Genomic DNA, 101,415 nt, shown 5'->3' on the forward strand with positions numbered 1-101,415 from the left:
AGAGCTATTTGTACTGTTCTACGTGCTGCCAATTGTACAGTATTGGCTGTTATTTATGGACATTAAACCTTTACGTTATTTTGGAGCCCTGACTTGTCAAGTTCTTTAAGTTGGTGGTGTATGGTGCAGTTTGCAGAGAGCCTGGATAGTGAGATTCGTAACAACTGGTGTCAGAAGTGGGATCGGATCGGAATCGGATTGGATCGGATCTACTATGGCTCGTCTGAAACTGCTGTACGAACTTGAATTTAGAGAACTGAAAGAAGAACTCCGTGGACGAAGGCTGAAGACATATGGAAACAAGGAAACTTTACAAGCACGCCTCCGAGAAGACATGTTGGAAGAAAAAGAAGATCCGGACACATATCTTTTTGAAGTCGAACCTAACTTGCTGGAACAGCTCACCTGTAGTATGCAGCAACTGATCACCAGTATCATGCAGGAACAGATGGCAGCTATGCAAGAAGAGATCACCCGTAGCAAGCAAGAGCAGATGAGCGCCGTAAGAGAAGAGGTTCTTGCCACGAGTACAATGCGGAACATGTTGAATGAACAGACCTGTTCCGGGCTCGAACAGATGTATACTTCGATGAAGGAAGTGACGAGACCCATGCTGAGGAATTCGGAAGACGTGGTAGAAACCCCATGCTGCCAGAGTGATTTGAAAGATGGAGGAGCCGCACCATCATTCAACGTCGAACTACTACCCATCCAAAGTTTTGAAGAAACAGGCAGAAACCAGTGTAGTGCTGATGAAGATTGTGCTCTCAACGAGAAGCAGAAGGAGACTGATGAAGAAACGAGAAAAGAGACCAATAGTTTTATCAAAGGTCGTGATGCAGCTGTACCTGATATGAGCACCTTAAACAGCAAGACAGATCAAGAGAACGCTGAGTTTGCCTACAAGCCTTTTGCTGAGGGACGTTTACATGATGAAAGCTACCGGCGAGGCTTGGACCCTACAGACGTTCGTCCAGATGCGAAGATTAGCGAGAGAAGCCCTGATGGTGGTCAAGAGAATCCAAGGAAGCCTGACGTTGAAGATGATGGACATTTGCACGATGAAAGTCATCGACAAGGTCTGAAACCAACAGGCTATTGGCCCAATACTGAGACGAGAGAGAGAGGTCCTGATGGTGGTGAAGAAAGCCAAATGGAGCCTGAAGCCGAAGATGAGGGACCTTTGCACGAGGAGTGTTACCAACCTGCCCCACAAGCATGCCCTCCAGACAAGGCTGAAGATGATGACCTGTCCCACAATTCCCTGTCCTGTGGATTTGAAGCCCATCCCAGTCCTTCTTCGCAAAGCCCTATGAAGCCACCTCTTTGGTCAACCATCTTGGTAATCCCTGCCCTTACATCCTATACCTCTCCATGTGTCAAGTGGCTGTCCTCAGTACCGACCGACAAGAGAGCAATGCAACCACAACGTCACTGCAACAAGAGGACGATCAACTGGTGGAAAAGAAGAAGGCGGCGTTTGCGTAGTCCAACGTGCATGGTGATTCTACCAAGAAATAACTGCAGCCACATGAAGACCAACTGGCGGAGAAGAAGAAGAAGGCGACTCTCCCTGAGTGCAACATGGATGACGATGCGCTCACGACATCAATGCAACCAGATGAAGGCTAACTGGAGGAAAAGAAGAAAACGTTTACTAAATTTAACGTGGGTGGCGATGAAAGCACGACGTCGAGGCAAACAGGTGAAGGCCAACTGGAGGAGAAGAAGGAAGCTGACTGCAACATGGATGGCTCCATCAAGCTCAAGAGGCAAGCCAACTGCCACCGATCGACCCCCACCTACAGCGATAAAACTTCACAGCCAATGCCATGATGTTGATTCTGTCCGGGACGGACAGATCTAAGGAGGGGGCAGTGTTATAAACTTGGTGGTGGCACAAACGGGGGTAGTGGTGTGTGTGTAGTCAGCCGACGCAAATCGCCCCAGGCCAGCGCTAGACGAGCGGTCAACCGTGACGAGCTACGTCGGTCAGCCGAAACGAATATCAACAGGACGGTTCGGGAAGGATCGCCGGCGTGAACAGAGTTCAGGAGCGTCACGAGAGTTGTAGTCATCTGACCACCTAGAAACGTCGAGCGGCGTTCTGTCCAGTTCGAGAAGGCCAGTAGGGACCCTATATAAGAGAGGAGGTGTCGCAGTCAAGACGGTCGAGAAAAGGGGCTCAATACAGCAAGGTTCAGAGAGCGGGTTCACGACAGGAGTTCAGAACACGGTCGACTACAGCACAGTTCAACGGTGTGGTTCTGTACGGAGCATTACGACGGTTCAGTGCGGAGTACTGTCAAGTACAGTTGAGACGAACGGCGTCTTGATCTTGGTCTGTGATCGAGTCCGACACAACGAGCCCAAGTGTGTGAAGTCAGTCCTGAACTGTTGAACCCAGTGCAAGCCCGGAACGAGACGGAGAGGCCAGTGCAAGACTTGATACGGCGGAACGGTGTTATCGGAGAGATATTTGTTATCGCAGAGCTATTTGTACTGTTCTACGTGCTGCCAATTGTACAGTATTGGCTGTTATTAATGGACATTAAACCTTTACGTTATTTTGGAGCCCTGACTTGTCAAGTTCTTTAAGTTGGTGGTGTATGGTGCAGTTTGCAGAGAGCCTGGATAGTGAGATTCGTAACAATATGGTATCAAGAATATAAAGTAACATTTTTAATGAGTAAAAACATTAAAACCATAATTATGAATCTTACTTTAATTTCAGCAGTTTCAGTAATGCCTTATTTCAACAACAAAACATACCGGTATGTACTGTAAGAGTCTGCTGTATCAGAATGTTACAAATATTTTCAACCAATATGTTTGTCACGGGATAGAAGTTTATCTCTATTTTGTTCTTAGTTACATGGCACACCACACATAAAATATATATTAGGAAGCATATACATTTCTTAAAAGAAATAATAAAGCAATTACTAAATTCAAATTGCTGCTTTCATGTTGTTGTTTTTTTAATGTCAAATGTATTTCTTTTGGTGGAGGGAAAATTTCATGCGTACTTAGGCCAAGCTACATTAAGTCTTAACTTAAGTCATAATCAGACTACAAAGGGAAAAAAATGTGAAAACTCATTGCCACTTTCACACTAACGTAATCAATATGTACAATAGACCAATTAGATTTACTGATATTTCACATATGGTACTTAAAATCTAATGGTACCTACTGTGAAATTTTGGCATTTAAATCTTTTTTTGTGAATCTTGGCATAAGCTTAGTGAGTTTATTAGGAACATTGTGTAGATATCATGTCTTTCAAAATAAAGGCTATGAGCTTTAAACATTCTGGAATTCATTCAATCTGATTCAGGTATAAAAAAATATTTTTATCTTACTCTCTGAGACTAAAAACCAATGTTTAAATGAAACCAAGAAATAAAATGAGGCTTACCTCTAAATTTTAGGCCATTGGTCTAGATTAAAAGGACATTAATATAAAAAAGAATTTATTGACTTTAGTGTGTATATTAATTTGTTTTTAATGGTACAAGAAAATTAAAAAAAAATACTTTAAAAAAAATTCCTTCTTTATACAGCTCTAATGAATGTTAGATGTTTAAAAAAATGGAGCATCCTTTACGCTGTCCATCTCCCCTTGAACATTTATTTATTTAACCCTTTATGGAAATACATGTGGAAATACCTGAAGATGTTGTCTCTTCATGATAAATATTTTCTAGTTCTCTATAGACAAAATTAAATTCTTTTTTTTTTTTAAACTTGGAAAAATTATAGTGGTCAAACTAGAGTTTTCCCAGTGTTTCCAAATAACTAGTAATTCTTTTCCCAAAGATATACATTAACTGTCAAATTTCTAGAAAAATAGAGCTGTTTTTAAGAAAAAATGTGCCCCCAAGTATTTGCAAGTTGAATAGAGGAATTTTAAAAAGAGAAAATTCTTGGTATAAATCTTTGTTTTTCTTTTTTCTTTCCAGAATTTTAAAAAATATAATATTATTTCTATAAATCCTGGAATATAACAAATGTGTAACAGCAGTTTATAGACTTGGTGTTTCTAGTTTAGTGTTTCAAGTGTATGCATACAAATAGTAGGGAAATGTAGAGAGAAAAAGGGGAGGGAAAGAAAATATAAAACATTTGTTTTGATTTACAATCCAAAAATATTTATAATATAATATCACTTTAAATTTAAAAAAATATACATAATGACTTCAACCATATTTCAAACAAATAAATATTAAAAAACTGCATTAAGTAAATTAACAAGTTTGCATAAATAGAAAATATTTCACTCTGTTGTCTTATGGTATAGCATGTTTAAACATCATCTGGAAGAGTAAAATTGTCTAAAGGTTTACCAGCTAATTTTCGAACTTCCAGTACAGTCCCTTGTTGTCCTTTCTCTTGGAAAACAAATGGAAACACTTCATGTAACTGTTGACACTTCAAATCTATTGTACTTGATGCAGAGTAAGCAACATTGGTTTTATGAACATAATTGGCTGTTTTACAAGCTGAGCTGAACTCTCCAAATTCAGCTTCTGCTAAAGATTTTGATGCTTTTGGCACAGGCAAATAAAACATCTCAAATTTTCTTCTTCGCAATGGGAAGATGTCCGATTTTTTGCTACAGAGTGAACTTTTGGCACCCCACGTTTGTGCCCATATATGACTTTCGTCTTCATTAAAGAAAAAAAGATCTATATTAGGCCATTTAAATGGCCTATTGCCCGGTGGCAACGAACTCATAAAAAATTTCCACTGGACTCGACTAGGGGCAAAAAGCTCAAAACCTTCTATATTTCCTAAAACATTTCTTATTTTGTGCCAGTCTGAAGAATTCATAATAATGTCTATATCATCATCCCAGGGAATTATGCCATGATGACGAACAGCACCCAGCACAGAACCTGAGATTAAAAAATAAGTCAGATTTGCAGCTTCACATGCCTTGACAAAAGTATCCACTGTGAACAAGGCAACAGCTCTATCATATTCAGACATCAATGGTTTAAAGTTTATTAATTCTGCTAACCTAGTTTGTGCATAAGGATCAGTTTTGGAGACTTCTTGTAGTGACAACAAGCGTTCATAAAACGCAGCATAAGTCTTGTACTGTGGCGTGAACTTAGTTTTAATATCATCAAAGTTAACCTGAAGCTTGATTGGACTTTGGCCAAGTGGAGTGTCAGCTACTGGAAATTGTTGATTGTCTAGAACGACCTGTAGAAATAATATTTGCATTTATATTTAGAAATATTAATCAATTGAAATGACATTTATATGCATTGATGCTTCAACTAAAGGTTACAGTGCTTATTTTGCATATATATAGAGGTGTATCCTAATTGCAATATTTTGTTAACACTGCAATATACAAAATATTGCAGAATAATAAATATGCTTTTTACTAGACTTAAACAGATGTCACATTTTTACTTATATCTAGAGAAACTTTTAGTAAACCATTGCAATGTAAAGATTATTAAGTCATCTGGATTAAGACTTAACTAATTTAAAACTATAAAACATGATACTAAAAGCATACATAACATAACAATGGGTACCTCTGTTTTCATAAAGAAAAGATTGTTGATGTTTCATGACAGCCGTTAAGGACTTATTTTTTCAGGGCACAATCTTTTCAACATTTCATCTCCCATCATAAAAAAAAACATCTATATTTTACATCTATATTTTACGGTGTGTGGGATATTGAATAATATTTAACAAAAACAAGCCAACATTTTTTTACTGTTACTTTAAGTAGAATATTCGTTTCAATTACATTTTAAATCTGAATGTCTTTCAAACTCTTGCTTTTTCTAATTTCATAAACTGTAACATCAATGGCTCCTTAGAGAGCATCATTCTTAAGTAGGTTCATTTGTTTCGGGAAGAAAAAAAAAAAAGCATCATCATGGCAACAGTTTTATTAAATGTTTGTCTTAAGGGCTTTTTCATGGTACAAGATACTATTATAATATTGTATTCATATCAAGGAGGCACTGTGGCTGACCGGTAAAGCTTGGCTTCCGAACTGGTTAAAATCCCGGTGAAGACTGGGATTTTTAATTTAGGGATCTTTGGGTGCATCGAGTCAATCCTCTTCTAATGGGTACCTGACATTAGTTGGGGAAAAATAAAGGCGGTTGGTCGTTGTGCTGGCCACATGACACACTCGTTAACTGTGGGCCACAGAAACAGATGACCTTTACATCATCTGCCCTATAGACCACAAGGTCTGAAAGGGGAACTCTACTTTTTTTTTTTATACATAACAATGTGATATTAAAGTAGTTTGCAAGCTAAAGACAAAATGAATTTTTAATTATGATTGATTAGTGATTGTAAATATGGATTACCTTAATAATAAACAAAGTACTGTGCTCCAGCCACATGCCAGGCAAGACAAATTGAAAGATGACATTTCGAATGGGAACAAATATGAGGACAAGTATGACAAAAAGCACAAATATTTTCATCAATTTCATCAAGCATTCTTTAAACTTAGGATGTCTCCAACAAAATCTTCTTCCCATCATATTAGCTACAGAAGTAAACATTTTAATGAAGAATATTTTAAAATGAAACCATGACACTAAATGTATAAAATTGTCTAACATCATTCAGTAAGTGTAATACTAGCAATTAATGTGTCAGCAACAATTCAATATATTTAATATTTAACTTGATATTTGGTCCACATCTATTGAGAATGATTTATTTTATCATATTAGTGATTTCATTTCCTTTTTTTCTTTAATCACATTTAAATCTCGGTAATTTAAAAAAAAAAAGAAAACTTATACATTTAAGATAATACTAGATTAGTAGATCTATAAATAGGCTTTCTCATTCAATTCTAACGTTTCTACATGAAAAATATTCATTGAAAAAAATTGGGTGAATTTGAATCTATAATTTGTATATCTTTAAGACTGTATTTTATCTGTTAGACCAATATCGCCAATAAGGTCATCATGACCACTGTTATGAACCCATTAAACAAAAGAAGAATGAGGATATTTTGAAAATAGAACATTGAATATCAGTCCAGAGTAAATATTTAAACAATATCTGTTAATTAAGGACATAATAAAACAAGAAAAACATAAAAAATACTTTAAAAAGGGTAACTGTATCAATTAGTTTGGATCGGTCATGTTATTAAATTTGTAAAATTGTAATAGATCTAGATCAGTGGTTCCTAAACTTTTTTGTCTTGTAGACCCCTTGCCATGTTTTCTGGTTTTTGGTAGACCTCCTGCTTAACTTATATATTGCATTTTTGCACATTCATAAACGAATTTTTAAAACAAATTTCTAACTGCAGTGAGTCGAAGAGTGAAAAGTAAGAGATCTATCTTTTTTTACACATAAAATTCAAAATCACCATACACATTTAAAATGTTTTTTTGTTGTTGTTTTTTGCATGTTTATCATCCGTTTCTACGGATATTGCTTCATATAAGAATTTGTTGTTCTATGAAGTAGTCCTTCAAACATTAACTATTAATTATTTAACTTGCATTTGTATTGTAAAAGTTTTCGCAAAGTTTCTCGTGTATTTCTTGATCTTTCATGTTTGGCTCAAATATTGGGCCTTCCGAACTGTTTTCACTAACAGGAGAAGGGGCAAAGGTGAATTACTGGCGACTAAACCATGGTAAGCTTCGGGCAGGAGGGACTCGTTAGCCTTGGCTTTAAAGTCATGACTTGCTTAAATGAAATCCACTATCGTAGACCCCCATGGACATCTCATAGACCCCCATTTACTTTTTCACTTTCGTAGACCCCTTGGAAGTCTTCGTAGACCACTTTGGGAACCACTGATCTAGATCAACAAAGATAAATCTGTGCAATTAGAAATATTTTACCAATTATTTTTGTTAAACGCTATTTCATGCTTTCTCAATATATATGCTATATGATCCTATCACTTATCTGAACCTGTTGGGAAAATTGAAGGGGGGATGGGGTGGGTAGAAAGAAAAGAATACCTAGGTAATCACTTTTTACAAATTGAAATATTTATAAAAAAAAATAATTATATAATAATATTAATTATAATTTATAGATCTGACACTTTACATTATAAATATAATATAGATATAATATTAAATACATTATTTATTACATTTTTTTATTTTCCTGCTTTTTCCACATCTAGATCTATTGTAGACGTAGATCTACTATCTAGGCCTAGCCCATCTAGCCTAGTCACTAATCTAGGGATGATTTCCTTTTAATAAATTATAACCTCCAGAATCATACTAATCATAACTCATAGTCATTCACTAGATTTAACTAGATTATCTACTTAGATTCTAGACTAGATCTATTTTTATTTATTCATAGCAGATCAGATGTAAAATTAGTTACACTTTACAGAATAACACTAGTCCTAGTGTCTAGGTAGATCTATTGACAGTATTGATAATCAATAGTATAGCAGTATAGCCACTATTACTATTTAATTTTATTATTTAGTCAACTCATAAAGTATTAGTAATTAGTTATTACTATTAGGCATACATAGCCGATAGCTATACATAGACAACTATTACTAAGACATAGATAGTAGGCCGTCGATGTGCAATACCAATGCTCAATAGTTCTATTGACTATTCTAATTCTATTTTCAATAATTTTCTAGAATCTAGATCTAGATCTATAATCTATATAATAATTCTATACTTATTATTACTTATACTACTAACTACTGTACTATACGCTTATAATTATTTAAAAATATAATTATAGCTACATCTAGAGTCTATAATTTAGATCTTTCGACTTAGACTAAAAAGCTGTCCTAAATCATAATCATAGGTTATAGACTCTAATTTAGTCTAAATCCAGTCAATCTAAATCTAGACTCTGGGTTCTAGATCTAGTTTAGTAGATTCTTATACTTATAAAAAAAAATACTGATTACAATTTGCCAAATTGTAATTCTCAAAAAACGCAAAAGTGACTTCAAGGATATAGATCTAGTCAATCTATTACTTGTTTTTGCTAGATCTAGATTTTGATTCTCAAACATTTAGTCTCCTTAGAGTATTTACATTTATCTAGATGTAGATCTAGAGTCTAGAACTTATATCTAGTAGTAGTAGCAAATATTTAGATCTAGATCCAGAGATGTTAGATTTAGTCAGATTAACGTTTCAAATATCTGGTACTTCCGGTAATGGCGGTACCCAAAATATTTCAAAATAATAACTTGAAAACAAAACACTAACATTTAGATATCTAGATCTAGATCTAGATCATAAATCTATCGGTATACCAATCGATCTAGATTGGACTAGATCTATTATCGTAAGTGCTTTTTTATCAAATTAAAACTCTACTTTAGAGGGATCTAGATTAGAGTATCGGTAATTTCCGCTTTTAGCTGGCGTATTTACGTCTCTAGGCAGCGCCTGGCAACCACTTGCCAGATTTTTGCGATGTCCCAGCGTTGAATCGATGCTAAAAAAATTATTTTCAGGGGGAGATAACCTAGTTGATTTGTAATATCGCCAGCTGAAACCATACTCGAAGAGAGAGGAAATAAAAACATATAGAAATAATAGAATTAATAGCGCTGTAGAGCCGACTCACAGACCTATATAAATATCGCCAGCTTATAGCGGATTGCAAGAGAGAGAAAATAAAACAAATATGTTTATGTCTAGTGTTGGTCCTGCATTTAGATGTGGTGGATTTCGTGGTTTAGGTCTATTGAGCACTTTTTGAAAATATTCTTTCCATCTTTCAAGTTGTTCATTTATTGAAGAAAGTAGTTTTCCGTATTTGTCTCGGACTGGAACATTGCAATTAGCCTTTTTGGTACTGAGAAGTTTGGTGATTTTGTATAGTTGGAGATATAAAACAACTATCAGTGCTTGCTTACAGGGAACTTCTACTGTCAAAAACAGTCTTTAGATCTCTATCGGCATTTTCTCTTGTGACCAATCCATCTCAACTTCCTCTCTAAGATCTACACCTCTATATTTTTCTGCCCACTCATCTCCCACAGTTTAGTGTTTTCTACTTTTTCGTACCAATGTATTTTTAGGATATTTCTCAGGCATCTGTTGATGAAGGTCTGTACTATTTTTGTTGTCACTTCAGTTGTTCTCCATGTTTCCGAATCATTCAATAGGACAGCCTTGACAATAGAGTTAAAGATTCTTAGTTTAGTCTTGTTTGAGATGTGAGGAGATTTACAGTCAGGTTGGTTTTAGCTGTGTAAATCAGTAAATGTCTGACGCGCTAGATTTATACGACGTTTAATGTCTTCAGGGTTAGGGTTAGGGTTAGTAATTTTTTTGTTAGATTTATCTGAATTTGACAAATTTATCATTCTGTTCTGCCTTCCCTTCCACAAGCACATCTTAAAGGTTAAGGTAGTTGGGGATAAGGCGATTATATTTATCGTCATCACACCCGATCCGACTCTGTATCTATCATCGGAATCTTTTGCTTTATCGTTTAAAAAGGGGGGGGGGGCTGAAATGGTAAAATTCAATACTCCACCCTCAAACTTGACTTTGCATTTACTACTGACTTATGAGTGGCTTAATTTTACATTAGAGAGAGGTAGCGACATAATATATATTTAAAAAAAAAATAATATGAACAATTAATCTAAAGGGTTGGTGGTGGATGTGAAGCATTAAGCGGGGAATCATCTCTACCTCCCCTCCACAGAATCCTTTGATGTGCAGGCCTAAATTATATAATGTGATTTCACCCCCCGCATTCTTGTGATTGTACTTTTTTTCCGTTTGTCAGCTTTTCTTTTGATTAATGAACATTCTGTTGAAAATTAGTTATTGTTGGTATTTTCGGAATAAAACATGTGCTAAAAAATCAATTATCTTCTAAATTAAGTCTCTATTGAAGAGTGCCTAATTTTCTGCCTTGTCAAAAAAGTGCCCGATTTCCCGGTCCCGGGTGCTTAAATTACTGGGAGCTTAAATATTTCCAGACACCAGTCGATTGTGAGTCAGAAAGAATAAAATCATATGTTAATAGCAGAGCTGAGTTTGTCACCCAGTCCATCTACTGTACATACACACACACCGTTTTCCATTCATTGGACCAAGGCAGACTCAGCTTCGGGTCACAGAGGTCGTTTAGCTTCCCTCACCTTATCACTGTTAAAGCAAAGAGGGACACCCATGAGCCACTAGCCGAAAACGCCATCGTCTGGATGTTACGTCATCCTGGATGTCTTGCTAACTTGTTTCCCCCCCCCCCCCCCCCCCCCCCCCCCGTAAGACTTAGTTTTCTTTCGCCACTTTCTCTTCCCTCCCCTCTTCTTGACATTCTTTCATTTTCCATATATGACTCCCCTCCCCTCGTGTGAATGGTAATTGGTGTGCGTGTGAAGCGTATTGTATGAGTGTGACTTATATAACGCACCTGTGGTGTATTGCTCCAGTGGTCAAATATGGGACGTCTAGTAAGTGAGATATGTCTTTGATGGTTGTGAGATATGAACAATATAGGTATTTGGCGCAGTGAAAGTGGGCGCTGTTTTCTTTTGAACTTCCAGACCGCCGAGCAGCAACTTTAGAACAGAATTAGAATACGACTAATTTCGTATTTATCACCAACTACCAGGATCCACTTGTCAAGGTATTACGTTATGTTGTAATTATCTTTGACTCAACTCTTTTGACACACAAAATAATCAGCTCTGCAAAAGGTTTATAGTGCTTTGTTAACAGCGCTTAATAAATTAAATTATTATTTTGTAGTTATTTGCAGGAGCTTGCATACCTAACTCTATCCTAACCCTAACATTAACGGTACCTAAACAGTAAGCCTATATCTAGAGGAAAAATGTCGATTTTTGCACATTAACGTAACCTGTAGCTAATCAATTAATGAGCAGATTAGCTAGCTTAAATATATGGCTCCTCCTTCGTAGCTGAAGATGAGATTATTTCCCATTTTCTATGAATTTGAAGATGGCTTTGGAGTCCATTTTTTCTTTTAAAAAGCCGAACACATAGATGGCATGGGTTGCTGCAGATATGCCTGCTTCATTTCTCACCTTCCTTTTTTTTTTTTAATCTTAGATCTACGTTCTTTGTTGATTACCAAGCTCCTTGCGTTATATCATGAAACACGACACTCACGGCCGCAGTCAATAAGAAAGGACCCAGAGCTATAGCGTTTCCCTCACACTCCTTGAGAGAACTCTTAAGGGTGTCTTTGTAACGTTTGTGTTGACCTTCCTACGCAATTGTTGCTGTGGCATGGATACTGTTTATCCGTAACAACGTCTGTTATGTGGTCAAGCCAATAAACCAAATGGATTATTTTCTTTAATGCAACTCTAATGTCCAACTCAAACCAAAGACTAGCTAAGTAATGTGCACATTGACGGATTTTAAGCTTTAGCGGTACTGTGTCAGCGTGCACTTGTCTCCTCTACCGCCTTAAAATCGTTCTATAAACTAAAATGTACTAAAATGATGGTACTGATAAATCTACCTTAGTCTAGTCCCCTGCCTAGAATGAGAAAGGAGGGGATGGTGGAATTATTATGTCTCATTAATTGTTTTACCATTAATAAGATACTTGATAAGCTAAGTATTTTTTAACTCTCAATAATTTCATACACACGCGCAAGTACGTACGCACACACATACACATATATACACACATATGTACATACACACACATAATGAAATAAAGCATCATCAAATTAAAAAAAAAAAAAGAACATCTATGTGAAAAACAAAAAAAAAATACCGATTTTTTATATTTTATTTATTTTTTTTTTTCAGATTCAATAGAACACAAAAACATGTATCCTTAACAAACTCAATCTACACCAACACATACAAAGTAAAATATTGAGAAATAATATAGATTCACACTAGTAAAATGTACATCTATTTCCTGTTTAAATAAATAGGTCTACATTCCCTCTTATCTAAATGTATTCAGATTTTACTTATGTAATAGTTGGCAGCACACTGTAACTCATTCTATTTATTTTAACCAACAAAATCCATCTGGCAACAATTGGTTGCCTGGGAGCTGTTGCTATCATCATTTTAATATGGCGGCCGCCAGCTAAAACATGATCATACCAGAGTATCCAGTTAGTCCAGTATCATAATCATTAGTCTAATTTACTGAGTGTGATTAGTCATCATCATGATCATGATTAGATAAGTCATCATTATGATCATAAGATGATAAGTCATCATAAGTTTAAAGTTAATAAGTTATAAATCTAAAGTAAAGTCACTAAAGTAGTATTAGATTTAGATTATAATTATATAATAGACTATAGATAGTTATAATAGTATATCTAAGATTAGATAAGTCGTCTAATTAACTTAGCTTAGTATTAAATAAGAGTTAAGTTAATAAGACTTTTTTACTTTTACTCAATTTACTGTTTTTAGTTTTACAGTTTTAAAGTTTTACTAAATTACTTGTATTTTTATTATTTTAGTTAGTATTTAGATTAGATTCTAGACACTAGACAAGTCTCTAAACTAGAATCTGGATGAGTAGAGCTAGATTTCTAGATAAAGATAGTAAGCAGGGTTCGTACGCGGTCTGGAAAAAGTCTGGAGTTTCAAAATTCAGACTTTGAGACTTGAAAATGTGTGGAAAATTGCTACTTTTCGAGGCAATTTGAAAAATGTCTGGAAAAAGTCTGGAATTTGAAAAATAATAATTTTTAATCTGATGTCATTTGTCATTCAGGCGCCATAACTCCATAACAGGTAAAACGCTAGGCGGCTAGATCTAGTTTGGCATAGAGGCTTCCATTAGGCCTACTAGAATTTACTAGTGTGTGGACTTAAATCAAATTTAGTAATAGATCTAGCCATTCTAGGCCTAGACTGCCCTAGACTAGTTTATTATGACTGATGTTAGTCTATATTATCTAGATGGTCGACCAAATTTCAGTTAGGCTACCAAAGGTCGGGAAGTTTGTTTTTGGCCTAGATTTATTTCTTGAGTCTAAACTTAAAGGGAAACTCCGATAGTTTTTCAAATTTTAGTTTTTATTGACATATTTAAATTCTGAGTAAAAAGTTGTAATAGTAAACATTATATCATTTTTTATTTAAATGCTCGGAAAATTTTATATTTAATAAATTAGACAGAAAATTCTCCACGCCCCAAAAAAAACGGGGTTCTGCGAGATGTTTTTAGTTTTTAAAAATGTGACGTCACAAGGGTGCTGGCTAAATTTAGATCTAGACCTATATAACCGATAAACTCTCTAGTCTAGATCTAGACCTATCGGATCGCATTTATTGTTACGCTTCACAGCTAGATCTAGTCTCCATGTTGATTTATAATCGGTCATTGTTTATAAATAATATCCTAGATCTAAACCTCTATTTCTACTTGAAGAAAATTAAATATTGTTTTTCAGCTTGTTGCAGTAGTTCCAATCACAAAGATAAAATCAGCAAGTATGCTGATACAGAAATTAGTGTCTCTTTTCATTTGTTTCCAAGAGATGAACTTGAATGAAGTTTTAAAGGGAAAATGGGAAAAATTTATTCACCTGAAGAGCAAATATTTTACAAAGGCATTAGCCAATTCCTGTTTATGCTCAAACCATTTTGAGAGAAGCTGTTTCAGCAACTTCATTTTCATTGCTGTGGAAATGGGATTTGAAAATAATTGAAGTTAATACCAGGTGCAGTACCAACAATACATTGGATTTCCAGGCCAAAGAATTCAATTAATGATACTACTGAGACATTTAAAAAAAACTGAAGTTCATAAATATAAATGAATCAGATTTGTGAGCTAGAAATTTACTACGAATACTAGATCTACTATTAAATTTCTTATTTAATAATTAGATCTATCGTCTACGAAACTCAATTCCAACTTTTTAACTTTTGACCTTGGGGGTGTGTCTCGCCGGCTGAGCCAGCGTCAAGCTCTCATCACTTTTTCCATGTCAACCAATGTTAGGTCAAAACGGCACAAAAAAATCATAACTTTCTTACTGTCAAACATACAGTCATAATTTATACACCATTAGAAATTTCTTTTAAAGTATTTTAATGATGTACAAACGAAATTTTTTTTTATCAAAGTGTTTATATTTGTCACCACAAATTTTTTTTTTTTTTTTCATTGAAGCTTGACGATCGTTTCATAATTTGCTTGGTAATAATTATATAATGTACACATAATTTGAGTAATTTAAATCTATATCCACTATGGTACAAATATGCTTGTTACAACACATTATAAACAAAAAGAAAAAAAAAATTCCGTTAAAAAAATTAAATAAATAAATGTGAGATTGCGTTTTTGACTTTTTTTTTACATAGGTTGCACTTGGAAATTTATTACACTTTTGAATGAAATGCGAGAAGTTTTAAAATTGTGTTATCGATTACTTTAGACAATGGCCTAATTAATGCTTAATTTCCATACCTAATGACACTATTCACAGGAGATAAGTTGACAAGTCTTCTGATGTTTAGGAAATGATGTCTGCTTCTTTTACAATATTTAGCATCCAGCTTGATGAACCCACAAGCGTTGTAGATTTTAGATTGATTACTATTTGTGTTATACTTATGATGTATACATAATGGCGAGTTTTGTGGTGTCTGCACAGATGGTGTTCTAAGTATTCTTTGATGTAGGTCTGGGTGTCAATGTTTGGTACAGAATGAATAACCATAAGAATACATTGTAACTCATTGTATGATTCATCGACATATATTAGCAACGTCAATAGCAATACATCTAAATATTACTCTTCAATGTTAGTTACACAATTTCGGATCAATTGTTCAGTAATTCTGTTCTAGATGAGATTTTTTCTAGACTTCCTCCTTCATTTCCAACACTGTATCTTTGTGAAACAAAGTTTTTTATTCTGCCTGTTGGTTATCAAGCCTATATACAGAAATTAACTTGAATTGAATAAAAGTTTAATTACGTGAAATAAAAACAAGCTCAACTTTCGCACTAACTTTGGCGTGTTTGAAAATACTGTCTCAACGTTTTTTATGATTAGTAATACTTTTTAAATTGTAAAATGTGTCAATATTATAAACATGCAATGAAAAGAAGATAAATAAAAATCATAAAATCTGCTTTTTAAAACATTAAAGCACAAATTTATTTTACACTAAATAAATAGGATACCTTTGTAACAATTCAATTAACATCATATTAGTTATATACAGTTTGATAACCATATCATTAGCTAAATCACATTTACCTGGAGACCTATGACAAAAAAAAAAATTACGGTTGGGGGTCGCCTCCTAGTAAAAAATTGTATTAGTGGTCGCGATCTAAAAAGGTTGAGAACTGCTGATCTAGACTCTACTGTCTAGACTCTAGAGTCACTCTAGGCTCATCTGAGTCATCTATTACTATATTATATAGTCTAGATCATGGGTTGGCAACCTTTAGAGTCAGAAGAGTCAAAAGTTACAATTTACAAAATTTCAACTTTTCTAAAGAGCCACAAGATTTTTTTCTTCCGAACATTTCTTTTGAATTCTTTAAACTGACGATGGTAGAGTGCTTTTAACAAGATGCTATTAACAAATCCATGACCTTAACTATTCCGTCCGGAAATGTTTGGACACAAAGCACTTCTTGGTATATTATGCAGTGAAAATTTCATGGTTTAATTTTGCGCCAAAGAATCGTAATTGCCCCTGTCATACTTCTGGGTCCATCAGTTGCTATTGAAAGAATTTATTTATATCAATTTTATTGTCTTCAATGTATTTTCACACAACATTAGCTTTATCTTTTCCTCTGGTTTGTCACGAGAGCGGACCTAGCAATCCTAAAAGTTCTTTTGGAACTTGGGAAGACATATACCTGACAAAAAGGCCAACTTGTGCTGTCTTTTATATGTCGTAAGACTCATCTATATCAAGTGATAAGGTCCGCATGTGGCTCGCGAGCCACAGGTTGCCGGCCCCATAAAAATTCATTGACTACGACACTACACAGATCTAGTGATGACGTAATCCCCTTTCTGCTAGCCAGCAGTCCTGAGTGGAGTCTACTGTCTACAAGTAGGGCCTGCCTTGTAACGTAATTGGAGGTAAAACAAATAGGGAGCCCAGATGCTTAAAATACAAAAGCAAAAAAATCAAGACCTAAAATATGCAGTGAATTATAAACTGTCCTGTATCACCTGTAAGACTAAGACTGCTTTATTGATCCTTACGGAAATTTGTTGTGATTACAAGGACTCTTTTCTCATATAAAGACAATACAACAGAAAAATAAACATAAATACAACAGACACAACATAAAGAGTTCATTCAGCGACTACACACAGGTATCTTGGTGCATTTCATGTTCCCTGATCAATGAGTGGCGGTGATAGAGTCTGACCGAGTGAGGTACGAACGAGTTTTTGTACCGCTCCATTCTTGTTTTGATTGATAGATTGACGCCCACTTCGCGACGGCCTGACGTAGTTCTGATGGAGCGGGTGGCCGTTGCCTTCCAAGATTTTTTCGATTTTTCTTAGGCACTTTTTAAAGTTCCTTTAAATGTGGTAATGTTGTGAGTGTAATTTTTATGCTTTTTTTATGATGTTTTCTAGACGTCGCAACAGTTTATATGAGGCGTTGCCTTGCCAACAAGTTATTCCGTATGTTAGCAGATTTTGTATGGTTGTGCCGTAAAAAGTCTCAAGGATCTTCTTGTTTAGTTTAAAGCTATTGAGTTTGTATAGAAAAAAAGAGTCGCTGGGCTGTTTTCTTTGTCAGAGTTCCAAGGTGGTCTTCCCATGAAAGCTTGTTGTTGATGATAACACCTAGATATTTATATGCATTTACTTGTTCTATAGATGTAGTGTTTATTTGCAGTTCACGTATAGTTTGTTTTTTCTTTCTAAAATCTATTATAAGTTCTTTAGTTTTTGTGACTAGAAAGTTGTTATTGCACCAGTTTGTAAACTCTTCTATCGAGCTTCGATACTGAGTTTCGTCTCCTGAAATAAGACCGACTATGGCAGTATCATCAGCGAATTTAATGAGTTTAACTGAGTCATAGATGCCTCTTATGTCATTAGTGTAAAGAGTGTACAGTACATGAAAAAGTGCACAACTTTGTGGAGCACCCGTACATAGTACTCGAGTTGACGATTTGGTGTTGTTGACTTTAACATACTGGGGGCGTTGGTTTAAAAAGTTTAGAACCCATGCTTGTAAGTAAGGGCTTACATTTAAGTTACTCAGTTTGTTTATCATTAGATGTGGCTGTATGGTATTGAAAGCCGAGGAGAAATCTACGAAGAGGACTCGTGCATATATATAACAGAGAAATTAAATGAGCTGAATCTAAAACTGCAAGGAAAGGGAAACCCAGCAATTGTTTTGGTAGAAGAATTGGTTTGTTTTGAAGAAAAATTAATTCTGTTTGTAGAAGATATAAGAGCTGTAAGTTACTTAATTTTGAATGTCTAAAGCAGTATCGCGATAAAATCAGTGCAACTTCTGACACGAATTACTTCAGCACAGTTAGAAACAAAAATCAAAGATTAATTTTTTGACAGATTTGAGCAGTTTACAACCAACAAAACTATTCAAGCATTAAAGTTCCCCCTTCAGACCTTGTGGTTGTGTTCTATAGGGCAGATGACAAGTCATCTGTTTCTGTGACCTACGATTAATGAGGGTGTCATGTGGCCAGCACAACGACCAACCGCCTTTACTTTTCCCCAAATAATGTCAGCTACCCATTAGAGATGGATTGACTCAGAGGCGCCCAAAGTTGAAAATCCCTTTTCCAATGTCAATTTGTTAGTTGTCTTTGGAGTTCAGTTCTTTAAGTTTCTCCCACAAGTCTGTCTTTTGTAAATTTTTGACAATCATATTTTTGTGTTCTTTTTCTTTGGTGATTGTATTTACTTAACTACTGCAATTAAAAAAAAATCACAAGCTTTCTATTAAATTTTTGTCTTTTATTTTCTGTATTTCCCAAAAAGGCCACAGTCTATATGATAAAGTATAAATAGAAAAAAAAACTATAAAAAAATGACTTCATTTATTGTTAAAGCATATTTTCTTTCTTTTTTCTTAAGTCGACTTATTCTAATTTCTCTTTAAATGTCTTTTTCCCTTTTTTTTTTAGACAAGGGTCTAAATAAAAAATCGAAACTTTGCATAATAGTATCAAAAAGATAGATTTTTTTTTTTTTTTTTTTTTTTGAGAGAGACTGCAAGGAATGATGCTGTACACTGTCGTTTCTCTACTTTCAAAAGGGGTCAATCAAGCGAATAAAAATTTTTATAAGACAAAATGATATTTCATTTTGTTTGTAAAAATGTTTGTAAAACATTTTACATGTTACGGATGCTTCTTCAGAGTTGAAGATAATTTACTTCCTAGTCCAAACCTTGTGCAGGACAGCAGGGGATGGCAGTGGGCAGGGTATGAACTATGGATAAAGACAACTGAACAACTGTTCAGTGCACATACCGCACCACCAGATAACCATCCTATTTAGAGGGCACAATGCCAAAATAAATGAAGTGGGGCATTCCATTGGGGCCTTCAGAAAGTGCATTTTTCCCCTCTATGTCTGTGAATGATGGCTTATAAAGTGCTTTGCTTGTCTTATTATTACAGGATGCAAAAAGAAAAGAAAAAGGTAAAACCTGGCAAAAGTGCCAGATCTAGATCTAGAAAAGTGTAATGAGGGGTCAATCATTTGGAGGAACTAGGAGCTGTCATTGTAATAAAAAAAGGGCAGAAAAGTGGAAAGCGTTTGGGAGGGCAGTCGAAAAGCAACATAGGCTTTATTAAATATTGAATTGAGAAGCTGAAGAAGATTGTTATGTAGGACAAACTTTTTTGTTGGATGGAGGGGGGGGGGGAGCGTAAAGTGATATTAGAATTCTTGAGCCAAAAGCATGTGTGTTTCAAGGGGTGGGGGTGGTATAAAGTGGGTCATTCCAAATGAAACGTCTTTGGTAGAAAAATTAACGGTATGCAGGGTGTTAAAATATAACAAAATAGGGTTCCAGAGAAAGAAGGAGAGACAGAAAGAAAGAGGATGAGAGCAGGAAGTTTCATTTCATTGTAACTGATACAATAATTCACTGGCTAAAAATTATGTTAGGGGATTGTTAAAATATGGTCTTATTATTGGAGGCTCAAAAATAAAAAGAGAGGATGCCATAATAAACAACATCAAGCCTAAGAACGCATCAACAGGCATAGTTGGTTAGTAATGCTATTTCTGCATATATTCAAGAATCAGTTTGGTTGAATGTGGTTTCACTTTTATTTATATATCGATTTTATTTACAGACTTGGATAAAATGGAAATCACTACAATGAACAGTCTTTTTTTTACTAATTTACATTTACTTGGATTAGACATTATTGATATGGAAGCTAAATACAAGATTCCATTCAAAGAGTAAGTATTTTTTTTTACATGGTTTTTAACTTCAGGAATGATTAAACTCTATGTGAATCTGGATGGCAGATTTACATTAATTATTTCTTTTAAAAAGAAAAAGAGAGAAATTTCTTATTTAATTATCTTCAATAATACTGTTTCTTTGGTTAATGAGCAGGGTGTCATGTGACCAACCATCTTTACACTCCCCAACTAAAGTCAGGTAGCCATTAGAGTTGGGTGGACTTAGGGCGTCCCTAAAAATCCCAAAATTCAAAATCCCACCATGTCCCCTTCAATATTACATAATTCATTATTTCAGAAAATTTTGCTTTCCTTTAAGATAATTTAATTTGAAAAAGAAAACACAGTTTGATGATTGAAGCATATAATTATCTCTTATTCTTAAATATTTTTTTTTATTTAAAAAGCTATCCACTTAAAACAAAGTAATGTTTATAAATGTAATATTTTTAATATCTAAATGAATACATTGTATTTCTTTCACTTTTTTAAAATGCCTAGATTCTTTTAAGGATTTTTAAAATAATACACTATTGAGAGTGGCAGACTGGGAAACAGTAATAAAATGTAATTAATTCCACCAAAAATAAATCTAACATAAGCCATACATCAAATGTCAGATTTTTTCTTGAACAGATTTATAATGATAAGGCTATTGTTTGGGCCTGACAGCATACAGAAGCAAAAGAATTCAAATGACAAATATAAAAAAGATGTTTTGAGCACAAAGTCATGACATAACACATCAACAAGGTATCAACAATTTCACTACAAGCAGACATCAGTGCCATTGGTACATTATTTACATGGATCTCAATACAAGATTCTACTGTAAATACAGTAGTTTTCAAAATAATTAGTCACACCTCATCTGTATATATAATTCTCTACAACCATGCGGGACACAAAGCACACACGCCGACTCTCTGTGTAACACACTGAATGTGTAATGCTGTGGAGTGCTGGGTTTGTGCGTCCTGGGGTTATACTTAACACTTAACAAACATGAATAGTACAAATTGATTTGAATCCAACTTTAGCAGACAAATATGAAGTTTGTTATATATACTGCACCCTCATAGTACTTACATAACAATAATCCAATTTATTGAAATATATTTACATCCCCATCCCAGCGGGCACAAAATATCATAAGTCCTCTAGAATACAATTTCACTACTTAATTACGTCCAATCACAGCGGGTAACAATAAACTTCAATAATATGTATCCAGCTCTAAGTACAGAAAGCAACTACTAAAAAAATGTGTACTGTCTCCAATCCCATAAATGACTGCTACCGACCAAAAGTGAATTTAGTCATTCTTATTCCTCTTCCTATGTCAGGGGTTTCTCGTGCTTTTCACCTTCTTGACCCAAGGGGAACGAATAACAATTAATGTCAAGCGAGACTGTGACACTAACCCTTGATGAAATAGACATGCAAAGATAACTCTTTTATTTCTGCCAGTCAGACTAAAGTTACCCCACGTAACTTTCGCGGCGACAGAGAGTGCAGCTCAGAAAAAAATATCTACGTTGCCCAACCATGCCGGACAACACGCATGCACGCGCTGACTCTAACTTCTTCCCGCCCAGGTCAGCTAGTAAGGATTATTCATGAAGTCTCAGCCAACATGGGCGCCTCACATTTACTCACACCTGATCTAAACCTAAAACTAGCTCACTGAAGATGCACAAGGGACAATATTTTTGCACATGCTTCTCTCTAACAAGATATAAGTAGCAGTGAAACAAAAAGAGCAACTAAATGAAGCCTAAGCAGCCTAAATGAGGGAAATGGAAACTGATCTGCTTAAGAATGCAGATATCTGAAACTCATTTTAGAGACACCTTCCCAAACAGACATAAGATTGAAAATGTACACAATATATATCGCATCCCAAAAGTCATTCTCTACAGACAACTCGCAACTGGCTCAAGAGAAACTGGTCACCCCCTCCTCTGTTACATGGATGTAATAAAAACGGGACCTCAAATCAGTGAACATTGATACTGACCATAGCTCTAGACCGCTCTAGGTGGAGAGAGACAGTGACCAAGAAAACTATGGACAGCGAAAAAACAAGGGCCTCAGCTCTGAAAGAAAAGCGTACCATGCGAAAAAAGAACAGCTCCTCTACCACCAAAGTGAAAGCCACCTTAACCTGTGATATTTGTGGACAGGAGTGTCTCTCCAAAATAGGGCTCCACAGCCACATGAAAAAGTGTACGAGATGAGCCATAGTTGCTCTATGAATGAAGGAGGTCAACCAATATCAGCTGAAGAACACCTGGGGATCTAGGGAAATAAGCACCACACCAAGATCAAGCTCTTTCACACCATTGTTAAGCCAATACTACTTTATGGAGCAGAGACCTGGAGAACCAAAATCACCACCGTGGAAAAAATACCTGCCTGAGGATCCGCTGGCCAGATAAGATCTTAAATGAGGAACTGTGGCAAAGAACAAAGCAGCAGCCCATTGAAGTAGATATCCTTCAGAGACGTTAGAGATGGATAGGTCACACCCTTCGCAAGCCTGCATCAACATAACAAGGCAAGCCCTAACCTGGAACCCCCCATGGAAAGAGGAAGAGGGGATGGTCAGGAATACATGGCACCGCGATTTGGAAGCAGATGGGCAAGACAGGACAGTTGGAGAGACTCTCCCAGAACCGAGTTGCCTGGAGGAAGCTGGTTGGTGGCCTATGCCCCAAAAAGGACCACAGGTAGAGATGATGATATATATCATATATATATATATATATATATATATATATATATATATATATATATATATATATATATATATACAGGGTTGGTGGAGGGAAGGTATTTCCCCTGGATCCGTCAGTATGTGGAAGGAGATGTACTTCTGAAATGTGTCATCATCTACTGTTAGGATTTTAAGGATATTAGAAAACACATTAATATTTCAAGGCTCTGTCTACTAGCTGTAGTAATCTAATGAAATGCAACTAGAAGACATGTCTTGATCCTAGGCTTTATTGAACAAGAATGACAAAACAGTTCACGATAACACAGTACACACACACACAAGCTGACCTGGACACCAAGACAATTTGACACACAAGAACAGATCAGTTCACAACACACAACAATAGCATAACTACACAACACTAGCCTAAACTAGTGTAACTTCTGAAAAGATAGATCTCTATAGTTTTGTGCAGGAAAGTTTTCATTATCATTTTTTTTAAATTACATTTTATAGAGAGTACTATGGCCTAATCTCATTTGTGGACCAGTTTGAAGGGAGGGGGGAATCTGGGAGGTTTTCAGTGCTGACTTTAGGCATTCAGCAAACACAATTCTGCACCCTTTAGAGGTAGCCTTTTGGCTACATATTCCACAATATTTAAATATAAAAGATGTAGCTCCATATTTAAAAAAAAAAAGAATATATATATATATATATATATTGTAATGTACTAGTTTAGAGAGTAGGTTAGTTTTGTTAGATAAATATATTGTGTATAGTTTTAGGGTAAAAGTAATGAGTAGTAAGACAGACTAATGACGTAGTAGAAGAAGAAGACCAACATGGCGTTATGTTAGAAGTAGGTTGTGTTTTGAATAGCAGTTGAATAGTAATTAGATATAGCGACATTTTAGGAAGACTGTACGGATTTCCCAGTGGTTAATAAAGTATCATTTTATAGAACTAAATGTTGTTATCAACTATATTCAACTTGTAATGTTCTGTGGCTAATGTTAAGTAATAATTGATACATAGTCGAAGTCAGATTAGATTAGCCCACAACAATATATATATATTGTTACGAATCTCACTATCCAGGCTCTCTGCAATCTGCACCTTACACCACCAATTTATAGAACTTAACAACTCAGGGCTCCAAAGTAACGTAACAGTTTAATGTCCAATAAATTACAGCCAATACTGAACAATTGGCAACACGTAACACAGGCTGTACAAATATCTCTCCGTATCAACCGTACCACCGTATCAACTTTTGCACTGACCTCTCCGTCTTGTTATGGGGTTGCACTGGGTTCAACAGTTCAGGACTGACTTCACACACAGGGCTCGTTGTGTCGGATTTGATCACATACCAAGATCAAGACGCTGTTCGTCTCAACTGTACTCCGCACTGATCCGTCGTAATGCTATGTACAGAACCACACTGCTGAACAACACTGAACTGTGCTGTAGTCGACGGGACTGTAGTGAACCAGGCTCTGAACCATCTTGACTGCGACACCTCCGCTCTTTATATAGGGTCCCTGCTGGCCTTCTTGAACTGGACGGAACATTGCTCGACGTTTCTAGTTTCGTCACATGACTACATCCCTTGTGACACTCATGAGCTCTGTTCGCGATGACGATCCTTCCCAAATCGTCATGTTGACACTCGTCTCTTGTGACCATCGTAACTCGTCATGGTTGACCGCTTGTCTAGCATTGGCCTGGGGCGATTTTCATCGGCTGACTACACTCACACCACTACCCCCATTTGTGCCACCACCAGGTTTATAACAATATATATGCTTTTTTTGTGACGGTATGCACCGGTATCTGCACCTTTATCAAAGTGGGGAAAAAATTATTACTTTTCTTGTATTTTAACCTTTATTATTAATTTATTGGTAGTTAAAAGTTAGGCAATCCATCACTGGTTCCTATATTTAAAAACAACAACTGTACATGTATGTATGTGTATATATATAATAAAATATATCTGTCTTTTATTTCTTTAGAGATATGTTCACACTACCAAACAAAGCAGGTTCTGAAGCTATCCTCCATTTCCTTTTTCATAGACTTAATCCATCATTAGCCAAGGAACAATTCAGGTTGGTTTATTCATTTATTTATGCTTAAAATTGGGAAGATGATTGAAGTGTAGCTGTGAGTCATGAATGATTTAACATGACTTTAACACTAGCTTTTATTTCATTGAATACAGTGGGCAGCATAGTTTGAATGTTTATGGTTCCAATGCTTGATGAAAGAGGAACAAAGTTTGGACAGAAAAGATGGAGTACTGTTCTTATTCTTCTTCTTCTTGAAACTGTCAGGTAGAGTTGAGCCTTTGGCTCTTGGAACTCTAGGCCAGCAAAAGTGAACAAGAGCTCCCTCTCACCGGCCTGAATGAGAACAGTATACACTGTTCTGTCTGGCAGGTGGGTCAGACTCACGGCAAAAGGCAGCTTACACTAAGACCCCCCATTTTCCTTTTCTATACCAGGCTAACTGTGCGGGACACGCCATTTATGTAACGGCCCCTTGAGGAATTTTGATTTTGACAAGGTTGTGGGAGCTTTTTTACAACTCCGCGCAGTGCACCCCCTTAGGCACCCCCACGGGAGTCTTTTATATTATTGCCATATTACTTGTTAAACAGGATTAAATTTAAAATGTTTACCTCAAACATGATCTTGAATTTACACATTCCATGTGAAAACATGATTATATGGCTGTAAAAATGATTCTTTCATTAGCTAACTTTAAGTAATGATCTAATTATTTGAACAGAGATTGTTGGCCTTTAGTAGACAAAAACTCAGAACATCAGTTTAGAAAAGTTTGCAACAATTGGCTTACACAGATTCAGGTTGGCTTTTTGTTGTTTTTTAACTACATTTTAATAAATTAAAAAACTTTTAATACTCTGCTAAATAAATTTCAAATCAAAACTTTAAAAAAAAAATTACAGCTTTTACTGTGTGATATCTCTGTAATTTGCTACTTAATTTTCTTGCAGGTTTGGAATGTTAGTTGTTACTTTAAATCAGACTTTCTTAGCAACAATTATGTGTTTTGGACACATTTTTAAATGGCATTTAGCAAAGAAATCTCTTTTCTTTTGAACATTAAATTCTATTATCTTTTTACAAAGCTTATATCAACTCACTCTGTCTGTCTGGTAAAAAGTTTGTTATTTCTCCCACACCCAAACTCGGATCAAGCTGAAATTTTGAACAATTTTTTTTTTTTACCTGACAACACAAGAATCAATAAAAAAAAATATAAACAAATAGTTAATTAACTATTAGTAATTATTTATTTTGTTTAGTATCTCGAACAAGGGAAAGATGTTGTACTTGACTGAAGTGGTGGTATAAGCTAAATTAGTTCCCATTATAGGTTGTTGTCTGATTCTTAGTGAACACAAGCATGAAAAATAGAAACAATAGATAACTATACAATCTTCCATGTTCATGCGCTCTTCGTTAGCAGAGTGGTTACAATGATGGCTTGAGAAGCCTGTGAAGGCTTTAGTGCATGAGTTCGAAATCAGGTTGTTCACTTTTTTTTTATAAATACATTTAAAAACGATCACCCAGAAACCCTGTTCCTTCTCCCCCACCCCTTTTCAACTGGCCCAGACAAGTGATAGGATCATAGCGTATTGAGAAAGTTAAAAGCAAGAAATTGCGCTAAACAAAAACAATAGGTAAAAATATTTCTAATCGCTCTGATTTATTATTGTTAGTCTAGATCTATTACACATTTAATTACATGACTGATTCAAACTGATTGATACACATAAAATAAGCTTTGTTTTTTTTTTTAAATAATTAATTTGCTTTTTTTTTTTTTTTTTAGGAAGAATCTGTTGCAAATTTACCAAGGATAAATACTTCACTCTTTTTAACTCCTGGAGGTCGCAAATTTATTCAATTTGTTTACAGTTTTTCTACTTATGTATTAATGCAGGTTATGAAAACTGAACAAGGTAAAACTATTAAAATGTACAACAATTTGTAGCATAAAATATAGTGAAACCATGGTACTATCACAATCTGAACTGTTGATCATTATATTCAGCTATTGCCCCTGGATCCATCAGTATGTGAAAGGAGTAGTACTTCTGAAGCATGTCATCATCTACTGTCGTGATTTTAAGGATATTAGAAAACACATTAAAGGCTCAGTCTACTAGTCTGAAGACAGTTTTATAGCGTAACTTCTGAAAAGATAGATCTCTAGAGTTTTGTACAGTTTATGGGAAAGTTTTCATTATAGTTTGGGATTATATGTTCTTTTATATAAGTTAGTTTGTTGACTAATGTATGTGCAAGTTGCTGTCTTTTCAATTTTAACAACTTTTGTTTATACTGAGGCCTCAGTTTGTGCTTCATCTGGGGATTGTTTGTTGATGAACATTACATATTTTTCATTAGTATAAGTGATATAAATGATGTCTTTGTATTTTACTTTGGTAAAACTAACTATACATTGTGAAATGGTTGAGACATCAAGGAATGGTACCTTATGAAATGATTTGTTTTTTTTGTTTTTTTTTGAAAAAGAAAAATAATTTAAGCATTAAAATCGTCTTTGAAATTGTATTGTGTATTTCATTTATTTGATTAGTTTTTATGTTATATTAATACATTTATAATGAGAGAATTTTTGTTATCCTGCCACTCTAGTTGTACAGCTGAATCCTAGGGTTGATCCACACACACACAAAACACTAGAAATTAATTTTCATTTGTAATATTTATTCAGAATCATCTTTTCATGTTGCAGGCTGGGTGAATCAAGTTGTTTATCCTAGTACTAATTCTTTTGTGCTAACTAAACTATCCATGACTGCCCTAAATGATTATAGTTCTATGGAATGTGAAGAATTCTTTGATCAAGTACATTTATTAATAGCAGCTATTAGGCATTGGAAACATTATGTCAGGTATTTCCTTGCTCTTTTAATTATACCATGAACCAGTTAAAATTCTTTTTTTTCCTGTCTAGAATTAAGTAAGCTATTTTAAAAACAACTTATATTGCAGAATATATGATAAATAATAAATAGTGTTTATTGCTCAGTATTTTTGCGAAGCAGGACGTTTTGGCGCCGCCGTTTTGGCCCCGCCGTTTTGGCGCGAAGGTCGTTTTGGCGCGAGATACATTATGTACGTTTATTGTATTATTTCTTTTAAAAGAATTATTCATATCTATGTTTTGCATGAGTGTTTGTGTTAAGACAGATTTTTCACGTACTATTAAATGTGTGTTTGTTTTTCACATCATCTTCTTTAATAAACATTTTGGCTTGTGTATGTGTGTTTATTAATAGGCACACTTTTATTTTCAAAAAAGTTTTTTAAGATATTACTTTAAAATAAAAAACAAAATGAAACGATGATAGACTAAAAATTGATAAAAAATTTTGTTTACATTAACATTGGTTTATTTAATGACTGTATGGTGTCTCCAGCTATACATACCAAACACTTGCTAATATAAGTAAAAATATAATACATGTACCATGTTTCTCAAAAGACTTTAAGTTATGTATACATAGACACCATGTTTATTTGCCTAAGTCGCTGGAATTCAAGGGTTCATTAAAAAAAAGCTACGCGCTTATTAAATTATCATCAAATGATATCTCGCGCCAAAACGTCCCGTCGCCAAAACGGCGGCGCCAAAACGTCACATACCGGTATTTTTGTTATCACTGAACAGTACCTGTAATAATTTTGTTTAAATCAAGTTTTTTTTCCCCCAACTAGAATGTGTTTAATAATTTATTTTTTTTTTATCTTTATAGAAAGAAAGTTTCAGGAGCTGCCATTTTGGTTTCCTGTATACATAAAAATAATGAATTTCTGTTAGATGAGAATGAATTATTATATTCAGGCAACCAGGCATACACATTGAAAAGTAGATGTTCAAAAAATATTACTGAAACAAAAATAAAATTGTTAAATATGCTACTTAAACTTTGACCCTTAAAAAAAACACAAACCCACTGAATACCTGTGTGAGAAAGTTCTCCAGAAAAAAAAAAGTATATAAAACTATATACCTATATAAGCTGAAAATGAATTTACAATAGGAATCAACTAAATATTTTGGAAGTAAATTTAAACCTTCCAAAAATGTAAAACTTTGTTAGTTCACACTTGGAAGACAAAAATACCACAGATTATTTGGCTACAAATAGGTAATGGGCTATTTGGCCACTAAAATGCAGGACTTTGTTAAATGTTTTGTTATTTTGTAAAGATGTAATTACAATTCTCATTCTAATTACATATACATCATGAATAGCATAAGCATTCCCTTTTCATATTTTATTTTTTTCTTTGAATGTAACCTGAAGAAATCTCCAATGAGAGAAGTATCTTTAATATGTATGAAATTACTTCTTTGTACACACACATGTAGTCACACACACACATTTATCTATACTATAAAGTAGAAAGTAAGGCGTATGTATGTATGTATGTTATGAATAGAAATCAAAACCGTTTGACCAATCTTGATAAAATTTGGCATAAATGTTCCTTGGGTACTAACTGGAACCGTGACATATGTATAATAGCCCTAAAACAAACTTAGGAACCCTCAAAAAAAAAAGGTGCCATCTCTATGAAAGTATTATAATTTCATTGATCTAGGCCATGTTTACCATGTATAAATCAAAAGGATCTAGATCTAATTGTTAAAACTACACTTTGCACAGATAGTTTTTTACTTTGACACATGAAAATACAAAATATAGTCTTGATTTAATTCTTTAATAAAATTAACCTTCAAATTTGTGTTTCAAATGCATTTTTACATAAATTCGTTCCTTATATCTGCGAATTTAGAATTCCTGACGTACATTTTTTCATTAGACAATACCCGAAATGTTACACATCTCTCTATTCCTAGGTCTAAAACTCTAATTCAACTCTAAGATGATAGAACTTCTCTTTGCAAAGATAGTTTTACACTTAAACACATGAACATACTATTTATAGTCCATTCATTTCATATTTTAATCAAATTAACATTCAAATTTGATTTTCTAAAGCATTTTTCATACATTTATTCGCTATAGCTGCGAAGCCGTGTTGACAATCATTTTAATAGTTCCATTCATGAGTCGCGTAAATCTAATAAAAAAGGTCACGCATGTGCAGAGCAAAGCCTTCTAGTACGCGCAGAGACGAACTCTATCCAAACCCATAATAAGTCTAGATCTAGATCTAATTCAAAGATGATAGATCTACTTTATACTTCAACACATGAACATACAAAATTAAGTCTATTCATTTCAAATTTTAATCAAATATATGTAGGCCTACAAGCAAATGTTTTTATTTGAAAAAATGGATTTAAGCTCCATTCATACTATATTTACATTCACGCATTTCGCATTCGCTTTACTTATAAAATTATTATTTCGTTTAATTGTTTACAAAGCACTCTCAGTGACTATATGGAAAGTGATATGCAAATTAAGACCTGCGGGTAACATATGGCTAGTACACATATAAATTAGGTTTGATTATAGACTTATTAACAAGAAAAAGTAAATAAGAATGATTAATATTTATATTCCATTACTACATTACTTTGACTTTTTCCCAAGCAAATTATGTTTAAAATAAAATATTTTGTTAAAATCCAAATGAGTTTATAAATGTACTTCTTATAAATATTTTTTTCTTTTTCTTCTCTAGTGATTTAATTCAAGAATCTAGAAAAGTAAAAAAACTTCTGAGAGAAAGTGAATCTGAGAAAAAAAATCTGGAAAAACAATTACAAGAAATTGAGCAGAAACATTATGGGTAAAAAAAATGTCTAAACTAATTGAGTTTAAGTTTAAGCAAAAAAATTAATCAACTATGCTCTTTGACATTTGTAAATATAGCATCACAATTTTCTCTTCATTATGTGAACTAAAATATATTTCAATGTTTACGTATTAGTTCTGTTTATGGGTTTGTTGTCTGTTCACAGTGAATCACCAACAAAGAAAATTGTTGACAAGACATTTTATGATACTAGCACTTACAAAGAGAAAAGAATGCAGCGAATGACTGAGGTAAGGTGGTCTTAAAATGTACATTTAAAAAATATTTTGACTTGAATTGTTACTTTTATTTTCATTTTATATTCTGGCTATGGAAAGTATTTTAAAGTATGAAAACATGATCACGTTTTTTTTTTTCAAGAAGTTTCAATTTTATATAAAATATCAACACTTGTAAAACTAAACAATTTGGTAAACAAAAAGTATCTAATTTCACATTCTATCTGGACAGTAGTATCTGATCAAATTTGGAAACAATAAAGATAGAGCTGTGATGCATAAAATATATTTAAGATTTTCATAGAAATAGAAATTATAGCAGATGTTTTAAAATTGTATTTTCCTATCTAGAAAATGGATTGTGTAGCGCTCTTGTTGAATGTATGTAGGTTTTCATAAATAAAATTTAAAAAAAAAAAGCTTATAGCACATTAAACCCAAGATGTGAGAAGAGACCTGATTTTGCAACTGCAATGTTTGCATAGTGATTATCTAGTACAGTATTTCTTGAAATAAAATATTTTATTTTCAATTTATTTGAAATTTGAACAATTTAAAATGTGTCCTGAAAATGTATCTTTTAAAAACTTGTAAAATAATCAAATACTCTAAATGCTCAAATTTTTTAATGTTTTTCTTTCTCTATAAAACATTGATTGCAAAAAGTAGTCAAAAATATTTTGTTTTTTGTTATTCTTTTGTTACAAATATTTGTATCTCCAGTGACCAAATTAGCTTTATGATGTCATATTGACATGAAAACATTTATTTTGACATCATTAAAACCTGCTTTGTTTGTATGCTTGTTTCTCTTATTTATTGGGCTTATTCCAATGCTCAGTCAGTATATCTGTCTATATATTCTTTGTTGTCAGGTTACAAATAATTGGAAGCAAATATCTTTCTTTAATGACAATTTGAAAGATAAAAGAGGCATTATTCAATCTATTGTTGAGAATAGTTTTTCAAAGTACAGTTTAGATGCTACAGCTCTGGGAATCAGAGTCCCAAACATCTTGCTCAGAGAATCGAGTGCAATGTTTGCTCAAGTAAGTGCCTTGTATTCTACTTGTTAGGCTTGGCGCTATTCATTCATAATTGATTTGTCTCTTTGTTGCTGCTGTTTTAAATGTCTTATTATTTTGTTTACAATTTCGAAAAATCATTTATAATGAAATAATTTACTGAAACTTGAAGCTACTTTAGTATCTGTGATTAGTTTGACTTATTGGTAGCTATTAGTGTAATGATACTTTCAACTATATAGATAATTTTTTACTTCCTTTTTGTTTCAGCTAGAAGTTGACAATATTTACAAAGAAGGATGTTTAAACTTAGTTTCTACACTGCACCTTTGGAATGTAGCTTTGAATTGCTTTAAAGAGCACTTACAGAAAGGTATGGTTAGAGGACCAATACACAATTTTCTATTTCTTTATATATTTAAATGTAAAATCTTTTCTGGTTTTTACTTAATTTTCATACAGATAAATAAACTTGAATTTAGACAGCACTTATGTATTAAATTTCAAAGATTAATTTATGTTTCTTTCATTCACTAATATCTAATTTTAATATTAAACCTTTTTTTTTTCTGATCAGAAAAGCTACCAGATTTTTCTAATATTTTGCCTCTGTTAACAACCCAAAAGCAAAAACATCTTTTTCATTTGAAAGCTGCTAAAGAATTAAGGTATGTTAAAGAAAAAAAGAATGCTTGATTGCTGACAACTAATTTTCATTCATCTAACATCCAAGTTGACTAACATTCTCATTTTGCTTTGGTCTTTGCTTTCTACTCCAAATACAATCCTAAGAATTTTTAGTCGTCAGTATGACATTTTCTTCATATCAATTTATAACATTTTTTCATATGCTTCCATCCCATTTGTTTGGCTGTTTTTCTTTTTTCCTTAACTGTATTTTCCATTGTTAAACGACCAGATTTTTTTTCTTTCAACGTTTTTACCAAGGAATAGTTTAAAGTTATTGCTTTAATTTTGAATAAAAAATTATATCCAATTTAGATCATAAAATATTTCCAAAATCTAATCTAGATTAAGATATGAAACTTATTTTGTTCTTTAAACATGAATTTGTATTATATAGAAAGATATTTTTTTCCTTTAATTTTTAAATTTTCTGATAAAAAAAACTAAAAGTTATTCAACTTGAATTAAAATATGCTAGTACTCTACAAAGTCTAAGGAAAATAATTCTGTCACAACATAGACAATAATTTTGGAGAGGAATAGTGAAGAAATGTTTTGGTGGAGAAAGTGAAAGAGTCACAGCTTCATTCACTTAGAAACATTTTTTGAGTTAACAAAACCTAGACTTTTTATTAAATATCATTGGGTATCTAAATAATAAAAATAAATTATAATCAACCCTTACCAATATTTACTTACTTATTCCTGTGAACACCCAGGAAAGCATAGGGCTGCAACCACACTCTGTTCTAATTAGCTTTCTTTATCTCTGCTCCCACGTCATTCCAGTATCCTCAGCTTTGCTGATGACCTACTTTTTCCAGGTTTGATTCGGCCTGCCCACTTTCCTCCTTCCTTGTGGATTCCAATCAAGTACCTGCCTTGCAACATTGATACATGGTTTTCATAAGGTGTGTTCTATCCAGCTCCACTTTGTCTTTTTAATATCCTGGGCAATGGGTTTTTGCTTAGTTCTTTCCTACAAGTTGACAGTAGATATCTTTTCAGCCCACCTAACCCTAACCCTTACCGATACATATATATATATTTATTTATGTATTTAATAAATGTTCTTATTTCTACTTGAGATGATCCCCTTCACATATCTCTTAGTCTGTTGGCACCACACAAGATCTGTCAATCATCTTTCTCCATTCCTCTCTGTTATTTGCCTTGGATATTCTTTGGTGTTTCTTCCCATTACTTTCTCTATCTTCCTTTTCTTCTTCTTCATGGTACTGTTTCCTAAAAGAAGGTCTTTGTGAGCCCTTCAGTAATATATATATATAACTGATATATATTTTTTTTACATGTCCTTTTTTTAGCGTCCCCCGAAAAGGGAAAAGATGCTATTAGTTTTGTGTGGCCTGTCTGTCCGTCCGTCCTGTTTAGATCTCAGAAACTAGAAGATAAAATGAAAATCGGAGATTAAGATATTTTAGATCATTCAAATTTCTGATGCAACGGCTACTTTTTTCTTTTCCGAAAGTGAACCATCTAATTTAAAAAATTATCTATGCAAGCAGATTTTTCAAAACAATACACCACTTTTCAATGAAAAACTTCAGGGGAGGTAAGTCATTTAAAAAGGTCACAGACTTCTTCATTAATAAATCAAGCTTCATTCATAGATTTGTGCATTGGTCCAAAAAAATGCATCTGAGGTCACAATGGTAAAAGTGTCAATGGATCATTATAAAATATATTTTCCATTTATTAACCCATTAGCTCCTTCTGCAGTTGGAAACGTTTTCCAGTTTTTGTCCTAAACCGTTGTAGAACGTTTCTAAAACCCCCTATTCAATATACTTGATTTAAACTTTGTAAAAATAATATTTCTTCTAGTCTCGTTGCAAGCGTGATAACAAATAATTTAGGAGATTATCGATTCTATTTTTAATAAAATCAGAAAGGTTTTTATTTTTTAAATAATTTTTCAAACGAACAGGCCCATAGCCCCAGTGTATAAATGACTGGGAAATGACTATTTTTGAAGTTTTTTATATTCTAGTGGTATTAAACGTATATATTTTTTAAAACTAGACATATAGTTCTATTTTTTAAAGTTATTTGTTTATTTATTTGTATTAGATCTTCAATTTGATTATTTTTTGCAAAATACATATTTTTTAGGATTTTTTAAATACAGAGTTATCCCTCCTTGCTTAGGACTTTGAAGGGGTTTTTTGAAATGGAAATAGGAGCTATTGGGTTAACTAACTCATTGAATAGAATACTGATTCAAATGTTGTTTTTAAAAAAGTATTTTGATACGAACTTCGTTTTAGTTATAAGTTTAAAAAATAACGTACTACTTTTATAGCACGCAGTTTTGACATATCCTCATTATAGGGGCCTACACTTGACAGTCTAAATAAAACTAAATAGAGCCCAGATCTAGATAATAATATAATTTATAATATATTTATGATATATATATTATTTAAGTTATAAATGTTGGCCCCTATTGATAATTTGAACACAATTTCAATTATTAAGCCAATAACTTATCTTCTGACGGCTTAGGGTTGCAGATTTATTTATTATGTAAACAATAAGAAATGAATCGGATACGAACAGCATAGTACACCATTAGTAATGGCATTACCCAGTAAAAATAGTCCTACTATTCATGATCATATCATTGGTCTAGGTCTAGTAATTTTAAGATTAAACGTGTAAATTCATATGAGTTCTAGTCTAGATGTAGTAGATTCTGTATCAAGATTCTATATCTAGTTCTAAATCAAGATGTAGACTTAGATCTACACTTAGATCTAGATGTAGACTTAGATCTAACTCTAGTTCTAGACTTGGATCTATTTCTAGATCTAGAATCTAGACTTAGATCTTGAATCTAGATTTAGATCTAAAACTAGGTCTAGATCTATGTCTATTTTGTATGACAAATGACAATGGAGATATTAATTTTTTATTTGTGATGGGAAAGTCTTGTTGTAGTTTAAAGTAGGTCATGAATTTTTTTTTTCGTGTTGCCAATTTATCTAATTTTGTTAGAAGAATAAATCTTTTTTATTTTCTCTTTATTACATGTAACATGTTATTAATTTTGAATGTAATCAATGTATAGAGAAGGTTAATAATTATTATTTTAAAAAATATAAGTATATGCTAAATAAATATATGGATATGCTGTGGCTGAGGGGTAAAGCACTTGGAACTGGAAGTCCTGTGTTCGAATTCTAGTGAAGACTCTAGGTGGACCACTTTGGGGGGCCGATTTTGAGTTAGTGTTTCCACACAAACTGTCCTTGTAACCTTGTTTTCCTTCGGAAATGCTACTACCATTATATATAATTTATGAAAATTGTATGTGCATACTTTTTTTATCCACTAGAGATGAAGTGACCAAGAAAGCATTACCTCGACTCACATACTCTACAGATGTTTTAAAGAAAGCCACTTGTTTAAAAATCGCTTGTAAAAGTAAAAACACTCTAGTAAGTTTATGCATCTAGTTATTTGAAACACAGTTTTTGATATTTGCACTCTAAAATACTCACAGCTTTTATGACAAGACTCCCTTCCTGTCATACATTTATTGGGAAACAAAACAAAAAAGACAAAAATGAATGTTCAATTAAACCATCCTATGAAACCACATTTTGTTTGTACTGCACTTTGTTATAAATACTTGACTTTGATTTGTTTATTGTATTTGATGTTTTTGTATATTTGAACATTTTTTTCCCTTGAATATTTTGCTGAGAAATCGTAAACTAAATGTCATTTTTGCAGGTAATGCTTTTTATATTATTAAATGTTTTCGTACATTATTATATAAAATTAACTTATGTTCAAATTAAAAAAAATATATATTTTCAGAATTTGGGTCTCACTACGCCTAGCACTAAGTTAAAAAGATTAAGTCATTCCTCAGTAGTAACTCTTTCACAAAGTCCCATTGCTGTTTTTTTACAAGACTCTATAGCTGTTACTCATAAAAAAGGTAACAAAAAAATCATTTTGTCTTATTAGGATGTTGGTCTACAGGAATCCAGTATTACAACTCATAGTATTGAACTCATTCTTCTTTTTATTCTAGACAATGGGCTTTGTTGCTGAACATAAAAATTAAATATGTGTCAGATGCGAATAGCCCAATTTTTCAGTAAAAGAAATTACAAAAGTCATTTCTCTATAAAAGAAGTTATGAAGGCTATATAATATTCAACCACAGACCTATTTGTACTACAATAAATATAGGTTTTTGATTTCTAGTTACGATTTATTTAGGTAGGTGCTGTTTTACTATTACATACCAAGTATTAGAGTTTAGAAAAACCCAGGTTCGTTTCTTGTGCAACACTATTAGCTAATATCATCTCTCCATTAGTATATTTAGATCTATACTCTAATTCTAGTCTAGATCTATATATAAAAATCGAATAGGCCTAGATCTAATAATAGTATAGATTCTATCTTGAGACTAGATTGCGGAGTCTAGCCTATGATTTGCCTATAGTCAGTTTTTATTAGAATAAAGTCTAGATATTACGAAAGACTTAAGTTTATTAATTATTAGATATATGATATAGACATAGGACATAGATCTAATAATACTGTAATACATTTACCATACTCTCTATACTTAATCTACTATACTATAGATGTATCTATTATCTAGTCAATCTAGATATCTATACAATATTCATTATAATACATCTACTTATAATGACTTATTTAATAAGTTAGTACTTGGACTTAGATCTATTATAGTTTATTAATAGATTTACATTTCAATGCCTAGACATAATAATAAAATTGCTAATGATGTCTAACTCATTAGCTACTAATGCGCCCTTCCCCGCTCAGTACTAATGCGCCCAAATGCGCCCGCCACAGCACACATACAGCGTGACTTGCGTAGGTCTCGTTTTCCTGCGCGACGCGTGGTGTGATTTTGAGCTGGCTGGGTTTTTTAAAAAGTAGAAATATAGATCGTTTCGTTAAAAAAAACCGGATGTTTTTACGTCTTTCGCTTCAGTTTCTATGGGCCTTCGAAGTTTGTTGATTTTTTTTTTCGATTTTTCTTAGCTGCACAGGCCATTTTCTCAATGACCTTTCAATTTTTAGACCCGTTATCGCAAATAATACACTAAATACAGCTAATAATGAACTTGATATTGATCAAGACATTGATCATTAGAATTTAGCGCTACATTTAGACTTAGATCTAGTCCGATTCAGAGAGAGAGTGAAGGAAACATTAGATCGATCATCTAGCCTAGATCTAGACTATTCTGGATCTAGCGTCAATGAATCTTCAACTTCTTTGACTGATATTTTGAACAGTTTTTATTTACCACATGAAAACTTTAGATGAAATAGATCTAGTTGGGGGTGTTCACAACGTTGGTTTGGACAATGGTTTGATTACTTTTGCTTTGTTATGCTAGAAGTCATGAAATCTGAGACACATGCAGAACCACATCAGGATGATGCCGTGTTCAGGCAACTAAGGGCCTCACGCTTACCCAGTGAAAGTCAGTAAATACTCAAGACATATACAGATTTTATATATAAGCATAATGTTTATTGTATAGGCCTACTAAATTCCTACTTAAAAACATTACTGGTCTTTGGGTAAAATTTAAATATTACCAAAAATTACAGATCTGATTGGGGGGGGGGGGGGTCCACCAGTCTTCAAAAAATCAGGCACTCGAACAAATTTTCGTCTTTGCCTGTTGTTTTTATTGTTTTAATCTTGTAAAACCTATTCAAGTTATACATCATTTTAAAGGTCATCCATTTCTCTTTTTTTAGAAGCTTTTTTTGTTATTGATAGATGTTGTTTTATGTTATTTAAAATATATTTTGTAAAGTCAGTCCACCGAGAATCACTATGGAAAATAGTTAGAGAATACGGTATACCAGAAAAATTCGTCCAGATCCTACGACACCTTTACAGTCAGTCTAGTTGCTGCATTAAAACAGAAGAGGGAACAACAGAGTTTTTTACAATCGAGACAGGTGTGAGACAGGGGTGCATCTTATCTCCCTTCCTTTTCCTCCTAGCCATCGACTACATAATGAGGAGAGCAATGAACCAGACTGCCTTTGGTATTCCATGGCATGAACAACTCCGATTGACGGACTTGGACTTTGCTGATGATGTTGCACTACTCGGGGCTACAAATAAATGCATTCAAGAAATGACGGAGAGCCTAGACAGAGAGGCACCCAAAATTGGCCTCCGCATAAACTTGGATAAGACTAAAATTATGCGAGTGGGATATAAGGCAAAGGGTGTCCCCGTCAGACTTGGCGAGTCAAAGCTTGAAGAGCTGGACAAGTTCACGTACCTTGGCAGCATCATAACAAATGATGGAGATGCTTACCATGATGTAGCGTGCCGAATAGGAAAGGCAGGGAGCATTTTCCAAAGGCTGCAGCCTATTTGGACTAGCCAAGCCATTGGACTCGAGACAAAAATACACCTTCTCAACACAATCATCATTCCAACTGCTACATATGCATGTGAGACGTGGAAGTCATCTGTCAAAATTGAGAAAAGACTAAATGTGGCTCAACAGAGATGGCTGAGACGGATTTTGGGAGTCAGTTACACAGACCGGATCTCAAACAAGGAAATCCTTTGCCGAACTGGGAGTCGAACACTTAGTGAGGTTGTGACTGAGCGTCGCATGAGGTTTGCGGGACATGTTCTACGTCAAAATGAATTACGCACACCAAGAGTTGCGATAACATGGAAGCCAAAACGAGGAAAGCGCAAACAGGGACGTCCTCGTATTACCTGGCGACACACCTTCATGGAGGACCTCAGAACAGTGGACACCAGATGGGAAGAGGCTTCAGACATTGCCAGTGACAGATCATTATGGAGACAGCTTGCCGCCCAATGCGCCGAACGGCGCGGGAGGACCTAAGTCTAAGTAAAGTCAGTCTATTGATGTTTTGGAGTTACCTCCCTTTGCTTAGTATTTAGAGAGATGCTGCTTAGGTATGGGCTTAGTAGCTAATGAGCTAATGACTGATTTTTTATTTTTTTTTATAGTATAGGCCTACTAGATCTAGGTCTAGACTCTACTTAAATCTAGTCTAAAATAATGACTGTCTGAGACTCTAGATGATTGAGACTTTCACATATACGTGTTGTTAATAATACGGCATGTCGGCTGAAAGTAAGCTGTATACAAAGTGCTTTTTTTAAAAAAAAAATAATAATAATAAGTGCCGGTATTCAGTGATAGATTGCCTAACTTTCAACTAATAATAAATTAACAATTAACGTTGAAATATAAGAAAAGTAATAATTTTTCCCAACATTGAAAAAAGGTGCCGGTACCCCGTACCGGTGCGTACCGTCACAAAAATATATGTATATCTCAATCTTCTTTCATTTTATTTTTTTTGCGGGGTTATTGCTTCTTAATTCATTGATACCAGATCGATTCATATAGAGCCTAAGTATACAAGCAGGATCTCGAGCATTGGATATATTTATTTTTTGAATACAATGTTTTATGGAAGAGGCAATATATTAGTTGTTTGAAGTTTGTAACTTCTTAAATTCAAGCTAAAAATATCAAAGCCTACATTTTTACACTTATTTCTAAACAATTAGAAGAGATGGACTGACACAGTGTACCTTGTGTACATTTGCAAAAACACAAACTCTCTTTGTAATCTTATCAGTTAGACTTTCAAAACTATTTAAAAAAAACAACTTAGTGATTATTTTTACTGTAGACCTATAATTCTATTTATTATTCCTTTTTGCCATATGACTTTGTCTAACAGAAAAAAAATGAAACTTACGTCCATTTATACAGTTATAAAGTACTGTAAATGTGTAGTTTCACGCGCTAGTTTCAGGTCTTTTCTTTTTATAGCCTCTATCGGGTTTGATCCCAACTACTCGTATTTTTGTGCAGAATTGTTTTCTCTATCAGGCATACTTACAATTATAGCATAATAATGTCAGTTTAATTTAAAAAGAGAACTTAAAAATGAAAAAATTATATAAGGAAAAAAGCCACTTCCGGCCCAATTTGTGATTCTACTTTTTAATCAAAGAAACGAAACCGACTAGTTCAACATTGCCCATTTAAAAAAAAGGAAAAAAATATTGTCTTAAGTATTGTAAGTTTTTAAAAAATATATCTACTGGTGCACTATTTGGATATTTATTCATTAATGCCTTTTGAATAGCATGTATAAAATATAGATGATGTAGCAAGACTTATAGGGCACAAATAATTTATAGAATCTTATTCTTTTACTAAAAAAGCAAATATTGTTTACCAAAGATCATGTTTTCAAATGTATGTCTGTTGCTTTAATGGGACTGAAAAATGGATTTGAATGTTTCAGACTCTGCAATATCTGCAAATGAACATCTCCAACCATTGCAGTTTCTCAATCTGCCTACAGTTTGTGTGAAAAGGTTAGTCTAAGTGAATCCATAGAGAAGTTTAATTCTATATTTTAGTAGAACATACTTTGTATAGTACTTATAATTTTTTGATTTAGCTCTAACAAGGGATCAAAAGTACCAATCAATGAAAGCTTGCAAAAAGTCAACAAAAAAATATCAATGCCCTTGACGCTGTCCAAACATGAGAAGACCATACCAATGATAACTGACCACACAAAGGTGAACAAATAGTGAACTTTTTATATTTAATAATAAGTATTACAAAGTGCAATTTCAATTAGAACCTATAAATATACAGAAAAAAATGTAAGGGATTTATTTTTTTCTTTATGAAATAATACTAATCATTTTCTTTACTTTGGTTTTACAGCACTCCTATAGTGAAGAAATCCTTTCAAATTGTAATTTTGTTATTCTCTTTTCGATAGAGAAGGAATGGACTCTTTGTATGTGTTATTTATTGGGTCATTAGTTGAGTAGTTTCATTTCAATTCATATTTCTAGATTGACTACAAAAAGACCCTCCCTGTTAAGAAAACGCTTGATGTTTCAAAACATGCCATTGATGATTCTCATATTGATGAGGTAAGAAAGTTCTTGAACTGCAGTCATTTTAGTTATTTGTGTAATAAAAGTTTTGAAAAATCCACAGTTCTGAGCTTATAAACCAAGGCCTAATTAAACCTTAACCTATGATATTAAAGACTGATTTTTCTTATACGATTTCATTGGGTAACTATGAAATGCAAAATATTGGAGAGCCTTGGCCAGGAGATGTTAATTTTTTTATGGTAGTGCATTAGGTCTTTCTTCATCTGTACATAACTTGAAGCTATGGACTTCATACTTACACTTAAATGATGAACTTTTTTTATCTTAGCTAAGAAAAATACATTAGACGAATTTACATTTCATGTAATGCAAATGCATTGCTGAGATATATAAGCCTCAAAAAATAATAGCTGTAGTAAAGCTTGTACATATCTGTATGAGAGATGTCCCAAAAGTATAAACAGAACAGTATGCATTTAAAGACATTCAGAAATTGTATAGGACACAAATAAAATACAGTGAAAAAATGAAGAATTTTAGAAACAAAATTTCTTGCAAATAAAAAATAGGTCAAGGTCTAGAGTTGCAGCAGTGGAAAATGTATCTTCTGGCTTTGCAAATGAAAGATCAGGCATGCAAACTAACCAAGAAACAGTTGCAATTTAGTGCTCAACCTATTCTTGTCCTGATAAAATCAGCTAATCTAAGTATAGATTGAATTCCATTGTCATCTTTTTGTAGGAAAAAATGAGCTCTCAACTTTATCTTGGAAGGGGGAGCATCAGAAATACATTCAGATTTTAGTTTGATAGTTTTGCTTTGCCACTTTTAGTATTACAGTTTAGGATGTCAATTGATTTTGTTTTGTTTGATTGATGCCAAGAGATAGTAAAGTTTTGTTTCATCTTGTCAGGTTGTTCAGTCAGTTCTAAATACTACAACTAGTTCAGTGGACAGTTTGGGTTTTGCTTCAGAAATAGGTAATGATTGTTTCTTATCAATTTTTAAAATGTTTCTGATGCTTCTGTATTTACCTGTATCTTATTAAAGGACAATTTGTATGATTTTATCATATAGATTATTTTAACTAGATTTTTTTGTACATTCCACAACATTTTTTTTCAGGGAATTTTTCACCTTTCAGTCTAGTTCCCTTGGATGTTCTTGATAGCCAAAGTTCAAGTTTGACACTAGCTTGCCAAACTATTCTGAATGCAGCAGGAAATCATGAAGAAGATTTATATTTGACTAGACAGTTCTCAGGCTTACCTCCTAATCATGTCCAAGATGTGAGTCATGAAAGACTTGAAGGGGAGGTGACTCATTCACCGGAAAGTCAGGATATTAACAACTTATCATTACAAAGATTTCAGAATGATTTAGAATCACAAACCAAAATAAATTTTCATCAAACTTTTTTAGAGTCTTCCCTTGCATCAACATTAGCTAGAGACGAAGAAAGATCAGAACATTCCTCACTAATAAACCACAGTAGATTAGAGCAATCAAATCTTCAGACAAGTGCTAATGAATCTTTGTCATTGCTTCATTTCTCTGACCATCATGGGAACTCAGATTTTCATGGTGACATTCATTTAGACAAATCCTATAATAGCTTCTTAGATGCTATTCCTCAAGACTTTTCTGATGACTTAGTGTCACCTGGTAGATTTCAAGAGTCTGACCACTTGTTGCTGTCACCTACTTTTGAGGAGAAAAAAATACTCAGTGAAACAGAGGAGCATGTGATAAGTGGCCCAGAAAGATCTACTGCTGTACAAACTATTCAAGACAAATTATCAGCATTAAGACAGAAAGCCTCAGACATTCTTGATATATCGCTAGATAGTTCTGATGATGACTTATGATGATCCTCGCACTGTAGGGCTATTAAATGAAATGTAAAGCTAAAAAAAAAATACAGATCACCTAGGTGTTTGATTTTATTTACTCTGTACTTTGTAATTTTTTTTTCTTTTCTGTAAGAAAATAATTAATCTGAACATATATTTTGTATTATATATTGAAATATATATTTTGTATTTGTAAAAAAAAAAAAAAGTTCATGTTTAGTGGCTCAAAGCAAGATTACAATTTGTAAAAAAAAAATAGGTTTGTATTATATAACACTGTATTTTTAGTTTTAAAGACCACCTGAGAGGTTTTTTTCGAAATTGAGATAGCAATTGATTTAGATAGTAGATAGCATCAAAGTTAGTTCCTAAAATTTTGAGATTTTAGAAAAGCGTATTTATATTAGAAAAAGTAATTTGAAAGGGTAAAAAATAACGAGATTTGAAAATCAGCTTTAATGGCCGAAAGCGGAAGTGACGTCTTGTAATGGACTGAGAAAATGTAAATAAAAATAGATATGGCTGGATACGTTATTGATAGCGATTCAGATGATATACTTATCTAAATCTAGCTGTCAAACAATTTTAAATGATACTTATCATGGGATGCACCAAAATGCCCTGAAGATAACTCTTCTACTTTTTCAAAATATATTATAGAGCAGACTATTTAACCCCTTCGTACACGGTGTGTACATATGTACACATGACGTTAAAACGATTTTTTTTCACATGAAAAGTTGTGGACAAGTTTTTTAAACACCGGAAATAAATTTATCGACCTCTTCTTTGTTTATTATACACCGTATTTTACACAGAAAGGAAGCGAATATTTTTTTATTTCAACTTGAATCCAGTTGGTCAAATAGCCCGATTTGGTAAGTAAATTCCTAGGGTAATAGTTCAGATACGCAGATACCTTTGCCGACCACCATGTTGTTTGTTAAGCATATTTATCTCCCTTACCTATATTGAACTTTCTATAACTTTTTTTAAAGAGAGTTTTTGTTCTTATGCTGTCAACTTATGATTTTTTAAGTGTATTTACTGAAATGAAGGTCTAAATAAAATGTTATTAATAAATTGATGAACTTGTTGTTTCTTCTTTTTTTCTACTTATGAAATTATTAATTAAAAAATATATGTTAACAATTAGATCTATAATTAATATAAAACAAATATGCATGAATTAAATGAAATGAAACACGCATCTAGATATACATGTTATGTATAATCTGCATTTTTTTCTGCATATTCTGAAAATATAACAGAAACCTGATTTAGCGTTTCTAGTGTCGTATACTAATACCAGATTTAGATCTCATTTCATTTTCTTGTATGTTTCTGTTTAGTTTTTCAAAGTATTTGTTTTAGATTAGAATTTAGATTTAAAGACTAGATCTAAAATCAACTAGATTTAATTAATGTATAATTTAATAAGCTAACAAAAGGTTAAGTCTAAAAGTAGTCTCTAGACTTAAAATTAAATTTCTTTGCGTGTCCATTGCAACGTTGACGTTGAGAGAATATATATTTGATCAATTATGTAGGCCCTAAATGATCATTTATACACATAATTTAAAAAGTAAGATTATTAAATATAAATTATAAGTTTTATATATTACATCTGTTCATTTTTGTTTTATTGTTTTTATTTCAGAAAACACCGTATTAGATCTTTCTGTTGAGGATGTGTTACAACAGAACACTGCCTAACTCACTGCCTGGTTGTATGATGATCATCTGTTCGAAACCTGTCCGGTTCCATCCCTGCTGTCCTTCAAGAGATTTAGGCTAGGACGAAATATTACTACTTAATAATCTTCATGACCACACACAGTGACATCTAACTGTGAGATCTTTATTACAACAGATCGCTGCCTCGTCATTTGGTTTCGAAATGCCATCATGATGGTCATTTTTTTTAATCCTGCACAATTCCATCGCCCTGCTGTGTCCTGCAGGGTTTTGTACTAAGATGTAATATTACTACTTAGAATACCATGTCTCCCCCCAGAGGCAATCTACTCTTGAGGACTTACATTACAACGGATCACTGCCTTCGTTCTGTATGGGCTTCGAAGTGTCGTCTTAAATGTCACCTGTTCAAACCCTGCCAATGACTGTCCCCTGCTGGCCTGCAGGAGGTTTGTGCCAGGATGTATTAATATTTAATTATGTCTTCACCCAGAAGCATTCTACTGTTGAAGACTTGTTCAACGAATCACTGCCTAATCGTTTGGTTTGGGTTTCGGACTGTCGTCTTAGAGGATTAAAGGTCACCCATTCAAACCTTGCCTACTTCCGTCCCCTGCATATCCTGAATGAGGTTTGTGCTAGGATATAATTATCATGTCTACACCCAAAGACATTTTACTGTTGAGGACTTATTGCAACGAGTCACTTCATGGTCATTTGGTATGAGCTTCGGACTGTCTTCATGGTGGTCATTTGTTTGAACCCTGCACTTTTCCATGCCCTGGTCACTGAAACCTCAAACTTCATTGAAGCTTATTATAAATATTAACAATTCTTAAGCTATCTAGATTATATACAATGTGAGAATATATTTATGTACTGTTGTGCTGTTAGAAAGAGAGATCCTATTCAAACATGGTCTTTTTCTTATTTCGCAGCCTCAGATACCACAAACAAGTGTTTGTCAACCCTGATATAACTGTTTTTGAAAACGTGTGTGTGAATGTGGGCTTGCTTTAGGCTTCTTTTGAAGCATGTATCTGAAAAGTTGTTGCAGAATTAATTAAGTCAAAGGTGTACAAATGGTAGGATGGGATACAATGGGCGAAGCTGAATACTCAAAATGCTATTTTTATGTAGTACTAGTAAGAAAAAAGTGATTTTTAGAATGCCATTTGCTTAATAAAATAAATAGATTTGATAAAAGTAAATAAATAATTTGATTTATATATTTGATTTATATTGGTTGTTTAATTATTTTTGTTAAAATTTTTCTCTATATAGCTATGTTAAATTATGTCCCCTTTTACTGCATTGATACACGGTGTGTACAAACGTACACATGATGTAATTCGCTTAATTGTTGACCGATGGACAAAATTTTTGCTTCACTTACTCCTGAGGTCCATTGGATCATAACCCACCCACAAAATAATTTTTTGGAACAAAATTGTGACTTTGTGTACGAAGGGGTTAATTAATATAATTATAGATAGATTAATTTTAGATAGGACTACTAGTCTAGGACTAGTCACTTAGACTTGTCACTAGAGTAGAGACGGAGAGAGTATACTTAGTATATAATAATAATAATAATCTTTATTATCCGTAAGGAAATTTGTCTTACAATTTGTGCATTACACCAAACAAAAAACATTATAATTATAAGAAACCAAAATGTACAATCACACCAGACTCACTCATAATTTACATGTGACAAAGTTTATACCAGATTGTTCTTATTTAATGATTTGATTGCCAGGGGAACAAAAGAGTGTTTGTGTCTGTTTGTCTTTGCTATCGGTGTCTTGTATCTCTTTTGTGATGGTAAAATCACAAAATCCTGACACAAAGGGTGATTCTTTATTTCGAGGATCTTGTTAGCTTTTTTATAGATGTTTGTCTCAAACAACTGCCCAAATGGGGTTTGTTTTTTGCCAATGATTTTACCAGCAGCATTTAGGATTCTATAAAGTTTATTTTTATTTTTAATGCTCAGATTGCCACACCAGGCAGTGATATTGAAACTTAAAATATAGTAGAGTCACTATTGCGGAGCAGGCATGTTTGGGGAACAGCTCGTCGAAATTAGTTAAAATCTACTTTATTTTGAAATTTTCTGCTAAACTACTGTAATGGTACTGCGAATGGTCCATTTCTCTACATTTCCAATATAAGGATTTTCCTTTCACTTTCACAGCAGAAAATTAATTTTGACTCCAAATTAAAGTTGACAGGTGTGGAATCGTCCATTATTTTTCACGTACCAGGAGAACCGCATAGGTCAGGGCTTAAAGACCAACTGAAGAGGTTTTGGGGTCAGACGCGGAAACCGGTGTTATACTTTTTTTTAGATTCATAATGCTTAAAAAAACATACATACGAAATTTTAGACATATATTCTTTGTAATTATTTAGATATAAGCAATTTAATGTGAGTTTTAGGGACTATTAAATTTCACAATCTCGAAGCCATTCGAGATCAGTATTTCCCAGACAACCAAGGTCGATGACGTAGTTTAAGGGAAATTAGGTCAAATTTTTCAGTTTATGGCTTAGCGTATTTCCCTATTCCTTTTTACAGGAATGCTAGTTTCTAAAAACAAAGGCGACTAAAACACGCCAATTTATAAAAAGTGGATGTTAGAGTTGGGGAAATTAGGTCAAATCACGCAATTTATGGCTTTGCATGTTAGATCTACTGTTTGTCGGCTTATTCTTGATCTAGTCAAGCGAACAGCGTTTCAGCCCACGCAGTACCGCGAGCCTCAGTTCACATGTTTCGTTTTAGTCAAGTTACGCAATTTATGGCTTATGTTACTGCTTCAGGCTTATTTAAGTTCTAGATCTACTGCTTTTGATCAAGAGCAGAGTTCTTTTCTCAGATCATTAATGATGTACGAAGTAGACCTAAATTTAGATCTAAATCCAATTAGATGAAGTCTAGATCTAGTAATAGTAGTATTGGATATTTAGAGATAAGACCTATCTATTTAGACTGATCCGATCGAGGTGCTGGGCCTAGACCTAGAAAAACAAAGTTTAAAATTATATACTCTATCTATACACTTAATAGTGATTATTAACCTATAGTCGTCCCTAAATAGGCCCAATATGGGAAAAAAACAATTATTACAATGTGAATGTTGAGCTCATTCAATGTAGTTATTGTAGTATACGATTATATTTAGTTTGAATCTAGAGTCACAACCCCGTACAACACTAGGCAAATAGCTTTAACTTAAACCATAACTTAGACTTAAAAGTAGTCTGATTTAGATCTACAAGTAAAAAAAGTACTAGATCTAAATTTCTAAAAACTAATCTATAAGGCAAAAATTAGACCTAGATCTACCAATTCTATAATATTATTAATATACGAAATATGGATTTTATTACACTCTTATTTAAATATATCCGTACCGTATATTCGGGCCTATATACTTACATAGTTCTATAAATATATATCTAAAAATTAAAGAGTTTTTATTTATCTCACGCTTGACTCATTTGTTGATTGGAATAGAATCATTAGATTATTAGATAGTTAAGTTAGCAAGTTAATCTGTAACTGTAGGTAACAAAGTTTTAAATTGTGTTTAGACTATAAATGAAAGAGATTATCCTACTTGAGAAGGAGTTGTCGTTTTTTTCTTTTCTCTGGGAAGTCAGGGAAGTGGAAAATAAATTATAGTATCAATATAATGTTAAGTAATGCATATAGGCTACTGTTGATGTAATTATGCAACTCATTTTATTATATTTTAGTAACCCAATTATTGCCAGTTAATCACTGAATATATATTTTTTTTTAATTGTTATTAAAAATGCAGAGCTATTCATAATTTAAAGTGTTTAATAAATAAGGCTGGCAGTCAAGTTGAAAGATTTATGAGAAATGCAGTATTTTCCATGGCTACATAGCCCCAGCTGCAAACTAGATATTTTGCCGCGTCCAGCGAAGACATAACCATATTCAGCTGGTGGTCAATTTAAATGTTCTTTACGATGTCTACGTCTTCCCTCATCAGTGGATTTTCTTTTGGCCTCTAATATGTATTCCACGTTGCAATTTCTAATAAATAGCATCATTCGAAGAATGAGATCCAACTTATTTTTTAAAAATGTAACCCCTTTACAGATCAAGTCATCATTGCAATGGACATTCAGATCTGCATTAACATAAAAATGATCTAAATTTGAATAGGTTTTGAAACGCAGAAAGTTGTGTGGTTTGCATTCTGAACTGTCTTCTCTGTGGTCTCAGGTTCAAACATTGACCACTGCCATTAACTAACATTCTGCTGGAGTTTTGGGCTATGACATAATAATATTAAATCCTGATTCGAAACTTTGTCTAAACCTAGCAAGTGAAAAGGAACATACTAAAATAATGTTGTGTGTATAATGAAGAACTCTATTAAAATGTGATTTTGTATTTACATTTATTGGTATTTATTATATAAAATAAAATTGTAGAATGTTTCTGTGATTTGTTTCACAGGGAATATTGTATTTCCAAAATGATGAAAGATCCATCTAGTAAACTTGTCTGTATGCCACATGTCATATATGTTTTCTGTAAAATAGATTTTAAAAAATTTATTTATTAACATTTATACTTAATTATGTATACATATATAGAACTAGTGGTTATATATATATATATATATATATATATATATATATATATATATATATATACCGTATATATATATATATATACCGTATATATATATATATATATTATATATGTTATACTGATTATCTGATCTAACATCAACATCTAACTCTTATATTGTTCTTAATAATAATAAATTACTCTACTCTAGGTCTAGGCAATCTAATATATATATAAGACCAGGGCCGGTCTTAAGCCATATATATAATATGCCATAGGTTGCAAAGTTGGTAAAGTAAAGTTAATTTGATCGTAATCTTGTACTTAGTAAAGATTTAATAAAATTCAAAGTCAAATTTTTTTTAAATACGAAATCTTAATTTTCACTTATTATCCTTATTCCCACCCAGACTAGGCCCCACGCAATCAGTTTCACATAGGGCCCCGCAATCGTTAGGACTGGCTCTGTTTAAGTTTAAGACCTAAAGAAATGTCACATGTGTTTAGTAAAAATCTGTATTTTATAATACCAATATAAATGATGACTTATTATTTTTTTAGATCTAAAGTTTAGCCTTATTAATAAGTATAGTAAGGGCTAGTAAAGAGTATAAATATATTCTATATACTACTATTTACTATATAGTCAATATAGATTTAGCTTAGGCTTTAGGTTTAGTCCTTGACTATTATAATATTATATTTATATCTATGAATAATCTTTATCTAGGACACTACTCACTAGGTCTTACTATTACAGAACAGAGATATACAAATTCAAGCATTAAAAAATGTTGGCGACTGGGCTTAGACTAACTTAGACTTAACATAGAGGCTAGTCTAGATTACTCTAGATCTACTTAAATTAGTTAAATCTATAAACTATTACTAGTACTACTAGTAGTATTACTACAATTAGTACAATAATACAAGTCAAGTATTTATAAACTAGATCTAGATTTAGTGAGTGACTAGTAAAAGTGTTAGAAGGCCTAGCTAGAATTAGAGATATAGATAGAAAATAATATAGATAGATCTAACCATTTAGTTTTGTTATAATAACAATTATAATGGACTAATAGTATACTATTAGTATACTAGTACTATTAGACTTAGTCTAAGTATAGTATACCTAGACCTAGTCCTAGATGATCTACTACTACTACTAGTACTTGATGATACTAGAGAGTAGAGTAGACTAGATCTAGTCTAGATAGATCTAAACTAGTGACTAGTCCTATTATAATCTATCTATAATTATATTAATTCAATAGTCTGCTCTAGAATATATTTTGAAAAAGTAGAAGAGTTCTCTTCAGGGCATTTTGGTGCATCCCATGATAAGTATCATTTAAAATTGTTGGACAGCTAGATTTAGATAAGTTTATCATCTGAATCGCTATCAATAACGTATCCAGCCATGTCTATTTTTATTTATATTTTCTCAGTCCATTACAATACGTCACTTCCGGTTTCGGCCATTGAAGCTGATTTTCAAATCTCGTTATTTTTTACACTTTCAAATTACATTTTCGAATATAAATACGCTTTTCTAAAATCTCAAATTTTTAGGAACTAACTTTGATGCTATCTACTATCTCAATCAATCGCTATCTCAATTTCGAAAAAAACCTCTTCAGTTGGTCTTTAAGACTTTTTAAAAATGATAATGACACATCACCTGCACAATACACCTATTTTTCGGTTTATAAATGGATGTGGAAAAACTTCATTTCATAGCCATCTACCAGTAATTTAATTTAAAAAAAATCGGGAGGTGTTTACCCAGTTTTAACCTTTTTAAGATAGTCACAATTGTGGAACACTATAGATGTCATTTATTTGACTTGCGCATTTAGCTTAATATTTACATAGTGATTTAGATTATCGGAATTTAAATATGAGTTTGTATTTGTATACATAATTTTAAAACATTTAGATAATAAAATGACATATAATATATAATTTATGATTACCAGACGTCCAGCAAAAAGAGGACAAATCATAATATCAAATAATAGGCCTATCGATGATATAGGCCTAATATTAATATAACATGGAAAATAAAATCTTGAAAGGAAAATCAGGGTAGTGTGACGTCAATTAAATTAAAGAGGTAAAAGATCAAAAAGTGACAATGTGTTGTCTTAAGCTTTAATAAAATAAAATTAATGTAAAGGATAAGGAGTTCAAGTATTAATAAGACTAATAAATATATGCTTTATATAGGCGTTGTTCCGGCATTTTTACCGTGTTCCGCAAATTGTGACTTCTTAAAAAATCCTGTTCCGTAATTGTAACTGACCATATCTCAGTCGATTTGAATGTAAAATTTAAATATCTGTTGAAAAACTAAACAATGCGTCTATTTTTAACGGAAAATGGATGTACAATGCCTAGATACATTTAGTCTTTCCATAGGTCTAACCATTACGGAGCAAAAAATTGAAAACTGTTCCGCAATAGTGACTCTACCGTACTATAGATAGAGTAGCTCAGTAGAGTAGACTGACAGTCACTAGATCTAGGACTACCGGTATATAAAATACAACCACAGACCTATGTATATATACTACAATAAATATAGGTTTTTGATTGCTAGTTACGATTTATTGAGGTAGGTGCTGTTTTACTATTACATACCAAGTATTAGAGTTTAGAAAAACCCAGGTTTGTTTCTTGAGCAACGCTATTAGCTAACACCGCATATCATCTCTCCATTAGTATATTTAGATCTATACTCCTAGATCTATATATAAAAATCGAATAGATCTAGATAGTATGAGTATAGATTGCCGAGTCTAGCCTATGTTATGCCTATAGTCAGTTTTTATTAGAAAAAAGTCTAGATATTGATAAAGACTAAAGTTTTTTAATTATTAGATATAGATATAAGACATACTCTATACTTAATCTACTAAACTAGAGATCTATCTATAGATCTATACAATATTCATTATAATAATACTTCTACTTATAATGACTTATTTAATAAGTTAGTACTTAGACTTAGATCTATCATAGTTTATTAATAGATTTACTTTTCAATGCCTAGACCTAATAATAAAATTGCGAATGATGTCTATAATGACTGATTATTAATTTATTTTTTATAATAATAGGCCTACTAAATCTAGGTCTAGACATGACTCTACTTAGATCTAGTCTAAAATAATGACTGTCTAAGACTCTAGATGATTGAGAAGTTCATATAAAGGTGTTTTTAATAATAGGCCTACGGCATGTCGGCTGAAATTATAGATTGCCTAACTTTCAACTAATAATAAATTAACGTTGAATTACAAGAAAAGTAATCATTTTTCCCGACATAAAAAATATATGTATATCTCAATCTTCTTTCATTTAATTTTTATTTGCGGAGTTATTGCTACTTAATACATTGATACCGGATCGATTTAAATAGGGCCTAAGTTTACAATCAGGATTTCGAGCATTGGATAAATTTATTTTTTAAGTACCGGTACAAAGTTTTATGGAAGAGGCAATATATTAGTTGTTTGTAGTTTGTAACTTCTTAAATTCAGGCTAAAAATATCGAAGCCTACATTTTTACACTAATTTCTAAACAATTAGAAGAGATGGACTGACTCATAGTGTAGCTTGTGTACATTTGCAAAAACACAAATTCTCTTTGTAATCTAATCAGTTAGACTTTCAAAACTATTAAAAGAAAAACTGTGATTATTTTTACTGTATAATTCTATTATTATTCCTTTTTAGAATTAGGATATAAACAAAAATTTGCCATATGACTTTATCTAACAGAAAAAAAACAACAACTTACGTCTATTTATGCGGTTATTTATAGTTACCTAGTAATATAAAATATATTGAACTAACACGTACATTCATCATAATGCAGCCATGCGATTTTTCGTTTATAAACATAGCATTATTTAGGACCAATATTTTACAAAGGCTGCTTGGAGAAAAACAACCCCTTTACTCAAGAAAAATTTAAGAAACTAGAACAGACACATTATATATAGGCCTATAGTTCGTCCATCGTGGTTCGATGATGACCACTTTGTCATCCAGGGGGCTGAGGGCTTTGCACTGGGGTTTTATGCCTCCTCATGTGGCTGGTGAGACCTATGTGAGCCCGGAATGTTCGGCCGCACACTGGGCAGGTTATTCCAGCCGGAGCTAGTGTCGTTTGTCTTGCTTTTCTTTTCTGGTGTTTTTCTTCTGCCAGCGTTGTTCTTTTTTCCTCAGCAACCTGTGCGCCAGTTTTCACAGCGCGACGCCATGATGCTCTGTCATGTGCCTCTGTCTCCCAGGTGCCTGGGTCTATGCTGAACGCCTTCAGAGAAGCTTTGAGGGTGTCCTTGAAGTGCTTTCTTTGACCACCTTGCGAGCGCTTTCCTTCGCTTAGTTGGCCATACAAGAGTCGTTTAGGGATGCGGTGGTCTTCCATTCTGTAGACGTGACCTGCCCATCGCAGCTGTACATTCATAACAAAATAATATTCAAAATTAATTAGAGTAACACCTTTTTAAGTAATCATTTAAAGTTTAAAATCACTACAATTTTTTTTCAACAATTATTTTGTGTATGAAATTGTGTATCGGAAAATGCCGGGTACATGAAATAAGCTAGTCATAAAAAAAACAACATAGATCTTGAGTAAAATACTCATCAAATAAAGTACTGTAAATGTGTAGTTTCATGCGCTAGTTTCAGGTCTTTTCTTTTTATAGCCTCTATGGGGTTATATCCCAACTACCAGTATTTTTGTGCCGAATTTTTTTCTCTATCAGGTACACTTAAAATTATATCATAATAATGTCAGTTTAATTTAAAAAGAGAACTGAAAAATACAAAGATATAGATATAGGGAAAAAAAGCGACTTCCGGCCCAATACTTTTTAATCAAAGAAACGAAACCGACTAGTCCAACAAACCCTATTGAATTTAGATCTAAATTTAGGTCTACTTCATACATCATTAATGATCTGAGAAAAGAAGATCTAGCTCTTGATCAAAAGCAGTAGATGTAGAACTAGAATAAGCCTGAAGCAGTAACATAAGCCATAAATTGCGTAACTTGACTAAAACGAAACATGTGAACTGAGGCACGCGGTACTGCGTGGGCTGAAACGCTGTTCGCTTGACTAGATCAAGAATAAGCCGACAAACATTAGATCTAACACGCAAAGCCAAAAGTGCGTCATTTGACCTAATTTCCCCAACTCTAACATCCACTTTTTATAAATTGGTGTGTTTTAGTCGCCTTTGTTTTCAGAAACTGGCATTCCTGTAAAAAGGAATAGGGAAATACGCTAAGCCATATACTGAAAAATTTGACATAATTTCCCCTAAACTACGTCATCGACCTTGGTTGTCTGTCAAATACTGATCTCGAATGGCTTCGAGATTGTGAAATTTAATAGTCCCTAAAAGGCACGTTAAATTGCTTATATCTAAATAACTACAAAGAATATATGTCTAATATTTCGTATGTATGTTTTTTTAAACATTATGAAACTTAAAAAAGTATTACACCGATTTCCGCGTCTGACCCCAAAACCTCTTCAGTTGGTCTTTAATTCTTGGCTCAATAAATGTAAATTAATTTGAGAATGAAATGTTTCTTTGTCATTGCAGTTTATGTAAGGATGAATGAAAATGAGAAATCTGGTTCAGATGTTTTATATTTAAAATATTTGAGCAGATCTAATTAATTCTTTCTATCAGTGCTGCCCTATCTACTAAGCATGGGGCATATATGGCACATGATGCAGTGCTATCCTGGCAATTGAAAACTTTTGACTACAGATGTTTTTGTTGTGCTCTGTCACATATGTGTATATGGCTCAACAAGGTTATATAGGCGCTACTGATATATATATATATATATATATATATATATATATTTATATTTATATATATATATATAGTGTACATAGAATTATTACAACAAAAGTATAGAATACCAGTATACAATTTATCATTCAGGTTACATAAGGTTTTGAGAGTTACTAAGTGATCGACATGGATTTTAGTTGATTAGAGAATCCACCAAGCTCTCAATAGAAAGTGTCCAAATCACTGACAGTCTTTAAAAAATAATCAGATCAACTCGGGTGCCATTTTTTCCTCACTGGCTTAGAGGCAGACAACCTATGAAAAAAGCTCTTGTGGCACTAACACTTAAGACCCACTAAAAAGACAGCTGGTGAAGACAGGTGCAGAGAACACAAATCCGAGGCTGACATGTAGGTCCTAACTTGGTTTGTATGGCATGGTCACATGAAAAGCTGCACTCATTCTTCATCTTCGGAATTGAAACAATGCCTTCTAAGTTTGGGGTATTCCTCTATTTTGTAAGTGGACAAAAAATCTTAAGACAGTTTAATTTGAAGATAGCCTAAAACTGGACAGTATAATTAGGGTTACTCCTCTAACGTGCTAATAAGAAAACCCTAACCCTTTTACCTTGTAGCTGCTATGAAGGTAAGTGTACTTTTAAGCTCAGGTAGATGAAGACTTCTTTGGCATTTTCTCTCCTGATAGAATTTCTATGCTTCATTGCTTCACAGACATAAAGGAGACCGAGAATTGTCCATGCATCAAAGTGTCTTGTGCATTTCTTTGCCAAATCACAGCAAATTTCTGAGAAAGACAATCTGTCCATCTTTTTTTTTTTTTGTCGACCTTTATTTATTTATTTTTTTATTGTTCTATCTGACTCTATGCCAAGTAAGTTTATTTTTTTCAAAACCATTTACTCTCATAATTTAAGCTTTTCAACAATATATTGTTTTGACACTACAACAGATTATAAATTTTCTGATTGGAATTAAACATTATAATAATAAAGAGAACAATAAGAAAAAAATTATTTTAAACAAGCAAATAGAACAACTAAAATAGCAAAATAATTCAATAACAACAAATATTTACTATAAAAAAAAACAACTTAGAAATTGTACTTTCCCCTCCACTTCAGGCTTGAGGTTCCTGAGAAACTAGTCTACTTCTTTTTTTTTTCTACTTTACTTTTTTTTTTTTTTTTGGGGCACATACAAGATTCATCAACCGTCCACTCCTCCCTGTTTCTTGCCTTACTACTAATTACACTCAGACAGACAGATGGAGTGAGTTAATATGACACTGACACTATCCCTTAGTCTGTTGGACCGTTGCAGCACCATGCAAGATTTGTCAACCGTCCTTCTCCATTCCTCTCTGTCTTTTGCTTTAGATAGAACCTCTTTCAAAGGCAGGCCCGTTCATTCTTTTATGTTGTCTTCCCATAGATTTCTCTGCCTGCTTCTTTTTCCTAGTACTGTTCCCTGAAGGAAAGTCTTTGTGAGCCCCGAAGACCTTGTAATATGGCCAGATTTTTAGCTAGCGTTTTATTACGATAGTTAGCAGGTTATCGTGGGGTCCAATCACTGTTGTAACCCTGTCTCTACTCTCTTCGCTTGTAATGCCTAGGATCTTTCTGTAGCATATTAACAAGAGAGGCTGGCTACATACCTAGCAGGGAAAAGGTCTGAATCCAAACCTCTGACACCTTGAGGCTATACCCAAACATTGGAGCCATTGACACTTAGCTTTCAGCACACAGTGCTACACCCTAGCAGAACCAGATCACAAACTGTATTGGATCCTGCTGGACATATCAACTGAGTGGAGAGGGGGGAATGGCTGTGTGGACAACATTGTTCCAATTAGAGCTAGTGTCTTTATGAGATGATCCATTTACTTGAAGGAGGCCATAATAATGAACAGCTGGCCAAGCAATACAATAAGGTCTGCAACATATTGCCACTGCACATGTTTTGTATTGGGAAGAGGCTGTTCATAGTTTATACATGCTAAAAATATTAAAACCTGTATTTTTTACCTGCACTGCTTACATACAGCTACCCACAGTTGGACTGGGGGAGGAAGGAGCACATCTGAGCTTGTGAAGTTAGTCAAAAGTTTGTAATGAATATGGCAGTGTAGAAGGAATGGTTGATATACAAAAGGATGACATTTCAAACTTCGTTGATAACAACAAAACACTAATAAACAAACAAACAATAACATAGTCTTCATTTATTAATATTACAAATGTACAATACATAGTCAAAATATATTTAAGAAAAAAACATGATAAAATAAAGGAAGATCCTGAAATTACCAACAAATCTGATATTAATAAATGATTACCAGAATACTCCTATTTACATCTTGTAAATGCCTTTCAAAAAAAGAAAACAAAAAAAAAAACAAAACAACTTAAAACCCTGAAATGTTGAAAAACAACAATTTAATAATGAAAAGAATTATTTTTTGAACCATGATAAATTTAAAGATTATGAATTATTTTACTTAAAACTTGAAAGGAAATTGATGACTAAAGAAAAATAATGTTGCTAAATTAAGAACTACTTGTGTCAAGTAGTTATGTTTTAGCATTGTATGCTAGCAATCTTTGATTTAAAGGATTCTCTGGCGCTTTCATCCATTCTTTTTTTATCATTTGCTTAAGTTGTGATAAGCGTAAATTTGGATTTTCTTGTTTCAAAATTTGAAGGCGTGATTCTTCATATTCATTGTAAGCTGCTCTCATTCGTTTCTCAGGATGTCGATCAATTTGTTCTTCAGAGACACTGAAAAGAAACATTCAATATATTGATGTTAAATGTAGTTGAGAATTTCAGGTCACATCATGAATTGGTTTTCAAATGATGGAAACCTGTGCAAATGGGCAAAGTATTAATCAGACAGAAGAACTGGGTTCAGCATCTTTCATCTGTCCCTTGACTTTCGGTGTAGGGGTGCAGTGAAAATTTGCATAACCAAATCCCTCCTTATAAAAAAGAGGCTGCTCCTTTCTTTTACATCGTCCATCCAGCATTTCTTTATACAACCCTGTCTTTGTGCTCCCTCCACTGTACCTGGAAGGATGACTTTTGATAGTGAGTCATGTCTTATAATAGGACTGAACCAGCTCAGCAGTTGAAACAAATTTGATGATGATTTCTAGACCATAAAAGCTAAGCTGTGGAGCTTACAAAGGATTCTTTAATAAAAGAAAGTCGGATGAGATTAGGGGTGCACCAGATAGTCGCTCCGGCTCCAGATTCTCCCTAGTATTTGGCATTTTTTCACTAGTTGGCAATATTCGGCTCCGGTCAAATATCACTATTGGATAGTTGGCTGAATAGTAAAAAGTACACATATTTCATATGCTTGAAGTGGACCTCGTTCCATTAATGTCTGTTGTAGAATGTATTAATGTTTATATTAAAACAAAATAATGTGCTTAAAAATAGAGCCTTTATGAATATGCACCAAACATCGTTCATTATAAAGACAAGGCGTGTTAATATAAATAGAAATGAAACTTTACATCATAAATGCACTTGACATACAGAGCAGCAATGGCTGGCACATTTTTTCAATTCGTCTTCACCTTTGAGTAGGTTAGTTAACATGTTAAAATGTTATATTCCTAATTCATACTGACCAGACATCTGTCCTAGCTAGGGGTGCACTGGATAGTACTTTTTGATATTTGGCCGGTGCCGAATACCTACATGACTCAATCAGCTCATTTTACTGAAGTTTTTGCAAATCTTCTATATAACATACCCATATTCATATTATTTTTTTTCTTTTATTTACTTTCTTGCTTTGAACTCTATTACTGATTGATAAATTAAATTAACAACATTTTTTAACAGATATGCTTATCATAAACTAATCTTTGTAACATGAGTTGGTGTGTATGTATCAGGCCACCAATTGTAAAGTAGTATGTGGGATGACCCATGTAGAATATATAAACTTATATGTAACTAATGTTAATTTTTCAAAGGTAAAGTGCAATCTTGGTTTTATAGTGTAAATCTCTCTTAAGTACAATCTAAGTTGTATGGTGGGTAGATGTTTGTGTTCATGTATTTGACACCATCAACTTGTCATTAGCCTCATGTTTTAAAGGCCACAAACCGCTTCTGGTTTGTGCCTAATACAGATAGTGGCTAAATATATATCTTAAGTAATACCAGTAATAATGAGGAGTTACTTGACACTCAAATTATTATTAAGAATATTGTTATTCAATCAAGACACACATAACACAAGAGTAAGATTTGGCTGGTTTACCATGTGACAGTACTATTTTACAAGAATTGCAAACTGCTTTTAAAGAGTAGTCCATTGTTTTGACATTAAAGTAATGCCATATAAGTGATGACTTTTTATCAGCCATTATTATTACTGTCCAATTTACTAATGGCCCTTACAAGCCACTTTTATACCCGTGGCTTGTGTAACAAAATACTTGTAGGGGTGTGTCCTGTAGTTCAGCGCCCTAATTGACATTTCTCTCCAAGTAAACAAACTTAGTGTCATCACCTAGTGACCTCTAGACAGTATTAATATGTCTTAACAATTTGCGTTAATCCATTCTGCGTTAAGAATGGTCATTATCTATCAATACATTTAGCGTCATGGATTAAACAAGTAAGAAGTTGGGGGTGTTGAGTCTCTTGAGCCCTCCCTTTAAAGATACCTCTGGTCAGTGTCTTCTATGTTAATATACACAGATCCTTTCTATTTGTATCTACATTAAAATTAGTTCCTAGCTTACTAAGCTATTAAATATAATAATTATTAATAATATACTCTTGGTTTTAGGGTTGCAAAAAATCACTCTTGTAGTTGTGTTTTATGTTCAACCTCCTAATTGACATTTATCTCCAAGTTAGCAATCTTGGAAACAGCGTAGATGTTTGGCTTGTAGTCCAGCCCTTTAATTGAGACTTAACTCAAAGTAAACAAACTTATTACCCGGTCAAACATTGTAAAAGGTGTGGCTTGTGGTCCAGACCCTTGATTGACAACCTATCTCATAATAAACAAACTCATGCCAGGTTAACCTTATAGTAAAAAATACTTCTCCAAGTAAACTCTGTTCCCTCATAAGAATTAAAGATGTGACCTCTAGACAGTGTCAACACGTTGACATCTGGCTTAATGTGGTCAGCTGTCTATCTGTAAACTCAATGTTATGGACTAAACAAACAAAAGGAAGTGGAGATATACCCGCACATCTAGACAGATTATCAGCATGACGTAGTTAAGGAATATTACATGTTTACTAGACCACTCAAAGGTCAAGACAAGCTTTTAAAATGTGCAAGACATCGCTGCTATGTATGTAATGCGAATTTATAATGTAAAGTAGTATTTCTATTTAGATTAACATCTTATCTTATATAATACAGACGTTACTTCAAAAAAGAAGATGATTACGTCCTACGCGTCATGCATTTAGTCATGCATATTAACCAATGACTTAAATTCTGCCAAGTCACTGGTTTTCCTGGCTAGCTCAGGCAACCCATTCCATGCTCTAATAGCACTAGGGAAGAAGGAGTATTTGTACAAATTTGTCCTAGCATATGGGACGAGGAATGTGCCTTTATCTTTGTGTCTTTCAGAGTATTTTATTAAATTTTGTTTTTGTATTTGAAGATTATGGTTCAGTGTTTTATGTATTATTGCCATTTTACTTTTGAGCCTTCTGTCCTGAAGGCTTTCTAAATTTAGTGATTTTACTAAAGGTGTTACTCTAGTCAAATGTGAATATTCGTTTGTTATGAATTGCACTGCTCTATTTTGTGTCTGTTCTAGTTTCTTAATGTTTTCTTGAGTTGAGGGGTCCCAAACAGAGGATGCATATTCTATTATTTGCCTAACCAAAGTTAAATAACATTTTAGATTTATGTTCTTATTTGATTTATAGAAATTTCTTTTAATAAATCCTAATGCTTTGTTTGATTTTTTTGTAGTTTCATCAATATGTGGATTCCATGACAGTTTTTCATTTATTATAACACCTAGGTATTTTGCGTTTTTAGTCTGTGTTACTGGTTTGCCATGAATAAGATAAGTGGAATTAATTTGTTTGTTTTTTTTGTTACTCTTAACAACTGACATTTTTCTGGGTGGAAAGACATGCTCCAATTTGATTCCCATTTCTGTAATTCATCTAATTCTCTTTGTAAAATATCTGTGTCTTGTGTTGTTTTTATTGTTCTATATATTATTCGTCCCGAGACATGACGTTAAACTGCGCTCCTCTTTCCTTAGCACTTTTGGAGCTCAAAAGTGCCCTACTTCTTTTCTATCATTGTGTCTGCCTCTTCTTTTCCTAAGTCTGCCTTCATTGATCATCACACTGTCTCCTTAACTTTAAATTCTCACTACGTCCTAGACCAGTCCGTTTGCCGTGGACTGCGACGGGTAAGGGGGGATAAAGAGATCCTGGTGTTTGAGTGGTGGCTATCTGAGGATAAACCACAACAACACAATACTTTGGCTCCAAGTTCCCCTAGACCTGAGACCCAGATGGCCCGCTCTGGGTCAACCGGCTGGTCATGCCAAGCTACCAGCATAGGTCGTCGACCTATGCTGGAGGGCGGTGGCTGGAGGGTCAATCAGGGAGCTGCTGTATCGGACACATGTCCGATGTAGCAGCTGACTGAGTATAGCACCTGTGTAACCCTGGCGGGCTCATTCTGGACATCCGAATGGCCCGTCCCCTTGTTGGACTGGATGGCGGGTGGGGAGCACAGGTGCCGAATTAACAAAAATATATATGGACAACAAAAAAAAACACACACAAAACTACTTGCCCCAGACCTATGTCTGGGCAAGAAACGTCGAATTGATTATAAAAAAGAGGAGGTCCCAAAAAGCTGTGCCACCTGGCCATCATTTCTGGTGGTTAGGTGCACAGAGGAGGGAAAAAGCCTGACAAAGTTGAGCCCTTTTATTATCTATAAGGGACTCAAGTCAGTAGTGGGAGAGCCCAAGAGTGTGTCTAAGCTACACAAATCAATGGAACTTCTTGTAGAAGTAGACAGCAAGACACACTCTGATGGGCTTTTAAGATGCCGAAGACTCTGTGATCTCCAAGTGGAAGTCATGCCACACAAGAGTCTGAACACCAGCAGAGGTGTAATCAGCTCTAGGGACCTACTGGAATGTTCCAAGAAGGAAATAGTGGAGGGCATTGAAGGAGTCACCCATGCCCGGCGCATTACCAGGCGCAGGGAGGGTGAGGAGGTCAAAACCGCCACTATTATCCTCATATTCGGAACTAGGACACCGCCAGAGTATGTGAAGGCAGGATACCTACGAGTTCCAGTGAGGCCCTACATACCTAACCCCATGAGGTGCTTCAAGTGCCAGGGTTATGGACACGGCGCGGCAGTCTGCAAGAGGAACACTGTGTGTGCCAGATGTGCTGGAGAGGGTCATGAGGACAAGGGCTGCACAGCCCAGTTCAAATGCCCAAACTGTCAAGCTGGCCACTCAGCCTACTCCAAGGACTGCCCTGTGTGGAAACAGGAGGTTGCCGTGCAGGAGTACAAGGCAAGAAACGGGTGTACCTTTAGCCAGGCGAAATCGGCTGTACTGGCCCTACCCAAGGGCCAATTCGGCTTGACAAAGACCTACGCCCAGGCTGTTGCTAAGAAAGGAAGATCCATAGCTACACAGACGGACACATTGACCCCCCCCCTCCTCCTCCACCAACTCAGAAGAAAACACCGCCAAAGAACACACCTCTGAAGAAACAAGAAAGCCCTGTTGTCATGCTAAAGAACAGGTTCTCTGTGCTCGCTGATGAGAGCATGGAGACTGAGCAGCATGTCAAAACCAATACTCCGGGAGAACCCGGAGACATCATGTCTGACACAGGTTCTCCTCAGAGAACCCAGCCAGACACCCCAACCTCTACCGAGTTAGAGGTTGACCAACTCCCTAAGGGGAGAAATCAAAGCGGAGAGGATGCCCGAGGTGAGAGAGGAGGAAATAACCTCCGCTCTAACCAGAGGGATCTCCCTCTCCAGAGAGAAAGACTTCCCCCAAAAGGGGGTTGTCCTCCTCTCCATCCAAACCCAAGAATAAAAATACCAAGGTCACTGGAATAAAGGGAAACCCCTCCGGGGGCCTCCCAAGGCCAAATAGCTCCAAGTAGGTCATCTAGAATAAGCCATGGATTCCAGAATTGTACAGTGGAATTCTAGAGGCCTCAAGGCCAATTACGAGGAAATGCAGCTACTGATGGACTCTGAGACTCCTGTAGCTGTCTGCTTACAGGAAACATTTCTGAAAGATTGCATCAGCTTCCGAAGCTACCGTGCTTACAGCAAGAATGTTGAGGATGCAGAGAGAGCATCAGGTGGAGTCTGTATCCTTGTGAAGGATAGCATCCCCCATGAGAGGGTAAAACTAAAGACCACACTACAGGCCGTAGCAGCTAGGATAACCCTTCACAAGGTTATCACTTGCTGCAGCCTGTATCTACCACCAGGCGCTCCATTAAACCGAACAGACATGGAGGACCTATTGAAACAACTCCCCCGGCCTTATTTAATCCTTGGGGATTTCAATGCCCATAACACCATGTGGGGATCCAACAATACCGACACAAGAGGTCGTATGCTGGAGGATATCTTCCTCCAACATGATTTATGCATACCGTACTTAATGATGCATCACCGACCTACTTGCACCCAGGAACTGGATCACTCACATGCATTGACCTCACCGTATGCGTCCCCGGACTTCTGGACGACTTTAAATGGTCAGTTAGCAATGATCTACGGGGAAGTGATCACTTCCCAATCATCATTACTAACAATCTCCCTTCATTAGGACGACCTCAGCGGTGGAAACTGAATAAGGCCGATTGGGAACAATTCCAAAAAAGATGCTCCGAGGATATCACAGAAAATATCCTCGATGAACAGAACTCAGCTGATACCTTTGTTAGCAAGCTACTAAGTATAGCCAGGAAAGTTGTACCCCTAACCTCTGCAAACCCAAAACGGCCTAGCAAACCATGGTTTGATACAGCTTGCAAAAGTGCTATTGGCGATAGGAAAAAACGACTGGCTGCATTTATAAAGAATCCTTCCCAGGAAAACCTAAAGCTATTCAGGATAGCTAGAGCAAAGGCTAGACAAACCATACGGTCAGCCAAAAGGAATTCCTGGAGAAGTTTTGTCGGCAGTCTGGATGCCAAAACCTCTGCTAGAGCGGTTTGGAAGGCAGTAAGGCGAATCAAAGGGAAAGAATCAAATGCAATAGGGCATTTGAAAAACCAAGGACGAACTGTCACGTTCCCCAGAGAAATAGCTGACTGCCTTGCATCCTCAATAGCAGAAAAATCATCCACTGCACACTACACGCCAGAGTTCCAAAAAGTCAAAACCAGGGAGGAAAGACACCCCATTGATTTCAGGTCAGAGAACAATGAAGACTACAACAAACCGTTCTCGCTTGAGGAACTGAGGGAATCGCTGGACAAGTCACATGACACAGCGCCTGGGGAAGACGAAATCCATTACCAGTTCCTCAAGCACCTTCCCGAACCCTCATTGGCAGTCCTGCTAGGGGTCTATAACTGTGTGTGGCAAACAGGCGCTTTCCCAAACAGCTGGAGGAAAGCCACAGTTATACCGATACCTAAACCGGGAAGAGACGGCTCTGACCCAGCTAACTATCGACCAATAGCACTAACAAGCTGCATCTGCAAAACCATGGAAAGAATGATTAACAGTAGGCTGGTCTGGTACCTGGAAAGGAATAAAGTGATCTCAAACTACCAGTGCGGATTCCGGCAGGGGCGGACAACAACTGACCACCTGGTAAGGCTGGAAGCTTATACTAGAAATGCATTACTCAGAAGAGAACATCTAGTAGCTGTATTCTTCGATATAGAAAAGGCCTATGACACAACCTGGAAACATGGCATTCTACGTGACCTGGCGCTTATGGGGCTTAAGGGACACCTCCCCCGTTTTGTGGAGGAATTCCTGAAAGATCGAAAATTTCAGGTTCGAGTGGGCAACTCCGCTTCTGACACTCATGACCAGGAAATGGGTGTACCCCCAGGGCAGCATTCTGTCAGTCACCCTGTTCAACATTAAAATAAATAGCTTCATAAATGCGCTGTCCCCTGGCATAGAGTGCTCTTTGTATGTTGATGACTTTGTCATTCTCACTTATGGGAAAAACATGAACACCTTAGAAAGAAAATTACAGTTATGTTTAAACAAAATTCAGGGTTGGGCAAACTATAATGGTTTCAAATTCTCTGACTCCAAAACAGTTAGTATGCATTTTTGTAATCTAAGGTGACTCCACCCAGACCCTGAACTATTTATACACAAAAAGAAGATCCCTGTCGTGAAAACTACAAAATTTTTAGGCCTCACCTTAGATTCCAAATTTAATTTTCTCCCCCACAATAAGGAACTTAAGAAGAAATGCCAAAAGTCATTAAACATACTAAGAGTACTCAGCCATACGGACTGGGGAGCTGACAGAGATACCTTGCTGCTGCTCTATCCGAGTCTAATTCGATCCAAGCTAGACTACGGATCCATAATATATGGAGCAGCAAGGAAGTCTTATCTAAAAATACTGGAACCAATACAAAATGCTGCCCTGCGTCTCTGTCTCGGCGCGTTTCGTACATCACCTATCCCAAGTCTCCATGTGGAGGCTGGAGAACTCCCCATGGATATAAGAATGAAAAAGCTTGCAATGCAGTATATATTCAAGCTAAAATCCAACCCCACGAACCCTGCTTTTGACTCCATATTTAACCCCACAGAGGTAGAATTATACAATCGAAGGCCTAACGTCATACAGCCGTTGGGCCTTCGAATGAGAGAACCCATCCAAAATTTAACCCCACCCATTGACCAAATCTCTAAAATAGAAACCCCTCAAAACCATCCTTGGCTAATGAATAAACCCAAATTAAATTTATCCCTCCTCAATTTCAAAAAAGAAAATACAGACCCAAGCATACTACAAGTCCACTTTAGGGAACTGCAGGAGGGCTACGGAAATTGTGGCACCATCTACACAGACGGATCCAAAATGGAGGGAAAGGTCGCGTGTGCCTGCTCCTTTCAGAACAAAACAATCTCCCGTAGACTCCCCGATGGCTGCTCCATCTTTACGGCCGAATTGCACGCAATATTGCTTGCACTTATGGCCGTAAAAGCATCAGAAAGGAGGAAATTTATAATCTGCTCCGACTCCAAATCTGCATTGCAAGCTTTGGGGCGGATGAAGACTGACATCCCATTGGTACATAAGAGCCTGAAGCTGTTGGACCAAATAACAGCCGACCGTAGGGATGTCACCTTCATCTGGGTCCCCTCCCATGTTGACATTGAGGGAAACGAAGCCGCAGACAGAGAAGCAAAGAGAGCCCTAAATCATGCGGTGTCAGGAACCCAAATGCCCTACTCGGACCTGAGACAAAGTATTGCCTCTGCCACCTATTGAGAGTGGCAGAACCGATGGGAGGCTGAGACTCACAGTAAACTCAGGCAGATTGTGGCGGATGTCAGGTGGCGGCCCACATCTAAGGGTCTGACAAGGCGTGGTAGCACGACCATGTCCAGACTTAGGATTGGCCACACCTACATCACGCACTCTTTTGTACTGAAGAGAGAGAGGAGCCCCCACTTTGTGAGTACTGTGACTCTCGCCTCACCGTGGAACATATCCTCGTTGATTGCCCCAGATACCAGGATGTCAGGGCGAAATATTTTAGAGTCACTAATTTAAATACACTATTTGATAATGTCGACCCTGGGAAGGTACTGGGCTTTATTCGGGAAGTGGGGCTATCTACGAAGATCTGATTTATGAATTTGTGAACATGCACAATTTACATTAGATTTTTACCAAATATTTAAATTTTTACTACCTTTACTATTTTAAGTGTGAATAGACCTTGATTTTAATGATATGACTGTATAGAATCTGGCCCTTGTTGTTTAGAGAGAGAGTAGTCCTTAAGGGACTGCAGGCACGACATGGCCTAAATTGTGCCGATGTGCCTCAAATCAACAAATCAAATCAAATCTATATATTATGCAATCGTCTGCAAATAATCTGACTTTTGTTCCTGAAGTAATGCAATTTGGTAAATCATTTATGTAAATTAAAAATAGTAGTGGACCCAAGACTGTTCCTTGAGGTACACCTGAGTTTACTGTTATCGGTGTTGATTTAGAGCCATTTATTATTACAGTTTGTTCTCTCCCTATCAGAAAGTCTTTAATCCACTGATGCAGTGGACCATTAATGCGGAAATATTTTAATTTTTTAAGCAAACTATGGTGGTGAACTTTGTCAAAAGCCTTAGAAAAATCTAGTAAGATAGCATCTATTTGTTCACTATTATCTAAACCTTTTGAAAAATCATCAATTAGTCCTATTAGTTGTGTTTCACATGATCTATATTTCCTAAAGCCATGTTGGTATGGTGTGAGGACATTATGTTTGTCTAAGTGGTTTATGATGTTGCTACATATTATGTGTTCTAGGATTTTACATGTGATGCTGGTAAGTGATACTGGTCTGTAGTTTCCTGGGTCAGATTTTTCTCCTTTTTTAAATAGGGGGGTGACATTAGCTTCTTTCCAGTCCTTTGGTACTCTGCCCTGGTTAAGTGAAGCCTGAAAGAGTATTTTGAACACTGGGGCTAGCTCATTACTTAGTTCTTTGAGTAATCTAGCTGGAATACCATCAGGTCCAGAAGCTTTATTTGGTTTGGTGTTGGCTAATAGTTTTTGAATTCCATTTTCTTGTACTACTATATCTTCTATGTTGTCTACTTGGTTCAAATTCAGTAATATGTTTTTGTCTCCTGGGGCTGAGAATGCTGATGCAAAGTATTTGTTTAGGATGTTTGCTTTAGTTTCATTATCATTATGTATTATGTTATGTTCATCTTTTAATGGCGATACGCCTGTTGTTTCCATTTTCTTAGACTTAATGTATGACCATAGGTTTTTGTTGTTATCTTTAGATATTACATTGTTTATGTATTCACTCTGCAGCTGCCTGCTTACTTTTTGGGTTAAGTGTTTAATTTTTATATACTTTTTGTAAACTCTTTCTGTATTAGTTTCTTTAATTTTTCTATATAGGTTTTCCTTCTGTTTACAAAGCTTCTTTAGTCTATTATTAAACCAGCATTTATTTATTTTGTTTGATGTGTATTTAGTTGGTATATGATTTTCTATAATGCTTTTAAGATGGTTTTTAATGAAATTCCAGAGGTCATCGACTGGTTGGTTAATGTCTTTTTCTAATAAGAATGTTTGTTGAAAGTTTAATGCAGCTTGGTGTAGTTGTGTTAGGTTACATTTATTCCAGAGTAAGATTTTTCTTTTGGGTTTTGTATTGGCTACTGCTTTTATCTGACTGTGTATTTTTATGATCTCATGGTCTGATAGACCAGGGATAATATCATAATCAACTACTAATCCAGGTCTGTTGGTTAAGAAGAGATCTAATGTGTTGTTTAATCTAGTTGGCTTTTTAATGATTTGATCTAAACTTAGGTTGTGTAAAGTTTCTATGAAAAGCTCATTTATGTCCTTAAGGTTTTGGTGTTTATCTATGGTTAGTGTTTTCCAACTTATATCAGGTAGTTTGAAATCACCCATAATCCAAAAAACTGCATTTTTATGTGTCTCTTTAAGTGTAGTAATCTGATTACATACATGCCTTGTCTTTGTACTAAATAATATTTGGTGCAAAGTCATAGTTTTAAAAACAAATTCTTTTATTTGAAACATAAACGTTAATGTATTTCAGAACTGACATTATAGAATCATGTCCACTTTATGAATATTGGTATATTTTTATTGACGTGGAGATTTAGTTTAAACTTCTTGTTCGACATTGTTTATGAGCGTCGACTATCTTTATATTGTTTGCCTTTCGCCTGTGTTGTTCTGATATTTAAGTGTTACCTCCATTTGGTGTCTCTGGAAAAGACTTAGCGCGGTACTATGCTGTAGTTTTTACTATCCGGTTTACTATTCGGAAGTGATATTTGACCGAAGCCGAATATTGCTGAGTAGTGAAAAAAATGCAGAATATTTGGCAGAAGCCGGAGCGACTATCCGGTGCACCCCTAGTCCTAGCTGTGCATGTATATCTCCAGAGGTAAAGATGAACAACTCCCACCCCTTTTTTATTTGTTTAGTCCATCACATTTTTATTGATAGACAGGTGGCCACAAGTTAAATACAATGGACGTAGGTTTAATGTCAGCGTATGTACACTCTCTAGAGGTCACACCTTTCGAGGGAACTAAGTTTGTTTACTTGAAAGTAAATCTTTAGAGTTTATTGATTGACAGGTGACCACAAGTCAGATACGATGGACGTAAGCACTCTCTAGAGGTCACACGAGGGAAGTAGGTTTGTTTACTTAGTAGTAAATCTTAATTAGGGGGCTGGACTTCAAGCCACACCTCTACAAGGGTAACCGGACAAAGAGTTTGCTTATTTGGAGAAAAATCTGAATCACATGGCCACACTTTTCATGTGTGCCGAGTTACTTGGATATAAATCTCAATAAGTAAGCTGGACTAAAGATTACACACCTAAACGAGTGACCTTTAGCTACACAGAACACAAACGTCGAGATTTTATAGCCCAGTAAGCCAATAACTAATTATTTTGTAGAAAAAAATCTATATTAGCGTTAAAGACACGACCAGGCCTATGGAGAGCTAAACACCCCCTACTCTTTTTTATTTAATTACATACGTTCTTTGCACAATAAAATAAAACAAAGATGTGCATGTTTGTGTGTGTGTATTTTTGCCTTGTATTAAAACCTTTAGAAAGAAGGCTAATTTCATTATTTAATTCTTCTGACTTAATAAATAACAGAAAACATTACAGTAAAATTTAAAATAACATAAAAGAAATTGAACAATAGTACTGCAGTTAGATCTAGCAAACAAAGAAATAATATGCTGGAGTGTAAAAAAAAACCTTGACCTCTGTAACTAGTGTAAGTGTATAATTTATCTATATGCTTGACTGACCATGCCAATGTGTTATCTTTTGTGTCTGACCACTCAACACAATTGCATATGCCCAAGGGAAAAAAACGTGTGATGGTCAACACCATCAACTATACACACTACACTAGACTAGGAATACATGTGTAGGCTCACTCTGTCTATCTGACCAGGTTGTTGCAATCAGTCAAACACAAAGTCTATTTATATTTTTTTTTGGTAGGGAGGGTGAGGGTGAGTTGTTTTTTTCTCTAGTTGGTTTTCCTAATGCTCTTAGATCTATCTAAACTCTAAACAGATATCAATAATAGCCAGAACCAGAAGCCATATATGTTAGGACAAAAGGATAATAAGCAAAGTCCTAAAAGTTATGGGTATGGGATCGACATAATATTCTTAGCTGAAAATCATATTTGTCTTGTTCTTTTTTTTTTTTTAAAGCCTTTATTGTTTAGATCTGTTTATTTCTTACAACAAGCTTCAATTGAACAAACTGGTTTACATTACATCGCATAAAGTTTGTTTCTCCATTTCTGTCAAGTATAAACATCAACAGCCCATATCATTAACTCTATTTGTCAAGCATTAACATCAACAGCCATATCCTTAAGTTTACATGTCAAGTATAAACACCAACAGGGTCATGGTGTCTTAGTGGTTAAGCGCTTGGCTTCCAAACCTGGGGTCCTGGGATCAAATCTCGATGAAAATTGGAATTTTGATTTTCAGGATTATTTAGGGTGCCACTGAGTCCCCAACTCTAATGGGTATCTGACTCTAGTTGGGTAAAGTAAAGGCAGTTGTGCGGGCCACATAACACCCTGCTTGTTAACCGTTGGCCAAAGAAATAGATGACCTTAACATCATCTGCCCTAAAGATCCCAAGGTCAGAAGGGGGAACTTTATTACTTTTTATAAACATCAACAGCCCATATCCTTAAGTTTATATGTCACCAATGCGGTGACTGTGTACTAAATAATTCAACAAAAGAAAAAGAAAGTAAAGTACATTTTTGTACAAGTAATATTATCAATACTATTAGGAATGTACTGCAATGCATCACTGTTGTGACAATGTCAGTATGTGATGATATGCTATGGGTAAACCTGCATACTTAGCTCTTGAAATATACTATTATTGAGAAAAAACAAAACAACAACAACAATGCCTACACTAGAAATTGAAATGCTACTTTGAATGTATACTCCATACCTTAAGACAGATAGAGCTTCATCAACTGTTCTGGCTTCATCCCCTTCTACAGCCTGGATATTGACATTTTCTTCCAATGGGACTTCAATATGTGTGCGTTCTTGTTGAGCCTTCAGAGCTATTCACAAAGAATACAAAATCATTTAAGAAATAAAGTATAAGCTTTTCTTTCAATTTATTTGTGTCCATCCGTATGAAATAAATTGTTTTCAGTTACATTTACTGTGTCTTAGACTTAGGTCCTCCCACTGGGTAGGCTCAAGTAACAGTCACTGTATCTTAGACTTAGGAGGTTCTCCCACTGGGTAGGCTCACTGTGTCTTAGACTTAGGTCCTCCCACTGGTAGGCTCACTGTGTCTAAGACTTAGGTCCTCCCACTGGGTAGGCTGAAGTTAAAGTTACTGTGCTGTGCAGGCTCATTCTGAACTTGATCATCAAAAAAACAAAAAATAACAGAAATCTATCATGTAGAACAAAGGTTATTGTAAATTAAAGCTCTTTGGCTTAGATAACATTTGAAAGATTACCTTGAGCTGCAGCAGCAATTCTCTCCTGATTCTCTAAAATCTGAGCTCTGGTCAATTTCGCAGCTTGAGATTTAGCTCCCTTGATACTACTCATCTCTTCTTCATGGAGTTGTTGGAGAGTTTTCTTGCGTTCCAGAAGCTCTTGTCTTTTCTTTTCACGTTCTTCCTAAAGAGTAATTCTAAAATAAGCCAATTTTTCTTGTCACTGCCCTTAGTGTGACAAGCATTTTAAACATTTCACCATCTAGTCACTCAAGGAATAGACCAAATTTAACCCATAGATTTGCCAATATCATTAGTTAAGAAAAAAAGGGTTTAGAACAAAATACTCCTTTCGTAAGTTCTAATGTGACATTTTTAGTTATCTAAAAATTTGGACATGTAACTTTGGCAATTTTTTAGCAAAAATATTAAAATATTGATTGTCAAGATGACCCATATAAAAACTTTGATAGTTAGCAAAGCTAATATTTAGTTATAAGCTAACTAAAATTAACAATTTTTATACAAGATTTAATAAGTTTCTTAAGTAAGTAGAATATATTTAGTTATATCTACTAAAATTCCCTAGAAATGGGAAAGTGGTTTGAGTGCTGGAACAAGTCCCAAAAAGCCAGCAGAGTCTCTGAGCACATGAGGTGGGGGAGGCTGTCCAGGCCTGAGCAAGCTATTATAGCACAAGCCAAACTATGACTTACTGTGCCCCTGGTGCAGGGAAGAAGAGGAAACTGTGTCTGACATCCTATTTGACTGCCCCAGACTTTCTGATCTCGTCTCAACAGGTCTTTACAACCCCCTTTACTTTGCCCCGACTAATGTCAGGTATCCATTAGAGTTGAGTGGACTCAGAGACACCCAAAGATCCCAAAATTAAAAATCTCAGGACCTCTGATTCAGAAACCAAGCGCTTTACCACTCAGCCACAGTGCCTCCATTCTGCCTGAGTGTTGGATTGTGTTCTTTTTTTACCTTTTCTGAGGGGCAACAAGCTTGTTGATTTGAGACGTTCAAAAGGGCTTGAACTTTTTACAATGTTAAGTTTAAGAAAAAAAAAACTTATAGCCAAGCTCATGATCTTTGCAATGGCCCAATGAATTCCTTTGTGCCTAAATTACCTCAGGGCATTTTTTTCAATGTTAAGTAAAACTTTCCATTTTAAAATAGATAAACTAAGTAATTATGGTAATATTTAGTTCCAATATTTAGTAACAGATCAATCAGATCAGAATAAAAATGTGTCAAAAAATCTTCAATGAACTATAGTTTTAATAGGACAAACAATCACATCGTTAAAAATCAAGCCAGCCAATATTTTTTCTTCTTTACTTCATTATTAGTTTGTCAATGCAACTATAAACTTATCCTAAAACTTCTGTTTAGACTAATCCCACAAAATAAATATTCATCCACTTATCATTTCATTGGCCACATTCAGTTATATAATTGTCTCCCTGCATTTTTAACTATTCATATTGCCTCCCTTCTGTTTCTGTTACATCTAATCGGCATGGCCCCTCTTTATAACACTACCCCTCCCAAACCTATACTTTTTGCCTGTGAATTTGATTACCAGTATCACTTATTTTCCCCCCACCATATGCCTTAGAATAGAGTCCTGCATACAATATATATATATATATATATTTTGCCTCCCTTCTGTTTCAACTATTCATATAGTCTACCTTTTCTACTAAAAGAGAAAGAACTGTGAAAGTAACGGTAGTGTTTTTTTTTGTCTGATAATTTAAGTGGATTAATTTATCACTGAACTGAAATAAAAAAACTTGACAACAAAAAAAGCTCAGAAAAGAATCCAAACCTTTCTTTGTTGTTTTTTAGCAGCATGCTTGTCATCATCTTTCCAAAATTCATCTTCTTCTTGTTTCTGAGCTCTTTCAGTCTCTGCTTGTTTAGCAGCATCTTTACGAGCTTTCGCTTCAGCTGCTTTTGAATTTTCTCCTTTAAACTTTTTAGGCATTTCTCTCTAAGGCTGTTATTTGTACAAAATCAGTAAAATAAAGTTATTGCTACAGTCAGATACTTATATTTTTAAAACATTCATTCAATCTGTATTGGTGTGTATGTGAGGGGCACAGAGACACTTTCTCGAGGAGGAAGGGTGATATTAGTTGACTCACTTGTGTCTTTTCATAGACCACTGTACAACAGGGTGATATTAGTTGACTAGCTTGTGTCTTTTCATAGACCACTATAAAACAGGGTGATATTAGTTGACTAGCTTGTGTCTTTTCATAGACCACTGTACAGCGAGGTGATATTAGTTGACTAGCTTGTGTCTTTTCATAGACCACTGTACAACAGGGTGATATTAGTTGACTAGCTTGTGTCTTTTCATAGACCACTGTACAGCGAGGTGATATTAGTTGACTAGCTAGTGTCTTTTCATAGACCACTGTACAACAGGGTGATATTAGTTGACTAACTTGTGTCTTTTTATAGACCACTGTACAGCGAGGTGATATTAGTTGACTAGCTTGTGTCTTTTCATAGACCACTGTACAACAGGGTGATATTAGTTGACTAGCTTGTGTCTTTTCATAGACCACTGTACAGCAGGGTGATATTAGTTGACTAGCTTGTGTCTTTTCATAGACCACTGTACAGCAAGGTGATATTAGTTGACTAGCTTGTGTCTTTTCATAGACCACTGTACAATGGGGTGATATTAGTTGATTAGCTTGTGTCTTTTCATAGACCACTGTACAATGGGGTGATATTAGTTGATTAGCTTGTGTCGTTTCATAGACCACTGTACAACGGGGTGATATTAGTTGACTAACTTGTGTCTTTTCATAGACCACTGTACAATGGGGTAATATTAGTTGACTAACTTGTGTCGTTTCATAGACCACTGTACAACGGGGTGATATTAGTTGACTAGCTTGTGTCTTTTCATAGACCACTGTACAACGGGGTGATATTAGTTGACTAACTTGTGTCTTTTCATAGACCACTGTACAACAGGGTGATATTAGTTGACTAGCTTGTGTCTTTTCATAGACCACTGTACAACAGGGTGATATTAGTTGACTAACTTGTGTCTTTTCATAGACCACTGTACAACGGGGTGATATTAGTTGACTAACTTGTGTCTTTTCATAGACCACTGTACAACGGGGTGATATTAGTTGACTAACTTGTGTCTTTTCATAGACCACTGTACAACGAGGTGATATTAGTTTACTAGCTTGTGTCTTTTCATAGACCACTGTATCACTTAGATCTAAATAAAGCACATAACATTTATTTAAAAATAATAAACTCTAAATTTAGGCAAGATACCGAAAGGGTCACACAAATAAGGTTATATTCCACAAATATATGTGGAATTAGGAATAGGATACTGAAAAATCTTAATTTAGATTAAGTAGCAATCACATACAGTATTCAAAGATTCTTAAGCCTGTTTATGCAATTTTTATTTGTTAATTTTTTAATTTGTATATATCTATTTTTTTATAACCCTTGCATACATAAATATTCTGTTCAAAGTGTGTCTAATCACTATTCCTTCCCCCCAGATCTGCCAATAGAAACATACTAGGTAAAGAGCTATCCTCACTGGGTCTAGCCTTTCAAGTTTGAAATAGAGCAATGCCTTTTTTAAATCAAGTTACTAGAAGATACCTGTGGTACGCTATGGTAGAAATCCCCTAATATAAAGTATGAACAAACACTTCTTAGGTCCATCAGTTTAGTTTTCTGTCTGCCTGCATTAGAACGCCTCACAATACACATAATACTTTTAAATGAAACTCCTCTACCCCTAATTATATATATATAGTCAACCCATGGCGCTATTTTGCAGGGCTGGCCATAGGCCACTGCAACCTATGCGACTGCAGTGGGCCCCACACTTTCATAGGACCCGCACTAATTCTAGGTGTAACCATTTTATAACATATAACAGATTTCCCGCAGCCACCTGATTTACCATGAGCTCCTGGAAATCTCCTTGAAATTGCAAAATATACGAAAAAGTCCTGGAAATATATTGAAATTATTAAAATCTTTAGAAAACCCATACAAAGCTCCTGAAATATACAAACAAAAATTTTCATTTTGGGGTGTCATTCAATATGGAAAACGACAATCCTACCCGCAATAAAAATTCTGCATTATCCCATAATTTTTTAACCTGGTGAAAGAAGCTTCTCGCGCCTCAAACTAATGAAGAATTACTTGAGGTCAACAATACTGGTAGATAGATTGAAACATTTGGTAATTCTTGCTATTGAGCGTGATCTATGAAGGAAATAGAATTTTTATGATGTACTGTATGACTTTGCTACACGCAAGGCTCGTAAAGTAATTCTGTATGTAGTAAAGAATGAAATAAATGCAAAGATGAATGTATTTTCTAATATAAACTCTTAATTTTCACTTATAATCCGTAACCCTACCCAAACTAGGCCCTGCGAATTCCGTTTCACATAGGGCCCAACAATGGTTAAGTCCGGCCCTGCTATTTAGTGACGGGTGAATACAGAGTAGATTATTTGTTCTCCCCCATCTCTTTATTTCGCTGACCGCTTAAACTATGTGGGGTAGATATAAAAAGAGTGATCTTTCCATGACTTCTTGTTCACAAGTCCGGCCCTGCTATTTTGTGAAGGGTGAATGATACTTGTTCTCCCCCCTCTTTTTTTTCGTTGGGTAACTCTAGTCCATCTGACTTGCAAAAATAAAAGAGTGATCTTTCCATTACGTGGTGTCCAAACTCTTGAGCCATGAAGAGAATTATATATCTATATTATAAAGTAGAATGTGAGGTGTATGTATTTATGTATGTTACTTATAGACATTAAAACCGCTTGACCAATCTTGATAAAACTTGGCAGGAATGTTTCTTGGGTACCAACTTAGACCTTAGTGTATGTATTGTAGCCATAAAACAAACTTAAGACCCTAAAAAAAAAAAATTTGTCTGACTCTATTAAAGCTATAGTATTTTATGGATCTAGGTCATGTCTACAATGTTGACATGAGAAAAGATCGAAAGGATTTAGACCTAGATCTAATTTTAAGAAATACACTTTGCGCAGATAGTTTTTTACTTTGACACATGAAAATACAAAAGAAGATCCTTTGATTTCATTATATAATAAAATTAACCTTCAACTTTGTGTTTCAAAAGCATTTTTTACATTAATTAGCTCCTTATATATGTAACTACAGATTTCCTGACGAACATTCTTTCATTAGACAATACCGTAATGAATAGCGTACTAAAAATTAATTCGTTTAATTGTTTACTTTATAATCCCATCCCTAGATCTAAAACTCTAATTCAACTCTAAGATGATAAAACTTTTCTTCGCACAGATAGTTTTATACTTTAACACATGAACATACTAATTATAGTCCATTCATTTCATATTTAGATCAAATAAACATTCAAATTTGGTTTTCTAAAGCATTATTTTTAAGAGACTACATTCATTTACAAAAGCTGCGAATCCGAGTTGAGATAGGCCTAGATCTATATTCATTCATGAATCGCGTACTAAAAATTATTTCGTTTAATTGGTCACTTTATAATCCCATTCATTTAACAAATCTATCACTCTTTTCGTTTTTAATAGATATGAATGTATCGACCTCAGGTAAACCCATTTTCGCAAAACTAATTTTATTTTCAGAGCGAAAGAGAAATAATGTGAAAGGATCATTAGCTTAGTTTAACATACATCTAAATCCAAGCCACTAGATTAGTAAACACAAACTTAGACCCGCAGGCAATGCCAGGCTAGTATATATATATATATATATTGTTATAAACCTGGTGGTGGCACAAATGGGGGTAGTAGTGTGTGTGTAGTCAGCCGACGCAAATCGCCCCAGGCCAGCGCTAGACGAGCGGTCAACCGTGACGAGGTACGACTGTCAGCCGAGTCGTGTCAACAGGACAGTTCGGGAAGGATCGCAGCGTCACGAGAGTTGTAGTCACCTGACCACCTAGAAACGTCGAACGGCATTCTCTCCGGTTCGAGAAGGCCAGTAGGGACCCTATATAAGAGCGGAGGTGTCGCAGTCAAGATGGTTCAGAAAGGAGGTTCACGACAAGAGTTCAGAACACGGTCGACTACAGCACAGTTCAGCGGTGTGGTTCTGTACGGAGCATTACGACGGTTCAGTGCGGAGTACTATCAAGTACAGTTGAGACGAACGGCGTCTTGATCTTGGTCTGTGATCGAGTCCGACACAACGAGCCCAAGTGTGTGAAGTCAGTCCTGAACTGTTGAACCCAGTGCAAGCCCGGAATGAGACGGAGAGGCCAGTGCAAGACTTGATACGGCGGAACGGTGTTATCGGAGAGATATTTGTTATCGCAGAGCTATTTGTACTGTTCTACGTGCTGCCAATTGTACAGTATTGGCTGTTATTTATGGACATTAAACCTTTACGTTATTTTGGAGCCCTGACTTGTCAAGTTCTTTAAGTTGGTGGTGTATGGTGCAGTTTGCAGAGAGCCTGGATAGTGAGATTCGTAACAATATATATATATATATATCTTATCTTATGAGATACACTCATTTTTATACAGAGGAGAGTCTATATAAGATAAGTAGTATAATTATTATTAAACAAATATTTATTAGTTAAGTTTTTTAAGTAGATCTAGAATTAAATTATATTATAGTAATTTTTGTCTTCTGAACACCCCCTATTTTCTGACATTAACTAACACCCCATAATCTTTGTTAAAATGAGCCTCTATTCTGATAGCTATGACGAAACCAGTCTATTGTTTTTATTTATACCATTTCTTTGTAGTTCAGACACAGTTTCGTTTACTCTGAAAAACAAGGGTTTAACACGGGTTCAAAGGAACAATGGTAGGACGATGCCATTTTTTTTCTTCTAGGACAGAAGGAAGGTAGGTCCAGGGTTAAGGAGATTTTTTTAAGAAAATTAAAGTATCAGCTAAACACGAACTATCTAAAATGCTTCTAAATAGGCCTAAAAACACACACATGGCATAGTCTTTGTGTAAATATGGGGTGTTCCATAATATTCGTTTGTCACAATCAATGACACTAACGAACGGTCTTTATCACTATCAATGACACTAACGAACGCTATTTTAATGTTGAAAAAATGGACATTCCTGATTTATTTTGTATAGATCTAACATTTTCTTACTTAATTTTGTTTTTGTCTTAGATGTTAAACCAAGTGTGACGTGAATGGGTAAAAAGAAAGGGTATATCGCTAAACATAGTGCTAATTAGGGGCAGAGTTGGATATAATGTGTGTGAAAAAAAAATGTTTTTATGGGTGGCACAATCCTGCTCTCTCTCTTTTTTTCTCTCCTTGGCGCTCTAATCATTGATTGACCAGCCTAGGTAGGTACCTAGCATGGTGTCATCAACAAAGCATCCACACAATCCTGATGAAGTCCCAGCTGCGATGGGCAGGACATGTCTGCAGATTTGAAGATCGATGCATCCTTAAACGACTCTTGTATGGCCAACTAAGTGAAGGAAAGCGCTCGCAAGGCGGTCAAAGAAAAAGTTTCTGGGACACCCTCAAATCTTCTCTGAAGGCATTTAGCATAGACCCAGCCACCTGGGAGACAGAGGCACATGACAGAACATCATGGCGTCAAGCTGTGAAAACTGGCGCACAGGTTGCTGAGGAAAAGAGAACAACCCTGGCAGAAGAAAAATGCCAGAGAAGAAAAGCAAAGCCCACGACACTAGCTCCAGCTGGAATAACCTGCCCAGTGTGCAGCTGAACATTCTGGGTTCCCATAGGTCTCACCAGCCACATGAGGAGGCACAAAACCCCAGTGCAAAGCCCTCAGCCCCCTGGATGACAAAGTGGTCATCGAACCACAATGGACAAACATAGCGGGAGGGGCAATTATTGATCGATCAGGTACCAAATTAGGTCACAATCACTGAGTGGAGTAAGTGGGCTAGACGCTCTGGGTCACGCAGTTGTTTCATTTTTTTGGAGGTCAACTAGATCTAGGTAGGTCACAGTATATGGCCCTTTGTAAAGTTGAGAGTTTAGCAGAGAAGGGAGCAATTAAAAGAAGGAAAAGTGACACTAATCTGTCAGTCTTGAGTTGGTGTAAAAAGAAATTATATTAAAATTTTAAAAAAATTGAAGGTAATATCATTTTTAAATACAAAGAACACAAAGTATTCGTTAGTGTACAGAGTGGGAAATGGTGTTCGTTAATGTAAGGGCTGGACCTCATTGACCTGACTCTCTTCAACATATTTTATTGTAACTATGCATTGCGTAAGTTGGTGTAACTAAACAATATATCTATTTTTAGTGACCAATGGATGACAAGTTTATAGATGTTTCCAATTTTTTCCTAGAACTAACCATTATGGAGCTATAAAAATTACTATCTATTACTTAGTAAGTCATGAAGTCACTCACTCACTGTAGTATTAGTACTAAAACTATAACTAAGTTTATGTATAGATCTAGTCTAGTTCAGTATTTGATATTCATATTCATAGTCTATACTAGTCTATAGTGATAATAGTCTATAGATTATTATAGATCTACTTAGAGACTTAGATTCTACCAGAACTAGATTACTACTAGTACTACTACTACTACTAGATCTATCATCTATACTTAGTATAGTATAGAGTATAGATAGTGATAATAGTCTATAGTTAGAGTTAGACTTAGTAGATCTACTTAGTAGAGTCAGACTCAAGTCTAAGTAAGTAAGTAATTATTAGTAAGATAAGTAAGTCTTAGTCAGTCCAACTCTAGAAGTGAGTCTAGGCCTCAGAGTAGTCTAGCGGGACTAGCGAGTCTAGCTAGCCCTCTACTCTAGAGGAGGACTAGATCTAGCAATCTAGATCTATCTCTCTCAGTATCAGTGAGTTTGACTAGTATGAATAGTATGATTATTACAGACTATGACTATGCCCAGACTATGTCTATGAGTATGACTGATTACACTGATACCAGTGATACTAATAACTATGAATATGAGTATTTTATGAGTACTACTATGACTATGACTATTATTAGACATAAAATGAGTAGTACAACTATACTTAATACTAGATCTACTATGTAACTATATATACATATATAGTCACTGACTATACTTATAATTATTAATTATACTAGATCTATTATCATAATTATATAAATTATGTATGAGCGAGACAATAAATTTTAATTACCAAATTTTATAAATGAGTCAGAGTATTAATTATAATTAATACTAGATCTAAATCTAAGTCCTAAGGCTAAGTATAACTATAAAAAATAATCAATACAATAATAATCTGCTGCTATTATAATTTTATTATACTAAATTTATAGATCTAGATCTAGGTTTCTACTAGTCTAGTTGATCTAGAATAATCTAGATATTTACTTTTCTGAAGAAACAAAAAACACGAGCAACAGCTTGATCTAGATAGATAGACTCTATTCTCTATAGTCTATTTTACTGTAACATCATTTTATTATTATGGATCTCTAGATCTAGATTTATTTGTTTTGATTTACCTGCCGGAAGTTAAAAAAGAGGGAGATAACTCAAACATTTATCTTTCGTATGACAGATATGATGATGTCTGGATTTAGATGACTACAGTCTACACATCGGTAACAGTATCTAGATAACGTACATTGTAGTAATAAAATGTATTAAAATTTAATATAATAGAAAAAATAATGAAAGTTTAACACATATACTATAGCATTTAATTAGCAACTTGGACTTAGTGTCTTAACTTCTTAAGCAAGTAAAAAGTGACATAAAATGATAAAGCCTAATCATCTGAATCTGATTAGTAATCACTCGACGGTTGGGTCCCCTTTGAAGAATGCTACGCAAGTGGCAGCATCCTGTCTATACTCACGGTGTCTAGTTAAAGTTAGATCTAGATTCTAGGTTCCTACCGGGTACATGGTATACTATTAGTGCATATAATCATAATATGGGTCCGCAATATAATGTAGGTCTATTATATAGTTAATATAGACTATAGAGTAAAGTGCGAAGTTCGAGCAGCCCCGATTTGTCAAGAGGTTCGAACATACTATTTCCTTTTCCTTGTAAAGGTTAAGTTCATGGCGAGTAAAGTGCGAAGTTCAAGCGCATTAAGCCTGCTGGCAGCAATTTTCAAGTTTGGATTTTTATAGCACCGTAACGGTCTGACCTATGAAAAAACTGATGGTATCTGAATTCCTCGTCCTTTTTTCTATAAAAATAGATTGGATTTAATGTATCACTAGGCTTAGTTAAAATTAAATACGAAGCCAAAGAGGTGTAGGGTAAGTATCGCCAAGCGTACTTTTTCTCGAGCAGATTTTTCCCCAGTTAGTAAGCTCGATCGGGTTGATGGAAGGTTCGAACAGATCAAAGAAAATATATCTAAAAACATGTTTTAATATTTAATTTTTACTATAAAGTCATTTTCTTTTTACTCCAGCGCAAGAACACTATCCATTGCACCATTTCCCACCCTCCACAACTTCAAATAGTCTCTTTGAGCTGATGAGCCATCAGACTTAAAAATAGCCTTAAGCCCATTACCCATTTCCTTCACTACCGGGTGGTAAAAAATAATAATTCCACACCTCCTGAGTTTGACCTCACCATGAACTTAGCCTTTACAAGGAAAAGGAAATACTATGTGTCGGAAGTGAAGAAAAAAGGTGCATGCACAGTAGCAATATAGTAGTAATTTGGTAAACATTCAAATAAAAAAGTTATAGCAATAAAAAGTGAACTGTTTGAACCTCTTGTCAAATCGGGACTGCTCGAATTTCGCACTTTACTATATATCTAATGTTTGTTGTGTATTTCAAATTAATTTTAATGTTTTTAGCTTTTTTTTTCACGAAAAGTATTGTGTGGGTGTTTTTTTTTTTTTTTTGTCAGTGACTGGTTATAAAAAGTATGGTGTTCTATTTTGGCCGTATTTCAAAATATGTATACAAAGTTTGAACTACTCTTAGAGACATTTATAACATTTGTAGTAACATAAATACAACTTTTGACTAATTGATTTTTTTTAATAAAAATAAGATTGATGTGCTTGTACAGCTATTTTGGCCAATCAGCTTCCAGAAAGTTTGGCGATGATGTATTTAGTTGTTTTTTTTTTTTTTTTCCAATAGGCTACTGTGCATGAACATCGTGTGGCTGTGGGAATACCCGTGTCACAGTGTAAAACAAAAAAAAAGGATTTTTTTTTAAATTAATTTTTTGAAAACCCGTGATATGGCCCTTCCAGGGCCGGTGCTACAGATTGCGGGGATAAGGATAATTTTAAAAGTGAAAATTAAGATTTTGTTATAGAAAATAAATTCGTCTTTGCATTCTATTCATACTTTACTATGTACTAAATCACCCCGAAATGATATTTTAGTCTGTTTTTAAGGAGATTTGCATGAGTTTTCAGAAGATTTTTATAATTTCAGGATATTTTCATGACTTTTCCGTATATTTTGCAATTTCAGTAGAATTCCAGGTACCCTTTAATAATAAGTTAAAATGGTTAAATTTAATAATTTACACCTAGAATTCACGCAGGGCCTATGAAAGTGCGGGGCAGATCGGGCGCATAGGTTGCAGTGGCCCAAGACCTCCCTGAGCCCTTCCGAAAAAAAATCGAGTCTGCGATTATAAGTGTATAAGACCATTGTAACTCTTGTAGTACACTTTGTTCTCATAGAATTTTCAATTTGTAGATTGAGAGAGGAGACATAATATTAGTAGTGCTCGAGTGTTTTCCTTTTTATTTGCTTCTGTTAATGCAGAACAATTACAATACAGTATATATTAGCGGCCAATAGTAAGCCAACAGTACCTACGTAATAGTCTATGTTTTGTAACAAAAAATGGTTAATTGACAAGCTATTGCTTTTTACATTCATCTACGTGTTTGCAAAACATTTTTATTGTTATCATTGAGAAATTAAAAAATCAACACCACAAAACACTTTAATAAGTCTTTATTTCTATAGATATACATAAAAAAAAACTTTTGACATAAATTATCAGTGCAGAACACCATAATTTTTTTTTTGCCAAACAAGAGGAGAAAGAGAGAGGCGCGCGCTGCAGGTCACGCCAGTCCATTTGCGTACTGATAGACAGCTGCCAACTTATTGACCTCACTGGCCAGGGGCCCAACTGTCGAATGATTACCGCCTAATTATATTCATAGTACTCAGTTTTAGTAGATCTATTTCATCTTTATTGGTAATAAATATAATCTATATCATAATATATACAAAATATTTTAATATAGAACTGTAGAACTATGAGTTAGGCTTACTACTAGGCATTCCACTTCTGTAAAATGTTTCATATTGCATGCATTTCAAAGTCAAATACTTCAAATAGCCTTTGACAGTAGTCCAACTCCTGGCAAGTATCTGGCACTGAGGCAGACAGAAAAAAATGGAAATCCAAAGTGACCAAAACTCTGCTGCCTTGCAGCTAGAGGAGAAGTGGCTGAAAAGGTGCAGCATCCTCCGGATGCCACAAATAGAGCAGAGGGGTTCCACACACAGCGCTGAGGGGTACCTAAAGGTCTCAAAGACCAATATAGTTATCAGTAAATTTTCAATTTTTAACAAAATCAAGTTATGAAAAATATATTTTTAATATTATACAGGGTTCGTAGCGCTCCTAAAAACTCCTAAAATCTCCTAAAAAATGAAAAGTCTCCTAAAATCTTAAAATTCTCCTAAAAATTGCCGAAAGTCTCCTAAAATTTTGTCCACTCTCCTAAAATTTTTACCCAATATTTTTTAAAAAATATAATTTTGCTTATTTCTTGCTAAAAATGTGAGGGGATAACAACAGCGTCACTAGGCATTCTGATCGCATGACCTTACGGGCTGGCTGTGTTAATGACCTGACCAGTGACGCGTCTACACCGCCTTTCACCCACTTGTGAAGCGCGATCTCGTGATTGAAGATGGCCTTGGCTCAAGCAAGCATTTCACCTGGCAGTATTTTTCTGAAGTCATTTTAGAAATGTTTGTTTCCATTTATTGTTACCACTAAAGACGCGCTAGATCTAGTCTGTAGTGACTATTGTCTATAATTAGAGCAATTACCAGACTAATTTGTAGGCTACATCCCTCCGGGCCCTCCCTCACCAAAAATCTTCTTGTTGTAAGTGTAAGAGTGACTTCGCGCGGAAAGTCGGTAAATCTTCTAGATCTAGCTAGTCTCTAGTAACTGTAATAGTATCTAGATTTAGATTTAGATCTAAATTAGATCTAGTGAAGATAATTCGCATCTAACCTGAAAACTCCGTGAATTTTAGTCAATTTAATGATCTCGATACATCTAATGTCTAGATTACTCTAGAAATACGCTAGATTCTAGATTTACGCTAAATCACGTAGAGTCTAGTGAAGATAATTAACACAAAGAAGTGAAAAGTCCGCAAATTTAGTGACTTAGATCTAGACTCTAGATCTACGGTATATCCAGTGAAGATAATTTGCATACTGCCGCGAAAAGTCCGCAAATTTTAGTGACTTAGATATAGACTCTAGATCTATGGTATATTCAGTGAAGATAATTCGCACACAGCCGCGAATTTTAGTGAAATTATATATAGACTCTAGATTAACTATAAAGCACTAGAATCTAGTGAAGATAATTCTCACACAGCCGTGAAAAGTCCGCAAAATTTAGTGACTTAGAGTTAAAGTCCGCGAATTTTACCGAATTAGCTTTAGAGTCTAGATCTTCTGTAAATTTAGTGAAGATAATATTCACACAGTGAAAAGTCCTCGAATTTTCGTGACTTTGATGTAGACTCTAGATTTACGCTAAATCACTAGAATATATATAGTGAAAATATTTCTCTGAAAAGTCCGCGAATTTTAGTGACTTAGATCTAGAGTCTAGATCTACTGTAAATTCAGTGAAGACAATTCTCTCACAGCCGTGAAAAGTGATTAGTGATTTAGATCAAAAGAGTCTAGATCTACTGTAGATTTAACGAAAATATTTCGCATACAGCTATGAAAAGTCCGTAAAAATTATTTCACTCATAAAAGCCAGGGAAACTAGGCCTATATGGTTGAAAAAGATTCTGCTAGGAAAAAAAACGTGAATAGGTCTAATTCCCCCCCCCCCCAACCCAAAAGCCATTTTTAGTAAGCAAATGTCAACTAAACATTCAAATAGGCCAATATTACCCTATATATTACTGGCTCTGTTTATGTTAAATAAATCTTTGAAAAAAAAATGTTTGTTTGAGGTTTCGGGATGACAGTCAAGTTGTTACTTGATTAAAAGATAACTTTCATTACATTTTCTGTGGACATACAACAGCTGATAACATTGTTTCTGTGCATATTGGCAAGATATTTATTATTTTAAAAATCAAATAACAATAATTGATTTGATAAATGCTTAGTTTTGTGTATGTTTTACTATGTATCACACAAACGGATAGGAAACACACACACACACACACATCATACATTTCATCCTTAAAAAACCTCCTAAAATCTCCTAAAATTTTGTCATGGAAAAGTGCTACTAACCCTGATTATATAAACATTTTAAATTATTTTAAATAAAATATTTACTAAATTAAGTTATTTTAATTTTTTTTTTATTACAAATCTGATTCTAGATTATAATTCAGTGAACAGTGCATGAGTAAAACTATTATAACAGCATTCAATAATATAACAAAATAGGCAATAAATTGATTGCTATATCTACATCTCTACAATTTTTTATTTCACTTTAGTGTAAGTTCTCTTTTATGTGTGTGTTCTCTTTTATATGTGTGTGTGTGTTGTTTTGTGGTCAAAGTTTCTTAAACTAGGGTTCTTAACTTAAAAACATTTTATAGGTTGTGGAGTGGTTTGCTGAGAGCAAAGGAAAGAAAGCGGCCTTAGTCAAGAGAAAGAAGAAGAATGCTGTCCTATCAGCTAGCCCTAAAATACATGCACAAACTTGCAAACTCTGCCATTCCAGAATTAGCTTTATTATTTACACTAGATTCTGCCCCGCCTCAAGACAAAACCAAAACAAGTAACTCATCTGGACGCATCCATTGTCTTCTGAGAGAGGAGGAGACAATTTCCATTACCACTTCTGGCAATAACAACCTTACAGAACACATGAATACTATTTAATGAAATATAGTTTTATATATAATATATTTAAAATTATAAAAATTTACAAGAACACTATATACTGTTTAATTTGGTTGAAATTAGAAGTATCTTTAGTACTCAGATCTTAGAGATATAATTCCACTAGTGGATTTTTTAAAAATATTAATAGACTAGCAGTTGTACAAAGTTTAATACCAGTACTAAATAACAATTTCTAGCTCTACCTGAATTGTTTTAAATTTTATTTGCAGTGATTAAATCATATAAAGGTCTTAAAATGAAAAACTATTTGATTATAGGAATTAGTGGGTAAGTTTGTGAATCATTTGAAGTTTTGTGTGCTTATAATTAGAGAATAGGAATCAGGAAAAAATTGACCATGTTTGTGTGTTATAGGAGTGAAAGAGTAGGTTGGTTTTGTACATATTTATTTTAAGAGTCAGCTGAGATATTTTAAAAAGCTTATATCAACTCACTCTGTTTGGTAAAAAGTTTGTACATGTTATTTCTCCCACACCCAATCTCAGAGATCAAGCTGAAATTTTGCACAATTATTGCTTTTACCTGACAACACAAGAATCAATGACTGAAGTGGTAGTATAAGCTGAATTAGTCCCCTTTATAGGTTGTCATCTGAGGCTTAGTGAACACAAACATGAAATAGAAACAATAGATAACTATATAATCTTCCATGTTCATAAGCTCTTCACTAGCTGACTGGTTACCGTGTTGGCGTGAGAATCCTGAAAAGGCTTTAGCCCATGAGTTTGAATTCAGGTAGTTCCCCCTTTTTAAATAAATACATTTAAAAATTAATCATTCATATACCCAGTTTTTTCTCCTCCTACCCCTTTCCAACTGGTCTGGACAAGTTATAGGATCATAGTGTATAGAGAAAGCTAAAAGCATGAAGTTGCGCATAACAAAAACAGTTGGTAAAAAAATATTTCTAATCGTACAGATTTATTATTGTTAGTCTAGATCTATTACAAATTTAAATACATGATTGATCAAACTAATTGATACACTTAAAATAATATTTTTTTTTAAAGTACATTTTTTTTATTTTGCCTGTTTATTTTAGTGTTTAATATGTTTGTGTATTAGATGAAAAATGGGGAATATTTATGTATTGTTGGGATAAAAACTAAAAGCTATTTAGAAGGTATATTAGATCTATAAGTGTACATGTAAGGGTAACTATTTTTTTTTCTTTACATCATTGTAACTGTTTTATAATTCACAAAGCCAGTCAAACTGCACTGTGTTCTTTTTTTGAAGCTTCACTAACAGTGGAAAATCCACAATAGCTACAATGCTTTCAAAAGAAATTTGTAATTTGGATGTTATGAATCAAGACCTTTATTTTTTAGTAAGTACCAGACATCTAATTTGTAATATTCAGACATCATTTTCTAATGCAATAACTAGAAAAATACAATAAAATTCAATAATTTTTCATATTTTACTAAAAGTGTATTATTATTAATTATTAATTAAATAGACAATTAAATCATTGAACAAAATGTAACTTACATTTTTGTAAATTTCACATGTAATATTTCAGAGAAACTGGGGATGAACATATATTTTGTGTGCTATTGTACAAAGTGTTTGCTCTAATTATGCATTGTCTTTTATAATGCACAATTGTTAAACAAATTTGTTCTTAGGGATAATAATCATTATTTTTTTTTTTTCTACACTCCTGTAAATGTGTTCATTATGCAATAAATGTGATAAAAATTTTAAACATTTTATTCATATTTATGATTACATATAAGAGAATCTTTACATGTAGGAGGATTTAGTTTGAATAGCTAATGGGTTACAAATAATGAATGAAAGTTTATTTGTAATTATTGATAGTTTACAATATTTTATAATTAATTCTGTCCTGATTTTTTTTACAGGAACCAGATGATCCTGCTATTGAAAGAGATATTCATGGAATACGAAATTTTGAAAGTATGTCATTTTTTTATTATATGTGTGAGATGTGTTATTAAGTGGCACAAACTACTTTGCAACTATCAAGGGTGCTCGATTTCATAAGCCGATCAAGCTGAGTTCCTTCCTCCCACATCAACACAAAATAGACTGGACCAAATTCAGTGAGCTTGCTATATAAAGGAAATGTTTTAAAAATGTGTCATTACTTGACATAAAAAGACAACAGAAAAACTGTAGATAAATTTCTGTAACTTTATATTGTGAGTTCTTGTATTGAATTATTTGATACCTTCAAATACAATAGATTTCTATTGCTAGTTAATATCTATTTTCTTTATTATTTGCTGATGGGTATGGGGCCTAAGTCTGAATCCTGGTGAAAATTAGGATTTTAAAGTTTTGACTCCCAAGGATATCACAACTAAGTCCACCCAACTATAATAGAATATAAAGGGGTTGGTTGTTGTGTTTGCCAGATGACACTCTCCTTAACTGTTGGTCATAAAAACATAACTTTTTCATCATCTTCCACTTGGACTCCAATATTGTTGAGAACTGGGAAGCGATTCTTGCAATAAACTTTGTACTGTTTATGATCATCACCTATCCATGTCTTCTTTACAGAATTTTATAAAATATAAATTATATATAATATAAATCTTCCAAAATTTTTGTTTATATTTTTTTGCCTACCGTACCATATATTTATGATAAGAAAAAACTTTATGTAGCGGTAGTTTACTGCAAGTCACATTTTGCACATGCGGGATATATAAGGGTGCTGTTTGTAATATTTTGTTTTTACGTTTTTTTGTAATTTGTACGGTTTATATGGGTATGTATGTGCTAAAATACAGTAATTTCAGGTGTTTTGTTAAATAATTCATTTGATCTTTTTCAGAGTTGAGTGCTTTAGATATGGAAAGAATGGTACAAGATGTCAAACTTTGGATTAAATCAAAAACTTGCAATTCAGATTCACTATTTATTCTTTTGATAGAAGGATTTTTAATATTTAATCACAAGTAATTTAATTTCCTTTTAATTTGTAACTTTTCTAGCGAATTAGAAATTTTGCATGTTTCTTTTCAAAATGGGCATTTCCTTTTTTTTTTTTTCTATCTTCTATTTTTCCAGAGAACTTAGTGATTTAATTGACCACAAATATTTCATTAAAATCACAAAGGAGATTTGTTTTGAGCGTAGAATGTAAGTAGCATATTATATTGTTTTTAAACACACGTTAACATAATGATCAAAGGTTTTACTGATGTTTCAATAAAAAAATATTAAAGCTTTTGTACTTTAAATCTTCCTTATATTTCTCAAGCATCTAAAATTAGTAAGAGATTGTCTGCTTGTTCCCTATTGATACATTACAATGACCCAAAGACACACTCTCCATGTCCAGTTAATGTGTCACATGAGCTACATTAACATTAAAAGATTTTGACCACTTTTCATCTCAAATTGATTCTTGGGTGGTCTCTGCTGCCTCATTGGTAAGGGGTCATTGGACTTAACAAAGCTTATATCAACTCTGTCTGTGTAATACACATTTTTTTACATGTTATTTCTCCCACTTTTCATTCTCAGATCAAGTTGAAACTTTGCAGCAATTATTCATTGTCCCTAACAAAACATTAATCAATTAAAAAAATTAACCCATTGATTAAGTACTTAAAGGTACACCAGTAATTAATTTTTTTTAAAATTAATTCATTTCTTTCACCTGACAAAACGAGAATCAATTTAAAAAAAAACTAACCATCTAGCTAATTAACTATTGGTAATTAATTATTTTGTTTGGTTAAGAACAAGGGGAAAAAAATAGTATTTGACTGTTGTGGTGGTGTAAGTGGAATCGGTCCCCTTTATAGAGTAATGTAGAAAGAAATAGGTTACCGCTTGAAACTAAAGATAACTATAAAACCTTTTATTTACAACAGATCATCAGTGTTATAAAGGAGAATTAGTCTTTTAACAAAAAAAAAACTTTAAAAAAAAATTCTAGATGTAAGTTAATATGCAATGTTTCAGTTTGCTTTCCTAACAGAACCAGCCTGTTTATAAGTCCTTAGTATTTGTAACCCACATGAATTGACTTTATTGGTGTCATTCCACTTTGTGTGTTGAGAAAGTATTTATTGTATTCTACTTTATAAAATAGTTACCTTTTTGTTTAACTTAATGACACCTTAAGTCATCTTATTTGTGAACTCATTTTATACTAGAAGACCTTTTTTTTTTTGGTAAATTTCAAAACATTTGTAACAAATAGAACACATAATATGTAGCAACATCATAAACCACTTAGACAAACATAATGTCCTCACACCATACCAACATGGCTTTAGGAAATATAGATCATGTGAAACACAACTGATAGGACTAATTGATGATTTTTCAAAAGGTTTAGATAATAGTGAACAAATAGATGCTATCTTACTAGATTTTTCTAAGGCTTTTGACAAAGTCCACCACCATAGTTTGCTTAAAAAATTAAAATATTTCGGCATTAATGGTTCACTGCATCAGTGGATTAAAGATTTTCTGATAGGGAGAGAACAAACTGTAATAATAAATGGCTCTAAATCAACACCGATAACAGTAAACTCAGGTGTACCTCAAGGAACAGTCTTGGGTCCACTACTATTTTTAATTTACATAAATGATTTACCAAATTGCATTACTTCAGGAACAAAAGTCAGATTATTTGCAGACGTTTGCATAATATATAGAACAATAAAAACAACACAGGACACAGATATTTTACAAAGAGAATTAGATGAATTACAGAAATGGGAATAAAATTGGAGCATGTCTTTCCACCCAGAAAAATGTCAGTTGTTAAGAGTAACAAAAAAAAAACAAATTAATTCCACTTATCTTATTCATGGCAAACCAGTAACACAGACTAAAAACGCAAAATACCTAGGTGTTATAATAAATGAAAAACTGTCATGGAATCCACATATTGATGAAACTACAAAAAAATCAAACAAAGCATTAGGATTTATTAAAAGAAATTTCTATAAATCAAATAAGAACATAAAACTAAAATGTTATTTAACCTTGGTTAGGCCAATAATAGAATATGCATCCTCCGTTTGGGACCCCTCAACTCAAGAAAACATAAAAAAACTGGAACAGACACAAAATAGAGCAGTGAGATTCATAACAAACGAATATTCACATTTGACTAGAGTAACACCTTTAGTAAAATCACTAAATTTAGAAAGCCTTCGGGACAGAAGGCTCAAAAGTAAAGTAGCAATCATACATAAAACACTGAACCATAATCTTCAAATACAAAAACAAAATTTAATAAAATACTCTGAAAGACACAAAGATAAAGGCACATTCCTCGTCCCATATGCTAGGACAGATTTGTACAAACACTCCTTCTTCCCTAGTGCTATTAGAGCATGGAATGGGTTGCCTGAGCTAGCCAGGAAAACCAGTGACTTGGCTGAATTTAAGTCATTGGTTAATATGCATGACTAAATGCATGACGCATAGGACGTAATCATCTTCTTTTTTGAAGTAACGTCTGTATTATATAAGATAAGAAGATAAATAGGGCTTTTTTTTTTTATATACCTCTTATTCAACTCACTTCTTCATGGAGAGTAGACGCTGATCTTGAATACCGCACTAATGATTTTCCTAGAAATTTAACAGTTGGTGTATAATGCTGAGAAAAGAATTACTAGCTCATTGGCCATATGTGGAAAACTTTAGTTTGACCGTTATAATTTTTCAAAGTAAAAAATAAATAAATAATTATAGCTTTTATATAGCGCTACATTCATGCTTATAGCATGCTCAGAGCGCTATGGTCCAATCTCATTTGTGGACCAGTTGGGGGGTTGGGGGGTATCTGGGAGAAGGTTTTCCATGCTGCTTTTAAGAGCTCAGTAAACACAACTCTGCTCCGGTGTCAAACAAGCCAAGTTCAAGCATACTTAGCCTCTCTACCTCGCTTCCCACCATGTAAATTTGACTAGAGACTAATTTAAATCTTGGTTTAGAGCAAACATGCCATAGTCTGCCGTATTAGCATAATTGTGTGATAACAGTAAATTTAAAATTGCTTCAATTTTATTGAAGTTTATAAGCATTGCTTATATTTTTACATAAATCTAATATAGACTACTACATTCTACATCTATAAGTAGATCTAGACTAGATCTTAAGAGTTCTAAATCAAAACTTTAGGTCTAATGATAGACCTAGATGTTCATCTAATAAACATACCAATAAATAATTGCACAAGTATGTCTTCCCCTTTGGCCGATTCAGAAAATGCAGATGTTCAACTTCAAGGGAATCAAGCAATCCGATACCCGAATAGAATCAAATATTTATAAAATTATTTTTTATAATTATTATATTTTATTTGAAGTTTAATGATGGAGGTAATGTTTTTTTTTATATATATTTTCTTTTTCTTGTTTTTCCCATTTTAGAAAAAGACAATACATTCCTCCAGATCCTGATGGATATTTTGACAGCTATGTTTGGCCATGGACTATAACAAACTTAATGGCAATCCAAGATTGCACTGATATAGGTAATTATTAAAAAAATCTTTTGGTCACATTTTCACAAGAAAAAAACACACATTATTCTTAAGTCTATGAGTAGCACATAGATCTAGTGTTGAAAAAATGATCATAAGACCAGAAACCTTGTATGCTAATGAGACTTGGTGAATGACTAACAAAAACCCCCAGAAAACTTGATATATACTTGGAAAAGAAGTACACAATAAAATATTTGGAGCTTAACAAGATAAAATTGGATGATGGACTCACATCATACATGAAAACCCAATCTTTAAGGACAGAAATAAAAATCAGATTATGCTGGGATGATCATCTTTAAACATAACAGTAGAGGGCTGAAAGTAGCTAAGTGTACTGACTAAAAATACAAGCTGCAGCAGACTCAAGGGAAATAAGATAACTCAGTAATGTACAGATAAATAAATCATAAATCTGAATGGGGACATGGACACAAAACTCTGAAGAATGGAAGGACATTATCGGTTGTAACACTGCTGGGATGGATTTAATTTGTTCATTAACTTATGAAATAATAAGTCAGTAACAACACTTTATTTAAAACAAAAGGTTGTTACATAGAAGTCATTATCAGCTTCTTGATTTAAAAATTGGTATATGTTAACTGCTCTCATTTTCAACTCCTGTAATATTTTTGTAGGAAATACTTAAGCTTTTGTGCGCTAAATATAGTATAATCATTTTGGCCTAAGTTGTTATACAATGTCTATTGTCTATCTAGGTAGAAACATGAAGATCTCACAGTTGTCCAAAAGTAGAAAAGTTAACATCTCCTAGTAATTAACTGCCATGATTGCTAATACAAAAGTGAAAAACACACTGCAAATGCTTCATGGTCACATGAAAAAAAAAACAACTTATACATGGAAATAACCACATTCATTTATATGTCTGGGCTTACATAAATCCTTTGCAAGTTGTTCCTGTGCCAACTAAATTGAATATTGAGTCAGGTCATATGACTAGCAAGTAGTCCCTCCAACAATGACTTCAAGAAAAAGCAGTTATCTGGATAAAATAAGTGATTTCTCTTGAAATAAGTGATTGAGAAATCATTAGGTAACTGAAGCATGCTAAATTACTTTCATTTTAGATATCATTGAAAAATTGCTTCAAAAATCAGGGATAACAGCTTCAGACTCAATTGAAAACAAAATGTTTTCATTTGATTGAAGCCATCAGATTTACTTGTTTTTTAACATATGATATATATCTCTGTACACGGATAAAAGAATTATTTATCTCTAAAATGATTTGTTATTTTTACTATTAAATTGATTGACTTTGAACATTTTTTTTAATTATAATAAAATATAAGTATTTAAAAACTAAAAAAAAACTAAATAAAAAAAAATATATATATATTTTTATTTATTTATATAAAACAATATTAGTTCATTAAATATAACTATTAATACCGGTTTATAAAAAATACTTTTTTAAAACTGCTTCAGTTATTATTTAGAATCAATCATGCAATTAATGTTTAATAGATCTAGGCTAGCAATAATAAATGTGTGTGATTGGAAATATTTTTACTAATTGTTTTTGTTTAGCACAACTTAAATTTCTTCTTGAAATTAAATGTAGAATGCTGAATGCTCAGTGTGCTATGGTTCAACAACTTTTGCTTTTTGAAAAGCTTTTTTTAAAAAAGTTGATTGAATCTGAATTGGAACTCGAGGTCTTGAGTGTTCATGGTGCCATGGGCGTAGCCAGGGGTTTTTTTTGGGGTTCAACACACACACACACACACACACCCCCCTCCCCCCGAAATGAAATCCCCAAATTCCAACAGCACAGTTAAGGAAGATTTTGACTTTAAAACCCCCTCCAAAAATTACGATAAACCCCTCTTCAATATGAAAAAGCAAATTACGCACTCAAAATATTATGAGCGTAGCTAAATGGGTTTCGACTCAGTCCAAACCCTCATTCAGCGGGGTTTGAAGCTAAAAATACCTCTTCAATATGAAAAAGAAAAGCAAATTATGCACTCAAAATGTTATGCGCGTAGCTAAATGGGTTTTGACTTTAAACCCCCTTTCAGCTGGGTTAGAAGGTAAAAAATACCTCTTCAATATTACAAACAAAAAATTATAAAAATTTTATGAGTGTAGTCAAAAGGGTTTTGAGTTTAAACTCCTCTCCAGCGGAGTTTGAAGCTAAAAAATACCTTTTCAATATAAAAAAGCCAATTACACACTCTAAAATCTATGAGCATAGCTAAAGGGGTTTTGAGTTTAAACACATATCTTCAATATTATTCTAAAGCAAACTACAGTTACCAAATTCTATGACCATAGCTAAATGGGGTTTTGAATTTTTAAAAAATACAATAACTCCAGAGATTTTTTAGTTTAAAACCCCCAACAGATGATTTTGACGATAAAACATCTCTTTTCGATATAAAATCTAAAACAAACTACAGTCACCTAATTCTAAGAGCGTATTCAAGAGAGGTTAGACATTTCTACTAGTGGCGGGGCTCCATTAATAAACTGCAGTGAAGAGTCATCTGTCAAAATTGAAAAACATTAAATGTGGCTCAACAAAGATGGCTAAGACAGATTTTAGGAGTCAGTTATAGAGATCGGGTCTAAATCAAGGGCATCCTATGACGAACTGGGAGACGACCCTTGGTAATTGTGACAGAGCGTCGCATGAGGTTTGCGGGACATGTTCTCTGACAAAATGAATTATGCATAAGAAGAGTTGTGATGACATCCTAGTACAACTTTGCTCCACACATTCATGGAGGTCCTCAGAGCAGGTGGGAAAAGGCTTCAGACATTACCAGTGACAGATTTTTGTGGAGAAAGCTTGACGGCAAATGCGACGAACGGCGCGGGAGGGTCTAAGTCAGTAAGCACATTAAGTTTTTGCAATAAAACTTTCTTATAGAAGGAAAATGCACTATAGATACCTCAGAATATGCATTTTGTTGGCTTTTAATACCAGAAATAGTGTTTGGCGGCGGGGCTATGCCCCGTTCTGCGGGAGCTCCTAACTCTCCCCCAGACCCCTTTGCTAGCAATGGCGGAGAGTCCAAAATTTTTCCAATAACTACAGGAAGAACCTATTCTAGGGCACAATAAACATACGTCTTCCGAAGGAATGAAAGGTCAGAATGTAATAACGTTTATGTACACACACACATACATACATATAAATATTTGTTTTCCCCCCGAAAAAAAATCCTGGCTACGCCCATGCATGGTGCCAACATGCTAGCCACTGAGCTATTCAAGTACTTATAGAAGTCTTCATGGTCTAAAAAAGTCTATACTTAAAATTTTTTTTTTATCTCTCCTTATCTAAGTACATTTCTATATAAAATTATTTAATTATGACTAATCGTTTGAATAAGTAGTTAATTTTTGGCACTGAATCATGTGTAGTCATTGGCAATAAATAATTGTGCAAAGTTTCAACTTGAACCAAGAATGGGAAGTGGAAGAAATAATGTGTTAAAGATTCCAACCAGACTGACAGACGGAGTGAGTAATTTTTTTTTAAAAGAGTACAAAAGATGAATATGATTTTTTAAGACTCATATAAATGAAAGGTTTACATAGTAGTATTAAAAGAAGGGACAACTGTAGTTGTCTTTTTTTAAATTCTTTTTTTTTCTATCAAGTAGGCATTGAATGGTCATATTAGCTGGGGAGGGGTAGGGTTCAAGGGGTGGTGCAATTTTGTGACTGTTTTGCTTTTATTTTTTTTTATTGGAGGGGAGATTTTGATTTTAAGCTATCACTTGCCCCAGCATTTCAGAGGAAGGGGTTTGAGTTTAAAATCCCTCTTCAATTAAAAAAAAAAAAAAAGCAAACTACAGTCAACAAATTCCATGAGTACAGACAAGAGGGATTTTGAACTTAAAACCCCCCAGAGGAGGTTTAAACTCCTCTTGAATAAAAACTAAAACAAATGACATTAACCAAATTCTATGAGCTTAGCCAGAGGGGGGGGTTGAGTTCAAAACCCTCCCCTCTAGTGAGTTTTAAGTTTAAAACCCTCCTTCCGAGGGATTAGAATTAAAAAAAAACTTCTTCAATATAAAATTAAAGAAAACTACCGTCACTGAATTCTATTATCTTAGCAGAGGGGGGGGTGAGTTTAAAACCCTCCCCCTCCAGAGGTTTTTAAGTTTAAAACACCCCAACAGAGGATTTTGATAATACCCCCTCCTTGGGATAAATCTATAGGAAACTGCATCACCACATTCCATGAGCGTAGCCATGGGGGGAAGGGTTGAATATAAATTCCCATGCCATTACAACCTATTTAAGGAAAACTACAGTCTCTTAAGTCAATGTTGCCAAGGGGGTTTTGAGGTTAAAACCCCCTTCCAATAAAAAGAAAAGCAAAGCTTAAGTAGCTAAAAAGGGGTTTTGAAAAGCTCCAAATTTCATAATTGTAGCCAAGGTGGTCTAGATGTTATATAAATGTTTTGAGGACATTCTTTTTGTGACACAAGAACAAAATTATGCTGAAATTGTATGAAAAACATCTAACCTTTCTTTTGGTATCTTTTTTTTTTATCCCCCCCCCCCCCCAAAAAAAAAGACAATTAAAAAAAAACATCTTTTTTCTATGATAAAAAAAGATAACAAGAGAAAAATAAAAACTAGTTTGTCAGGTGGTGTAGTATTTCATAATGCAATACTAATGATAATACAATACTAATGCAAATACTTTGTTAGTTAATATGATTGTTTCACTTCAACTTCATCAATAGACAACTGAAGGAATGAAATCTCACATTTTAGAAAAACAATGCTTCTGGTAAAAAAAATTCCAAACATTTAGCTGGCTAAAGATGAGACAGTGTTCATTCCTTCACTTTTCCCCTTTTCTATAGTGACAGTAGGAGATATTAAACATGTACTTAAACTGCCCCTGGCAGTGAATTGCTTGAATAAACAAAATGAGTACATTCACCTTTATCAATCAATAGTGCTTAATTCAAAGACTTGTCAAAACTGAAAGATCTAAAAAAAAAAAAAAAAAAATAGCAACTATATTTTACCTTTATCAGGGATCAGCACCAGAGTAAGAGCCACAACTTTTTTTTAATGGTTTGTTAGTAATTTTATAGTCACATTAAATTTTAAAAATATTTAGAAAAAATAGCTTTTAATAATCATATTTTCTTTTTATGTATGTTATGATGGATTGTCTGAGTTTGTATTCAAGTGTATTTTTATTTGAATGTAATTATTTAAAGCTTAAGCTTCTCACATTGCTCAATTATTTCCAAGATTTTCAAGTTAACAAAAAAGCTAATATCATTAAAATTCTTTTTACTGAAGAGTTCTAGTAAATAGGTTATTAAAATATTACATCTATTATCAGGATTATACCAAATATTAATATAAAAATATTTTTGCAAAAATTATCTTTAAATAATTGTTGGAAAAGTCTGGAAAGGATATTTTGTTTTTCTTGTCAATAAAAAAGAAGTACTGACAGCTGTGTTTTTTTTTCTAGTGTTTTTTTTAATGAATTTTGATTTGTGTGTGTTTAAATTTTATTTTGTTACATACCTGTATATATTTACTTTCTGAAAAAAAATTGCAGTACGTTATGTTTTATTTACATGCTCTTGGTATAATAAAAGTAAACTTGCTAAACATCATATCTCACTATTCCACTGTTGAATATTATGCAATGAAGTGATACTAATACTAAAAAGAAACCAATTTGACTATAAAATTATGAAATAAAAGCACACAAAAACGTTTACAACCTTAAATATTTTTTGTAATCAACATACTATTTTTTTAAAGCATTTTAACTTCATATACAATACAATATTATTCTATCATTACATCTTAGAGTCTACTTAAAACACTTATATGTTTGTTTTAACCCTACTCAACTAAGTCTTGCTGTATAGTCCACTAGCTAGGTATAATAATTTCCATTAGATAAGACTTGATTGTATCTAGATCTAGTTAAATAATTTTTTAACTTGTACAATATTGCTCTTTCATAATTTTCTATTTTTTCAAAAGCCTGGACAAAAAAGTCACATAATGTTGAATTGTTGTTTTCAGAATTCATTGATGGCACTGCAGATTTACAGGCACTGTACAAAAGTATTTTAACAAGAATCATGAAGATTGTTTTTATACATAGAGAAAAATACTTTTAATAAATAAATAATACAATTATGGACAATTGAATATTGCTTTTACATTTTTGTTTTCCATTGAAACAAATCAAAGATTAAAAGTCTAATTTTCTATTAAGTCTGGCTGATAAGAAGGCGTAGGTGTATAAGAGTTTAATTCATATTGAAGAACAATATGTTCATGAGGTATGTGCTAAAATCTGGATTGTCTCTCAATGTAAATGTTTCCTGGTTCAAACCTTACCCACAGCCATTCATCCTATGTGAGGCTTGGACTAAGATGCAGGGTCGGTCTTAGGCCACTGCAACCTATGCGGTCGCAGTGGGCCCCGCGCTTTCATAGGCACTGCGCTAATTCTATGTGTAATTATTAATTGCAAAATATATTCGAAAATATTTGTGGAAAAGTCCTGCATTTATTAAAATCTCCTGAAAAAATCATAAAAACATAAAAATCTCCTGAAAAATAGACAAAATTTTCATTTGTGGGTGTCATTTAATGTAAAAAATGTAATAATCGGACGATATTTCCCCTTAACCGAAAGTTCCTATACATTATTTACTTTTATAGTCACTGGCATATAAATATGCCATAGGTTGCAAGGTTCGTAAAGTAAAGTTAACTTGATCGCAATTTTGTACTTAGTAAAGAATGAATAAAATGCAAAGTCGAATTTATTTTCTAATACAAAATCTTAATTTTCACTTATTATCCTTATTCCCACCCAAATTAGGTCCCGCGCAATCAGTTTTGCATAGGACCCCGCAATTGTTAGGACCGGCCCTGCTAAGATGTAATAGCTGTGATGTTATAAATCCAAAGAAACACCTAAAACATGTGAAAACACACACACACAAGTGAAATAAAAAATCT

General features: G+C 34.1%; 5 protein-coding genes and 1 long non-coding RNA gene across 22 annotated transcripts; 2 read left to right on the plus strand and 4 right to left on the minus strand.

The window, feature by feature from the left end:
• Positions 1 to 2,710: 2,710 nt before the first annotated feature.
• On the minus strand, positions 2,711 to 8,919 carry LOC106079515 (uncharacterized). Of its 7 annotated transcripts, none has more exons than XM_056041294.1 (5): positions 8,762 to 8,919; positions 8,132 to 8,236; positions 7,872 to 7,944; positions 6,357 to 6,541; positions 2,711 to 5,214 (listed from the first exon to the last, which is right to left on the minus strand). In XM_056041294.1, exons 4-5 carry the CDS (start codon positions 6,534 to 6,536, stop codon positions 4,309 to 4,311), a joined length of 1,086 nt encoding a protein of 361 aa, XP_055897269.1. In that variant the 5' UTR covers positions 6,537 to 6,541; positions 7,872 to 7,944; positions 8,132 to 8,236; positions 8,762 to 8,919; the 3' UTR covers positions 2,711 to 4,308. The 7 variants fall into 7 exon arrangements, with proteins under 7 accessions (XP_055897269.1, XP_055897285.1, XP_013096140.1 ...); XM_056041310.1 differs by having other exon boundaries at positions 8,132 to 8,222; positions 8,762 to 8,912; XM_013240686.2 differs by lacking the exon at positions 7,872 to 7,944.
• A 243-nt stretch (positions 8,920 to 9,162) lies between these two features.
• Positions 9,163 to 46,696, plus strand: LOC106071106 (HAUS augmin-like complex subunit 6). Of its 4 annotated transcripts, XR_008779778.1 has the most exons (19): positions 9,163 to 9,318; positions 20,302 to 20,413; positions 25,163 to 25,258; positions 25,941 to 26,019; positions 27,015 to 27,144; positions 27,945 to 28,104; positions 30,875 to 30,982; positions 31,155 to 31,239; positions 32,103 to 32,276; positions 32,523 to 32,625; positions 32,830 to 32,920; positions 36,298 to 36,400; positions 36,786 to 36,909; positions 41,301 to 41,373; positions 41,460 to 41,583; positions 41,869 to 41,949; positions 42,830 to 42,896; positions 43,042 to 44,647; positions 45,430 to 46,696. XR_008779778.1 is itself a non-coding variant. In XM_056041249.1 (18 exons), the coding sequence occupies exons 2-18, from the start codon at positions 20,313 to 20,315 to the stop codon at positions 43,782 to 43,784; spliced, it is 2,442 nt and encodes an 813-aa protein (XP_055897224.1). In that variant the 5' UTR covers positions 9,163 to 9,318; positions 20,302 to 20,312; the 3' UTR covers positions 43,785 to 46,696. The 4 variants fall into 4 exon arrangements, 3 of the variants coding, with proteins under 3 accessions (XP_055897224.1, XP_055897233.1, XP_013086595.2); XM_056041249.1 differs by having other exon boundaries at positions 43,042 to 46,696; XM_056041258.1 differs by lacking the exon at positions 9,163 to 9,318 and adding an exon at positions 13,528 to 13,745 and having other exon boundaries at positions 43,042 to 46,696.
• Positions 46,697 to 49,893: 3,197 nt separating this feature from the next.
• On the minus strand, positions 49,894 to 52,108 carry LOC129928208 (uncharacterized). Its single transcript, XR_008779786.1, has 2 exons — positions 51,221 to 52,108; positions 49,894 to 50,046 (listed from the first exon to the last, which is right to left on the minus strand). It is a non-coding gene; the product is annotated as an uncharacterized LOC129928208 (long non-coding RNA).
• A 6,038-nt stretch (positions 52,109 to 58,146) lies between these two features.
• Positions 58,147 to 82,362, minus strand: LOC106053043 (coiled-coil domain-containing protein 124-like). 2 transcript variants are annotated; one of them, XM_056041402.1, is made up of 5 exons: positions 82,254 to 82,362; positions 74,548 to 74,718; positions 72,729 to 72,894; positions 72,201 to 72,318; positions 58,147 to 58,718 (listed from the first exon to the last, which is right to left on the minus strand). In XM_056041402.1, the coding sequence occupies exons 2-5, from the start codon at positions 74,704 to 74,706 to the stop codon at positions 58,511 to 58,513; spliced, it is 651 nt and encodes a 216-aa protein (XP_055897377.1). In that variant the 5' UTR covers positions 74,707 to 74,718; positions 82,254 to 82,362; the 3' UTR covers positions 58,147 to 58,510. The 2 variants fall into 2 exon arrangements, with proteins under 2 accessions (XP_055897377.1, XP_055897384.1); XM_056041409.1 differs by having other exon boundaries at positions 82,120 to 82,254.
• Positions 74,725 to 81,790, minus strand: LOC129928197 (uncharacterized). The gene is made up of 2 exons (XM_056041270.1): positions 76,684 to 81,790; positions 74,725 to 75,972 (listed from the first exon to the last, which is right to left on the minus strand). The coding sequence occupies exons 1-2, from the start codon at positions 76,808 to 76,810 to the stop codon at positions 74,762 to 74,764; spliced, it is 1,338 nt and encodes a 445-aa protein (XP_055897245.1). The 5' UTR covers positions 76,811 to 81,790; the 3' UTR covers positions 74,725 to 74,761.
• Positions 82,213 to 100,593, plus strand: LOC106069506 (nicotinamide riboside kinase 1-like). Of its 7 annotated transcripts, XR_008779783.1 has the most exons (9): positions 85,105 to 85,318; positions 88,112 to 88,169; positions 89,142 to 89,232; positions 89,774 to 89,828; positions 90,715 to 90,838; positions 90,951 to 91,022; positions 94,286 to 94,389; positions 95,124 to 95,461; positions 100,465 to 100,593. XR_008779783.1 is itself a non-coding variant. In XM_013229179.2 (8 exons), exons 2-8 carry the CDS (start codon positions 88,138 to 88,140, stop codon positions 100,560 to 100,562), a joined length of 576 nt encoding a protein of 191 aa, XP_013084633.1. In that variant the 5' UTR covers positions 82,213 to 82,352; positions 88,112 to 88,137; the 3' UTR covers positions 100,563 to 100,593. The 7 variants fall into 7 exon arrangements, 6 of the variants coding, with proteins under 6 accessions (XP_013084633.1, XP_055897343.1, XP_055897363.1 ...); XM_013229179.2 differs by lacking the exons at positions 85,105 to 85,318; positions 95,124 to 95,461 and adding an exon at positions 82,213 to 82,352; XM_056041368.1 differs by lacking the exons at positions 85,105 to 85,318; positions 95,124 to 95,461 and adding an exon at positions 82,338 to 82,391.
• The last annotated feature ends 822 nt before the right edge of the window (positions 100,594 to 101,415 follow it).

The sequence above is a fragment of the Biomphalaria glabrata genome, chromosome 1 (genome assembly GCF_947242115.1).
Source record: "Biomphalaria glabrata chromosome 1, xgBioGlab47.1, whole genome shotgun sequence".
In the NCBI taxonomy this organism is placed as follows: Eukaryota; Metazoa; Mollusca; class Gastropoda; family Planorbidae; genus Biomphalaria; species Biomphalaria glabrata.

Bases quoted from the DNA above. Each gene is read 5' to 3' on its own strand.
- LOC106079515 (XM_013240686.2), bottom strand. From the start codon at position 6,536: ATGATGGGAAGAAGATTTTGTTGGAGACATCCTAAGTTTAAAGAATGC. The intron at 5,215-6,356 runs GTAATCCATATT...TTATTTCTACAG, and splicing joins GTACTTTGTTTATTATTAAG to GTCGTTCTAGACAATCAACA.
- LOC106071106 (XM_056041249.1), top strand. From the start codon at position 20,313: ATGGAAATCACTACAATGAACAGTCTTTTTTTTACTAATTTACATTTA. The intron at 32,277-32,522 runs GTAAGTGCCTTG...TTTTTGTTTCAG, and splicing joins CGAGTGCAATGTTTGCTCAA to CTAGAAGTTGACAATATTTA. The intron at 36,910-41,300 runs GTAACAAAAAAA...TGAATGTTTCAG, and splicing joins AGCTGTTACTCATAAAAAAG to ACTCTGCAATATCTGCAAAT.
- LOC106053043 (XM_056041402.1), bottom strand. From the start codon at position 74,706: ATGCCTAAAAAGTTTAAAGGAGAAAATTCAAAAGCAGCTGAAGCGAAA. The intron at 72,895-74,547 runs GTTTGGATTCTT...ATTACTCTTTAG, and splicing joins CTAAAAAACAACAAAGAAAG to GAAGAACGTGAAAAGAAAAG. The intron at 72,319-72,728 runs GTAATCTTTCAA...CTTTGTGAATAG, and splicing joins AATTGCTGCTGCAGCTCAAG to CTCTGAAGGCTCAACAAGAA.
- LOC129928197 (XM_056041270.1), bottom strand. From the start codon at position 76,810: ATGAAAATTTTTGTTTGTATATTTCAGGAGCTTTGTATGGGTTTTCTA. The intron at 75,973-76,683 runs GTAAATCAGGTG...TGCTTTATTTAG, and splicing joins GAGATTTCCAGGAGCTCATG to ATCTAAGTGATACAGTGGTC.
- LOC106069506 (XM_013229175.2), top strand. From the start codon at position 85,162: ATGGAAATCCAAAGTGACCAAAACTCTGCTGCCTTGCAGCTAGAGGAG. The intron at 89,233-89,773 runs GTAAGTACCAGA...TTTTTTTTACAG, and splicing joins ATCAAGACCTTTATTTTTTA to GAACCAGATGATCCTGCTAT. The intron at 90,839-90,950 runs GTAATTTAATTT...CTATTTTTCCAG, and splicing joins TTTTTAATATTTAATCACAA to AGAACTTAGTGATTTAATTG.